This window comes from Tauraco erythrolophus, chromosome 2 (assembly GCF_009769465.1).
Source record: "Tauraco erythrolophus isolate bTauEry1 chromosome 2, bTauEry1.pri, whole genome shotgun sequence".
Classification (NCBI taxonomy): domain Eukaryota; kingdom Metazoa; phylum Chordata; class Aves; order Musophagiformes; family Musophagidae; genus Tauraco; species Tauraco erythrolophus.
In genome coordinates, this window is record NC_141466.1 from 22,287,415 (window position 1) to 22,431,593 (window position 144,179).

The 144,179-nt window shown below is 42.0% G+C and overlaps 1 protein-coding gene and 1 non-coding gene across 4 annotated transcripts; one reads left to right on the forward strand and one right to left on the reverse strand.

Annotated features, from left to right (window-relative positions):
* Nucleotides 1-19,896: 19,896 nt before the first annotated feature.
* LIN28B (lin-28 RNA binding posttranscriptional regulator B) lies at nt 19,897-111,870 on the reverse strand. 3 transcript variants are annotated; one of them, XM_086608152.1, is made up of 4 exons: nt 111,837-111,870; nt 104,445-104,629; nt 62,846-63,030; nt 19,897-20,266 (listed from the first exon to the last, which is right to left on the reverse strand). In XM_086608152.1, exons 1-4 carry the CDS (start codon nt 111,868-111,870, stop codon nt 19,897-19,899), a joined length of 774 nt encoding a protein of 257 aa, XP_086464278.1. The 3 variants fall into 3 exon arrangements, with proteins under 3 accessions (XP_086464278.1, XP_086464277.1, XP_086464276.1); XM_086608151.1 differs by having other exon boundaries at nt 104,445-104,632; XM_086608150.1 differs by lacking the exon at nt 111,837-111,870 and adding an exon at nt 104,995-105,031 and having other exon boundaries at nt 104,445-104,632.
* A 24,355-nt stretch (nt 111,871-136,225) lies between these two features.
* Nucleotides 136,226-136,299, forward strand: TRNAN-GUU (transfer RNA asparagine (anticodon GUU)). The gene has a single exon. It is a non-coding gene; the product is annotated as a tRNA-Asn (tRNA).
* Nucleotides 136,300-144,179: the final 7,880 nt, after the last annotated feature.

Consider the following 144,179-nt stretch of genomic DNA (forward strand, 5'->3'; position numbering starts at 1 on the left):
TCTGTGCAGTCGCTGTGGCTTATACCTCTGCAGGGGTTTGTCCTTCTTCCAGCTTTAGTCCTGTGTTCCAGCTGGTATTGCATCTTTGCAAGTGTAAGGAGGAATTGCAATGATATAATTTCTCTAAAATCAAATGGTGCTTGGTGGTGAGGATGGGAAATTTGAGTTGCTCCTCTGGAAACCCTGTAGAGAAATGGAGCTCACACAAGCATTGTGGGGCTTGTCTGGCTACCCCTCTCTTTCCTGCTCCCTTCCCTCTTTCCTTCTTTGAACCAAATCTGGCTGTAGGGGCAGTTATGGAAGGAAATTTCATTATGCTCATTCACAGATTTTTATATGCTCACCACTAAACGGTATAATTAGCAGCAGCAAAAAAACCCTTACAGTTAGCATTATATTTGGAGCAATAACTATCTAATAGATGACTGCTTCTTTTGACTTAGACTGTATTGGATAGAAAATATTTTTTACATACACAAGGTGTGTCGTTATACACCTTGCAGAATATGAAGGTTTAAATACCTATCCTTACTTAAATGTCAAAGCAGAAATCGTATTACTTAAATAGAAAAAAAAAGTGGAGTTTGTTAAAAAGTTGGGCGATCTCCTGATGTGTCTCAGACATCCTTTAATTGCATAAATCTAATACTATGAGCTCTTTTTGAGGAGCGCAAGAGAAGATGTATTTTTAGTCTGATTCTTGGAGAATGTGAATTCTTCTCAACACTCCGCAGTGAAAACCTGCTCCCTCTGATGCCCCATCCTAGAAACAGGAGGTCTGAGCCGTTGGAGGTGAAAAGCCAACATACAAATAAAGACCCCTAAATAACCTTTTAAAGCAAATCTGTAACAAGATGAGTGGGGTTTATTTTTACATTTTGTTGTAGCGGGCTGAGAACCTTGGTTTTCTTCACAGAACAGAAAATAGTTTGGGTTCAGCATATGTAGTCTGTGTCCTAAATAGAATCATAGAATCATAGAATGGTTAGGGTTGGAAGGGACCTCAAAGATCATCTAGTTCCAACCGCGCTGCCATGGGCAGGGAAACCCTCCACTACACCAGGTTGCCCAAAGATAGCACATGAATACCTAAGTGGTATGTATCCTTGGGATAATACCATGGAATCCATGGAATTTTTCTGTTATATTCATTTAAATCAGTTAGTTGGAGCTAATTACAGTTTGTTTACAAGTTCCTTACTTTTGCATCCAGCTCAAACCAGTTTATTTTTACATTGACTGTCTTAATGCATGGAGTCTCTGCTAAACTTTAAATCTTATCTCCACTCATCATAAGCATCTCAAAGGACCAATTGCTTTCTGAATGTTACCTTCAAAATGGAAGCAGCAAAGAGAACAGAATCTCTTCTCTGCTGCAGGTACCTTGTCAGGGTCATGGAAGGTGGAGCTGGGAGGAAGTGTTGTGGTCAGGTCTGTTCCTAAACTGCTTGTAGCTTGCGCTCAGCCAGCACAAGCGTTTCTTCCAGCACAGCCCAATGGCGTGACAGCAGCTGAGCTCTGATCGACTGTCAGATGTTGTAACAGAAATGAGTTATGTATGAGAGCACCCTGGAACTTGTGCTGCTCTGCCCGGCAAAGGAGAAATCTAAAACTTGTTCATGTCAGAAGACGAGAACACAGACAAACAGCAGCCTCCTCTACTGGGGAGAAACCTCCTGTGCTTTGTGTGAATGCGGTCGATATCTGTGGGGAAGCCAAAAAAAAACCCCAACAGTTAATTGGAAAGACATTGATTTGGCAAAGACTGCAGAAGCGCTCACAAGCTTCCAGCTTAGAGATGAGCCAGAAGAGCTTAGAGTATGTCTCACAGTGCCCAAAGTAAGTGATGGATGTAACAATTCTCTAGGCCGGCATGAATAAGTATAGTTATCACAGAATCATAGAATGGTTTGGGTTGGAAGGGACCTTAAAGACAGGGACACCTTCCACTAGATCAGGTTGCTCAAAGCCCCATCCAGCCTGGCCTTGAACATCTCCAGGGATGGGGCATCCACAGCTTCCCTAGGCAACTTGTTCCAGTGTTTCATCACCCTCGTTGTAAAAAATTTCTTCCTTATATCTTATCTAAATCTCCCCTCTTTCAGTTTAAAGCCATTGCCCCTTGTCCTATCACTACACGCCTTTGTAAAAAGTATGTAAAAAGGTACTGGAAAGCTGCTAGAAGATCTCCCTGGAGCCTTCTCTTCTCCAGGCTGAACAACCCCAACTCTCTCAGCCTGTCTTCGTAGCAGAGGTGCTCCAGCCCTCAGATCATCTTCACGGCACTCCTCTGGACCATAAACTTATGATCATAAACCTTTTGAAGAAATTACTAAAATGAACAGAACTGTTTTGATAATTGGTAGATCTGTAAGCTGCCCCAGCAGCAACTTTACCAGAGAGCTCTTCCGATTAAGGAAGCACATAGCTACAACAGCGTACCACAGGTGATGGTGCAACTTAAATCTCACATATCCCTTCCCGATTCCCATCTTCCTCTTAGAGATGCTTTCTCCTCCTCTCCGAGTTAGAAGCAATAGAGTCTACTGAAGAAAGACAAAGGAAAAATCAATCATGCAGTGAGTGACTTAATTGTGTCATGGAAAGAATGATCACTAAGCTATTTGTGTCTTGAAGCAGTTGATCTGAGTTCTGCTTTTGTCCAGCATCTGATGCTATACAGTGCATTTAGAAGTACGAAAAATTGCTGACTGTTGAAAGCAATGGAAATTCCCAATAGAGTCAAGCTGAAAAAGGAAACAATGTATGTAAACAGTCCAGGAAGTACTTTAATGGCTTCCAAAGTGGGGAGCAAATTATTTTTTTTCCCAAAGGAGAAAATGTTTCTGGAGAATTTCTGCTGTCATCTGGTACTTTCCAGCTCTAAATTAAACTTCGGTTTTGAAAATCAAACCCTCTTACATACTGTCTTACACTTTTTTTGTTTTCTTTACCAGCTTATGTATATTAATCTTAATGCACTAATATTCAAGCCCAACTCTGGCTTGTACTATGAAGAGGAAAAGATAACGTTTACTGAGCTGTTATTAAAAGACTTTTAGGCATCTGCAGTATGGCTTTTGTGGAGTGAGTGTTGCCCTCATGGCTGGGTAAACAGGATATTTCTCGTCAAAGCCTGCCTCCTTGCGATTTTGGTACATGGTACATCATGGCAGGGAAGCAGCAGATTAATTTTGGTAGCTGACACTGTGGAGGTCCTAAGGCATTCAAGATGCCAGGTTACTACTCTGCCTCTGCCCCGACGGACTCTGAGCCTTTGGAACAGGGCAGGGAGAAGAAAGACAAACCTGCTTCTCCTGGGCTTGTCTCACCCGACCTGGGAATCCTCCCTTCGTAAGGTCAGATAGGTGGGTGTTCAGTGTTACCTACTGCTGACCTGCTTAAAACTGCCCCAAAAGGAAACTGGATTTAGTGGTTTTTTTTTTCCCTTTCTCCTTTGGACTAGATCAGCTGTTTGTTAGTCCCTTTGAGCCAGCCTTCCCTGTAAAAGAAGGCTGCTAAAAGAGAGATGACAACATCTGCTTCTTTCAGCCTCACCTCATAGCTGGTTTGGTTTTTTTTTTTGCATTTGTTGCTTGCACCAGAAGCTGTCACCTTATGGTGTGGTCCCTTCAACTAGAAAAGCTGCTCCAGCTAGATCCTCAGCACTGACGCCAGAACAGAGCAAATTCCCTCAGATGTTTGCTTATATGATGTTTCAATGTGTATCTTTTCAAACAAACTTATTTCAGCAAGGATTAGGTGTTGTTGATACACATTCAGCAGCTGGCTCATCGCTATTTTTCTATTTTTTATTTCCAGTGCTGCCAAATAATCTGCTGTGTCCTTTGGAAAAGTACTGCACCCTGCTTGGCACTATTGAAATCCACCTCTCTGAATGTCTGTTCTTCGTCTAACCCTATCCTCTGAGTGCCTGCAGTCATCCCTTTTAGTTCCATGCCATCCAAGGGCACTTTCCACCCCCCCGTCGGTGCTGAGAGCATTGAACGGTGCTGGACCCATGACTGGAGCTTTAGATTCCCTTCCAGTGGAGGAAGGCCACCCGTGTAAGTACTGCAGGTGAGACTCAGCCCCGTTAGGGCATTTTTCACTGCTGAAGACAAATTCCACTGAAGCGGAGAAGAGCTATCTGGACATGTTTCAAGAAAGGAGCTGCCTGGAAGAGTGATACAAAAACATATGGGACTTGTAATATTAGTAATTACATGGAGACATGAGGGAAAATACCAATCTTCCTCTTTCATCTATTGCTGCTTTCCAGCAGCAATAAGGCTGACAGCACTGTAGAAAGAAGAAAAACAGTACAGTGCTTGTGTTGGTGTGTGGCTAAACCGTGGGGGTGAAAAATAAGAGCTTATCCTACGGGGACATGAGCTGTGATTCTGCAGTGCCTTGGTGAGGGCAGGGCCGAGAGCCATGGCTGGGCGCTTGCCCTGGCACCAGAGTAATGCCATGTCAGCCAGGGGTAGCCAGGAAATTGCTTAAACATCTCCCCAGGCCCCACCACATCTTCTCATAGAGCTGTGCCTTGAGGCAGCAGGGCTTTTCTTGTCTCGGCTGGCAATGGAAATAACGGCGGAGGTTTCAGGGTGCCAGGCACAAGTTCCTTCTGTCTGGCAGGAGAGAGCTGAGCAGGTGAAGGAGGGGGATCTTCCCACATGTGCTGGCAGAAAAAAAAATTGACTTGAGCCCCTGGGAATCATAAGATCAGCTTACAGAACGGGGAAGGGTTGCTCAAAATTGTTGGCAGGATGTTACTTTGCAGTGTATAACCTCTATGGTCCCACTTCTTTTCCTTGAGCTAAAAGTTATGAGTCTTTATGCTTTCCCAGAAACATACATTGGATACAGGAGGTTACATTTGTTTTTGGGGACAATTCCTCATGTAAGCAACATATACTTGTACAGGCTGCCAATCTGGGTTAATAATGCTCGTCATAGCGACCCAGCAGCTGCATGTCCTCAGATTCCTATTGAACGGGCTGCATAATGTGTGTGGACATCTTGTGCTCACGGGATCCTGCAAGGTGGATCTAGACGTGTACCTAGAGGCAAAGCTCTGAAGTAAGCATCTTTACACAGGGCAGCAGACAGCTTTTATGTAGAATAAATTCAACAGAGCACCACAAAGTCTTGGATGAGGTAAATGTGTGCTGGGGGCTGGATAGTGCGACATTCTCCTCTTGCTTTGAGCTTAAACTATGAATAAAAAAGGTGTCCCTCAAGCAGATGGCCTTGTATTAGGACTGCAGCCTGTGCTTGTCTGAGCAAGAATCATGTCACTGCTTTCTTTGCCTATGTAATCTTTTTTTTTTTTAATGGAAAAAAACCCTAAAACATGAGTATGCCCAGCTATTTCTGAGTGCTTCAACCATGTATAGTTCAAAATCATGCTTTTCTTATATGGCCTTGTCCATGCTGTCCCGAAACACTTCCAGCAGCTTTCTTTGCTTCAGTGAGTTCTGGCTCAAGCCTTACAGCTGAAGGTGAATACGTTACACTCAGAAACCCGCGCTGCTGATACTTTTTGTGTGTGTGAGGCAGTTTTTCTGATGATTTGTGTGGGTTAACTTCATGTGGGACCTTCCAACTCCATTATCTGTAGATGTCTGTGAACATGGCACAGCTGTGTGGTGCCTATCCCATGAGTGGTGCTCCTGGGGATGGATGCCCAGTGGCTCTGAGCGCTCCTCTGAACACCCGGCACCTCTGCAGACCAGGTCCTGGTTTCCAAAATTAGGTCAGCACGTGTGAAAGCTGATGCTTGGAAACAGTGAGAGTGGTGGCAGCAGAGGTGAGGACACCGAAGGAGAAGTCAGCTGCTACTGGCAGCTGGACCAGCTGTGTGAAGCCGCGTCTGGGAGCTTAGTGCCCTGGCTGCTGGCAGAGGGGAGGCAGAGCATGCCCTGCCCTTGTGGCTGTGTCCCCAGGGGGGCAGCCGTTGTGGTGAGTGAGGGATGAGGTGGGTGTTTGAAGAGCAGAAGTGGCTTAACAGTTTGGGAAGTCTGTTCTGTTTCCGGTTTGCAGAAGTGCTCACCACCACACCAGCACACCACGGGTGGAAGGAGAGGAGCTCCTTACCTGGAGGTGGTGACGAGCAGCCGTGACATTGGCACCTCTATCCACCCGTGCCCCCACCTCGGGCAGGGGGATAACCTCGCGATTTCCATAGTTTCTCACGTCCCAAGAACATCTGGTTAGTATCTCTCAGCTGTCGATTCATGTGCCACCCCCATTATTTTGCGGACCACTTGGTAGCCAGATTTTGATGTGTCCATACTTATTGGCTACTGGCAAAAGTTTGTTACAAGTATTTTCTGCAGATAGTCTGGTGTTCCTGGCTCTTCATAGCAGGTGTCCAAACCAGGGGGTCATGACTCAAAGCAGGAATAATGCAATATGTTCATGTTGGCTGGATGAGTGTAATCTGAAAATTTGGCTTCTTGTGCAGTTAATACTATACGTGAATTCAAGACCAAGTATTTTTATAATTGTTGAAGTCAGTTGTTTCAGGAAGCCCTTTCTGTGTAAAAGACTCTAAAATAGAAAAGCATGTATTGTAAGAAGTTAGAGGAGCCATTAGACCTCTGTACACGTCTAGCACTAGTTCTAATATGAAATGTACAGGTAAAATCTTCTCTTGGGCCTTACAGGAAAAGGGCAATTGCCTGTTGACCATTAATAACAATAACAACGTCAAAACAATACCTTGAATTCAAAATAATTAAAGATACAGAGGAGGCATGTGAGTAGATCTGAAAATTCACAGGAAAAATACCTTGCTATACAATCTGGAGGAATAAAGCAGTGTGTGGAATCATACACACAGTTACAGTTAGGGTCTGACCTTGATGATTTAAGTCTACGTTCTTGATGAGCTGGGAAACAGCGATAAAGAGGATAAAAAAGAAAAGGGAGTGTGAGAAGCTGACATTTAGTTTAGAGGGTAGAAAATAATGCTTTTTTAGGCATAGCCAATAGTAAAGCTAAAATAGGCACGTGCACTACTGGTTGTAAACAATCATAACTAAGCAAAGGGCATGTGGACACATCGTGGCTAGAAGAATAGTCTATAAAAACTGCTTGTAACTGTAAATAAAGGTCTCTGTTATCACAATCTATGGAGTCTGTGCATTTCAGCTGCTGCAGCAGTGCACTATAAGGAGATTTGGGATATGTTAACTGTCCTGAGACTCTGAACAACCCAAGTGATGCCCAGAGAACAAAGCGCAAGAGCTGTGATTTCCAGGCCTCTGGTCTCCTTGCCGTGCTGTTCACCAAACCTGCTTTTTCAGAGGAGATGGGCACTTTCTGGAAGCTGCTGAAGCTGCGCTTAAGACATTTCAATCCTTTTCAGGGAAGCGGAGGCTTGTCCTCCACGCTGACCTGTGACCTGGCTGCAGGGGCCTTGCTGAGAGCCAGAGAATAGCAGACAGGGATGAGACGGAGTAATTATGGTGGGTGAATGGGGAAAATAAAGATGGACCTCGTTCTTCCTTTTATCTCAAATAGAGGAGCTAATTTAGGGAACCCATCTGACAAAAGCTCACAGCAACCCAAATCCTCCCCCCTTTGACTCAGAGGGGGCAAAACCAGGCTGAGAAGCCCGTCTGGAATAGGTTAGACGGACACTTAAGAGGCTCGGAGTGATGAGTGTGGGTGGACGCTGGTGGAGCTGGCACAGGTCTGGGAAGTGCTGGTGGGGGCTCTGGGTGACTCCAGGAGCCCCGTGGCCCTGGGGACCTGCCGGCATCTCTCTGCAGCCAGAGGAAACCAATTGAAAGAGACTCTTGACCTTTTTTATTCTCCCACCAGCCCTTCCTTCTTGTATCCCGTCACTTCACTTTCTGTCTCATGCTTCATGGTGGTAGTGTTCCTGGAAACGGACGGTTCTGTTTTTGTTTTGAGTGAGTATAGCATGTCCCTGTGTGACTCACGGGGTGATGAGGTTTTTCTGGTGACAACTCAAGGCTCTTAGCTGCAAGCTAATAAATACCTCGTGTTACTTAGAGGTTCAAGATCTGTGCTCATCAGTGTATTTTCTTCCATTCTCTTCCCTGTTCCTGTTGTGTCTCCCTATCTACCTGTGTAGACACATATCTGCGTACTCATGTAAAAAGAGGCAGGTAGGTTTTTTCCTCTGGAAAATTTCACCTGGAAGTCAATCCCAGTCCCTGCTCCTTGGAAAGCACTGTCAATGCTGTTGATCTGAGGAACTTCTTGCTGTTTACCTGTTTAAGCCTCAGAAACAGACCAGCCTGTTGTCGTTCCCAGCCCCAAAAACTTACTGGTTGCTGGAGCATTCAAAAAATGTGTATCTTACGGCTGAACTGGGAAGAACTCTAGGCCCAGCTTTGCCGCCTTGTTGAGTTGAGCAGCAGGAAATTCTGAGTAGGCAAAACACGGGAGGTTTTATGTCATTACCTGTAGAGATGTCACAGTCTGATGGTCTAACAGCTGGAGGCAGGAACTGAATTTCAACCCTTCCCTTACTACTTTTTGGGATCTGTGGGAGGATCTGTGGATCAGTGCAGGTTTCTAGGAAGAGGTTTTACCTTCCTCTTTGCAACACATGGCCTTTATCCAGCCGGGACAGTGATGCAGAGCGCAGCACCCAGAGGAAGGGTTTTCTGTAGAGGTGCTGTTGCTCAGTAGTACTGGCTCAAGGTGGGATATTCTCAGTCTCTCTTGACTTTGGGCAGGGATCAGTGGTTGATGCAAAAGCACATGGTACCAGCCAGAGCGTGATGCTTTGCTCGGCCATTTGAAAGCCAGACATGCTGGAGAAACTTTTGAAACAAAACCAAATAGTGCACAGACCCACCTGCTGCTTTGGTGCTAAAAGCTTATAGGTTTTAAGCTGCCTTTCAGCTGCCTCATAGCCCTGAACTGGAATCCGAGACAGCTGCTCTTACTAAAGATGTATCTTACAGATGCTTAGATGTCTTAGATGCTCTTGCCAAAGCCTGAAGCCAGGAAGAGATGCTGGTGGCTCCACTGGGAAGGGGGGGAGACTTTCATGGGATCGATGCTCTCAGGACCACAGCAAAGCTTCACAGAGGAGATGATGGGGTCTGTCCTTTGTGCCAAGATGGGTTAGTCTGGTCTGAGTTTAGCTATAGGCACCCTCCTGTCCTTGTAGGTGGCAATTGTACAGCACTGCAGGAGAAATTCTGGGCAGTTGGGAGCCACTCTGATTAATGATCTGCAAATACAGCACAGAGAGGACACGTGCCCTTTGCTGTGGCAGTGCACGTCTTCGTGCTATGGGCCCAACACATACAAAGATATCAAAGGTGCAAAATAAAACCTATTCACGTGAAGTGCTCTAGGGAACAGCTGCAGCGTGTGATTCAGGGCAGGCGTGATGTGAAAAGCATTCAAGCACCCGAGGAAACAGATAAACAGAATATAGGGAAGCAGGGAAGGAAATTGCACATGGGGAAAGATGTGGTACCTAAATGTCTGCTGACAGGAGTGGTCCTCCTCGAGCTGAGCTGTTGAAAGAAACCGCGGTCCGTCTTCTGCTTTTTACGTACTGCTCCCTGGCGTGGGGTGGGTCTGAATCCATATTGCTGGCCCCAGAGAGGAGAAATATTTTCAGCTCTAAGTGTCTCTCGTCATCGCTCAGAACAGTGAGGTGACTTGTTCGTAAAAACAGTGAGATTCATCCAGTAACAACGTACCTGATGCTTCTAATGTAGTTTTTTAGCTTGCTTTAACACCTGTATGCAATTTTCTTAATTGTGTGACAAATTCTTCTCCAAAATGGTTTCTCATTTCAGGGTTTTCTTGCTAAGAATGCTGAGAAATGCTAGCAAAAAAAAAAAAAAAAGGGGTGCACAGCTAAGCTGGTAGAAAGGATAATCTTGGCCTTCCCCTTCCCAAATGCATTATCCAAAACATTTGTGTCACTGAGGAAGCTATGCCAGCCCATAGCAAAGTTCTGGCAGTCCAGCTGTCCTGTCCAGGGGTTTCAGGAGACCAGGGTGACCTGCCTCAGGGAGATGGTCTAAGTGCTCCTCCTGACACATGTGCTCTCTTTAGCATGTGAGTACGTTAAATCACTTCCAAATACACTAATATGGCTAACGGCACTCTCTGGTGTCAGCTGAGAATGACTAAAAGCTCGACAAAAATGACTTGAGAGGAACAAGGCTTTTAGTATAGGGACCAATTCAAGGCCATCAATCCTCCATGAGTCATTGGGAAAAGCGACTCCAATCCCTGGTTTGGAGATGGAGCATGACCACAGCAGGTGGAAGGGGACTTAAGCTTACTGCTGCTCCTCGAAACCCCCTCATAGGCTGTCCCTAAACTCCAGGAGCTGCCAGTAATTCCATTTTTTTTTCCAGACTCTTTGGTCAGAGTGGCTAGAAAACCTTACTCTCTCTTTTTTTTTTTTTTTTTTTTTAAATCATCTGGTGCTGGAACCATATGCCTGTTCCTGCAGCTCTTTTGCTTTAATTCCCCGCAGCTTTTTGCTTACTCAGGAACAGATTCTAGGGCTTGGGGGGATGCTGGGGTGGTGCTTGTGCTTTCACCCTCCCACGCTGCGGCTGCCAAGCAGAAGGTCTCTGTGAGGGAAGCCTCTGCTCAGCTTTGTGCGAGACAGCCGCTTTTCAGGCACTCACAGGCTTGAAACTCCACAGAAGTTACAGTTCAGCAGGCTTGACTGTGACATTTTGTCACAGCTGTCAGTGTTGGTCAAGGAGAGATGAAAGAAATGGGGGTTAGATGGAAAGGAACTTGCTGTGCATCGAGTCCCTGCCATTGCTGTCCTGCCTGGGGGGAGAAGGAGCATTTCTGCTTTCTTTCGCAGGCAGTTTCCAAAATATTTCCAAATTTAATTTACGTCACTCCAGTAACTTTCAGCAAGTATTTCCCAAAACGTCTAGTTAGTTAGTCTGATTGCCTCAAATATTTTGGATGCTCCAATAAAGCTTTTTTCATTTTGTTTTGCTTGGTTTTGGTGCGTGGTTTTTTTTTTTTTTTGGCTAACTGGTTTAAAGAACCCAGGGTGTGATAATTCAGCACATTTCTAAAAGGGAAAGAAGACAAAAGAAGCAGTTTTCTAGAATATTGAAGACCAAGAGAGCGGCAGTGCAACCACCTGCCATACAAATCTGTGTAGTAAGCCAGAATGACTGAAAAACCTGACTTTCATGTAGTACTGCCAGCAACAGATTTACTCAGCATTGGCCAAGATGAATCCCTTAATTCTTTTCCAGCTACAAACCATCTCTAGACATTTAGTCTTGAAAACATCAAAGGAAAGAAGTCACAATCCAACTAGATCTGCCCTATGACTTGGTGGGAGGGATTGTTTTGCTGGTTAATTATCTTCACCAATGGGAATGTCCATGTACTTCTGGCCCAGGTTTTTTGTCTTTTCTCCTGCAGGAAGGCAGTGTTCAACTTTCAGCAGAGGCTCAGTAAATGCCATATCGCCATGGCTAGCGGGACTACGTTGTTTGGCTAGTGCCTGTTTTGGGGTAATGCAGGCTTTCAACCACAGTCTGTCTGACTAAAGTCAAGAGGCTAGTTTCAAAGCCAGAGCTGGATACACTATGCCAGCATCAAAGCTGAAGGACTCTGGGGGAGGAGAGTAGCAAGTTTCTCAAAATGATGATAAAGGAGGAGGCAACTCCTCATAAAATAATAAAAAAAAAAGATGGTGGGTCTTGTCTATAATTTTTAAAAAATTAAAAAAAAAGAAAATAGTTTTGCATTTTCTTACTCACACACAAAGCTTCTTCTTACTCTAGTGGACAAAGACAAAGAGCTGGAAGTTGAGGCCAGAGGAACTGGAAACGCGGCACTACTTGTTAGCAGCAGGTGATTAAAACAAGCTGTCACTGAGCGGAGCACCTCTTTTTTCTCGAGAGCGTTCAGGCCTGATCTGAAGCCCAGCTGGAAAGTATGCTTAAAGCAGTCGAGCAAATAAAGCTCCAGTTAAAGCTGAGTGCTAAAATTCAATAGAAACTGCCCTGAATTTAATAGCCTGTGTCATGCAGCAGGTCAAATTAGATAAACGACTGATACTTTCTAGCTTGGAATTTTGGATTATTTAGAAAAAACGGAACTGTAGGCATCTAAAGCTGGCTGGATACCTAAGCTCAGTACTCATTACTCTTTCCGTCTAGTGCACCTTCTCCTGGCCAGTAAAATGGGAGTAACAGCACCAGTTCATCTGTGTTGGTTTATGAACTGTTTGGCTGCTCCAGCCCTGAATATCTAGGCTAAGCACTGTACAGCAAGTAGTGCCCGGGGCCAAATACTGAACAGCCAGGAAACAAAAATCGACCAGATCCATGTTGAGCATCAGCAGGAGCCTGAAAATGTGCCCAGAGCTCGACGGCAACTACTCTGCGGTCATGCAGTGGACAAAACTTGCAAAAAAAAAAAAGGGGTGCAGAGTAACCTGCTCTTGAGGGAACTGGTCATCCTGGAGGTCAAAAGCATTGCAGGCATCAGATGCCACTGGGCACAGCAAAGTGCTTTGCTAGAAAGGTTTTTAAATTAATCAATCAGGGTATCACCTAAATTATACTAATAAACAGGAGCAGGGCAGCCACAGTGTGAACTCCTTCCTCTCCGACACAGGGCTTCTTCCTGTGCAAGAATACAGGAGAGTTTTAAATATGTAAGCAATTTGAAAGTACATGAAATTATTTGCATCTGGGATATTCTTATTACCAGGGAAAAGACAACTGTTGTGGAGGCAAGGAGATAGGTGTGGAGCCTTTCATGAATTAAGCATAATTTAGAAATGACTGGCTTGTGTAAACAGCTCCTGGTCCCAACAGACTGCAGGAAAAACATAATTTTTTCAAAAAGACTAGATTTGTTTCAGCACTGAGGGTTACAGAAAGGCTGAAAACAGCTTGGAAGCACACATCCTCAGGCCTGCAGAACAGGGACGCAAATGAAGATGCTGCTGCTTTATAATTATTTCAAAGGGCTGCTGTGATTTTGCTGTTGTTACTTTGCCGACTAATCAGGAAGTTTCAACCTAAGAATTTCTCCTCGTTGGCATGAATCAGTATTATCGTTAACACCATGTGGCAGTGACCTCTTCTCTGCCAGGCTGGGAAGGGGAGGCTTGGCTTGCAGCAGTGGACTTAGGTACTCCCGATGGTCTGTCTGCCTAGCACACTAGAAAGGACTTCCTGCCTTTAACATGAAGATAAGAGTTTGTAACTGTTGGGAGAGCTGCTGGAAGGATGAAGACCACCAACTTCTAGATGCTCTGGGAAGGAGGCATGCACGTATCAGAGACTAGATGGGAAGAATTAAGGGTTGCTGCTTTTCCAGCAACTTTCTTTTTAGCTTTGGAGTCAGCCACTGTTAGGCACTGCTGGAGGAAAAGTTTCTCCATTTCATAGAATCATAGAATCATAGAACGGTTAGGGTTGGAAGGGACCTTAAAGATCATCTAGTTCCAACCCCTCTGCCACGGGCAGGGAAACCCTCCACTACACCAGGTTGCCCAAAGCCTCATCTAACCTGGCCTTGAACACTTCCAGGGATGGGGCATCCACAACTTCTCTGGGCAACCTGTTCCACTGCCTCACCACCCTCAATGTAAAAAATTTCTTCCTTATATCCAATCTAAATCTCCTCTCTTTCAGTTTAAATCCATTGCCCCTTGTCCTATCACTACATGCCCTTATAAAAAGTCCCTCTCCAGCTTTCCTGTAGGCCCCCTTCAAGTACTGGAAGGCTGCTATAAGATCACCCCGGGGCCTTCTCTTCTCCAGGCTGAACAGCCCCAACTCTCTCAGCCTGTCTTCATAGCAGAGGTGCTCCAGCCCTCGGATCATCTTCGTGGCCCTCCTCTGGACTCGCTCCAGCAGCTCCATGTCACTTGATCCAAGGGCTTCTTACATCTGTGCGTGTCCAGAGCTGCTCACAGCTCCCCGAGGTGGCTTGCTCCTGCCTGTGTCATCTTGCAGGGTAGTGCCAGAAGTTAGATGGTGTCATGGCCAAGGTGTCCCCTCCCCTTCCCTAAAACACTGGGATCAGGAAGGCTAGAAGCATGTGTAACAACCTGGTGTGAACTGTGTTCTTTAAAGAACCCGCTCGTAAGGCTCTTTTTAAAGAAAGCCTTGTACCTCGCGACTGACCCAAGAAGTGGGACGCGTGGGAGATCTTAGCCAAGGGGATTCAGAGTTGCCTCTTCCCCTTTCCAGAAGAGTGATGAAATCATTTGGCTACACGTTGAGAGTGAGGTGGGGACAGGTCTGGATGTGATGAGACACGTGTTCGGGACACATGTCCATAGCTCACTCTTTTTTTAGGCCATGAATTGGCAGGGGGTTGGAGTAAATGAAGTTTTCTGTGACTAGAAGTGTAGATGATGGAGTGAGTAGATGGTAACCCTTCATGCAGACATTTGCACAAATAGAAAAAAAAAATCTGCCTTGTATTTAACAGTAAAACGTAACAATCTCTACTAATCACCTCCATGTAGAGCCCTGTATTGAACCAGAGGCACTGGAGCTAGCACACGCAAGTGCTCAAATATTTTAATACAGAATGAGGAGCCGACGCTATCCAATTCACTAGTACACTTTGTGTAATTTAGAGCTGGAATTTCCAGGTAATGGCAGATGACAGCACTTTCATTTCTAAAAAAAGCCCCTCCTCAAATGATTTTAAATTAGCATGTAATAGATATGTACAAGCTTATAGATTATGGAAGAAGTAATAAAGATGGGATGAGACTTAAATACAAAGAGCTTTTCATCCCAGAGGATAACCCAAACGCCTGACGACTTTAATGACCAGTGTTTTCTCACAGAGAGTAAGTACCCAACGCTATAATCTTGCAGTTTGATTTCGACAGCTGAATAGGGTTTGGGATGCAATTTCGGCAGCACTGCTAGTATGATTCAGGTACGACTTAATCATTTATTGCTCCCTCCCCCCAACAACAGCTTATATAACTAACACTTATTTTTTTTCTGAAGATAACATCCTAAAACTAAGCAAACATTGGTGCATATGACAAGTCTGCCCAGTGACAGTATGGTGTTTTTATCATGTAAATAAAGAAAATGGCAAAGGCTCGCTGTAAATGCCAACGTTATATGTTTTATTTTTAATCAAGTAATTCTTTTAAACCTCACAATATCCATGACTGACAGGAAAAAAAAAAGACATTAGGCATGAAATGAGAATATAAAATACATGATATGTAGAAAGGCAATCAGTGCTTTAGTCCCTCAAGACAGTAAACAGGTGAAATGACTTTCAAAACTTCAACTTACTGTCTTGTCCTTAAAACATAAAATTCAAGTGATTTTTCTTTTATTTCACCTTGTAAACAACATACAAGTCAAAATGGACAATGAGGTAATCTATACTACAGAAGATAATTTAAAAACACTAGATAAGACACAGTATTAAAGACGTATAGAAATCAGTGTTCACTTTGGTCTCTAGTATGGTTATTGTTATTATTACCACAAGCAACACATACTAGTTTAAGCCAGTCTGGTGATGTTTGTCAGCCAGTTGTTGCTTAACTTAGCAATCCAAGAGGTAGTCAAAACCATTATCCTTTGTAAAGATGGTTGCTCTTACATTTGGTTCAACAACAATGGTAGCAAATACCTTGGTACTTTTCAACATTCTCATAAAAACACTGCCAAAGCTGCTAACACACAGCTCTGGTTTAGTATTTAAAAAAAAAAAAAAAAAAAAAAAGAAGCATGTGTTCATAGATCAACCTCTTGTTATCAGTCAACAGTTGTAACAGGGGTAACACAGCCAAGGGATCTTAACGAAGAGGCTGCTGATATCCTAAGCAAAGTAAGATCGACGCATTTAACAAGGCTCTGCTTGTTTCTAAAACAATACTCAAATCTCATTAAGACTTCTAGAAAATTAAAATCAGTGCATCTGCACATGTACATATCTTCCCAATTACTTTTATATCTAGCACAGGGGAATACATATATATTTTTTTTATGATAAACATTTCTTACAGATAAATTAATTAAATTAAATTTAAGACTCGATGAGATTTCCCATGTTCTTTTATAATTCTTCTTACAAAGAATGTTACAAGATCTATAAACACTTTTTATGGGGCTCTATTCACAAAACTAAGTACGACTGAGCAGGAACTCCAGGATAACACTGGTGCAGAGTAAAACTGGGCTGAAAAAGGTGGCCTATAGAGGGAAGAGGTAGGATCCAAATGTGGTGTTTGGCACTCCCTGAAAGCTGGATAAAAGCAAAATATTGCAAATGGTATTGCAACACCAGAGTTCCCATCAACTGCAGCAAAAGTTATTTGGCTCTTCCTCCAAACATAAGTCTTCCTCATGGCTTAACTTTTGTGGCATGTAAATAAATACCATGACCTCTCCTTGGAGGAGATTAAAAAATACCTCACAACGCCCCTTCTGATTAAATCAAATTGAGTATTTTGGGGTGGGGTAATGGGAGGGAGAGATATTCTTGTTCCGGGTTTAACCTTATCTCCAGTATTGTTAGGAGAAAAATACATCTCTCTCAGCAGATATTTGAACTATTTCAACTCAAAAGAGTTTTATTGTGAAGCATCCTGGCAAGGACAGGCTGGTGAATAGGAGAAATCTAGGCTGAGCCAATGCTGCAGAATATTAATTTTGTCCTTATACATGAAGGAAGAATCCCAAACTCAGTCTGTGCTTCTTCCTTTAAAGGGTTCTTTGCTTATTTGGAGCAGGCTATTGAAGGAGTATAACTAGATTTTTTTTCCTACTGCAGCCCAGTGCTACATAGATACCTGCCACAGCTTGCACTGCTATATGCTTAACTTAGGCATGCACATTTTTGTCTCTTTTGGAGATGTATTTATTTTCGTGAACAGTGCCCATAATCCTTTAGACAGAAAAATAAAAACTTCTAAAGAAATGTTTGGAAACGTCTCATAATTTCAAATGGTTGCTTCATCTTAAACAAGTATTTGCCATAATGTGTGCAGTGGTGAACTATCAGTTACATATTCAGTACAGATAAAAAGTATGTACCATAGATCAACAGCCACCTTTAAGGCTAGAGCAGCACAAAGGTGTGTTTATGCAGTAAATATGAGGTAGCCTTTTGCTGTAAACAGAATAATAATTTTATTGTCACCTATGTAAACAAAGTGGGCTTGATGCTTTTGTGTTTTCCTCTTTCCCCTCCACCCCCCTGTCCCCCATCCCTCCCCTCCTAGAAAAGCTAAGCACCAGTAACTCCAACTGGAATTCAGTGGGAGCTGTGGCTGCCCAGCATCTCTGAAAACTCAGACCCTGTGAATGTAAAGACACAAATGCTCACATAAGCAACCAGTACAGAATACCACTTTATCATTTCACAGGAACTTATAATACAAAATGCTGAGATCTGATTATCAGAAATGTAGGTCTATGTCAACTCAGAGGTAGTTACTAAGATCAGTACATAATACTTATATAGAGATAAAAAGGTCTAAGACTATTTGGTTTGTTCTGAGTAAGCAGGTCTGTAGACTATTCTGTAAAGAAAAAACAACATTACATGGTATATTCCCTGAGCAAAGTTCTTTGTCCTGAGTATGTTATGTAATAGTGATAACATTCTAATATATAAAAATAAAACCTTAAGCTTTCAACAATAAGATAGGGTTTGGTATGTGCTCTTAGCAGTTCAGTCTGACTTTGGTGCACACAGTGATTTCGAAGAGCACCAATTAAAATCTGCATGTTGAAAATATTTCTTTATCTCAGCTCTGAACTTCTTACATATAAACAGGGAATGACCAGTTTTCAAATCCACAATTGCCTATTTCTATAAGGAACTTTGGTTTAAATTTTCAAAGTGACCTAAGTTTTGCATCTTTGCTGTTTAACCTGGTTTTTACACCGGCTAGAAGGTTAAGCAATGCCACTTTGATTTGTCTACATAATTTAAATAAGTTTACTATCCTTACGTAAGGCAAGGAAGTTCTTCTCTATAGATATATCACATTCAATATCGTCAAAGATAAGCTTTGCATTAGCATACTGAGAACTTCAGTATAAACCATCGAGAGTCTCGCAAACACTGGCAAGGAATTCACACAAAGTAAGTTTCTTGAAACTGTGCCCTTCGCTGAGGCGTTTGATTACTACCTGTTTACTGAAGCAGCAGCAGCAGCAGCAGCAACAGTAAAAGTCATCTGGCAGGACAAGTGGGAAGGGGAAGGCCACGTAATGAGCCAGCTGCATACCTGTTGTAACTATCAGCTGCAAGAGAGTTACCACAGGTAGGACTTCAGCTCGTCGTGGCCTTTCATGCGGGCTGTTTCTTTAGTTTGATTATCCAAGCTTAAACCTACCTGACTCTTGCAAGCTTTAACAGCCTGTGTTTATTGCCAATGTTAAGGATTATACAGGTTCCTCTAATTAACTTACATCCGCAATGGGATTTGTCAAAGTACGTTATCTTACGTATGACTTGGTAATTCAGAAGTTACAAATGGAAAGCGACTTGAAGTTTTGATAGGCTCCAACTCTATTAACCCTGAGCAAGGGCTGCAGCCCAGGGAGTCTCACTCTGAGGCCACCAATCTTCCTCCTCTTTAATGCAGAAGTGTGTGGTCCCAGCATACTCTGGACCAAGGCTGGTCAGCAACAGCCTCTAGCTCACAAGAAGCAGATGATGCTCAGGGCTTCTGGCAAATTTTCAGGTCCCTTCACTCAGGCTTGTCTGCAGCAGACACCTGTCCTTCTTGACCGTACATATGCTGTATCATCAGCAAGGCAGGCTGGCTGAGCAACCCCAAGTACTCATCTACCTTCATTCTTAAGAAACTATTTATCCCAGGATCTCACTAGCTTTGCATTTAGTTTTCATTAAAACCAAAACAGATAGCAACAACAAAAATCCCTAGGGAGTTCTCTCCACGGCATTTCAACAGAAAACAAGGAGGAAGTCCCTTCAAACTGAGGGGCACTACTCAGGACCAAGAGAAGTTGCTGCTGCTGCTGCTGCTGCTGCCACCACCAAGGTCCCCTAAACGTTCATAGAATATAAGGGTTAAACAGGATGGTATCCTTATACCACTCAAAAAGGTCTGCTCCGTAACAACTTACACATTCTCCCCTACACAACAGTCATCTAAATTACAGTTACAACCACATTAATTTAAGAAAACATTTTAAGAAACCAGCACAGAAACTACACATTCATTGTCTTTTCTGGAGCTTTAAACTCCTCACCAACAAAGGATGGTGGCAATGAGAGCCATGTTGAGTCATGACACTGCCCTGCATGGGCACAGGGAGGGGAAGGGTTTTGATGCTTGTGGAGATGAGAAAGAAAATAACTCAAATTGATGGTATGGGGGATGTCTTAGTATCTTTAGTACCATATGGCAGCTTTAAAATGTGAGAGTATCCTTTGGTTCACAAGAGAAGTAACAGTCTTGATCTCAGTTCTGTGTGTGGTTTATCAGGTTTGGTTTGGTTTTGAGTGAGATTTCTTGGGTTTTCTTGGTTTTTTGAACACAATTGGAAATAGGTTCTAGGAACGAGTTCAGGAACATTTGTGGATACCGTGTCTATTGCTTCACAGTAATGTCTTGTGGGAGCTGGAGAGTGGTCTGATGGAAAAAAATATATATTTATAGATATGTACACATACACACACGCGCGTGCACACTCATACACACACATACAGAAGGTAAAACATAATGCACCCTGCTCAAATGTATTCTGCTTGGAGTGATTTGTCTATCAAAGAAAAAAAATTCACAGTTCCTCAACAGTAGTTAAAATTCCAGGTCAGCTACTGATAATGAAATTATTTCCCCTGTACTTGCATGAGGTAGACATCCCAAGAGGATAAAGAAAATGAAAAGTTATGACAAATGGTTTAAGTTTTTTTCCTTTTCTGAACAGAAGGCCCCTTTCTGCTCGGTTCTTCGGGGGATGCAGACAACTTACTGGACGAAGCTTCCTGTGGTGACCTGCCCGAGCGCTCCCAGATCTCCAACCTGCCCTCCTGAGAGTACGATGGAGACGCGTAGCCGTGCGTTCCTCCCCCTTCTCTTGGGAAAGCAGAAGTGGAAGGCTGCGGCTCAGCTTCGTGTCTTCCCTGAGAACTAGTGGGCTGCTGCGAGACAGTTTTATGGGGGCAGTTAGCCACCATGTGCATGATGCTCTGACAGTAATGGCACTTCTTTGGCTGCGGAGGTAGACTACATTCTTTAGCGTGGTGGTCGAGACCACCACAGTTGTAGCATCTGAAAGCAAAGAGAGACAGCTAGTTATAAAATGCAGGGTCAAAGGGGAAGATTTTCTAGTCAGGTAAGCTCAGCGTGAGCTGCCGGCTCAGCTCTGCCCACATCGCCGTCGCCGGGGCGCGGCCGCCGCCTCCCGCCCCGCTAGAGGGCAGCAGAGACGCGGGCATCCCGCCGCCGCCGCGGCCAACGGCTCCTCACCCGGGTGTTCAGGGCATCAAACGCCTGCGGGTACCGGGGCTTCAGCGCCTGACAGGACCAACACCGCAAAGAGGGGAGGGAGAGGGAGAGGGAGAGGGAGAGGGAGAGGGAGAGGGAGAGGGAGAGGGAGAAGGAGAGGGAGAGGGAGAGGGAGAGGAGAGGGAGAGGGAGAGGGAGAGGGAGAGGGAGAGGGAGAGGGAGAGGGAGAGGGAGAGGGAGAGGGAGAGGGAGAGGGAGAGGGAGAGGGAGAGGAGGGAGAGGAGGCGGCCACCAGCGCCAGCCTCCTCACCGTGAGGCGGCTTCACCCTCAGGTGACTTTGCCCTCAGGTGGCTTCACCCTCAGGTGGTTTCACCCTGAGGCGGCTTCACCCTCAGGTGGTTTCACCCGGAGGTGGCTTCACCCAGAGGTGGCTTCACCCTGAGGCAGCTTCACCCTCAGGTGGCTTCACCCTGAGGTGATTTCACTCTGAGGCAGCTTCACCCTGAGGTGGTTTCACTCTGCGTGCACCTGCCTCCAGGTCGGGGCTATGGAGACGGTGCTGAGGAGAGATATTAAGCTTCAGATGTAACCACGTCCCAATGGACACACCGCTTTCAGCCAGGGAAACCCGAAGGTGGAGGAGATGTGCAGTGCCCTGTGAGTACCCGGGCTCTTGCCCGGCACCTTGCCTCCTCCAGCTCTGCCACGGCACGGCGAGCAGAGGCAGGGGCCAAACTTTTGCAGTGCTTATATTGCAGAGGGTCCGTAATGGCGTTTACAGTTTTGATTCAAAAGAAAATAAATAAAGCCCCGGCAAGAGTCATAAAACAGAGTTTGCTTGGTTTCTCTGGAAGCTCCCAAACCGCATGCAAGCGGTGGTGTCCCGGGGTGCCATCTGCAACAGGACATGGCTGCCCAGGAGCTGATGGCCGCAGAGGGCCTCCTCCCCAGGTCTCAAAAATGGCTAAAATCCACAAATACTCTTCTATTAACCTTGTTAGCCAGGGGAGTCATGAAGAAACCTCCAGCAATTCCTTACTGAATCCTCTCGCTTTGTAGCACGTGCCAGGAGCTCCAGTCCTTGGGCTACATATTGTAACACATGACGCAAGGAAATAGTTATACGACTTTGGCATGGTGACCTTATGCCAGGCATGTTCACCACTGAGCTTTCTATTTTGGCTATTTTTCTATAGCTTCTCTTTCCTTGTTTTATGAAACTTGCACCGAATGCATAGACAATTTATTATAAGCTAGCACACTACTGGAGAGAACTAAAGCCATTTTTTTTGCTTTCCCTTAACCATCAAATAATTTAAAAAAATAACTGCACAAATACTTATGCCTGCTGGAGTCAACTGAAGGATTAAAAAAGACTGTAACTGTAACTAACAATATGTTCAAAACAGTGCAACATGTTCTGGCTTGAGCCCACATCAAAATGTTTTAAATTATCGGATTCCTGGAAAGTAACAAGGCACTGTTTCAGCTAGTGGTCACTACTAGTCTATACAAAACCAAGAAGTTTAGTCCATGCAAAGCTGTATGTACAGCTGGATTCTCACCTATATAATTTATTTTACCTTCCAAAGAAGTGCTATTGTTAAAACTTGCATAATTTTTAAAAAGGTTGCAAAATGGCTATTAATGTTTGCAAATCCACTACAAGAAACAATCCCTTAGCATCTCCCTCTTCATATCTCTTCTTCACTATTAGCAAGATACTAACCATATCTTTATTTTAACAGACAAATGAAAAAACAGCGTACGTTGCCCATGGCATGCTGTCATGTACTAGAAGACTGACCTATAATTTAGAGAAGTTAAATGACGAACAGAACTTCATTATCCTTTCAGAAAACATTGTAATTAAATTGTCATCTCTTCCCAAAAAGTTAATGAGAAAAAAGAAACCAAACCCATTATACTGAACTCTGCACTTCAATGACAACTGCAATAACATATTTTAGGTGAACTGGTTCCATTTTTATGTCACCGCTGCACTGAAGTTTTATGCAATTTTTCAGTGGAATTTGAAGACTATGCTTACACTAATGTGTCTGCATATACCACATATAACCCATGAAGAGACACAGAATATAAAGCTTCCCTTGAATCAAGGAGAAAATAACATGTACAAGCTCCACTCTCATTTAGTATCAATTTCTCTAGCAAGAACATACTAAATATCTTGTAAAGTGCAAACATCCTGATCTAAGACCAAAACATAAAGCTTTTTTCCCCTATAATTAAAAAAAAAAAGTTTTAAGTGATTAAACAATATCCATCTGACTATTTTTCCTAAATCATTGCAGGTATTTTCAAATTAGTGACCCCCACTTAACAATAGCACTCAGTCTTCTTAACTGGCATTCAGCTGTGTCTCCCCGACAAGCCTTCTAAACATCTTCTGGATAACATATTAAGGAAGTAAAACTTGCAACTAGAAAAACAAGAGAACAGCAACAACAAAAACCCTGAAGTGTTTTACTTTCTCCCCTTCCACCACACCTAAGAATTCACAAATGTGGTATTTGTTGCAATTTAGGTTATATTAAAGAATGATGTTTATTATTATCCTCCTCTTCAGTTTCTAGCAGCGTACTTGCTCCTGGGCTAAGCGTAGTATGATACAGTACAACATGGGAGCACGCAGCCATTCTGGAAATCAAGCGTTTCATCTTAATTCAGAATATAGAATTTTATAGCTGTGAATGCATTTGCACTTGCTTCCTTCCCTTAGTATCACAAGTATTTAGAGTGGTTTAAAAAGGAAAAAAGTTTGAAAATAGGTGAAAGGGCCTCAGTAGCAGGGTAGGTGGTAGCCATGGACAAATCAATTTAATCAGTCACTATGGTATGCACTGTGTTATCCAATTCAGTGAACCATTTCACCTCACCAATTGACCAAGAACCTGCTGTCAGGGCCCCTGCTTCCACTCAAGAGGCCTCCATCACCTTTTGCATATATGTTTATCAATACACCCTACTTGCAAAATACTGTAATTCCCTGCATTTATTCAAATCACTGCTAAAATGTCACCATAAAAGAAAATTCTATCAGAAGCAGTTATGATCAAACTATGATTTGGCTTTTCAGGAATGCTTTTTGTTACCAACCAACTCAAGCATCTGGCTAAAGTGTTGCATAAGAATATATACGTGCCAGCGGGGGTGTGCCTGGACTTAAACAGGAGGGTGGTATTTATTCAGTTCTTTTAACTATTTATTCATTCCTTGTCAATCACTCTTACCAGGAGAACAGATCACACTCCGCTCTGAAATGCCTTCCCTCTCAAGGGATTTACACCAAAATGGAAATGGCCAGCCACCTCAGAGCTCACAAATGATACCACATGGCATCATCCACGCGCATTAAGGTATGGTATTAACCCTTTTGTCCGAAACTCTTCAACTCTTTGCTCCTCTCTGCTGTACATACTTATGTTACAACATAATGAAACCTGATAGTGAATGATATGCACACACAAGCTTACACAACCACATCTCTATATACATAAATACATAGAACAATATACAAGCTGGCTCCTGCTAAGAAAATGAGCAAATTCTCATTTGAGTCTGTTCTCAGAAACTCTGGATTAGTAGAACCATAGGAAGTACTTCTTCACTCCAGAAGCACCATGTATGTTTGCTTAAACACAACATAAAAGTTTATATGTAAATTACATCATGAGATGAATAAACCAGAAAAAGCACTTAAAAGGGCAATTACAGTAGAAGTAACCCTTACAAAAAAACAACGGTAAGAAGGATTTGTTAAAATAGGACTGTCTTTCTCACAGTAGGCTCCTATGAATTACTAGGTAGCTTCAGGCTCAAAAATTAATGCGACAGTGTAAATAAAGAGATGGCAATTATCCTAATGAGGAATCCTTTCTTCACTACATCACTCACAGGAACGTGATTCGGGGTGATTTTCTGATATTAAAAGATGAACATTTTAATAAAGGAACACCTTGAGGAGCTTGTCTAGCATTGTATTGCAATGTTCTCAAGAAAACAGCAACATTAATACCTACTAAAGAAGAAAGCGTGTGGCAACATTAAACAAACACTTCCAAATTCTCCTTCACTGTGGATCTGTGATTGCACAGAGCTATATGTATTAAAGGAAACATGAACAAGCAAAAAGCATACAGATTCCAACATAAACTACGCTCTATTAATTGCAATAAGCTAATGACTGAAATGCATTCACAACCAAATGCAAATGCAAAATAAAATACTCCCTAGTTTTCAGCTTTTTTCCGTGTCCCAGCAGTCAGCTCCGACTTAGGAAGCACACCCTAGCCCCTGTCCCTTTTAAAATGACAATATCCCTGCCTTGCCACAGTAAGAGCTCAGCTGAGCTAAACAGTAAGGAGGGCAAGCACAACTGTTTGCTTCTTCGTTCTGCTTTATAATATGATTTAGATGATAATCCAATATACATGACAAATAGAGAAGCATTTGTGTGGCTCCACACTTGTTACGTGTTGAGAGAAAAAGCTTTAAAATTACGCTGATGACTGACTTTTTCGTGGAAGGGAGGGGTTAACATCTAAGAGGGACAGTGAAGGGAAGAAAGGGTATACTCAAAGACTAAAATAATTCACCAGGATATTCCCTACACCAACTCCTCTTTTGTTTTTCCCTTTTGCATGCTATTAGATATCAAAACACTGTATCTTGGCTAACAATGCTCCATCCAGTTATGTTAATGCTTTGAAAATTGGCATGGTATTCTAACAGCAGGTGTGAGTGAGATGTTTTTACAATACACTGAGCAGTTAAAGCATAAAGGAAAAGTTTAAAACTGTACCTAAATGTGCTTTTTCAGTAATTACTTTCACAACATACCCAAAGAAAGGCCAGTTCTTGCAGACAGAATGTGCAACAGATTGCTTGAACTACCTTATTTTGCTGTAAAGGGAGCTTAAACTATCCATGATCCAACGGAAATATGGATCTTGGACAAAACTAACATATTTTACTCTTCAAGTGACTTGTCTTGAAAATCAGCCCGTGGGGCAGTGGCAGGGGGCACTTCTGGCCAGTGGATGTGGACACTCAGAAAAGCTCGGGGCGGTGTGTGCTTCCTCAGGCACCACCTGGGACAAGTGAGAAACATCTGCAACACCTCCGCAGCATTGAAAAGGGCTGCTGGACTGTCAAGGATCTGCTAATTTCAAATTATCTTTGAGATAAAATGCAAGTATGTTTTAATGGATTACTTAAATATCCCGGTAACCAAATCCTGGATATCAAATCTGTCACAGCAGCACTCCAAAGATGTGACAGGATCACAGGTGATTGCTGCTGAACAGGCACCTCTCGTATGTTACTGTCCTGTAAAAGGACTCATCGCTTTTACTTCACACAGGTACAATACAAGAACTCTTCTTGCCGAGAAGCCTATACTTTAAAGTGAAAAAACCTGTTTTGAGTATTTTTTTAACAGGGCATTACCCTTATGCCTTAAACCACACAGTACATGCAGACCTCCTCCTCCAAGAGCAAAATGCTGAAACTAAATATGAGGCTGCAGTCGTTGCAACTTAAAAACAGGCAGCGACTGTCCCTGGAAAATATATATAAAAAAAGTTTGGTGGGCTGCCAGGGTGACAAGCTGCGGGAGGGGGGGAGCAGAAGGCGGCGGGGACCCCCGGCTCGAGCGGTGGCTCACTCCTCCCTCCGCGGCTGACGGGGGATTCCTTCGCAGGCATTGTTTCGGGAGATTTCTCCCTCCCCCGCCTCCCCGAACCTTTTAAGCAGCATTAAATCCTAGGAGAAATAAAGCCGGCCTGTGGTTTTATTTAAAAAAAAAAAAAACACATAGGGCACAGGAGGGCGCTTGGCGCAGTTCGTGGTCCCGCTCCCTGCACTGCGCAGGGAATTAACACGCAGAGACGCAGCCCCCAGTTGTTTTTTGTTTTTTAAAGGTGAGTCAACGAGATGTACATACGACGTACATACGACGTACGTACGAGCTCTGCCCGCGCCCTCTGAGAGGGAAATTGCTGGAATGTTTCTGCACATCGGTGGGTCTGGTGCCATTTGGTGTATCAACCTTTAACTCTTAAGCCGTAGCTGAATGCCAGAGACAATATAGGTGACTTTGAAAACACTCTAATAAGGTATTAGTATTCGAAATACTTAATACTGAAATAATACTGAAAAAATAATTAAAGGTCAAATGAAATTATCTTGTTAAACAAACTAGAGAATGGAGCATTTAGCATCTTCACCAGAGCTTTTATGGTGTGTCCAGCAAGCAGGGTCATACTAAGACAGAAAACTCGACTAGCACCCTCATTTATCAATCCATGAAAAAAAAAATCAGTTTAATTTTAAAACTGTAATTATTTTTAGCCAAGCATGTTGGAAAATGATGTATTATCAATTCAGAAAGAGGCCCACTGGGGCCACATTTAGATTTGTGCTGATCCTGTGAGTATTTGCTACCCTGAACCCCTCGTTCACATACAACGCTGCGTGGAGGCGACATGCTGGGAAAGTTAATTGCAGGCTGTTGTTCTTCAGTAAAATTCAGTCTGAAAATTTCCTGTCCTTTACTGGCTTTTTGAGATTAACGGAAATATCATCTTCTAAAAAAAAAAAAAAAAAAAGATAACCTCCTAAAGAAACAAAGATGAAGTAAAACAAAAACACTCATCTATCTATTTCTCCTCCAAATCTTACAACACATGATAACATATCAGAGATCGGAGACTTTGAATCTCCTGAGAAAAACAAGGTCCCTCCATTTTTTTAAGCTTGCTTTCTTTCATCTTACAGATAGCCCCGGCACGCTGACACGAACGCACTGTCTGCAAGGCTTCCAACAACACAGGGCCGAGTATTGACGATGTTTACTCTTGTTACAAATAAATACATAAAAATGCTCCCTTGTAAACTCATCAGATCGACTCGTTTTCTGTGGTTAGTTCTAAATCAATCTGTTTTCCCTGGTGTATCACAGAAGTAATATCAATAGGTTACGGTCTTTTGTTGCTTGGGTTTCCCCTCCCCCTCCCCCCCCAACAAAGAAGCTGACAAAAAACGTGGGGCATTTGCCTGATAAATCAGGCCTGTTGGGATACAATTTAGCTTAAGTTCCTGCGGAAACGAATTTGTTTAAAATCTGCTAACACGATTTTACTGGAAGGTGGATTTTTTTTTTTTCTTTTTGAGAACCAAGAACAACAATGAAACAGAAAGGTGGTTCAAAATGCACAAAATGCAGTCTTTTTCTCCACAAGAATGGAAAGGACTACACACGGACACCAGCTCTAAAAAATAACCTCAACGACATTGTTTCTATTCTGTCTTCCTTTCCGTGAAACCTTATCTCTGCTATCCACTCAGCTCTCTTTACAGGCATGGAGGAAAATTATTTTTCACATAATCGCATAAAAATCCTTATGAAATGCATCCTCACGGAGGAATGCTTTGGATGTAGTTTCGCTGGTTACAACAAAAGGGTTATCTTTATATTGAGAGTTAAGAACTCCTGAAATAACAATTTACAAAGCCAGGTCTCTTTTCTAAATAACATGAAAGATGGTTTTGCTTCAATAGTATCAGTATAGCGTGGAAAGAATGTGTATATTTTAATGGCTTTAACCCATCCAGATAAAGCAGATACAAGATCAGTGACGGTTTAAGTAAGTTGTGTTTTAAACAATCATATATCACATGTTTTGAACATGAAATATTACACCGCGATTTCAAATAAGTCTACTACTGTTAACCTTTTGCATTATGAAACCACACACACAAATACTCTCAACCACAAATTTCCCTTGTAAGCCTTAATTTCAGTGGCTTAATAAATAAAAAAAAAAACAAATAAAGCTTAATAATTAAAAAAAAATAATAATTAAAAAAGGATTTTAAATTAAAACAATTCTGTATGTAGCACTTTTAAAAACATTCCATAGTTCATGTTGGTGGAAAGGCTGCCATAAAGATCTGCTGCGGGTACCACTGCAGCGTGTACCCACATTTGCAGCCTGTTGCCAAAGAGAGCTGGGGTGCAGCTGGGCAGGCGTGGGGTGGCCAGAAGTAAGAAGATCTTGGCTGGTGCTGTTTGAAACCACCTTCACCACAGGGTATGCCTGTTTACAGAAGCATGGTTTGGTAACAACAGAAGTCTTCACAGAGGTGGCTCGAGCCTCCTGGCCATGTGGATAAGGACGCACGCTGCAGAAAACCAGCTCAACTCTTTCTGGGTCAGTGAGGTGCTGTTCATGAGCTAAGAGGCATGCCTGACCTTATCTGCCTCTCAGCAGAGCTGGTTCTGGGGTTTCTACACTCACTGATCAGCTAATCCACAGATGAGATAAAAGGGTAGTAGCTAACTGGGAATCGGTTGTTAAAAATTGCCATTTCCCTTTTGTTCCTTATTTTATCACTGACATTAGCAGCAAATGCAAGTAACACCAACTCATCACAACAGCAGGAAACAGCAAACGGCATCCTGACAGTACGTTGGAGCAAGTGGCGCACTAGAGGAAGAGGAAGAGGAGGAAGGCTGCTCTGGAAGTTCATAACCTATTCTTCTTCCCCAAATACCAATTTAGAGTCATATGGCTTTAGGTATCCCTTATAAATGGGTATCATGCACGTAGTTTCAGAAATATCTGGCAACAGGCATACGGACTGCCTTAGATCCCAGCCTTGACATGGATTCTCTTGTTACGTTCATCGAGTTAGATGACTTGCACGAATATAGACTTCACAAGAGTTAAGGACTGCAGGATTTGACCAGCAACTCACATCTTCATTTAATTCTTCAGAAATAAAGGGACAGTTACTGTCTGACACACCCGCGATGAGGAGGCCATGCCAGCTATCTCTATAGGGGTTCCTTCCAGAGCTCATGAAACTGAGAAAGTCAGTCATGTCACACGAAGTACACGCAGGGCTTCCTTTCCCAACTGTGTAACAAAAGGACATCAAACATGGTGGTTGGTTTTCCTTGAAATAGCACCAGTAAGTTCACATTTCAACACATGCAAGGAGGACTACGCCACTCGGATGCTCTGTGCTCACGTTTTACTGGTAAGGGAAATCTGTATCGCTCCCGTGCACTGACTGAGAAAGCAAGCAGTCAGTTCCTAATTCACTTGTCCAAACTTGCATCTTAAGATACCTACAATGGACTAGCTCCAAATATCGACATTACTACTACATGGTTGTGTTCAGCGTTTCCTATAACACATTTTTAAGAGGCTTTCAACATCTTAAAGAAAAAAATTAATTTTGAACCTTTTCACATCAAAATGCAGAAGCAACACTAAAGCGTGAAAAGATTTCGGCTGCGACAGGATTAAGTCTCATATGTTAAAACTTTTAATTCTCGCCAGAGGCAGGTGTTTCTGTTGTCCCACACTACCTGGTTCTTGAGAATTAAAAATGAAATAATGCCATTTTCTACTATTCCACCCTATCTCACCACCAGACTGATCTTCATTGTTAATTCTCTCTATAATTGTGTACATAAAAATAAAAAACACATTTGTGCACGTAATAACACCACCATTATTTCAAAATTTAGTGTTTCCTTTTTCTTAGTTTGGGCTGGGGACGGCAAATCTCATGCACAGGCTTGAGTTTAATACTTCTTTCTCTGAATTTTGTTAATTCCGTGTACAGTTAAAAATAATGAAGCATAACTGAAAGCAGCGTTTCACTACATACGGTAAACACAACCTCTTAGTTGTCATTATGTAGATTAAGTGATATCACTCCAGTAATATAGTAACAATGAAGTCAATAAAACTTTTTAGAAACATTGCATCTTCTCAGGAACAGCATGTTAACGGTCTTAATTCTGCTCTCAGTCACATGGGTGTAAATCCAGAGCAATTTTGATGACTTCACTGAGCTTATTCTCCATGAACTTTAACAGTGCAACCGAGAAAAGGATTTCCCACTGTGTAGGAATGCTGCAAAGTCACATCACAGTAGGCAAGGCTGGCTGCAGAGGTCGGGCTGACACAAGCTGCAAGGCAACGCAGCAATGCAGGCTGAAGCCCCTCGGCTCCACCTGTACATCTGTGTTTGCTGGCTGATGTAACACTTGAAAGCATAATGCAGCACAAATCACAAAGTTGAAAAAACCCCAGAGAATTATGGCCAAGGTAGAGGAGTGATGTGTTTGATTCATCTGCCCATTTATGCTCAGCCTTTCAGGTTAAGGAAGAATGAATGAACGATTTCGGAAGGATGTTTATAGGCCAAGGATCAATTTTCATGGCATGACTGATGAACTCTGCATCAGGAGATTTAGATAGGAACCCTAGAGTTAAATAAAATGTTTGAAAGCAAAGAATAATTCAGATAAGGGCACCTCAGTCGTGATCAATGCAAGGGGACAGCAGATTATAAGTCGGACACTGAGAGCACTGGCCAAAGAAAATTGCCATGGATACGCTCACCAAGGACAAGACAACCAGCTATCTGTAGTTTTGATCAGAAATTCATACCCAAGCCACAACTTCAATAATGGAAGCCCTGAATTTACAATTTTGAAAGCAGTCACAAACCAGAAGAGTGATGAATGACAACATCGTGTCTGTGCCTTAACAATTCATCTATACTCTAAACCAAACAACCTTCCAGTTATCCAGCAGCATTTGCTGTGCAAGGCAGGAAAACCGTATGTTAAGCCTGGAAGTGCATGGAGGCAGAAAGTGCAACACATTTTTAATGCAAGCCCTGGAGTTGCTAGCGATGGATCTGACCTCTGGTTGGGGTAGAAGGCGGCATGTATGTCCCTGCGCCACTTACGTGAAGCGTGCACAGGCCAGCAAGGTACTGAATTTCTATAGGGGGAATAGCTACAAGTTCTTCCGTTTTGGAGTGCAAATCTCAACTTCTGGCAAAGTAAAGGATTACTCAGCTGTGCTGGTGGCCTGTCAGATCTCCTCCGATCCCAGTCTCTGGAGGAAGGTTAGGAGACATGGAAGGGTGACTGGGACATACTGCAGTGGCTAGGAATGGAATATATAACATGTCAAATCCATAGGATTTCATTAGTCCTGACTGAAACCCAGTTTCTTCCTGTTTTGGCTAGGATAGAGTTAGTTACTAGTAGCTGGTATAGTGGTGTGTTTTGGATGTAGTATGAGAATAATGTTGATAACACACTGATGTTTCAGTTGTTGCTAAGTACAGCTTATACTAAATCAAGGACTTTTCAGCTTCCCATACTCTGCCAGCGAGGAGGTGCACAAGAAGCTGAGAGGGAGCATAGCCAGGACAGCTGACCCAAACTGGCCAAATGGGTATTCCATACCACATGATGTCATGCTCAGTTATATGAACAGAGGGGATGTCAGCTGCAGGGCTGCTACTCAGGAACCAGCTGGGCATCGGTTGGTGGGTGATGAGTAACTGCATTGTGCATCACTTGTTTTGTGTATTCTGTTGTTGATGATATTATTATTATTATTCCCTTCCTTTTCTATTCTATTAAACTGTCTTTATCTCAACCCATGAATTTTACTTTTTTTTCCTCCAATTCTCTCCCACATCCCACTGGAGGAGGGGAAAGTGAGCAAACAGCTGTATGGTGTTTAGCTGCCTGCGGGGTTAAACTGCAACAGTGATTATTTGCCATACTGCTACGAGGTTATGGAGACAACTCTCACTATTCATTGAGCAGTTAATTATTCCAGTGATAGATCTTCCGCAGGAAAAATTGGGAGCATCCTTCTTAAAATATTGCAGCTGAACCAGCTGAGGCAGTGGATTTGAACTCACAGGTAGACAGAGAACTGGATCTATTTTTTTTCCATTCTAGATAACATATCATTTCACTTGGAGAGGGACTTTTTACAAGGGCGTGTAGTGATAGGACAAGGGGCAATGGCTTTAAACTGAAAGAGAGAAGATTTTGATTAGATATAAGGAAGACATTTTTTACAATGAGGGTGGTGAAAGACTGAAACAGGTTGCCCAGAGAAGTTGTGGATGCTCCATCCCTGGAGGCGTTCAAGGCCAGGCTGGAGGAGGCTTTGAGCAACCTGGTCTAGTGGAAGGTGTCCCTGCCTGTGGCAGGGGGGTTGGAACTAGATGATCTTTAAGGTCCCTTCCAACCCAAACCAGTCTATGATTCTATAAATGCCCATTGCTGGGTAGAGGGAGCAGGGTGTTCACGGGCAGGCAGAGTGAGGGAGCCCAGCTGCTCCGCACCAGCCCTGAGCAGAGCCCCTACCACCCAGTCAGCATCCTCCATTTGCGTGAACCCTTCCTCACAGCTGTTCCTGAAGGGTGATGTATAGGTGCCACAACCCTCAATCTGTGCAGTAACAAATTGTGTTAGGTGTCAGGTATCTGTATCACTGCACCACTGCAAAATGTACACCACCAGTCTTAGGAGATGTCGTACACTTTGTAGCTGAACTCTTCACCCTCCTGCCCAGAGCCTCCATCGCTGCCTGCCCTCTTCAAGCACAGCCTCCGCCCACACCTCCTGGTGCTGCTTCCACCACTGGGTGTAATCTCCTGGAAATGGTCAGTGACCCCTGTTCCCCAGAGAGTGAAGACGAGAAAGCCTTGTCTCCTACCTACAATCTACTAAACCTTCTTCAAAAGGCTGAACGATGACCATCTGGAGATCGCAGAAACCTCTTGACGCAGGGAAGACTTGCATCCAAACATGTCTTTCACACATGATGAACCCTTGGGGACCTTTTGTGTAGGTTAAAGTGTGCTCACTGGCTGGGGCCATACGGGTGAAGGGGAGGGCTCAGGAGCCAATCTGATAATTTTGCAGGGCTCAGCTGTAAGCTACAGCACTGAGTTGCTGGCTGTCCAGTAGAAACCCCAATGGATACAAGACACAGAAGCAAGTAAATTCGGGTTTTGAGGCTCTTGGCAGCACCCAAACATTAACTCTAGGAATCCAACATCTTCTGTGTGGTTGAAAATAGTAATACCTGAACAGTTTTAGCCATAGAAGACACAGGACCAGACCTTTAAAAGTCTGACACTTCCCACACTACTCCTGGACGCTTCCAGGAACAAACCAATTGTTTATTAAACCAGCCTCACTCTTTAAAATCTGGAAGACGAGAAAGCCTTGCTCCTAAATCAAGATCCTTTTGGCCCTCCTCCTTACAAACTTTCTAATTCTACATATCCCAAACACCTGGAAATACCCAGTTCCAAATAACCACAGAATGGAGGGAGACTGTGTCCCCCACCCAGGACTCTGGACCTCAAGCACAGCCTACAAATTTCCCTCCTAAAGTCTCATCCTTCCCAGGCTCAGAAGCTGGTGATGGAGAGCATGGCATCCTCTTCTTTCTCTGTCACAAGCAGCCCATGTGACCCTGTTGTGTATAATCAAATATTTAAAGGTATTTAAATGCCTAAGTCCCACCGACTTCAGAGGAAAGCAAGATCCTCATAGCTTTGAGGATCTGAGTCTGTGCCCTTCATGATTATATCTGGTAAAGGAAGAAAAAAACCAGAGTACAACCATATGGTAATCAGGTCACAAGCTGGCATTCACTGGACTAGAGCAGGGATCAAGCACATCCTGAACAATCCATAAAACACCTGATTTGGAAATTGTCGTCTTTGTTCTGGCTATTTCAACTGCTGTCCAACTATTGGGATGAAAAGTCATAGGCAAGTTGTGAAAAGTCATATCACTTATGTCTACAATCCAAACGTTACATGGAAAATGAGGGCTATCAAGAGCTTAATTGGACTTTGCACAAACACAGAAAAACCCTCCACAGATCTTTTTTGTTTCCTGTTGGCAGGAAGCACAAAAATGAGAATCAGATGCAGAAAACACACACTTTTTACATGGTGCAAAAGTCTGAACCAGTATGTCTTCAAGAAACTACTGTGCTTAGCTTTCATCCCAGTTTCCTGCAAAGCTTTGCACAGCGAGTGCCACCGCTGCTCGCTGTCTTGGCAGCATCAGCGACAGCTCCTGGGGCGCCCTTCTGTTTTCACACTCCGTACTGCGAAACAAGCCAGCAACAGTACGCTGTGCCAGGCAGAACACAGGGAACTGCCAGAGATCCTGCTTGAACGCAGCAGCCCATCCAGAACCAGTAAGCAGAGATCAGGACTCCAGCTCAACTACTTTGCATTTCATTCATAGCTTTCCTTTGGTAACGTGAAAATAAACAGAAGATAATCGCCCAGTAAACAGCCCCCTTTTCAAGAAGAATACGCCCAAAGACTTACCATCTCCCAAGGATGATCCATGCAGTAACTAAAACTCCTAGCCAATTCTCAACAGCAAAGTTTTCCTTTAATTCATCTACTTTTTTCAGTTTGCTGTGTTTGTTTACCTTGGTTCACATCACACCTCCAGTTTCAAGACAAAATCATAAACCATTGCATTGGCACAGCTGTGGGTGTGATAAACAGTGGCAGGAGGTGGGAGGGAGTAGATTAAGCAGCGAAATTTCCATCGTCCTCAAACACTCCTGCCAGAGGAACCGCAATGTGGAACCGCATTCTGTGTCCGGGACTTACCCTTGGTCACAGCACACACGTGTGCTGTGTGACACGCGTTCACACAAATCTATACTGGATTGCTACCTAGGTTCATAAATATGTCAATCACAATATTTCATTTATCTGATCTGCACCTGTAGGAGTGTGTATGTAAAGGATGGATTAAAGAATCACACATTGGAAGTCCAGGCACAAGATGCAGATGTTGAACATCATTGTGTAAACTGGGTAACTTCTCCTTTTTGTCATGGTTTCACCCAGCTGGCAACTAAACACCATGCAGCTGCTCGCTCATCCTCCCCTGCCCCCGAGGAATGGGGAAGACAATTAAAGGGGAAAAGGGAAGGAGACTCATACGTTGAGATAAGAACAATTTTTTAATAATTATAACCAAAACAACAACAACTTAAAATTAATAATGATATAAGAACAATATATGAATATATAATGATAATAATATATGCAAACAAGTGATGCACAGTATAATTGCTCACCACTCGGTGACCAACACCTGTCCTGTCTCAGCAAGCAATCCTGAAACAGCTAAGTCCCAACACCATAATCGTGGATGAGCAAGAGGCCCGAAAAGAGAGCGAGAGAGACAGAACTCTAAGAGTTCTAGAAGGGATTGAGAGAGTCCCTCCCAGAGGAGAGAAAGATTCCAACTTCCCAGTCAACCCTCATCTATATACTGGCAATGACCTTGCATGATATGGAATACTCCATTGGCCAATTTGGCCCTCAATCCTAAATCTAAATTCAAATCATAAGTTAGAAGCTGCGGGCCCTTTGTCCCAGCCATGCTCCCTCCAGCCTGTTGTGCTCCTGCACACCAGCTAAACACAGGAAGCTGAAAGGTCCTTGATGTCTCAGCACCAACTATAACCATCAGTGTGCTATCAATATTCTTCTCAATAACAAATCTCATACTAAATCCAAAACACAGAGCTATTCTAGCAACTAAAAAGAAAAACTAACTCTGTCCCAGACAAAACCAGGACACTTTTCAGTTGGAGACGATGAGCTGGAAAATAATTTAATTGACCAAAAAGCAGCCGAGTCAGCTGCAAAGCCTGCCTTGAGTTAAACACACGCTAAATACAGCACACAGAGATGCGTATTTTCCCTCCTCTAAGTAAATATGGTTTTACACCATTCTTTTACATACTCCTGATAAAATCAGCCATCCCTGTTTCAGGTTAACTAATCCTTTTACTGTGACCTCCGCCTCTACTCACGTACAGCGTAGCTGGGGCATTTCCCACCTTATGCTCATGCAAGTGCTACCTGCAGCTGGACAATTTCCCTTCTACCTCCTTCACAGGTTCTGCCTTGCTGCATTATTCCTTCTTCATTTTCCTTCCACTGCAGTGCTTGGTGTGGAAGCATTGCACCTGTCAGGACTCAGCAAGAATAGCTCTCCAACTATTTTCTTTCTGTGGCTATTGTGAAGATCGGGCTTGAGTCAAAAGCTGCTGCTCACGGACAGAGAGCAGTCTGGTAGCTAAAAAGGGAGAAGAGAAGGGAATGTCAACGGTTTGTGACCAATTAGCCATGAGATGACTTCCCAGCTCCATTTACTCTGCCTGTAGTTACCTCAGATGCAGTGGGCAGGACGCCTTTGAGAGGACATTGGCCACTTTGACTGTCAAATGGCATCTTAAAAGTAATCACGGCTATTACTACAGGACTGCTGCATACACTAAAGTGTAATGTTTAAGGATATTCCTGTCTTTGTAAGAGATACGAAAGTGCAGCACAGAGGGGCCATGAGGGTGCATCAGAGTTGGACAACAGAGGAGGGAGAGGGATAAACGAGCACAGGGCCATCCACACCGACCCCTCAATTAATAGCACGTAACGGAGGCCACCAGCAGTGACACTGGCTCACCTGTGGGCAAAACCTGGAAGGCAAGAAGCAACTCCAGGGCTGTTCAATGCTGGTGAGGCTGAAGCCAACCTTTCGGCAGCATGCTGGAGAGGAAGCGTGCCCCGTCCCAGCGGTACTGCACAGCTCACCAAGGAGGAAGCTCGGCATGGCAGGATGCTTGCCCAGGACCTGCTAGGGTAACTGTTAGTCAACAACGTCTGCTGGTTTCATGGTATGCAACTTTAATTGTTTAACTTCAGGAGGAGTATGAAGGTCTGCTCCATTACTGAACTCATGAGTTATGGCTGAAGGCAGCTGAGATGGCCAGGTTTCCTGTGGTTTCAGTCATCCAGTGCAACACTCGCCCTGCTCTGCAGAATGCCTTAAACACCTCTGCAGCAACAACAGATGTATTCTCTGTCTGGAAATTACCCTAGATCTTCACCACAGAGTTAACTGCTCAAATGTTTGCCTTATGTATCATAAAACAGCTTCACAATTGAATTATCAACTTTCATATTCATTCAATAACAACTGAATTTTTATTTAAGAATGGAACAGCCTGTAGGACAGTCAGGTTCCCTTGAAGCATCTCAAAGCTCTGACAAAGAGCATGATTTCTGCAAAATGCTGTGATAATTCCAATGCTTTATTACACTCAATGGTACAGGCCAACATACCTGTTGATATACCACTAGCTCTATACAGCTAAAATTTTTTGAAGGTCATTATTTGCCAAGGTTAACTATGCTATTACCCAAGTATTTTGGTGGCTCTGAAAGCAGAACGCTTTACAACAGAATAAATTTCTGTGCATCAATATCTCTTTCAGCTTAGAAGTGGATTGGACTTTTCAGGTTACTGTACCAGAAATGCTGATGGTAACATTGCTCAGGCCTCTAATAGTTGCTGCTGCTAGCTGAATACAGTCACTAATATTACAATGTCCTTAAAATATTTTGAGTAAACAATTTTTGACTGGAAATCTAATTTGTTGACAGGCATTTTTTTTTTTTTAATGATTTAGCCAAAAAACTTGCACTTTCCAAATAGTACTTACAAATTATCTAAATGCTACTACTCTGTATCTTTCAAAGAGCATCAATACCAAATGTGTTTACCACACATGTTAGGAGACCCTTGCCACGTGCATTCCAAGCAGTGTTCCCTCCGGTCCGGCTCCAAAGTTAAAGCATCTGAAGTGTAAATTGTGTGTGACAGAGCCAAGGAAACCCACTTTACTTTAACCTTGCTAATGGTGAGCCAGATGGAACTGCTGAGGCCACCCATTGTTTGGGTTTGCATTTTTGTGTAATGCCATGGTGTAGGTCCATAGGGCCTCATGAATTCCCCTCCTCTGAATATATACTGTGCTGTTAAAGGCACTGAAAGGATCAAGCTCTGCTCTGAAAGCAGCTGGCTTTGTATTTTTTTAATGGCTGTTAGGAGCAGCAGCAGGTCCATTCTACTCCCCCATTCTTCCTCTGCCCTTCTTAAAATCCTGATCTGTCAGTTTTTGAGTGAAACCAAGCCCTAACTCTGTCCTATGCAGCACATCATACACCACCTCAGGTTCATTCCCCCAAACATCCATCAAAAAGTCTCAGATTCTCCGTTCCTTGGAGCCTCAGACCCTGCCCCAGTGGTTCTTAATTACACAAATAATCATCACCGACTTAATCAACAGGCAGGTCATAATTTCTTTCCTACCAAACCCACGTAAACTGTGCCTGCATAATTTTTGTTACTCATCATCACTTTCTGAAAACTTGGTCAAATTTCCCTGTCCTGACCTCTTCTGTGCCTTTGATGAAATGGAAGCAAGTGGAGTTTTGAGTAAAGGTAGCCCACAGCAGACTCCTCAGTCTGAGAAATAAGGGGAAGCTTGTGAATTGTTACATGCCAGGACCCATCTGCACGGTGGCCATGATGTAGAAGATAACATCTCACAATGCCTGCACTGTGACGCAGCAACGTCAGACATTGCTGATGAAAAGCTGCAACACGTGATGTAAGAGAGGTAGTGAAAAACCCACAGGGCTATGGCTGGCTGCCTCGCAGGTTCCAGCTGTGGTGTGATATCGTAAGGTGTCAGCAGTCAGGAGAGGGGAGTACTGTTCTCCCTGCTTACTCCAGTTGTGGTGCAGGCTGTTCCGAATGGGATGAGAAAAGCGGGAAGCCATCCCTCCAGCCCTTCCTCCTCACTGGCTCTGCCATCAGAAAAACAAACTGCACCTCGTGAAAAGGATCCTGCAGCCAGAAATGCCTGAACTGCACCAGTAAACACGAAATAACGCACCTGCCTCTTTGTGAGAGGACTTTAACGTACTGGCTCCTGAAGGCAATGCAGTTAGCATGACCCGTGAATGACATCAGAGGCGTGCTGCAAACAATTATCTGTTGTTACAGAAACTACACAGAGGCTTTTGCAACACTAGGGCTGATCATGTTATTAAAAGGGATGACAAACCATAATCAACACCTTAGAGCAAATTCCCTGGCCAGTTCAAAGGGACTTGCTTTCGTACTACTCTGGCAGAGTAAGGAAGGAAATCCCCCTACCAGATCCTCAGGTCAGTGCCCCACCTGGTGTAGGAAACACGCTACTCATTGAAAAATGTTATATTCCTGCTGTTCCCAGCTGGCCCACCTGCCTTCGGGAAGACGAGCCAGGAGGCACCTGAAGCTCAGCAGCGCTGAGCCTGCTCTAGTGTGAACCAGAGTGGAGAGTTAAAGACCTGATTGTCTCTCTTCTTTTCTTTTTCCAAGCTGCTCTAGTCACCATTGGGAAGAGCAGCTTCCCTCTTCCTGTGTGCTCCCCAAAAGCAGAAAAATGCCAGCCAAACTCCTTCCTGGGGTTCCTGTAACCTGACATAAAAGCTTTGGGGCAACCACGGCTGGCTGCCAAAGGAGAAGACCAATGAACTGGGGAACCACAGGAAAGACACACCACCAGGAAAGGCAGGACATGGTAACCTCTACTTTCTCCCTGTGGGAAGAAGGTCAGTTTAAATCCTGTCCCTCACCCCTTTATCTTTCACATAAATAGCAGGGTGCAACCAGGGTGCAAACTTTCCTAAGTTTCTTTAATATGGCTGTCCTTGAAGGCTGCCTAGATGCTGCGAGGTGGCTCAGTGGGATACAATGCACAAGGCACGGAAGTTTTATACTCACTATGCTGCTAAAAACATTTCTAATTCCAAACCACGTGAAACTCTTGGGCTTAGTAAACTATTTTTTACCCATTTCAGAGTTCATGTGGTAAACCTTATTTTGACTGTTAATCTTCCCTCACACACTGTAACAGATCCTTTTTGAAGGCCAGATTACCTTTAGTACGTTTTCACTGTCTAAGAAAATAATCTAGTTAGCAAAATACAACTGCTAGGTAAGGTACAATAATAAGGTAAGGCACGATTTACAACTGATAAACTAACATTGCACTTCACTCACTTTTTCTGATTTTTCCAGGTCTTCTCCATTAGTAGGATGCAAGGCTGTCATATATAATTTGGGATCAGACCAGCTTGATTGCCATTGCCTGCAGTTTTTATGTCCTTCTTTCATGAGCAGTCTTTAGCCCTAAGTCTATATCCCAAAGCAAAAGCTGCTAATAACCCTGAACTGACGTGTTGCTCGGTACTTTAGCACCCTAGGATGGAGATTATATGCCCCCCTTGATTTCAGCATGTTAAGCTTCCTTGAAGCTTTGTTTCTTTCAGAGGCAGCTGTCTGCAATTCCATACCTCACCCTCTCTCTTGCCACCAGAGTTAAAATCACATGTGTATCAGTTAGAAAAAATAGCTGCAAAATTATTTTTCCTATGAAGTTTTGTAGAATGAACTAGTTCAGCTGGTAACTTTCCTTTAATGATGATGACAACAAGAAAACTTTAAGCTGTCTTATAGAAAGGAGACTCATCAATAAATCAGGACTTTTGTTGCAGATATCACACTCTTTGCATAAAAGGAACTCTGAATAATATTGGTGTCTCTGTAGAGCTTCATCAGAAATTATTTTTAAAAAATGAACTTGTTCTTTTGAATTTTTGTTTGTTTGTTTTCTTTTTCCCCCAGGTTTTACTTTCCTGGTAACTAAAGGTAATAGAAAGATTTGCAATAAAAAACTAGTTAGCTATCTCAATGCAGCAAATTAGCATTTTGTAATGTATTTTATACTTGATTGGTATTTATGAATGCTTTGAAAACTCATTGATTCCTAGGAAAGACTAGGAAAACATGCATGTCTGGAAATAGCAGGGAATATATGCTTTCCTTTTTTGGAAGCCTGGAAAACACAACATTGACTGAATTATATACTGAGTTTCACAAGGTTACTGACGCTTATGTGTGCTTTTCAGTGTTACAGCACTACTAGCTTTAAGTGCTGATTTTATATAATTCTTTCTTTCCATTCAGTGAGAAAATTTCCTTTGAAGAACTGTTCTTAAGAAACCTGAAACATTAACTTCTTGTGTATTACACACAAACACTCTGTAACTGATGCATATAATGGAATTAGATTGAAAGAATATGGTTTCTGTTACCATGTGTGAAATTTATGTTATTTTTCCCTTGTCACGAAGAAGGCAGGTTATCATTTTAGTACACTGAAGTTCTAAAGTAAAACCCTGAAACTGTAACACTTAAAATAATTTGAGCAATGTGAAATTGCAGAACACTACAATAGGAAATGTGAGTTTTAGTACATATCTCCAATTGTCTTCGCATCATTCACAGCAGTTCAAAGTAATGCAACAGAAGCAGAAAAAAAAACAAAAAAACAAACAGATTGCTTAGAGGAAGCTGGTGGGGAAGGAAGAGCTGTGACTACACCACGGGCTGCACTCCTCCAAGCCTACTGGTTGCAGTTTGCAAGTTTTGAGGAGCAGCTGCTGAAAGGCAGGAAGGGAAGTGAGAAATGACCATTGCATACGTGCTGCTCTGCCATGCTAAAATGCCAAACTAGAAGTTAACAGTGAATTAAGCCTGATCACTGCAGCTTTTAAAGGTTGCCCTTCTGCCCCACAGAGATGTCGGGCGCGGAGCTGAGGAACGCTGCTCACCTTCACAGTCTGTCACTGACTTCTGGTACCGTACAGTTTAATAGACAAGTTAATGGTGCAGTGGCACCAAAGCATCTAAAATAGGGAGGATTTGCTTTTCGCATGCCGTTTGCTTCCTCTGGCCAGGAAAACCACAAGCTGCAGCCCTGCTAAAAGCAGAGACCATCGTTCTTGTGGGGAACGGGTGTGCAGCGGGATCTGGTACTTTAGATCTGCATGGCAGTCCGACAGGGGAAGCTCAAATACAAAAGGCCTTGCCCAGGACATTCTCCAAATCCTCTGCAAGGTCTTGCCAATGCTTATTCACACCTTGGGCCTTTTGGAGGCCAAATCCAACTTCCTGCTGGGTTTTGTACTCCTGATGCTTTCCTTCAGTGAACCCCCGACGGCTCTTAAATCATCACCTGCCACCGATGAGGGCAAACTTCGCCATCGCTCCTACTACAGGGGCCACAAAGCCACCACCATTTTGCAGGGAACATCTCTCCTGTGCCGAGCAGAAAGCACAATGTGTTTCATGTTCAGCTGCCTGTTGGGCATTTCGTACTCAGGTAAGCCCACCAAACGCAGAGCTGTTACCAAGAGGCATGCCCTGCTCTGCCACCATCCTATCCGTTTGCTCCTCAGTACCGTTTTTTTTTTCCCCAGGATTAGTTTCTCTCAGTTACACTCCCTGAACCGACCCTCTGCGGGATTAGATCAGCACCAGTGACCTCGAGGGGAGAGGACCACAATGCTGGCTGGGGGTGCAGGGGGGCACGGCAGTCGGCCGGCCCCGGTAATGTGAAACTGCACCCTGGCAGAGATCTGGCTTGCAGAGTCAGGGGCAACATCCATTTGTTTTAAAGTCACAGCTCCCCTACAGGAAAAAAAAAACGAATGGGGATTCAATCTGTTAATGTTGTCTAGTACCTGGGAAATTCCTGTTTCTTCAGCTTGTACAGTGCAGTGCAGAAGAATCAACAACAATGACAAAAAAGCCAGTATGCTTTATACTTAAAACCAGTGCAGTGTTACTTTCTGAAATTTATAGTATTTTCAACTTAAAAGTGTCTCTCTAACGAGGAAAAACACCCTGAAAGGCACCATTTGTCACTCACAAAAAAAACTAGTGGGCTTGTGAAGCACAGCTGTAGGAGTCTGGCTGAAGAGTTTTGGGGTGATTGTTGGGAGAGTTTTGCCAAGCCTGGGCCAGATGTAGCTCAACACTAGCTGTGTCTCCTTGAGGGATGTCAGTAAAGAGGAAGAGTTCCAAGACCCAGTTATGCTAAAAGACAGGCACTTGTAAAATCCCCCTCTTGGTATTTCAGACAGGCAGCACTCATGACACTGCCAAACACACCCACGGGCTGAGGCTGCCAAGATGGTCAAGCAGTATGGCCAGCCAGGAGAGTTCTCCTGAAGATGCTGTAATGGATACAGCCCTGGAGACCTGTTTGGCAGAACATGCCAATAACTTAATTCTGCCTATGCTGCTGCAGCCTCTTTCTACAGAGTTTTTACTCTTTTGAGCCTCTCTGGAAGAATTATGAAGTCTGCAGTCTGGTCAGGTCAGCTTTCCCCTACCGAACGCAATTGGATTGGATGTACCCCTCAGCAGATGGGGAAGGTACAGTTGGCCTTGGCCCAACCTCAGGCCATATCCTTTCTTGTGGGGAGGGGATTCAAGACAGATTCCTTTCAGATTTGGGGGTTAGCTTAAAATATCTTGTGTCAACAACGGTGTTCTTAAACGTGCAGTAAATGTGTACATTCAGGTTGTTCATAGATTCATAGATAGATTCATAGATTTCTAGGTTGGAAAAGACCTTAGAGATCATCGAGTCCAACCGTCCCTAATCCCCATTAAACCATATTGCTAAGTAGATCATCCACCCTATTCTTAAACACATCCAGGGATGGGCACTCAACCACCTCCCTGGGCAGCCTATTCCAGTGGCTGACGACCCTTTCAGAGAAGAAATACTTCCTAACATCCAACCTGAATCTGCCCTGACTAAGCTTATACCCATTTCCTCTTGTTCTATCACCCAACACTAATGTAAAGAGCCCTTCCCCTACCTCCCCACCATCCTTTCTTGTTGTCGATGTAGGCATTGAACATCCTGAGATTTTTATTTCCCCCTTTGTATGTCCTTGTAAATCATGTATGCCAAATACCAAGAGCATAAACTTCCAGCGGCTGGTTCTGTATCTCATGCCTGTGCCTGTTACCTGTCACGCTGACCTGACCAGAGTGCAGACTTCATCATTTTTCCAGAGAGGCTCTTTTACCCTGTAGATTATTCCTCATCTTTTCTAGGGGAAAAAAAGGGGGCAAAGGAAGGTGAGCACTACAGCCTCCCTGATTTGGGGCAGGAGTATGCTGCTGAAGATCTGTCTATGGGCACTGGAAGTCACCAGTCCACAGAAAGAATCAGGTCAGAAGCAGCTCTGCCTCTGTCTGCCATGGAGAGGTGAGCCTGGCCCACCTACCACTTCCCTTTAATCTAGTCAGCCCCAGTCCCACAAACTACCTAGCTCATATCCAGCGATCCCTTTTACCACATTTCCTCCTCATCTCCAGTTCTTCACGCCCCCACCTTCACTGCCATCCCAAGTCTGCTCCTAATCGTCACATTCAGCTTTTACATACTGATAGGCACGAACCATTTCAGAGGTCACAGCTGGCTGCTTCAAGGAAATAAGGATTTTTAAACTGACAGGCTTCAACTATAGTCTAATAAAGCAGTGCCTTTTTTTAAAAACAAACAAACAAACAAACAGATTTGTTTCAAATCTTTACACCTAAATCTGTCCCTGTGCAATCTTTTGTTTCTTCTTTAACTAAATGGAAATCTGCTTTAAGAAAACAATTCCAAGTTAAATGAAAATGAAAACAGATTTATATGCCACACACAAACTGCAGTCCTCTACAGTGTAACAAAATATGCAAGCTTAAGCAAATTTACCACCTGCTACCACAGAAAGGGAACATGGTGGTATCCTGTTCCCAACACAGCATCTCATTATAGTAGCCGGATGTCTCCACTACCGTGATTAGTGGGCATACAGTGTCGCAATTAATTTCCAGCATTAATACCACTTTACAAATCATATACTTTTTCACTTACAGTCTTAAATCATGATCTGTCATTCAAGAATTTTTTTGCAGGTTTCTGAAAACACTCTGCTGACCTTCTTACCTGGCAAGACCGTAGATGCAAAAAGGGTATGTCATGACATCATTACTTCTGTTGTTAGCCAGCCTGATGACAGCAAGCTAACACAGCTATATTGCTATAGCTTCATTTTGACTAATACCTCATAGTGCAAAAGGGGAATAACGTAGACCAACACACTCTAGGATGCACCAGCAGAGAGAATCGGGAGAAAGAAACACATGCTGTGGCCACAGTGACTACACAGGCATAGACTGGGGACTGTTGGCTGGTCAGAGGAGGATGTGCTACCAATGCAACGCATGTAGCGTCTTTTAGAAGAAGCCAGTCATGCAGCCTCCTAGCTACCAGTCACTGCAATAAACTAAACTGGGTTATAAAGCCAGGATTTGCCACTTTCCCCAGTGTCACTTTGGTACATGACTATCTGTACCAAGCTCACCTGGTGGAAATTTGGAATAGAAAGAAAGTATAACTGTCAGCATAAGAAAGAAGCACTAAATAGTTCCTATCAGTTTTACCTTGCAACTATAAAAATGTTTGTTTGTGTTTATTTGTTTGGGGTTTTTTTAATTGATGAGGTCATCACATCTCATTCTGAAATGATCTCTTATTAAGTCATCTTGCTTTTCATAACCACTTTCTTCCATGCAGCTGTGGTGTCCTTTCATAAATCTACTGTGTATACATTTATGCGTATACTATATATGTGTATACAACACATATGTATACAACAGGTTTAATACGTTTTTTTCTCTTCAAAATTAAAGTCAATCTTCTACAAAATGCTTCTTAACATTACACTAGTGTGAAGGCTATTATTATTCTGCCAAATTCAAAAGCTTTCAAATTTGACTTATTCATATTTTATGTAAGAATTAAGCCAAAAATGTACATCACTAAGAAAAATGAGATGTAACAGCTTAGATATATTACGATACATTTCTAAAGATTTTATGAATAGCTATCATCCGAAGTATCTCATAGACATTCAAGTTCATCTGGCAGTTGGGAATAACTATAGCCACTACTTACAAAGAAAGCCAACATGCTGCTTTGCTGGCTTCTCATTCAAATTAGCAGCTAGAAACAGAGGAGGAGCAAAAAAACCCCAACAGTCCCTTCAACAAAAAAAGCCACCAACAATTCAGATTCCTGAAACCCTCTGAACTCGACTGCATTACTACAAAAGGTATTTTCTGATGAGTTCTTATTTTGGAAAGGAGGGGGGCAGTGCAGGCTAAACCCTAGAAAGCAAAGCAGAAGAAATCATCTCTTTATGGCAGTTCGTGGTGAGGAAGTGACTCAGCTGAGGCAAATTACAGAGTCCATTTGGAGGCACTGATTCCAAGAGCACTGGGGGCTGCAGTCAGAAATCTGGCGCAGCTGCACTGCCAGAAATTTCAACCTTCACAAGCACATGAGCCTCAAAATACTATTTGCAGCAATTCTGATGAGTTTCGTCTCGCTCTGCAGCAATTTTTTGTTGTGATAAGAATATGTGAGGGAACTCAGGATATATTCTCTACCTATTTCTCACACAGATCAAGTGAAAAACAAAGCAGGGTTTTATCATAAAAAGTCAAATATCATTTCAAAATAATTCAGAAATTGTAACTTCTCTGAGTTTTGAATTCCCCCTTCCTGAAACTCATCAAGCAGCCCACTCTGCCCTGCAAACTACCGCACAAAAAACTTGAGGCAGTTCTTAGTACATTTAGAGCTAAAGCACCGATAATTAAGGGATGAAAAACACGCAGCACCCTAGAGCAGTTTTCAATCTGTAGATCTCGGGTATCTCTAGAATACTTTTAAGGGGTGGGCAAAAGATCATTAAGAAAAGCAGGTTTGTGGACAGCATGTTTGACTCATCGAACACCGTGAAACAAGAGTGTACACACACCCAACAAAAATCCCAGGGAGAAGGTCTTCCAGATTAAAAAATGTGTGTGCGTATCACTGCTCCCTAATAACTCAAATAGCCAAGAATCATAATTACTACTATAATTAAAACCAGCAGTGATTTTAAATATTGTATGGACGAAGAAGGAAACCAATTCTGCATTGAAGAGTTTACTACCTAAACAGACAGTAGAGAAGGCAGGTACGGAAAGGGCTTAGGCAAACAAGAAAGTTATCTTAAGTCGTGTCAGGCACACTATCTTTGTAGTCACTCAACTTTTTTCCTGTATTCATTAACAAGTCCTCTGTTCCTTCACAATGACTCACATGTTCTTGTAAGGGGGTAACTAAAGCCGTTCTGTAAAACAGAATTAGCTCTCCATCCATCGATCCTACCGACTTCTGTAACCACAGGGAGGGCTGACTAGCAAGAATCACAAAATGGCTGATCAGAAGCCACCTCGTTTTATCCCAAGAATTAAAATGGGGAACAGATCTCCAAGATACAACAGCCTTCAGGGCTGGTCCTGCCTCTACTCCTGCGGTACTCCTGGGGACGTAGGCCACAGCTGGTGGCGGCGGTACCACCGGGGATGCAGAGCACACCGGTCTTGGCAGCACCGCCGAGGTGGCGGGGCACAGCCGGCTGCGGCAGCCCCCGCAGCTGGTAGAGCTTCTCCAGCCACCCCAGTGAAACAGCAGGAAGGAAACAAGAGCAGTGGCTGCGTCTGTGGGAACGGTCCATGGGCTGCTGCCATCCACAACAGCTACTCCTCCTTTCCCTTCCACAAAGGAGGAAGAAACGATGGTGATCATTTTGCTCAATTTCCCCTCAGGTGCAAGTCAGGGCTAAAATCTGAAAAAGGAAGCTTTTAGCCTTTGAAGGAATAGCTTGGAAAGTTACAAGCTTGCAAAGGGGTTTAAATCTCATATCCTTCGCAATCAAAAGAACAATAATAACGAGTGGAGGTTAGACTGAGGCTTACAGAGAGCTGTGTGCTTGAGTTTAGCTGTATTTTATAGTACTTTAATTAGTAGCCCTACCTAGAGGAGAAGTACCAGAATCCATACACTATTAGTCAGAGCCTGAGCTGTGAGATATCCACGACTTTTCGTTTTAATTCCTGCGAGGTGGGTTTGCACACTGAAACACTAGTCTGGCTTTGGCATGTGGTACTGAAACCACTTTTGTTTGCACTTTAAACAAGCAAGACAAAAATGTGATTGCTTACACAAATCCTTGAACTTGCATAATTTTCAGATGTGGAAAATTGTCTTCTTCTAGATAATAACAACTTTGAAATCAATTGTACAGATGAAAGATGAAGTCATTCCTCTAAAAACACATACTAATGAATTTTGAACTATGAAAGACAAGAACAAACAGGCAGTGCTGTTTTCTTTTAAATCAATTTATTTTCTATGAAAGAACATTCCTTGGTGACAAGTTTGCATAGGAAAGGTATTCACATTTGAAAAGCTGTAACAAAAAGAAATGCTTACAAATGTTTTTAAGCATCATAGCCAGGAAATTTTAACATGGGAATAATTTTTCCCATGTACCTAGAGCACCTGTATTCTCCAATGAGAGTAAGGGGTCCTTCAGCAGACCAGAAGCAAGATGCAGGTTCCACAACACTTACTATTGCTGTTTGTAAGAAACAGAGCTAATTAAGTGCATACAGACTGTAATATCAGATCCTGAATTATTACCCTAAAAAAACGTTGCACAAAAGCTTTTGGGATAAAAAATACATAGTGCATTTACTCTGGCATTATGTTTCTCCAATAAAAATAAATTTTGCAACGTTATTGTCTTCAAATAATATAAATTGCTTGCGTCAACAAACACAGTACAATTAGCTTGTTACCCTTAAACTGAGTTTAAAATAAGCAAATTGTTTGATGACTTTGATGTTTTCCACCCAAAATGTGCTGGCTAATTTTTCCATTCCAGTTCCCATTCCAATCTTTTAACTGCCTTAATCTCCTGCCCTCAGATGTTGACCTCCTAAGAACAGAGGTCATAGGTTAGCACAGACAGACCTCAAAAGATCTGGACTATCAATTCATGCCTGAAAGATTTCTCTTCCACAAAAGAACCACTAAAAAAGCAAATTCCAAAATCCGGCTCCACAGGCTGCATAAAATATAAACTTGTTGATATGTTACATTCATAAATATTCTAAAAAGACTGGATCTAAACAATACAAATTCATTTCTGTAGCACACAAAAATAAATAAAACCAATGGCATTGACACAGAATAATGACTGAACTTCAAAGATAAAAAAAGAAAGCTCTAGACAGGAGAGAATTAAGAGTCTGCATCTTTAACCACAGATATGTATGTTTTAAATGTTTCTAACATCTACCTTTGAAAGTAGCACTTTTCCACATCAGGCATTTTTAAACACAATTTGTTTTCTTCTAAGTGTGAAAGTATGAGATTAGCTAACTCAAAAAATGAAACAGCACCAGTTTATACAAATTTTACTGATTACTAGTGAGACTACTACCTCATTTTCTTGCCATAATCAGCCATACAACAGATTCCTTGCTGCTTGTTTGGTCAATGAGCATACAGCTCTCATTAAGAAAAAGCCAGATGTTTCTTTTCTATGCATAAATGAAATGTATAGATTGTAAAGGAAAAAGATAACTTCATGAGGCTCCAGTGAGTTAGAAATACAGGGATAACAAGAATGAATCACTCGATAAAATTATTTCTGACTCCAAGTAAAATTTGTACGTTACACAATCTCCAGAAGGTCAAAAATTCTAAAAGTGAAGTGATTGATGATACTCCCATGTTTAATAACATAAAATCCCATTGAACTATTTAGTAAAAAGTAAATTAAAACACTCTGCGGGTCCTTTTTTGACTTAGAAAACTGAACTGCTTCACATATTTTTAGTAATTATTAAGAGGAGACGTAGGCACATATTCCTAGCATTAATTATGCGAGCAGCTAACCATGATTCTCCAAAAATATATCAAAGCACAAAAATATGGAAAAATGAGTCTGATTAACAGGAAATTAATGATTTTTCATATATATGCTAGAAATAAGTGATTTACAACAACTAGCTCAGGAAAAAGAATACAATTGAACCTTTAAATAGGTTAATAAATAGGCTTTTCCTTACATCTGAGCTATATACAATTTCTAATCCTATTGTCAACTACTGATGATTCCCTCCCATTAACGGAAGAAATTTTACTGCATAATTTTATAGAACTTGTCTTGTTATGCAGACACAGACTGACATACACGCTCTCTATTGTTTTGGTTTACATTATTAGTTTAGCACAACAAAAAAACAGAGGTACTAATTTTAAACACTAGCAAATCTGAACCTGAATTTGAAACACTGAATTATTTCAGCTTTTTATATTGGTCAAAAGATACCCATTTATCACTGAGGAAATCAAAGCATTCTGGTTAAACTTTGATGCAAAGGCTATTGCAACATTAATTGCAGACAATGAAATAAGAGCAGTCTGTGGTTTGCTATTGTTTTCAGAGCTGTCTGAAGTAAATTAAATGCTTAGCATTTAAACTGTCCAGCAGCTAAAAGAGTAAAACTCCAAGTAACTTCTAGGCTAAAGAAAGCCATTCAGTACAAGACTAGTGCAATTTAAATCAATATCTGTACGTTCAGCTATTCAGTGTAAAAGTTCTAGTGCCAGGAGACTCAACACCAATAAGATTATAAATGAATGGAGATCAAAGAAAAGAAATTGTTTAGCTCACTCCCATATTTCATAGTGACCCTTCACAACTCTTTCCTCCTTAACTGTTCCTCAGGTCTGTTACTGAGCAAACCCAGCTCCCTCTACTCCATCAATAACACCGGCCTCGACTCGCTATTCCTCCGGCTCGGCCACGGCCACCTTTGTTCTCTCTTGCACATGGATGTGCGATTTCTTCCGTGAAACCAGCCCCTTCATCCTCATCTACAGCGTCACAGTACGGTTCCAAAGAAAAACCAGCTCAAACCCCAAGCCTAGCCGCTAGTCAGAGGAGCGTTCAGGCTAATTTCTACCCCTTACCTACGAATTCAGCATTCAAAAAAGAAGGAAACAATTTACACTGTAGTAACAGCTTATGAAACATACGATGACATGTAAGTTCTCCTACCCCACCTTTTCGCATTTGCTGCATGAAATGTAAGACAGTTATTGTACACTTCTTTAGCGTACTCAATTCAACGCCTAGACTCACCACTAAATCCAGTTAAATCTTAAATCCAACACAGAAGTGCTGATTTTGGGGCTCTTACTAAGATAGCTTCATGCATTACAAATATTAATTACTTTGCAATGGCTGTAGGAAATTGCGTGGTTTAATTGGTCTTAAGAAAACGCACAGGATTCTGGAGCACAAGAAAAAAGCCAAAGCTGTTTTCCAGAGGAGCCTCATTCTAAGTGCCCAGTTTGAAACATCAGAGCCCACAGAACAGTTACTATTTTATAGCACCCGGTACATTTAGGGCAGAGCAACTGTTAGAGCTGGGAGCATTTGGTGATTCTGCAAAACAAACTCCAGATGCGTCACATTTGTCACCTGGTAAATGAGGAACATACAATAAGCAGACCACTGCAAAAAGTCCCATTTCAGATCAACCCTGCCAGATCCGCTGGAATCCCCTCAGCCTTTGCAGGGCTGCAAAGGAGGAGCTCAGCTCCCGCTCACGCTTCAGCTCCTCGTACATTAGCTCTTGACTTGCAGCAATCTTTCAAAATGGAGGAAACTTTGATTCGATCCCTGTTTGTGCCTGAGGGGATTCAGGCTTCTCCCCACTCCCTGAAGAGTGCTCAAACTACCAGCTTTGAGGCGACTATTTGGAGACCGGGAAAACTCTGTGCTTCTCAAATTGACACCATTTTCAATGGTCTGTGCTCCCCTCCCCAAACCCTTCTCTTCCCTCTCCTTCCTCATCTCCCTTGTGTCTGTATTTTCATATTTTTGCTCCTTTCTGATCTTCTCCTTATCCGTTGCCCTAGAAATATCTTCCTGTCACCCTGCCTGAGGGATTATGGACATCACAGGAGCATTTCTGAGCTCCACAATCTCGTCTCTGAACAGCTTCCCATTACCAGAAGAAACAACTGCAAAGTCCCACTCAGTCCTGCTACTTCTGGATGGAGGATGCCACATTGCTGTGTAGGGGTGGCTTAAATCAGTACTTTTTTTTCCCCAAAAAAGCCTACCTCTCCTGGTGTAAATATGCCCTTAAACCCATGATTTCTTTCAGGAGATAGCCTGTGTCTTATTACCTGCTTGAGAAGTGCTCTAGCACACCATAGGTGCCCTTGGGGAGGTGGGGGGTGTGCGCGGTGGGAATAGCAGCAGCGTGCCTGCACCACCACTACCGAGATGACTACCTCTGTGACACATTCCTCTTATATAACGAGCTGCTAAGCTTCTTGACAAAATAAGATATTGAAGTAAATTCACATTTTTAAATGATTCATCTTTAAGTAGGTTTGATCTTTAAGTGTCAAGGACAGAAACATGAAGCCACAGCTAATAAAAGAAACAGCTGTAGCGATTTGGAATTATATTACTGCACAGACTTTATTAATTTGAAGTTGAAGGGCTCCAGAACTTTCATTCCTTCTGAAGAGCTTCAGATTCATCTACAGTGCTAAATCAAAGGCAATGTTTTGGGAATATCTGATTCGGCAGCTATAATTCAGTTTTCTCCAAACTTTTGAGTTCTTGGTACCTTTTTCAACAGGCCAAGATACATGGCAAATTTTTCCATCATCTGGAATCACCATTATCATCTTTCCTTAGTGTTATATGTTTATTACATGCTTTGAGTACATTTGCTAGGTGATGCTCGAGTGCCACACATCAAGAAAAGCAAGGAAATGCAACTGTCTTCGTAAAATAAAAAGGATTTGGGGTTTAAGCATTTACACTGAAAATTTTTGTAGTAAAATGCAGCACAGACTGCGTGCATCTTTTAAAAAGACAATTCGTCCTGCAAGCACTTCTGTTCCCAGTTCATTGACAGCTATAGCATAGCACATGAGCAAAAAGCAGCAGTCTATAGGTCAGGGTCAACATCAGCCTAAAACGAAATTTCCACCATCAGGGAAATCTTTTCAAATAATGCCCTCTTCCCTACTACTTTTAAAGCACAATCTTAAGTATTTACTGAGTTGGGACCTGAAAATAGATGCACTTTTTTTGTTTGTTCTTGTCTACTTGAAAGTAGTATAGTAGCAAGAAATTAAACAGCAAGAGAAGTTTGAATTAAGGAAGAAGATGCCAGTTATATTAGGAAGATTTTTAGAAACAGAAATGTTTTGTAAATTATTTACTAAAATACTTTTAACATATACTCTTCTGAAGTTATGCATAGTCTCTGTTAAATTGTCCAAAATTCTCAATTCTTTCTTGCTTCTAAACTCCTTGAGTATAGGGAATCATAACTACAGGACCAGAAAAAAGCAGCTGCTACATGTTCATAAAGCTGGCAGTTCTTTCTTCTTGAATTAACACTATAAAGCACTGTGCTCGGTAGTGTATATGCTCTGTGCAAAATAAGCTCTCATGAGATGCCAAGGAAGTATGCAAGAGTATGTGTTTTCCAGCAGTGATCTTAACTGTCTTCTTTCTTATGGAAAGAAACATTACTGTTTTGATTATTCACTAAGTTGTCTGAAGAATATACAAAATGCATAACCAAATAATTTTTATTCAGCATATCCTTAATTAATTTTTTGAATCTTCTGTGATACAAAGATGTTAATTCAAGTGACTAAAAGAGATGAACTTCTCCGCTTTGCCTCAAAATCTCCTCAAAACAAAGAAATCCATCACCAGTAAAGTATACACTTGTCTCACTGACATAAAAACGAGCGAGTCCTATCAGAAGAGTTACAGTCATAAGCATATGGTATGAAATATCACCATAAGCTCCTCTGATTGCAAGAGGATCTTAGAAGCTGACCAGAACAGCAGCAGATTAAATTGGGATGGTTCAAAAGGTTACCCCCTTTCTTCTCCTACACATTGCTGACCCGTGGTTTCATCATTTATGAAGCAGCTCCCAGCCTGCTGCAGTTTGCAGCCAGGCATATTAAAACAGTTCAACTGCCTGTAATACTTTTTGTAGCCATTTTCTTGCCCAGTCCCAAACGTGAGACTTTAAGTGATCATTAGACGTCTCAGTACACCACAGCAGAGACATGAATATATACCGGTATTTTACTGTATAGGAGAGAGAGCTCCTCCCCTGATGAAAGGGCGTGAAATACTCAGAAAATACAAGGCCTGAGAAGACAACCTATTAAAGAAAAATATTTTGCATTCTGAAAACAGTGTATGTACTTAAGAAATCCATCTGCTGTGCAGGGACAGCTTTACTCTACATGAGGCTGTATAAAAACGACACCTTCCTACTCACTTCATCTGTTCCTTGTACATTTTCATAATTGTATCTACTTACTTTAGCATCAAATTTGGATTTCTTATTATAAACACCATGAAAAATTTGGGGCCTATCTCTTCTTAACTGTGCACTCATATAAACAGATATCAAACCCAACTTTATTCAGGCTCTGCTCTGTTCTTTATACAAGCTCCCAGTGAAGAAAATTAGGCTTGGGTATCACTTGGTGGTACCACTGCCACCAGGTTCCTAGCTCTCACTTTAGCACAGAAATCTGCATTCACTTGAAGCATGTAAATAGCCCTACCAGAAGGCACATCTGATAGAAAGGCAGCACATATTTTCATGTGTTTTGTTGATTTGTGTGCTTAACTGCAAAGCCCAATTCCTGCCTGCACCCAAGTGAGCAGACTGAAACACCGCGTGGCCATGCAAGTTCACTAGCAACGCGGGATCTGAAACAAGTCCTTACTTTCAAGTTGCCTTGTGATGAATTTGGTAGCTAAAAATACGTGAAACCAGAAAACTGCCCTTCAAATGAACAAGGAATTGCCTTTATCACCGCTCAGCATACTACAGCGTGCCTGGGTACCCCAAAATAACTCTTAACTGATCTTGGTCTCAGAAGCAGTGCAGCTGGTAACGGAACAAGCTTTGTAGCCTGCATCTAACTACGAGCACTTGGTTTTGCAAATTAAACAATGTTCTCTACATCTGAAATTTGGAATGGGACTTCTACATGTCTTCTGAAAGACAAAACCTTTTTTTCTAATATTATACACATTGTTAACGCAGAAATGTAACCATTCCTACACCTAGCTCCAACATTTGAGTACTGATCTTTTGGCTCTGTATCCTGGCTTCCAACTGTTTGAGCACCTTCTACGACAAAGTAACCAGCTCTGTTGATGTGGGGTAAGCGGTGGACATTGTCTACTTGGATTTCTCCAAGGATTTTGAGATAGTTTCCCACAGCATCCTCCTTGAGAAACTGATGCATTATGGTCTAGATGAATGGTCTGTACGGTGGGTGGTGAACCAGTTGACAGGCTGCACCCAGAGGTGGTGGTAAATAGCTCCTTTTCAAACAGGCAACCTGTCACAAGCAGGGTTCCCCAGGGATCGATACTGGGGCCAACACTGTTTAGTATCTTCATAACTAAAGAAGATACTAAACTCCATGATCTGGATGATGGGATCAAGTGCACTCTGATGAAGTCTGCTGATCATACCAAACTGAGTGGGGAAGTGGACACTTCAGAAGGGAGAGCCACCATGTAGGAAGACCTGAATAGGCTGGAAGAGTAGCCTAACAAGAATCTTACGAAGTTCAACAAGGACAAGTGTAAGGTCGTGCATCTGGGAAAACATAATCCAGGAGTACAGCACAGGCTGAGATCTACTCGGCTGGGGAGCAGCTCTGCGGAAAGGGACCTGGGAGTCCTGGTGGACGAATATGAGTGAACAGTGTGCTGCTGCAGCAAAGCAAGCCAACAGGATGTTGGGTTGCATCAACAAGGGCATCACCAGGAGAGATAAAGAAGCCATTATCCCACTCTATGCAGCGCTTATCAGGCCAAACCTGGAACACAGTATTCAGTTTTGGTCGCCACTATGCAAAAAAGATGTGGACAGACTGGAGAGGGTCGAGAGAAGGGCCACAGAGATGATCAAAGGACTAGGAAGCCTGCCATATGAGGATAGGCTGAGAGAAATGGGTTTGTTCAGCCTTGAGAGAAGAAGGCTTAGGGGAGACCTTTTCACCATGTTCCAGTATTTAAAGGGTGGCTACAAAGAAGATGGAGACTCCCTTTTCACAAGGAGTCACATGGAAAAGATGAGGGGTGATGGGTGCAGGTTTTACCTAGGGATATTCTGATTGGACACAAGAGGAAAATTTTTTACAATGAGAACAATCAGCCATTGGAATAATCTCCCCAGGGAAGTCATAGGTTCCCCAACATTGGACAGTTTTAAGATTCGTTTGGACAGGGTGCTGGGCCATCTTGTCTAGATCGTGCTTTCGCTAAGAAGTGTTAGATCAGATGATCTTTGAAGTCCTTTCCAATCTGGTATTCTATGATTCTATGATCTGAGTCATCTCAGATCTATGTTCTGTTCTCATCAGGCTGGACAGACCAAGTCTTGGAAGCATGTCGTGTGTTTGGTATGCAGGAAACTGTGGCTGCTGAGCTCCCTTAAAGGCAGATGGATGATGTAAAGATTTTAACAAGGGCTGGCTAATGAATATATGCAGTAAGACTTTTCAGAGGCTTCTAACTTAGACTTGGATGGGTGCATACAAAGACGAGGAAAGATTAACACCCTGCCCTAGAGATCCATCTCCAACCCAGCTTTCAAGCTTCCGATCTATAGCACCAAGTGGCAGCTATTTTTAAAAGCTAACTATTTTTTAACCTTATTAATAAAGCCCTCTGGTTTTATCCCACTCTTGGAAAAAACAAAACTGTTGCTAAACCTTCCAAAAAGTTGTCAGCCTGAAAAAAAGAGCAATTATGGAAAATGTACTGCAAAGTTCTCAGGCTTTTTGAGTTTTTCCTTTTTTTCCTTTTTTCTTTTTTTTTTTTTTTTAAAATCTAGCAGTCTTCTGCTGGTCCTGTTACAAGCAGTTCATACTAGTTCAGTGGCTTATTATGGCATAGTCAGCAAATACCAATAAGATGATCATGTAAGAAAGCACATCGCAGTCTGCTGTTTATCCCCCTTTCTAGCCTATTGTCTATATGTGAAAATTATTAACTATAGAAAACTCTGCACAAATAATCTCAAATTTTGCTTGAGGATCCAAGAGGATGTTGTATCCAGCAACTCGGTACTTAACACACCATCTAATTGTCTTTTGCAGATTAGGTGTTGATGCTGAAGAAATTACTAAACCACTAATTGCCAGAGATTGAAAATCTCTCCTTAAATACGTGCTCCTGTTGGAAACAGGATAGTAGACCAGAGGGACCTCATTTCATATGGCAGTTTTCATGGAAGAGAACAAAAACTACAGTGGTCTGTGCAGTCTGTAAGCCTGTGAGGGGTCTCAAACTTCACTGGAAAGAGGAACTAAACACCCAACAGAATCACTGTGATCTGAAAAAGCAAACAGCCAAGAAAATGCCCTATGCTTGAAAAATGGGAAAAGCAAGAATGAACACTGGAAAGAAGAAAATTCTTACCATCTAAAACCAGGTGAAAGAGTCAGGGAGGAGGTGTTCACGTTTTAATTTCTGGAACACCACCCTCTAGTAAGGTCCTTTTTAAGGCTGTATCTTTAAGAAACCTATGTAAATGCCATGCAACTTCTGCATTACTTCTGTGCCAGCTTTCTCTTTAGAAAACGGTGGAGCTGTGAACACAATCTACCTTGGAGAGGAATAGGAAAATTCAGCCCTTCGACAATGACATGCTGACACCATTTTGTGCCAAAGGTGACAACTCCCTGAACTTTTCATCTGTTTCTCTGGACGGCTGGGCGCTCTTGCTTCCTCTGCCTCCCATTTTTCCCTGGTGCTCTTCAGGACCTGCCCAAAGCGGGTCCCCAGGGCTGGCCAAGGGCAGGAATGGACATGCACCCTGAGGTGTAGCTGTGTGTGGTGACCACCAGCCTGGCCTTGCCTCCCAGCTCTCGGGCAAAGGGACTCTGGCAGGCTTTCCTAATCCACCTTGGCCCCATCTGCCTGTTAAGCATGGTTTTTATGAGCTTCTCCCATATTGGTACTAGTTCAGGGCTCTCCTTCCCAGCCCGTACCACTCCCATTACTCACGACTCCTTCACAAAAATCTGCTTGGCTTGAGCCGTAGGAGGCTTTTGTATGAAAATTAAATGATACAGTTGAGCGTGATTCAGTCAGTAGAGATGGAATTCATATAATCTCAAGTTTGAAGTGACTTTGTATCATGTAACTTTGCTGTCCTAAACTAGCTCTCCTAGCCCTGTTAATCCAAACGTCCTCCACAACACTCCACCATGCCATCGTCTCTGCCTGCATCACACTGGTTTAGTAGCTGTTTGTGCAGATCATGAGCTTTTAAAGAAGATCTTTAAGATTTTCTTACTATAGTCTGACTTCAGATCATCTTCAGATATTAAATTTGTTTTCTGACTCAGACACAAACTAATTGTAAATGACAGTTCATCAGGGAAGTATTATATTATTTAATTACAGCCCCCCTTCCCTAAGTGGCTGTATTTCCACCCAATCTATGGTTCAGAAATATGTTTTTCTTCATTTGAAAATTATGTGTTTGGTCATGTCCAAGAGCTACTGACAAACACCATTTATTACATCTTAACACAAAACCACTTCTTTTCTAGTTGTCTCTCCTTTGTAGATGTCTACATTGGAAAAAAGGTTTTTGAAGTGTTAGTGCAACGCTGCAGTGCTTATTACCATTTAGCCAACTGAGCTATAAATACACAGCTATTTCACTGGCCACATTCCCAGAACATAATTCAGCGTCACCGTTTATCCAGTGGCAATGCTTCGTTAAGCTCCCTCATTTCCAGCAGCTCCCATCTCACTCCCTCACCGTTTACCTGCAGGGCTGTGCTACAAACCAAGTCAGTGAATGTTTCATGTCAAACCCAAAATCTCAAAACATACTGCTCACTTATTACATCTTTAAATCCAAACCACTTACTGATACAGGTCACCCGTGCTAGAAAGCTTCCCTGCCACAAGTGTGATGTTAGGGGAGGGTAGCATAGGACTGAAATGTCATAAATTAGAAGTGGGAGATGGAGCTATACACTATACCCTTAATTATTTCTTCCTTGTACCTTCCTTCTTGCTTTATTTTGTTGCTTCCATTTTGGTGTAAATACTTCAAAACTAAAAAAGAAAAAAAACCTTGTCATCCCCTGAAACATTCCACATGAAGCAAGTGCCAAGCCGAGCAGATACAACACTATAGACACTCTGCTGAAAAAAGATCCATCTTTGAGCTCCTATTACGAATATTTACAGATTATGGGTCCCAAAGATAATTCTAGTTTCTAGTCCTGTGAACATCATGCATATTCTTTGTTAATATTGTTCCGTAGGCCTGTAGGTCAAATTTGTTTAAATATACATTGCACTAAATAATATTTTCCCAGCTATATAAATTTATAAAAATAATCTTAAAAAAATTACAACTGATAGAATGGTCCTTTATCCACTTTCATTTTAGGTCACATACAAACACTGTGAGTGGATGGATTTAAAAAAAAAAAAAAATAAAGAGCATAAATTTTTTCCCTTCCTCCAAACCTTATTCTGAGATAGTGGGCTAGGTTCTGATTTCTTTTATTCTACTCTAAATCAAGACACTGACTTGTCTACAAGTTACTGAGCAGGTGATTAAGGTATGAATTCAAAGTACTTCATCCTTTCTGCAACAGCTCCCTGCGGTCATTCCTAGAGAGCGGCATAGTGTGCCTTTGTGTCAGCTCACTGTCAAAGTTGTGCAAAACACACTGTGTTTGGCATGTGTTAAGAGCTCCTACGAAGGGAGCCGCAACCTGCCGCAGTGTGACGCGTTGCAAATTCACCCCCTGGCTTACTTGGGTAGAGATCAGCCCCAAGAGCTGCCACTGGGCATCTCTGCCATAAAACACCTCTTCTGAACCCAGCACTTGTCAGACACAAATTGCAGCCAAGTCTTATTTAGAAGTCTCCCCTCTAGCCCAGGTTACTCTAGACACTGTGGAAAAATATATACATAAGACATATGGATATTACAATAGCTTAAAGTAAGGTCTGGGAACCTAAAGCCTGCAGGCTGCTTATAGCCACAGTTTCATTTCACACGGTGAACCACAAAAGACTTTCTCTTCCTTGTACTGGCATGCTGGCTGAGAAAGATGCTGAAGCAGCCAATATCACCAACAATGACGGAGTCTTCTCACCCATGTTATAAAATTAATGTGGCCCACGATAACTCTGAAGGGGAAATATTATCATAGCAAGGTCCCCACAGCAACAATATTCTGCAAATTACAGAGGCTCCGAATCTATTGTGGAAGCACCACAAAATCTACCAAAAAGCATCAGTAATTGGTAACCTCAGTGTCATGACTTTCCCTCCCCTCGCGTATACTGCTGCTTTTCCCTTTCTTTTTCCCACCTTTGCTATCTCTAACTCTTTCTGTCAGTCTTCCCTTCTGCCTTAAATCTTGCCTACACCATTAAGAGAGTCATGGTATCCATTCAAATGGGATCCATTTAAAGGGACGCAGTGAGGCTCAGCCCTCACATTGTTACACTGATAATGTAGAAAAGAGACAAACACAAGAACATGGAGTAGCTTTCATAAACGGGCAGCTCTCACAGTACAACAGCAATCTTCAAGAAATTTTCTACTACTCTTTGGAGATGCACTTTTTTTATTGGCTGGGTGTTCAATCAAAACAAATTTTCCTTCAAGCAAAACCACTGCTCCTCACTGAGTGACAATGTCAATGCTACTTCAGACATTTCAAATTCCAGACTTTTTTGGCGTCTTATGACTTAAGCATAAGAATTTTGAGACAGAAGTGGGTAGATGTTTCTGCCCACGTTTTCATATTCAAGTTAATTCTATTCAATTTTGATTTTTTCCTTCTTTAAAGGCAAGTGAACATGAAAGAGCACATTGACTCATGGATCACCCCTCTGCACTGTTTTTAGGGTATATCTGCTCAATTTTTTTCTATGCTTCAGCTATGAAAAAACACCACTGAAAGTAGGATTTATCTCGTCTAGCTTTAGAGACTTGTAAGGGAAGTATCTACATCATTGGAGCTAGGCTGCCTTTGTAAGTCCCTGAAAAGAAACACCCACAAGGCAAGATTCATCGCTAATATTTTAGATGCTTCCCTAGGATGAGATGAATTGCACTCTGACAGTACAGCTTCCTCTGCATTGAGTACACTGTGCACTGTAGACATCTACATTTGTTCAAATCTCCGTCTCCTTCAATATGTAGTCTTCTCTGGTCTACTTACAACCTGTCCATTTAAATTTCAAGGTTTTTGAAGCAAGGACTGTCTGTCTTCATATACGTGTGCAAAACCCAGGAGGATAGCAGTATCGTGACTGCATGACTGTGGCCTTTATTTGCTACCATAGTATGAAACATCAATAACAATGGTAACTCTAATACCCTAAACAGATTAGTAATTACACTTCATGGAAAACCAATTATTTAAGTAAGGACTATATTAGAAGACAGGCTTGAGGGGGGAAGAGGAAAAAAAAAAAAAGAAAAAAAGATTTTTCACAGCCATTGCATGCAACACAACTCCGAAAGGCCAGATATGGTGAGCAATCAAAAAGAAAGCTTTGTCTGGCTTACAAAGTCTCTCCTTGTTGTGGTTATGGACTCTGATCTGTTACAGCAGCAATAAATTTTGTTCATGGCCTGTAGCTTTTACAAAGAAGGTGAAAGAGGGACAACTATCATGTTGTCTCCAGTCCTTAATTAAAAAAAAAAAAAGAGGGGGAAAAAAAGAAGCTTTTAACAAAGGTGGGGACAAGTGGAGTTCATCTGTAACCAGCAAAGGCCATTTCTTGAGGCTGGGCTACACTGTCTTTCCAGGTGGCCCCCTCTTTCCGAAGCTACTCTTTGCTTCAGAATTTGCAATGGAAGAGAGCCACCTCTCAGTCATGCCATACACCAAATAATGCAGGCAAAACTTGGCTGTATGGATGTTCTTACTAGGATCTTTCACAAACTATATATTACCCTTGATTTCAGTCATTACAGCTACTGCACTGGGCAATACCATGAGGAAAAAGGAAGATTCACCTAAATACAAGAGCTTTTGGGCAGGAAGGCTGTCCTTGGGGAACTAGGTGCAGGACGTTTTGTAGCGAAGAGGATTACAGAACTTTTCCAAGCCATCAGAGGCAGAAAGTAAAGTGAAACAGTGCAAGTCAGACTGCTGCACTTGTATACAAAGAAGTGCAGCTCTCAAGACTAACCTGGAATTTGTAAAATACTATTACAACAGTTCTTCAGACCACGAGGCATTAAAACTTCTGGAAACCTCTGATGCTCTGTTCAACAAGTGAAAATATAATCAATCAAATTATACACATCTCAACTCCGACTGCACCACTTACATTTTCTTCTGTATGAAACTACTGATGCGCAGTTTAAAACCCCACTGCACACAATAGTCTCTTTAGCATACACAATTCTCACCTAAATGTGACATTATTTCACCTGTATTCAGACTGACCTCCCTTCTGAGCAACAGCAAATTTTCAAAATACTAATACATTCCTTTGCAGGCTCCTTCTAATTCAATAAAACCTTCTCAAGTAAAACCAATCAAGTGGGAGATTTATGTAGTTGTGTAGGTACAGCTTAATAAGTTTAATCAAATTACTAGGCTACATGTAAATTTACATAGAAGGGTTTCCTTTCACAAATGAATAAATGCTCAAAACATAATTTCAAGAAAAACTTGCAAAGAAAAAAAAAGGGGGGAATAGCAAAGTAAGGTAATTACCTATCTCCCTTTGGTTTTCTTTTTTGTACTGTCTTCCCTTTGGGTCGTCTTTCACTTCCTAAACAGGGGCTCCCACCAGGGCCTGTTACCCGTATTGATTCAAGGCCTTTGGAAGATTTCTTAAAAGTAAATTCCACTGGTTCTCCTTCTTTTAGGCTTCTAAATCCTTCCATGTAAAGCTTGCTCTGTAAATAGGAAAAATACTCTTGGTTACCATTGCCTTAAAAACAATATTTACATTCATAATCAACAGGACAAATTATCCTGTCTACTATCCTAGAATACACACAGGTTGAATAACAATTTCCTCTGTGTGAGCTACAGCAGACGATACTACAAATTATAGTCCTGGACACACTGAAAACACTATTCAACACTGAACAAGTAACAAAACCCTATTTTCAGTATCAACAAAACTGAAGTAACATTTTCCTTTTCTGTGATGACTGCTATAGACGCACGAAGCACAGAAAATACTGTATTCTTAAACCCTCTGTATAACAGGCATTGGGAACTGACAAGGCTTTTTTAACAAAATGAAAAGCAAGTAAATGTTCACTTCAGACCTCATTTGTTTATGAGCAAAATGATCATAATTGACAGGTCTTATATCTGGGACTTGGCTCTGCTGCTCTGAAAATGAATCAAAGATACAACGGGCACACGAGGCAGGAGGAAGGCACTCTGAACGAAGCCCACTGAAATGGGCAATTCAAACATCCCTAGTGAGCTGCTAAATTTCTGTTCACTACCCCAAAAATCTTATCTAGTTAGCATGATTTAGGTATGGATTTGCATTTTCATTCATAGAAAATGAAATTATAATCATCAGAGCAAGTGAAATAAATATTGATAAATCTTTTGATATTATACTGTAGCAGCAAAATGTTGGACAAGTTACAGTCAACAGGAGCTCACCATTGATTTTGATGCAGTGAAAATTTTTGTCTCGATTCCTAATAAATTATGTACAATAGTAAGTCTACATCCCAGGACAAATCTGATGAATCAAACCCTTAAATAAAATGATCATCAAGTTAAGTAAGAAATTTTTTGGGGGGGAAAAAGATAAAATGACAGACACTGGTTGCACTAAACGTTTATTTTGGAAGTTACAAATTACATTAATGAGACCAGTTGGAGTCACAGAGAATATTACAAAATCCGTCAATTTCCAAACACATGTAGTTTTTTGCAGGAGAGTTATGAAACATGTTTTTTTTTCTTTGCCCATAAATACTTCACAACAAAGAGAAAAATATATCTTGACTGATTCTTACTCCTTTCTCCAGCATTCACTTGGCCAAACTGTGGAGTCGAGAAGGGAATCTTCACTGCAGGTGACATCCCGCTCTGTCACATGTCAAAACCAGTTGAGTGACAGTCGACTCTGGAAGTCACATCTACTACCTGACAAGCGCAACGAGGGAACATGTTTGAATCAGACGGCATTCTCTGACATGGGCTCCCTGCATTCACCTTATGGGTGCGGGAGGCCTGCAGCACACAGACACTATTTTAGCAGAACACAAGAACTGACACCTACAGAGTTCATAGGTCATACACGAAGAGGGAGCTTGTCTCTCCTCAAGGATGCATGGAGAACGGGACAGGAGGTGGTAGGCCTGAGCTGCTTCAGGGGACATTCCATCCAGACATGAGGAGAAGTTGCTCACTATGAGAAGAATTAAACAGAGAAGCTCAGAGAAGGAGTGTAGTTCCCTTTGCTGGAAATAGCTAAGCCTCAGCTTAATAACCTTAATAACCTAATCCAAGGCCCTGCTTTCGGCAAAAGGTTGGACCAGACGATGTCAAGAGGTCCCTTCCAATCTAGACTTTTCTGTGATTCAGATATTTTAATCCAGAGCTCAATCACACCCAGTGAGACTGGAAAACAAGATGCCAGTTCCTGGTTCTGCAACAGAGTTACCCCGGGGACCTGTGTCACTCAACTTCTCCCTGTCTTTCTCAAGAGGGACACCACTGCAAAGTCTGTTTCCCACAGCACTAGCAGACTCAGTTAAAAATGATAAAATAATCAGAAATATTTATTTTAATGAAACCATATGAAAGCACACGTACTTTTGCTTTCAAAAACTCCGAGTACTGCACCAGCTGAGTTCTCACCATCTACCCAGCAGCAACCATTCATAAAACACAACGAGACACTACCAATGCCCGTCTGGCGGAGGGACTCAGCTGCTTGTAATTTTTCCAGCAGCCAAAAGTAAGCAAGAACGCAGCTCCCCTGGTTAGGAGGAAGGCTGTTTTTGCTTATCCAGTTGTGCAGCTCTGGTACATGTGGCTCTTCCAGCAAATGTCGTAACAGTGTGAAGCATGAGACAAATAGATGACTTTCTAGGTGAGAGGTTGAGCACTATTTAAAAAGGAGGAGGATGGTACGGAGGGAGGGAGGTGACACTCATGAAAAAAGAGATATATAATATCTGTTCCCTGAATCATAAGCTTGGCTGTTTTTTGAAATTAATATATAAGGTATGAAAAAGGAAGTATGCAAATTTTCTCACTAATACAACCGGAAGACAGTAATTCTACGTAAGCCAATGAAACAAACCACTCAGGAAGGCAGTATTACATCAAGCAAGCCCTCCACTTTGCATTGCCTGCACAACAATAAGGGGATCTTTGTCACCATGAAGAAACATCCAAGTTCAGAATATGCTCAAAGACGACACCACCACTCGTCAACTGAAACAACAGCTTCTGCTTGTGGTGTGAATCCATCCCTCAGTCCATCCACACTTCTTCAGTCTTCACCAGCCACCAGGGAAAATCTTGTTAAAAGGAAAGAACTGAACAACATGTATTTTGTCCCAAACTAAAACATAGCTAATTGTTCCAAAACTAGACAATCATGACAACAGATGGGTACTAATCACAAGAGGAACCTCAAGTAGATAAACATAAGCCCTTATTTCTCAGTAGTACTGAACACGGTGTGGATGCTTTTGTCTTTTTGCTTAATGAAGATACAGTTAAGCCTCAGCAAGACTTCTGCGTTTTTCCTTTCTGAGTTTCACTGTTACAAAACAAACATCGAAATGTTGACATCTGATACACACATAATATTATGTCTTCTACTTCACTTCAAAAGAAAGAAGTACTTACTTAAACACAACCTAAAACAGGGCATTATTAGTACTCTAAGATGTTTTAATTTTTCTCCTTCCACTTAGCAATAGAGCTTTAATTTCCAAACAAAGCACTATATTTACAAGAGGGATTTTTAAAATATATTTAAAAGCCAAAGTAATGGAACAATTATGCTTTCATAAATCACATATTATGCAAGAGTACATTTTTTTGCATGTTTATTTTTTCAAGCACTTTTAACACAGAAAATGTTGAAAAAAACCCACTCCAAATGACTTGCACAGTACTCTCCTTGAATACACCTCAACAGCTTTTCAAAGTTATAGATGGATTTGGTGCCGTTTGACTTTTTGTGTAAATGCATACTACTATGCTGTCAGCCAGCTCACGGTGAGATTCTCTGAGGGTGCAATAACAATTCAAAGCCATAGTGAAAAAAAGGCATGTGGAAACCAGCAGAACAAATCTAAAACTGGAATCCTTCTCAACTTGTCTGAAGAGTTGGACAAAAAATGTCTGTAAAGTTGATAATTTAATGTCAAGAGGCCTAGCTCAGTATTTTCCTCACATTACTTAAACAAATAAAACCCACACAATTAAAAGCAGCCAGAGTTTCAAGTCAGTGAACCATTTCTAGAGCCCTGAATGGGGTGTATGGGCATACCGCCAATGAACAAAGGGAAAAACTTAAAAGCAACATGCTTTTCCTCCTTTCTCTCTCTTTCAGCTGTCAGAGACTCTGCTGTTATTTTTACCAGCAGTCAATACAGTGATTTCAGACTAGAGTTTCTTTTTCTTTTTTAACTTGACACTGCTATTTTTTTTTTTTTTAATGGGCATCCTATAATTTCTTGGTATTTTACCCTATAACATAAAGTCTCACACATTTGTCACAAGCAACAGGCTTGGTCCAAAATGCTGGCAGTTTCATAAGAGTATTAGCAAACACAAAAAATAAGAGTGGAAAAATCCATGATCACAAATTCTTCAGAAGCATTCCCTACTATGGAACAAAAACCAAAACATAACGAATATAAACTGTATTAGCAAGATGGTCCCAAAGAAAAGTACCATTTCCTGAGCAGTGTCAGGGAGTGCTTACAACTCTCACAAGGCTCTACAAAAGAAAGGAAGTTTGGAATTAAGGCTCATTACAGGGGCCCAATCACCTCTGATACGAGTGCGTTACTTTTATTAACGTGTGGGGAGGGAAGGGAAAACAGGGTCCCAGTAAGCGCCTCCCCACAACAACTTTGCCATTTCTAGTCAGGGCTGTGAACAACTGCTGTCGCAGACATTAAGTTCTTTAGGAGGGGAGAGAAGTTATTCAGTGGTGTTCTGCTTAGATCGTTTATTTTCTGTATCTCTCATTTCTGCCCCTTTTTATCTAGTGATTGATTGATTGCTCGGTACAATGACCAGATGCCACCAGTACGCCGAGTTTCCCAAAGTAGGAAAACAGTTTTCCCTCCAAAATTATCTACAATTAAATCCAGACGTGAAGGAAAGCACATTCTGAAGCCCAACTGCACTGAAGACAGTAAGAAATTCTCTCCAAAACAACCTTGTACAGCTCCGTCAAAAGCCAGCAACCTTTGAGTAAAGCAAGAGTAGAGAGTTAGAGGACACAGAAGTTAAACCGCTTACACTGGATCTATAGTAGTGCTCTTACTTGCATTAGATCGAAACCAGAATTTAACTGCTGTACACTGCAAATGTCAGTGGAAGCGCTGCAAAGCGCTACATGTCCTGCTGCAAGGACTTTTGCTGTCCACCAAAAGTTCATTTTAGGAGGTTTGTGAACATCATGTATTTTTGCAAGCAGAATGCTAAAACAAACACAAAATCCACTACATTGAACAACAGCGCTTCTGAAAGCAACACGTAGCTCCGCTGCACTAACACAGAATTTGAAGGCGGAGCACCTACAAGACAACTCACCATTGCTCCCCACTGACCTCAAGGGCTTTTTCCTGCTCCTAAAGGCTTATCTTGCACCAAATCTGGCACTTCTTGGTCCTCCCCATAAGCCAATTTAACTCACTAATCTGACAGGAAACAAACTCAGTTTAAAAGGCGGGGGAGGATAAGAGGAAGAGGAAACAGGGATAGATTTTTGTTTTTCCAGTGAGCTAAATCTGTTCACAGAAAGGTTCAATGAGCTCCAGGGCATGCACAGTGGAAACAGCAACTTCTGAGATCAGAATGTGTTCCTTAATATTTTGTGTAAAAAAGAAAGATCTACAGTATTACAAATATTTTTTTTTAAAGCTCAACATAATATAAATGAACTTTACTTCAAACATAAAGCTATAAACCACTCTATTGCTCCAAGATTTGCTCTTCAACTCTCAGGCAATGAAGAGCCATGTACACTACATGTATACAATGTTTATTAGACAGGGCGAACTATTGCAAATAACTTTACAGTAGGGAAAGAACTGGTACATAGGCAGTTACCATAATGCAGCTGGTATACTGCAATTTCACATCCTTATTTATTTGGAATTTGTTTCTGTCTTGAATTTCCACCTCGACCGTAGTCATGCTCATAACCTTGTTCCAATCCATCATCCTGTCGCTGTCCCCACGCTGTTACTCTTCTTACTGAGAATTATGCAGAGGTATTTATTTAGCTTTTGAACAAAAGGCGCTCTCTAATTCAAAACCACCATACAACAGAAGAATTTCTTCTTTCTCAATTTATTTATATGTCTAAAGAAACTTTTACTAACTGCTTTAACTCTTAAGAACTTTAAGTAAATTTTAACTCAGCTTAATTCTTTCAGTTCTTGTTCCAACAAAATTTCCAAGAACTGACTTCCTTTGATAATCTACTCCTTCCTTTACGTTACCTTTTCTCTACCAATATCCCTCCCAGGACAAGGTTCTCTGCTAGAAGGATTAGATAATTTCCCACAATTCTCCTTTTCCTTTACTTGGGATTCCAGTTGAACCTTTTCTCCATTTAAGCCTCCAGTACTTCAGCTCACCTATGTTCGCCAACCAGTTCTCCTAATTTAACAAATGTTCGCCTTAAAAAAATTGTTACTGACTTTTTATCATCCCATTTAGCTTAAACCAAATCAACCCAGTTCATGCTTTGTCTTCATTTTTAAACAATTAGGTTTTCTATAAGGTCAGCAATTCCTTTCAAGTTCAAAATAACTTCTACTCTGAATTACTCTCTTGGTAAGAAAACTATTCACTGTCATGTACAGAAACATCACATCATTATAATATCATTTGTGTTTAAATATAGATCCGGCCTACTACATAGCCTACCTATAATGTTACTATTCCTACAAGTATTCCTCTCTCATAATATTGTTATTACACTGTCTGTATATAAATCCTAAGCTAGATGTCTACAACAGGTCTTTCATAATTCTTTCCAAAAGTGATTTTGACCAAACAGATTCTACTGTGTCCATGCAACTGTTTGTTTCTTTACATGGTGCCATTCCATTCAATACACCTTACTAATTTTATGCATAATTTTAATTATTTGTGTTCAGGCCATGAATGCTTTTATGCAGTCTTTCCGCTGCCTCTGTATCTGGTTACATGTTCAGCACCAGCTGTTCCAGTTTTGTATACTAATGAAAAGAGCCTGGATAATAAACATCTCATTTGCTTCTCCTCCCTGATAATCACCCTCTTTTCTCACTATAGTAAGTGTATTTTTTTGTTAGTGTAGCACCTATACAACTAGTCGTCTACACTAGTTTTTGCCCTTCCCTTGCTCCTTTGCGTAGACCATTTGTGTTACTGCATATGTAATTCTCATTTACTCAATTTTCCTTGCTCTGTGCTTTAATATCTGGCGTGAAAATTAAGCTGGCCTCTTCTCCCATTTCTTAGTTTAAGTATTTTCTCATCAGTCATGCTAGGCACAAGATACAGTTTTAGGACTCAGTTTAGTCAGTTCAAAGGAGTGGTTCCTCTTCCCCCACCTCATTCTCACATTGACTCAGGAAGAAAACCGTTTACCTCTTCTTGGTAATGTCAGGTTTTCTCCTATGTTTCTGCTCCCTGAATTGGTTCTATGCAGAGACAAATTAACCACACCTCGAAAGAAGCCGCATGAGTGTGCGGCCACGGCAGGTACAGCTGTCCTGTGCAGCACCTTGCCAACTTACCACTTACATTGCCTCAGTGATCTCCTAAAACCACGCTGTTAATCCCAAACAGTTTATAATACCCTCTGAAGTCCACCCATCAAGACGTATCATCTTCTCTTGACAGTCTCTCAACAGTCAAACACCTCTAAGCTCCCTTCTCACAAGTGCTCCCTCGCTACCAGCTGACCATACCGCCTTTGGGAGCCCCACAGATCGTCCCCCAGGACGGAGGCCCTTCCCTCCCTTCACTTGCCACTGAGCTATTCCACCCTCAGGCAAGCACAGTCACTTCATGGAGCTGAAACTGCCCCATTTTCTGTTACACACACTCTTGTGTCTGCTCTAAGGCAGTTTTGCAAGAAACCTGAAGGCTCTTTCTACAAAAATCGGGAACAAACGGACATGACCTTTTATGCAATCATTAAATAGGGAAGATTATCCTCTTTCTATTTTCACTGGGAGGAAGCACTATTTTTTTTTCCCTTTTTTCTTCTTTCATGAGACGAGGGCCTGAGGTGCAGATGAATAGGCTCTCCAAGGCACCTTGACATTCAATTCATTTTTGTGAAGTGTCAAGTGCAAAACTTCCCAATGGGGGAGAAAACCAGCACGGCTAGGCTGTGGGCACAGTGCACCTTTTCCACTGAAAAATTCATGACAGCGGTGAGCTTCACACTTTTGTAGTGTCCATCTAGGCAGAGTATTTTTCAAACCTCCTTTCTGTTAAAAACCCAAAGCTCCTAGGCAGAGGTCAAAACAAGTCGTTCTTACAGCTCTTCTTCTATTACTTGGAAAAAGGTGCCACACGGAGTCCTAGACCTTCTCCCACCCCATTTTGGGCAAAGAAAGAAATAAGAAAAAAAGCGTGGCTGAGCACTCTCCTGTCTGGCATCTCTGCCATGAGTTTAATGGTGAGGACAGAACACAGTACAGCTGCGAAACACACTGAATATACTGGAACACAGTTCTCCCTTAACAAATCTAAACATCAGGCAACTTCAGTGTAGATTGTCCCATAAGCACAGGTGGAAGCGCAAGAGCACAGGAAGGCGCAATGTACAACCCACACAGTTTTTCAAGTACTGAAAACGTACGCTGGCAGAAAGCACACACTCAATGGCAGAGTTATTCACCTAAAACTAAACCACAGTTTCCTCCAGATTTACTACACCTCTCTGGTGTCGTTAACCACATTTTCAGAAACAACTGCAGCACCTCTATTTTCCACGCCTGCCCTATGATATCTGTAAGCGTCGTTTCTGTGCTCCTCTACATATTCCCATGCATGGGAATGACAATCCTCTGTGCCAGGAGATGTTCTAGCTATATAATGCTTTCCTATCCACCTCCCACCGTCCCAAGAGACTGCACATAATTAAACAGGAATTAGGCCCAGATTATCCTCTGCTAATTCAGGTATAGCGGGATCTCTCTCTGCACAGGCACCTTTCCCTTCTTCTGCATTAAAGCGGCCTGAGAGAGTGCCATGTTCTCTTACTGCAAACCATTAACATCCATCTCTGGGAAGCTGTTCTTAACCTTTAAATTGAAAATCAGTAGCAAAAAGCAGTACCAGGAAAATACTGGGAAAGCAATTCATCCACCTTTTTGCATCCCAGCTTTGCACGAGAAACCGAAGTGGTTCAACGCCTCGCCAGTGAACAGAGGAATGGGTAACACTGTGGGCAACTACAGAAGCCACAGGCTGACACTGAAAAAAGGCATTTCATACAAATGATTCAGCAAGTTGGCAGTACAGAGGGTGTCCTGCACCTGTTAAGACAGTTCAGCTCACCCTGTTCTCATGGTAAAATATATCCTGATTATACCAGCCTGCCTCTTTCTTCCTGAAGCGTGGCTAAGAGATAGTTACCAACAACTCTGCAGACCAACAGGGCAATAGCAGGCTGGGGAGACACTAGCTGGGTTGTGTTGGTAGATACAGGCTAATACATACCCAGGACAGAAAGGATCTTACTTGTGAGCAGTAAGTTGAGGTAGGACTGTGGGGTGGGAAGGATGAAGGTAAGAGAGGATGGTGGTTGGATGATGTGGAACTCGGTAGCTCAACTTTCTCAGGGAGCAGGGGACAGGGTGGTGGAAGGGCTGGGCCATGCCAAAAAACCAGGAGTGTTAGCCCACAAGGAATGGGCTGGGGCAATGGACCGGCTGATGATTCAAGCTAAAACTGATCTATGAAAAAGAAGCGGCTGACAGTTACAGTGGCTACAGGTTCTCGAAACCACAGAAAAGCCAACTCCCCTCTCTTCCCATGCTGCAACTGCACAGAGCTGCTCAAGTCCTGCAAGGAGAATGAGGATTTACAGCCTAAGCCTGACTTGGACTGTGCTAGCAGTTCACCCCTGCCACTACCTCCTTTTCTTTCTCCTTCTCCTCTGGTTGGTCCCAGCTACTTATAGGCTGGAGCCCGAAGAACTGTCCTCACACCACCACCACCTCTGCCGAGCGCTGGGCTGAGAAATGGAGCCCACCAGCCCAACACAGTGCCACGACTGCAACCTCACAGGTCCCTCACCTCAGAAACGCGAGATCCCTGCCGTGGAGGATGCTTTTTGAAAACTGCCAGCAGCTGCATTAATGCAAAGCCCCTCCATGCTTCAATAACCTCTTCAACTCTTCAGAGAGAAGAAAGCTGTCTGTTTGAAAGCTACTGCGAGCCCAGGAGCAAAGGAGTAAGTGAGCATGGATGATATTTTAGCCAACTGTGAGTAACTATGCCCTAAGCAATCCCAAAATAAAAATCCATTATCTTGTAAACAGGAGCCCTCTCTTGAACTATTCTCAAGCCTTTGGGCAAATACTATTTTTACTTTTATGATACAGGTGTCCTTGGTTCCTATTGAGGACTCATGTTGCACTATGCAAGGTCCTGCACAAATGATACAAGAAGGCACAGTTTACCAAGAGGCAGTACACCAATGCTGCTAAATCATCTGGAGGTCAGAAACTACATATACTATTTAATTCAATTTATTTAAAATGCCAATATATAAGGGAAACACAAAAATAAAATACTGGTTAGAATATTTGTTTACTAAAAGTCACCGTGCATACAAAAATAAGACAAGAATACCTCACAGAATTGATGGGGTTCAAATGTCATTGCTTATAAAGCAAAGAAGTGATAAATAGGCTGAAATTTTTGGGGAGGCTGGTTTATTTTTAAGTTGTAGTTATTTTCATAACATTATCAATACTGTAAAACCAAAACACTTTTTCCAATACTGAACAGCAATAATTATACTGTATTAACAATTTCTGACTTATGATTCAAGTTCTCTAGTATTTCTATGCTTTTTTATTAAGGTTAATCTTCCTTAGCTATTCTTGTACAGCAGATTATGCATTTACTAATTTTTTATTTTTTTAATCTAGTATCCCATCAGTTCTACCAACTTAAAGTTATAGTCAGCTATATCGTAATTAGACACAATTTTATTAGAATTAATAATATTGATTAGATATCCAGATATTTGAATAAAATAATACTTTTGTCTTGGAGGAAGAATGAGCACAAGGTTATTTAATACTTCAAATCTTTATTGCTTTTTTTGCAGGGAAGGGAGTGGCAGATCATCTAAATATGTGACAGTTAAGGTACTAGAGAGCAATGAAACTAGTAATAAATGTCTAACATGGTCTAGACACAGCAGGAAATGAATGGGTAACTTCAAATGAAATTATTTTTTAGAAATACCCAGCAGCAGAAGGAGATAGCGTTGATGATTCAAAAAGTAACTTGAACTTAGCAGCACCTTTAAATTATTATTTGCGAGAGTATTTAATTTGTAACTTTACTGTGAACTGTTCTCTAAACAGCTGCGTTTTAAAAGCTGACAGAAAGGGCTGGTTCGGAGCCACTTCTGTTATCAAAGCATAAGCTACAGTCTGCTACAAAAGACACGTCCTGTGTTTCAATGAAACACCTCCGAATGTACAGTGATACACAAATAAGAAAACAGCATTTAAGGCAAAACCCTTCCAAAATAAATGGAAGGCAGATTAAAGTGATTTTAAGAAAGACAACACAGAATTTTAACTATAAAAGATAAACTATTTACATTTATTAGTATAAGTATTGAGGAAGTACTCAAAAATGCTTGAAAAACTTTACTTTTAAAATAGTTTCTTATTACTATACTTATATTTATTGAGGAAGTAATTGTGAAACTGGAATATCATGCATACAACTGCATTAATCAAATGACAGTAACATTGGTTTCTGCGCAGACTACACAAGACAAGACTACGTAAATATTAAGACTCCAATATTGAATCTGTCTTTTTTATGCCCTAATTTTAGCATGCTCTGCCAAAGAACGTAAATGTTTTCCAAGACCTTCTGAAAGAGAGTCAGACCAGCTGCAGCAGGAAGACACAAAAGGGTTCCTTAAGGACAAGTCCTTCCTCTTACAATCTGCTGACACAGCTCCCATTAACACTCACGGGGTGGAGCAGACCCAGAAGTATCAGCTTGTTAATTCTCAATTTGTTTGCTTTTGTGGGTTGGTTACACCTCAGACATGCCAGACATCTCATTATGAAACACTGGCAGGTGACTAGCTTGATGTAGTTACAAGCCAAACGTTCCGCAGGAGAAATCCTTTCAAACACACATTTATGGTTTAGCTGCATGGCCAAGTAATATCCTTTCAATACCAGGATTTGAGTTGTAGACTCTCCCCTGTCATAGAATCATAGAATGGCATAGGCTGGAAAGGACCTTAGACAGCATCTAATCCAACCTCCCTGTCATGGGCAGGGACGCCTCTCAACTAGACCAGGCTACTCAAGGCTCTGTCCAACTTGGCCTTGAACACCTCCTGGAAGGGGGCATCCACAACTTCTCTGGGCAATTTATTCCAAAGTCTTACCACCCTCATACTGAAGAATTTCTTCCTAAGATCTAATCTAAATCTGTTCTCCTTCAACTTAAACCCATTTCCCCTTGTCCTATCAGTGAACACTCTTGTAAAAAGTCCCTCCCCAGCCTTCCTGTAGGTTCCCTTCAGGTATTGGAAGGCAGCTATTAGGTCCCCCCGAAGTCTTCTCTTTTCAAGGCTGAACAGTCCCAGCTCCCGCAACCTGTCCTCATAGCAGAGGTGCTCCAGCCCCTGGATCATCTTTGTGGCCTTCCTCTGAACACGATCCAACAGATCTATGTCTCTCTTATGGTGGGGACACCAGAACTGGACACAGTATTCGAGGTGGGGTGTCACAAGAGCTGTCCTTCTTTCAATACTAAAAGGATGCTGTTGCACAGAGCACCGGTGGTGTAGGTGGCACGCCGTTTCTCCCCTGCCTGTAAAGGGTACAGATCCTGGCTGACAAAGGGACTGAGTATCTTCTCTTCCAAATACCCTTTTCAGGCCAAGGTATCACAAGACCAGGGTCACTGGTTTTGTAGTAGTTACGTTTTCTTAACTACTGAGAACTTTGTTTCTGTTGTATCCATCTGTGATAACATTAAAACAGTCCTCTAGGTAATAATTTTATTCCTTTCAGTTCTGGCCGAAGACTTTTCCTTCTCATACTATTACACTTCATATGGGAGAAAAAACAGAACTGTATAAATATTCAAGTTTTTTCCCTACACTGTATTTATGTTTCCACTCAGTCTTTTTTCTGCATAATGCAATGGTCTGGTCTCATAGACTGCCCAACATCAGTGAAAGCTGATAATCCTCCCCTCCCCACACCAACAGCTCCCATACCCCCAAAAAACTGAAACTCGTGATAAACAAAATGCAGCCTGAAATCTCTACCATCTATATTACTCCTTTACAGGTCCAATAAAAGTTGCCTGCTCCCTGAGCTGTTTGCTTTTAATACCAGAAGTAAACAAATTCCAGGCTCCATTTTTATTGAACTGTTTGAAAGAGAAAGCTCCAAAGGCTAAAATCAGAGGTACATTGCAGAGTAACTATGACGCAAGAAACACGGCTGAGTTGTGGGAAACAATAAATTCTGTGTATTATTTTGACTCCTTTCAGTGACACATCTTATGACCATATTCACATCAACATTTATTTTCTGGCTACTATGTAAGATGCAGCCATTTGTAGCTGAAAGCACGACACATTATGTCGGGGGAGTAGTAGGTGATCATAAAATCAAGTAGGTACAAATTAAAGCAAGAGAAATAAAAAGGAGTTAGACTTGCAGCTGTATGTGCAACTTCAGCTTCAGTATTTCCCAAGCTTTTTCTCCCTTGGTTATACAAACACAGTTTTCCCTTATCACAGCTTATATACATGTGTATGTGCATCTGTGTGCGTGTGCAAACGCACGTGTAATTCAAAGCCAACTCCATAACCTAGCTTGATCAAATAGATAAATCAAACAGAGGCCAAATTAAACACTAGGCCACACAAGGTGCCCATTACAAAGTATAATAAAAGGTGAGCTAGAAAGCTCTTGCTGGCAGAAAAAATAACTTGCCAGTAACCCGAGTTCTGCAAATGCCTCTTGCATACATCATGCTAAGGAGGAACAGGTATTTTGCAGTATTTACCACAAAGGCTTTTTTTAATCCAGGCAGTGCCTACGCTAGACGCATATGCACTGCAGCCCTTGCACCAGCAGCTTCCACAGAGGTATGCCACTGGGAGAGGAAGCAAGCAGAATCAGAAGAGGCACAGGAGAAGAAAGGCTCCTGAGCAATTGCTCAAGCTCTGGTTAAATGAACTCTTAGAATTACCAGTAGGTTCACCTGAGCATGGGTCAACGTCCATTTGTGCACTCTCCGACTCTCAGTTATAGCTACAAATAGCTGTGGAGATGCAGTGAAGTAAACTTACCAGGAAAGACTGAAAAACTATCTACGTGTGGGGATGACTCAGCTTTTGGTAAATGTGGTTTTGGAAGACAGTAGATGAAATTGTTATGTGAAATAACCTGGAAAACCTTGAGTAGGAACACGGTGAATCCTCAGAGGTTTGTTACTACTGTCCTCTGCAATCCCCAAAATACCATGTCTCTTCCCAGAAATATAGTACTAGCAAGCAGATTGTCACCAACACATGTGGCAGTCCTACCTGAAAGGCCATTCATGTTCCACCTTAATTAGATCTCTGAAAGTACTGTAACATAGAATTAAGAGAAGATTTTAAGTACCAGTGGTGAGAACACAGAGTAGACGCTGTGCTCTATTTCCACCAGGCTTGGATGTCTGGAGAACATGCTCACTTTTTAAGCTGAGTCAGATTTTGCTCACCCAGTCTAAACCAATCTCCACCCTCAGGTGGAGACTCAAAACTCCTACAGATAAGAAAGGGAACGAGCAGGATCTACCAGTTGTCTGGGGCATCCAGGCTCCATACAATGATACGGATTTGTATTGCACATCCCCCTCCTGCTCGAGAGCCCTAGGGTTGTACAGGGGGTGCCCAGGGATAAGCTGGGGAGCAGACCTGCCTGCCTCAGCCAGATGGGAACATGAACAATGGAGAGTCTCACCTTCTCTTATAAAACACATGTAGGATTAAAACCATAAATAGATGAGCAGGTAGGAACTTCATTGACCAAAGGACAATTAAGGTATTTATACCCAAGCGAGGCTAAGACCTCCTCCAGAAAAAAATCCCAGCAATTTTGGATAACACAATAAATACGTCTCTAGTTAGGCACAACCTAAGATGTTCTGTGGTAGAGCTCTTGCATTTCTGTTCACTATGCTGACAAATTTAACCCAGTAAATCTGCTTGTTTGGTGTGCTAAAGGTTCAAAAAATACACTTCTACTGGCTGTATCCACAAAGTAGTGATGCACTGATTCCAGAAACTGATGACCACTTTACACAGCAGGGAGAAGATGACAAAGCTTTTGCACCACCTTTTCAGTGTCAGAGAACACGACGATTATCCAAGCGTGGACATGAAGCTGCATAAAGTACTACATGAAAACCTGGAGGGCTGTGCAGGACGTACCCAGCAGGCACCACAACACGATCACAGCTGGCCAGTGCCCTGGACACCATGAGCGTGAAGTGTGCTCAGAGTGCGATTCCACACCCCAGGGAAAACTCACACAGGACAGTTATGACAGACGAACAACTGCGTCTTGCAAGTCAGAGATAAGTAACGTGGTCTACAGGACCATGCAGGCTTGGTAAACATTCTGCTTATGAGCAAAACGTGCTCATGGACAGAGACATGGGGGGCGGGAGGAAAAAACAACACAAAACTTAGGAGACTTTCCTACATCTGTTCAGGTGAACACATGTGAATCATTTTGAGGCCAATCCCACATAATTTATTTCACTTTCTTAAACACATATCCCTTCAATTCAACAGATCTTAAGGACAAATTAGTAAAACAGCTTTTTACTTTATAGCTACGCTGTACTTCTGCACCTCCCAGAACACTCCGACATGACCACTATGTCATGTGAATAGTTATTTTAAGAACGCAAGGAAAGCATAAGATTATGTTCATGATTAGTCACCTGTGAAGTTTCTGCAGTTCATATACCATGCGGGATTTCTTACAGCTGGCTTTGTTCTGCAGACACAGGAATATTCTTCAGAGTAATCAGGTGCATAAATGTCTGTTATGTAGACAGGCAAGATATTTTTGAGATAAGAAATTAAAAAAAAATGTTAACATGAAAATAGAAAGTCAAGACAACACAAAATTAAAGTCAGATTGTTTGGGTTTTTTTAAGTTAACACAAAGTAGCTTGATTAATCACCCTCAATGTTTCCAGAGAAGTAAGCCCTTGAGGCTAACAAAAAGCATGAGAAACTTGAAAGAGAGGGAAGGGACAGCTCCCGGCAGAGTTAGAACATTTAAATGCACGGAAAAGAGACACCATAAAAACAGATACGGAGCTGGGAGATGCATGATTCTTCACAGACTCAAGACCTCAGGCATTCCTCCTGTAACTAAATAAAACTAGGAACAGCTGAAGATGCAAGAGTTAGTCTGGTATCTGTACAAGGTGCGTATTTTCTGTTCAGCTGTTGATTTAGAAGACTTAAAAGAAGTATAAACCGCAAAACGGACATCCCAGCAGAGCTTAAGACCTGTTGTTTTTTTTTCCTCAAATGACAAAACCTAAAGTGAATGAAAAGCTTTCTTAGTAAAAATGGGGATTGACTGCTGTCCTGTGGATGCAGCTCTTAAAAACTAACAATCCTTCTGCCCTGTCTTCCAAAGGGCACAGAAGGAAAACGGGCATCTAAAAACTTTTCTTTCTCATCAAAGAAAACATATACAGTGAATGTCCTCACAGACACTAAGCCACAGGTATCTTTCCTGGGAAAAACACACTTATCCGATCCATTTTTCATGGCCTGATATGATACAAGAATGAAGGCACACAAAAACCAAACCCAGTAGCAAAATCATTTGTGGTCTAGTAAAAGCGACCCAGAACCAGCTACGTATGATCAGACAAGTAAGCACATGGCCAGGGCAGTGACAGAAAACTCTCCAGCCGTGCTCCACATAAGAACAGCCCAGCAAAGCAGCAAGCAACAACTTGGACAGATGTTAGGATCCAGGATGAAGTAACACGAATATTCAGCTTGGAAATGAAAAACAAACACTGGAGAGTTAGAAAGGCCCTTCTCAACGGAAAGGGCAGGGTCACTGTTCAGAAACTAGAAAGATGGCCTGGCCCAAAGGGACTTCACCTCAGCCAGCTAGAGAAACTGTGCGTTACTTAGCCCAGGAAATAACAAAGCATGACATTTCATTCACATGGTCTCTGGCTCATGGATTTTAAGATTCTTTTCTCTCTGTTGCTTTTTGTTCTATAAAATTTATATTTGTCTTTGAAGGTCATTTCTGGTCACTGATTACCACATCACTGCTCTTAAGGGAATAAAATGGCAGCTCATGAGCCCAGTCGCACTCGCTGGGATTGACACTGAGCAGGAGCATCACAGAATCCTTTTACAAGAGTCAGGATGACTAGGGGCCAGAAGCCAGCTGGGTCGCAGCTTTGGCCTGGAGAGCCTGGCCTGGGCTAGCAAGGCAGCCTGCCTCAGTGCTTGTAACACATGATGCTCCCATGTTGTGGGAGCAAAAATTTTGTTAGGAAGACAGAGGTTTGAGTATTGTTGAAAGTTTCAGCATATACAGAGCCCAGAGCTTGCCTGCTGGAGGTTTGGATTGCTTGCACTGAAAATGTCACTAGTTTTATTACAACTCACAAGAGTCCCCACTCCTTGCACTGGTCCTTTAGTTTTCTGCCTCCTCCCTCTGCCCTGAGAATAAGACATAAAGGCAGAAACATTGGTTTTGGCTATACAAAGCTTCAGTCAAGGTTTGGTCTCAATTACAGCTGCTGATGTTTCAACAACCGTAAGTATCCAAGCCCTTGACTTCATAGGAATAGCTAGTATTTTCACTGGTCAAAATGCCTCCTGCTTCAAACCAGGGTAAAACTCAGCTGAGCCAACAGGAGCTTCACTCACCAAGTCTCACAGTTTAAACTATCACTACTGGATAGATGGCCATCAGTGGTGTTTTTCTGAAATCTGAAAAACTCTTACCCACCACAATGCATTATTAATGATCTGTTATATATATAAAAAATAATTTGTTGCATCTGTTTTATGTTACTTTTTCTACATCAAATAGTAACACTGCATCGTTTCTGATACAGCCTGCCCCCAAGTCTTGAAAACCTTCTGACTCAATCATATGCTATCTAAATAGCAGAAATATTTTTAGCTTCCTTAACATGCTTCAACTTCAGGGCTTAACTGGAATTTCTAATAAAGAAATGGTAATATGCTTAATAATGTGCTTAGATTTATAACATATACTAATTGCCATTTATGCTGTAACAACCTGTACTCATAATTGCATGTAATATTTTGTTTTGCCCCTGTTGTTTTCTGTTCCATTTTACTTAATATGAGAAGCTATACAGGCAAGTATTTTTGCCGAATATTACACTTTGGTTCTTAAAAACAAACTAAATCAATCAAACAAACCAAACCAAAATATTACAAATGAACTGTTTGTAAAATAAAAATACCTGGCTCTTTAAACAACAGCTTGAATCTACAATATCTTACTAAATTCCTAAGAATATGTGTGGACAAAGACAGGGATATGAGTATCTCTATGTACATATATACAGAGTATCCTATATCTTTAGAAACCGAGTATTTCTGGAATGACAACAAAACTAAAATGTTAGAATTACTCATATAAACTTGCTAATGTCATTTTAATTTAAATGACGGCCTTTTCAGGAAAAGGGAGTTGCTCCCTTCGGCTGTTTCCAGCTGCAGATGCAGATTCCTTCCTCCACTCCATGTACGAGGTTTGGCATTCGTCTGACTCATCGTTAGTTTACGTAGCAATGTCAGGACAAAATTAATTCTACAAAAAAAGGGTTGGTTTTTTTGAGGGGTTTGTTTGTTTTGTTTTTAAACAGGTTTAGCTTGCTGAACTGACTCATGCCAGTCTGGGCCAGCATAGAAAGAAGCAGCTAAGACTGCTTCTTCTGATGCAGCTAACCTAAATGGGCTAAACTGTAACGTCAAATCAGACCCCGAGGGTACCGGTCACCTAAATCTTTAAACGATAAATAAAGTTCAGTAAATAATAGCAATTTCAAGATATTTTTCTTTGTGGAATGTTTCATTGAAGTAGTCACACACGATGGTCAGAACTCAGAGGGACACAGATGAACTCTTCATGGAAAATTTGGAATTTGTGACAAAACCTTTCCATCAATAACTACAAAGACCAGTACAGACCTCTACACAAAAAGAAATTTTTCAAAGTGAAAAAAACACTTTACTGTGAAGTAAATCTGTTTCTATTAACATAATATACCAAATCCATGCAATTCATATCTGATAAACTCATTAGCTGATGAGACAATCAAGATATTATTTTTTTTCAGCCCCTTTCTCGTGTCATCTTCACACATCCATTGCCTCCGAAATCATGGATTCGTAAATGCTAACATATTGAATTAGAGGTGGCAACTACTGTTGGAGTAAGTCTGGGTAAACAGCTGAGCTTCTTAGTAACTGGGAACTAATATAAAGCAGGAATGAAGAATATTTCTGAGAGAAGATCAAGCTTGTGAAGGAGCAGTGAACTACAGGGCTTTAAAAATTATTGCTACAAGATCCCTTCAAAAAGCAATTAAGTGACAAGATATTTCTACCTCAGTATCGGAACTCAGCCTACAGAATAGCTAATCAAATAAAACAGTGCTGTGCATAACGTGCTGCTCCCTCCTGCTCTGCAAAAGGCGTATCAGTGATAGCTCACACAGCTGTTTGGAAAATATAGGCAAGAAAATTAAAACTACCATCCTGGCTAAGTTCCACTCGGACTGTGGATGTGGCTAAAGTTAAGCACTCCATTCATTGTATTATGAAGAAAATTATCAGCCTCCTGTAAGAATCAGTAATGCTGACAATCAAATATGAACTCACATTTTAGACTGTAACTGTGGGCTCATCTCCACTACTGTTAAATCAATTGTACTTAACTCAATTACAATGAGGTAATTACATTAACATGAGTCAGTGCATCCACACATGGCATTTGCACGTGTGCTTAGTGAATTGCTGTTACCTCCCACATGGCACAAGTACTTCACTCAATCACATTAAACAGCACGCAGCTCAGGACGCTTTCACCTCTGCTTCAAACCAACACCAAACCACGCTGCCAAATGCCTCTATCCCACTTGCATTGGGTACATCTATTGCAAAGCTGTCCTTAAGCAGGTACAAACTAACCCCTACTCGCTGCAGGGACTCTCATCTTTTAAAATTTACTATGTCTTAATCCTTTTGGAAAGGGAACAAAAATACCCATCTTTGCAATCTGTTATTATTAAACAGAAAGGTGAGGAGAAAATGAATAATATTAAATATAAAAAAAAATCAACAAAACTGTGTGAGCTACAAAAATTACCACAAATACCGTGATTCATGGACTCTTGACTACATCTGCTGGCACCACATATGCATCCATTCCAAAGTCTCTCCTGCCTCTCCGTCCCTCTGTGTCTCAGGCTACATACATGTTGCTTGATTAAACAGCTTGGGCATCATTCCCTGGCTCTGAAGCAAGGTGGCACAGCATAATTTAACATCCATCTGGCAAAATCCTTTCCTTCCCCATCTCCACCTCATTCCCAAAAGACCGGGTAGCTGTGCTCAGACTGCTGACCAGAGCAATGCCACCAGGCACGCACTCTGCTGCCAGATGTGCCAAATGCAGTAGCAGTTGCTGTGGGGAGGAAAAAAACAGTGGGGAACAACACGCTACCTCTCACACAGCATAGAGGATCACGCTCCACTGCCTCAGCCTGCCCCTGACCTTGGTTTATTTATCATCAGATGCAGTCTTAAAGCCCACAAAGTGAGTAATACTAGTTTGGTTAATAAGGGAGACCTTCTGCTACTAATCAGGCAACTATTCACAGCAATTATGTTTAGCTGGCCCATGCCTGAATTTAAGCAAGAACCTGTAGTCTGGTATCCGTAAGCGCAGCTCAGCAGCGGTCCTCTCTCGTCTCTGGATCTCAACAGAAATCTCTGCACAGCTTTTAATGCAAGCAGTTGCCAAGAAACTGAATCCGTAGTCAGATGTGTAAAAAGCAAACCCACAGGTACAGAACAACAGCAAACTAATGCAACATGTGTTTTCTCTTAAAAGATTGTTCAAAGTCATTTAACACAGTATTCAGGAGATTCTATAATCAGATACTGTGCTTATTTCACAAAACTTGTGAATGCCTCCCGTCGTTGTATGTGGAGAATCATAGATGACAATCATGGAAATGTAATGCCAACTACAGACTACCTTCCCTGATGTTCAGGTGTATGACATGGTTAACAAACGGTAGTGCTAAATTCTATCAAAGGGAAGATGAAACTCAAACTAAAGATGGGTATGACTTTGGAGACGTAAGGACATGAGGAAGGTAGGTTTCTTAAGTTTGTCTAAAGAAGCACTTTCTAAAACGCTTTTAAATAACTTCATCATCTACTCAACCAGCCAGGTATCAGCATACTTCATCACAAAATACAAGTATTTTCTGCTTATATTCTGTAAATGACTGCACTGTTCTACAGACACTGAACCTACAATACTAATGTCAAGAAATAGGTTAAATATGTTAATACAAGGTTATAAATATCATTATTACAAAACACTAATTTAAGGTCAACTTCTGAATTAAAAAGTGTATTTATGCACAGATCAGAGATGTCATCTCTTAGGAATAAATAAAAGGCATTTGTTTGTAAGGACCGATTAATATTTAAATTGTGTCACATGGTTTTCAAGGGTTTATCTTAGGGAAACTCGTTTAAAACAGAAAGGAAATAATCATTCCATTTGGCGCTTGCCTGCCTTTTCAGACAGAGTGCTTTTAAATATTCTTATTTTTTCTGAATTGCGATAACAAATCACCATTAACAACAGGTCTTAACGAAATCTATTTAGGAATTTTTTACAAATAGCTGTGCTATCTTTCAGTATTAAATGTTCAACAATCTGTACAAAACCTCAAGCCCTGGCTTAAGACTACTGCATTATTTTATAGATAAAACAGTAGACCTTCACTTTCCTTTTGCTGCCTTTGCAGTCTTTTTCCTGACTTGTGCACTCTTCTTTTAATCCAACAGTAGTATTCTCTGATCTTACCAGTGTCCTGTGTGGCTACAAGCTCACACAGAGGGGTCAAGAGAGAGCACAACCAGAAAACTTGTGAAAAAGGAAAACAAAATGGAGGAGGGGCACCCACAGAAGATGAAGGAAAGCCAGCAGAAATGCCTACAGCGTGCACTGCATTTTGCTCAGCTCTCCCCAAGTAGTGTTTCCTTATCGCTACTTGAGAATTGAAAAAAAGGTGTTAAAGAAAAACTTGTCCTTGGTCAACCTCCCCAGATTTCCAGGGTTAATTCTGAAATTATTTATTTACTATCAGTTATATTCTATTTGTAAAGAAATCAAGTGTTTATGGTAAAATGCTAACCCACAAATGCTAAGCTAGGTTTCTTCTTCGTGAAATCAGAGATTTACATATTTTTGCTCAGAAAAGGTAGATATCGTTTCATTTTGGAAAATGAAGAAAATTCTGTGCTATGCAAATACCTTTAAATGCAAATTAAATTTACATTTTATAGTCACGAGTTTTTCAAACATTAGTTTCACAGCTAATACTCCCTTTTAAAAATATTTTCTCACTTACAGCTTATTCTTTCTTACATTAAATTTTCCATTTGTTTGCAACATACCCTCCCCCGACCACTAAAAAAAAGATAAATTGCTTACTGTAAATGTCACCGTGGTAACTTATTATAACTACCTGAAATTTGGAAATCAATAATGACCCGAAGAACAACCTACAAATAAAGATAAATGATATTTTGTTCACTTAACTCAGTCTTTGCTAGAATAATGTGCCAAATAATTCAATTTGTTACAGTATACCCAATATTTATATCCTCCTTATTCTTATCTGTGTTCCAGAAACAGCCATACCTACTTTGGTCAGTATTATATTAAGGCAACTGTGTACAGTCATGACCCACTTAGACTGTGTATGCAATATGAGTGCACAAGGTGCATAAATTATTGTTTGCAAGAGAAAGTGCCAAATTGACTACTTTAATCAACCATTAATCTACGCAATAAATGAAGGTTACTGAAAAGTGTAATGATTCCTCACAGTTATATGTTGCACAGAATTTTTTAGTGGCGTTTGGCAATTTTTCTTTCTAAAATAAACACCCGGATGCATTTACAAGAAAAGCAGCTACAAATTCAAACCATATATGGTTTTATATATGAAAGACAACTTTGTTGTGAGGATCCTGATCAAACGCTATTAAACACAGAGCTTTGCTACTGGATAGGCTCCATTCATCAGTGGCAATCTATCTGTATAAAAGAAATATTTCCCAAAATTTCGGGAATACTTTTTTCTCAGTTGAAAACAGTCGCATGCAGCAGCTTCTCCCAAACCACACTGACCCTGCCAGTGTAGACTGTCCGCAGTGCCCTGAAAAGCTGCCGGATCTCCTATCTCCCACCCTGTCCATCCTAGCTGCCTGAGGCCACTCACTCTTACAGAAATGCTATATATAATATATATAGAATATATATATAGAAATAAAGGCTCCTTCAAGTTATGTATATCTGTATTACCTCTTCACCAAACAGCCCTTGAGGAGAGGGGTGGACTCTAACGTACAGTAGCAACATACCGTATCCGTAGCATGGTGCACCTTAGCCAGCCACAGCAAAACTTGTCTCAATATACATTTTGAAGATAAACACACTTGGCTTTTTATTAATCCTTCTGACTTCATGTTAAATTAGCAGCAACCAGACCTCAACATTTTCAATATACCTACTAAATCTGCCCAGGTTACGTATATGCAGCACCCAGCATAATTTCATGGAGCCTGCACAGACAGAATTCAGTCTTACCTCCTCTCAGACAAACTGAGAGCCCATTCTGCAACTTGTCACGCAAGGGAGTCCTGCAGAGAGCTCAGTTCAGCACCTCGATCACCATCAGCCAAGTCTAATGAAGTCCAAGTGACTTCTTAACTCTGTAGACACGGCACAGGTAACCACTGCTTTGCGGCACTGAACTAATAGCCTGAATAACAAACACGTGCATGTGCATGAGAAGTTCTTTCTTTAAAAACACTTCTCAGTTCATTCAGGACATTTCAGTCGTTTATTTCAGTGAAAATATTTTTCAAGTGTCCTTAAAAGAGAAACAAAAATCACTGTTACAGCCTGCTTCGAAGCACAGTTTGGGCACCAGGAGAACAGCTGTTTATGGCTTATTTGATGTAGTACTTGTTGGCCCTGAACTTTAGTCAAAGTAGCCACTGAGTTCAGCTACTACATATGAGGTAGGGTCAGCTAAGAAAGTTTAAATCATGGAGACTCTTCAAGGGAGCTTAACTTGATCCTCCTGTAATATTAAGTAAAAGGTGTGCCTGATAAAAGGAGACAGCTCAATTATACCTGTGAGTTACACACCAGCAGGACAACCACAAATTAAATGTCACCAATGGCAATGGGAAACTCATTCGCAATATTTCTATTTTTAAAAGAGTTACATAAGTAGACACGCCCACTATTTGCAGGACTGGACTGTTAACATCTCTTTCTAACGAAATGAACACCAGATCAAACACAGCACTGATATAAGGCACAGTCACAATGAGTGTACCCCAATGAAGAGGGAGGTTCTGCAAGGTGCAATCGTGCAAACTCTCGCTCTGCCATTTTTTCCTAGATAGCAAGTTAAATCAATGAGACCAAAGAGAAGTTCAGGGAACAAGACCTCCCGTTTTATTTTGGCTCAGTTCCTTGAAAATTACACTCTACCACTGTCCTGACACCAGAGTGGTGATATTCTACATTTCCTCAGGCTGCACACTTCCATTGCTTTCCTCAAGTTAGCTCTGATTCTCATGTAGCAAAATCAAAGTCCTCTGAGCTTGCTGATACACATGAATTTCAAACATGCAAAATAACTAGTTTTCAGCTCAAAGGGCAAAGGATTGTCATTCCTTCTGCAGCTACAAGGCAGCGGAATTGACACGGGAGTCCAAGTGGGAATATGAGGCCAGGGTGGAGGAAGGGATGGGTGCGATTGCCTCTTCTAGCAAAAGTCTCCAGTTAGGTGGCTTCAGGTAATAATGAAACTGCAAGATTATAACAAGCAAGGATTTTGTCCGGGGAAGAAAAAATTTTTAAGACAACCTTATGTTTAATTGAAAATCCACAGCTGGACAGCACATGTGAATTAATTCAATTAAAACTATAGAAAACCTGAGACAAAGTTATCTGTACTGGAAATGTGAAATACTTCTGCTTGACAAACACTTTCAAAAAGCATGTGTCACCTATCTGAAGCCAACAATACAAGTAAAGCAGCCTTTAATCCCTGCACTATTTTGAAACAACCAAAGCAACCATTAGGTCTGTCAGTACAAATTCCCTTCATAACATATACGTTTAAAAAAATTGTTTCCTAGTAAAAATACCAGAAAAAAGACCTGAGATTCCAGTGAGCTGTGTGCTGATGGGGGAGGAAGGAGCAGCTGACACAAACGTATTCTAGATAACGGCACGACACCAAACTCATCCCACAGGAGAGATTGTCTCATGGGGGTGAATCATTACACACCATTCACAGCCTAGAAGTGCATTTTGTATTTTCAAATGTAAAAAATATCGGGTTTAATTATACTATTAGAAACTATAGTCAGGGAACTTGTAAAACAGTTTTACAAAACTCACCCACATAGAAAAATCAACATATTGAGACCCACTCTAAAGATTGCTTGATTTTATTACCTTTGCAGAAGAATTGTTGTGAAAGAAATATATATATTTCATGTATAATATATAAAGTACATATACAAACACCTTTTTTTTTTGTTTTAAAAATAAAAGAAAAATTAATAGATTATCAGTCTTTTCCTCAATTAAAAAAGTATTTTAAGTAGTGAAACTATAGTTATTGCACAAGAAAAAAAAAAAAAAAATCCCATCAAGTCCATGCGGAACTTTGCCCAAGGCCAGACTAAAGCAGCAAACCATTTTTAAGGGGTGAATAGTTATAAAAGTCGCATATTTAAAGTTCTAATCTTGAAGCCTTTATTTACATCAATAGTTCTTACTTTAAAGAACAAGAATTTGCAAGATCGGAATCCTACAATCATTAGTCTTTTTGAATGACATTTTAGCACCAAGGACTATGTTCTCCTTCAAAACAAACAAAAAGCAGGTAATTCTGTTGAATATTTTGCAAAGTCTTTTGTGTTGTCACCTTACAACACTCAGAAGTCAAATTAAAGAGAAATTGTAAGCCGCGAGGTAAAATGCCACTGAAAAGTTCTAACAAGTTTAAGAAAAAAATATTGGTTGTTGGTAAAAATGTATTCACTTCAAAATTTCTCGAATTTCTGTAAACACGACTGCTTCAGAATAGCGTGTTATTTAGTAGCACGTTTTGCTTGATGACGAAGAGGGGAAGTGTAGCTGTTTAGTGAGAGGGCTACGAAAATGACTACATGTCTAACTGTCATACCCACACCGAGCTCTCCACCCGCTATTCTTTTTCCTCCGAGCACCAAGGAAGCAAAACAACAAACGCAACACTCAGCTCAGGCTTCCTACGCTCCTTAAAAGGAGGCTGCACGTTTTCAAAGCCATTTTTAATGGGGGGTCGGGGGGAGGGCATCACCACTGACCATCATCCCCAAGCTCTGCAACTCCTCCGTTATAACGCGTTATCCCGGCGGGCTGGGCTCCCAGCCTAAGGAAAGGGCCGGGTGGGCGGCTCGCTCCCGCCCGCGCCTCCTCAGCAGCCGGCGGTGACCGGCGAGCCGGCGGGAGAGGCAGCGGCTGCCCCGAGCCCGAGCCCCGCAGGGCTGGCAGGGGGTCGGGAGGGAGAGCAGAGCCCCGCCGCAGTCACGCGTCTTCAACCCCGTTAAAGCGACGCCCGCGGGCCGGGCACCGCGCTTCGAGCGGCGCAGCCCCTGCCCCCGGCACGCCTCCCCGGCTGCCCGCCTGTGACAGCCGCCGCACCGGCGGTCCGCCCGCGGGCGCCGCGTCCTCCTCCGGGGCGGAGGAAGGGGCAGGACCCCGCGGCTGCAGAACAAAGGGTGGCACTGGCCGCCCGCCGCCCCCCCGGGGTGGGGCCTGCGGGCCGAAAGGCGGCCGCGGCTAATCGTAACGACAGCCCTGGCCCGCGCCTGAAGGCGGCGGGGCCGCAGGTGGGCGCCTCCGCCGGGTCAGGCCGGGCCGCCCGCCCCGCCGCCATCTTGATGGGCAGCCCCCGCGGGCGCGGTGCGGCGACGGCTGGTCCCGCGGGGCTCCGCCTGCGTGGGATGCCGAGATGAGCACCACGCGTTGGGTGCCGGCTTTAACGCCGGCTCAGCTTAAAAGTGCTGTATAAACAGATGCTACCATGGCGCTAAGCGCCGGGGGAAGATGTTTATTTGCCAGTTCTTTAGTTCGCTTTTGCTGTGTATTAATTTGCTCTGTGGCTGGTGGTAAACTGGTCCTCCAGCATGGGAAACGGCGATCAGCCGTGCTGCACCGGGTGGCAAGTACGTGTTCTACTGCCAAAAAGACCCGGTGCAGCACTAAATCCATTGATTTCACAAGGACTGCCCCCTCCAACCAGTACTCAGACCCTCAGATGGCTATTTTTGATCTATCATCGTTTCGATTTCCAAAGCTACTAACCAGCATTTCCACTTCTGCACTGCGTGCGAAATTACCCCTTCTTTTAAAAAACAATTTAAACCATATTAAAGGGAGTAATAAAAAGAAAATCTTTGAATCTTTCACATCAATCACTTCCTTGGGCCACAGTTAACTACCAGGGGAGGACTGGGTTATAAATGGCCCAAGGAAGCGATAGGCAATGAATAGCCCTGACCCTGGCTTCCCCGCTTGGATCGGAGGGTCTGCAACCTGAGCCGGGAGGGTGCAAATTCCTCCCGTGCCGGCCGAGGGGGGGAGGCCGCCCTTAAGGAGGCTCCTGCCTGCGCGGCGGCTCCGCGGCGCGGCCATCGGAGCCAGCGCCGGCCCGCTTACCGCGCTCCCAGGTACGTGGTCCCTGGAGAAAGAGACCCCCCCCCCCCCCCCCGCCCCCAACCAGCCATATACCTCACTTTCAAATACCTAATTGCCTACCTAAATTCTTTCGCTGAGCGTTAAAACCGGTTACAGGTTTATACCGCTACGTTAAAAACGTACCCCCCACCCCCCCAAGTCTTCCCGCCTGTTTTGCCGCTGGCATGAAAACGAGCGGAACTGAATCATCTCTTGTCTTTAGCTAATCGATTAATCTACGTTCTATAAATTTGTAACTGAGAAGAGGATTTCAGATATTTTGTTCACTACTTTGCTGTTGTTTACGTTCGCAGTGATCATCTTGGATAAAAATAGGCATAAGAACAACGGCAACAATTTTTTGCAGTGATTCCATTCATGCGTGTTTCAAATGAAGAAAGGCACTACGAGCATTTGTCCCACAGTCCCTTCATTACCAGAGCAGTCCGAGGCAACTTTTATATTAGAAGCAACCTGCACTACCTGAATATTGCCAACTTAAAATAAATAAAACATCTATACAAGAAAAATCGTAGCTCGTTCTTTGCAAGACAAGAGGTTTTCCTCCATCCACGCCAACTGAAGCACAGCACAGAAGTCGATAGCTGACTGGCAAATCTTGTCGGCAAGCGGAAAAATTAAGACCCAGAATCTTTACTTTTGGCCCCTGCTTCATACTAATTATACGGATTTGCATGCACTGATCCAAAAGGGGACTGACAAACATAAAACCACTGTGACAATTAGCACCAGTCTCTGCCATGCCTTTATGCAGCAGAATCCAAACTTGCCTACACTGTTAAATGTATTTCCTGAAATAGGCAAGAACACTGTAGAAGATGAAAACAAGGCTTGTATGCAAGTATTTAAGAGATCTTGTATTAATTCATAACGAAATTTGTCTTCCTTTTTTGCATAATAGCTAAATTAATTTTGCTAATTTAATTTCTTAATGCTTGAATGTAGCTTTTTAATGGTAACATTTTATAGCAACATTGTTACCAGAAAGCTCTTTATAAAATGAGTCAGATTCATGGAAACTGGACATTTCAAAATCTGAGTATCTGTTGACAAGAAAATATTTTTCCTAGTAAATGTATCAAAATTATTTTGCAGTATATGTAATCAGTATTTTTCAACAAACCAATTTTTAAAGGAAATAGAGATTATTATCTTTTGTATATATTTAGCAGGTACACTTATTGTTTGGTAATTTACATCCACACAGACTTAATAAAAGGAAATAATTTGCTTTTTTTTCCATCATCATTAAAAAAATTGGCAATGAGATGCGAGTGTGCCACAACAATGAACAATGTGCTAGCAAGCCATACAAATTCAGATTAACTTTGTTAAAATGTTGGAATTAAACAATCACAACAACAAAAAAAACCATACTAAACTTTCTATATGTTAAGTGGAGAAAGCCATAGAGCAGTACATATTTTTATTCTCTTGCACATTATCAGTAAATAATTGTCTGCCAAGTTACTCCTCTTTTAGATCTGAAATGCCAGGAATTTCAAACTTGCCCACAAAATGGCAAAGCTACACTTAAAATAATGAAGACCCCGGTGAAAATGAACAAAGGAAGCCAATGGAGTATTTTCTGCCACATAAGATGTAAATAAAGAGGAGTCACATTTCTCTTAAGGTACATGGTTCAGCCGAATGTGCTGCAAGAAATTTAGATGAACATTCACATATGATAAGTCCATACAAATAATACTATTATATAATTAGTTGGGGGGGCATTTTAAAGGCTGCAAAGCACTTACATAGTAAAAAAAAGTACACTGAATGATAGCTGATATACACAAACCCCTCCTTCTGTTTCAAGTACCTAAGATCCCAAATGAAACTATCATAAAAAAATCATTGAAAGAAATTGTTCATACCTATTGAAACTTCTTCCCTCCTATTTCACTGATTTCACCTGGCTCAGCATTTCATCTCTGAGTAACATTTAGTCCTTGAAGTGTAGCTAAAATATACTGTACTTTTAAAATGTAAGTCAAATGGAGTGAAAAAACAGAAACTAAGCTAAAGTATAACCAGTTTTTAAGAATTTAACAAATAGATGATATTCAACATCCTAAAACCAGAAACATTAGAACAAAATCAATTATTTTATGCCAACTACCTCAGTGCTTCCCAAGAGAATATAATATACTATATAGGTGCATTTCATGACATCTATTGCAGTCAGCGCTGGTTTAGCTCCATGTAATGCATTTATTAATAAAGAATAAATACTAAATTACAGATGGATAAAAGGAAAACAAATTGTAACTATAAAAGCATAGTATAGCTTTATATATAATTAAAGAATTACTGATTTCCGAATGAAAAAAACCTATATTAACATGTAGAAGATCACTGAAAATGTTAAACATTAGTCTACCAAATAACGAACACTAAAGCCAGTTAATCTTTGACAAAAGGACAGTGCTTCAACTGTAGCCATTTAAACAGTCTAATCTTGGTCCATTTATGGTTGTCACCAGTTAAAGAAATCATCATCCAAGGAAGAAGTACTATCTGTGTGAAGAAGATTAACAGTAAACCCACATAAGCATAGAACGGGCTATCATTTTCCAATAAACTATCAATAATTGTCAGTAAAAAAGAAACAACTATATTACAGAAATAAAATAATCTGCCATTTTAAAAAATATGTGATTGCTTGATGAAAAGAAATTAGCAAAGATTAATGTAAAAATTCTTTGGGGAAACTGAATCCACCAATTACATTATTAAATGCAAAGAGATTTTGTTGTTCAAATCAGACTGCGTATTAATTTTGAAAATAATTTGCTGTCTTACAAAAATGTTATGTAGTCATTAAATGTAAAGACATCTTATAAAATGGAAAATGCATTTTTTTTTTACAAGTCTTTGCTAATTTCTACTGAAGACAATGTAGACATAGACTAAATTTAAAGGAACCCTCTGAACCAGAATGTTTTTAATGTAATTGATTTTAAACATTTTCAAATCTGATAGATCAGATTTTAGAATGTGTAGATTCTGTTTAATTCTTGAGGAAAAGAAAGCATTGCTAAGAGGACAATCTGATAGCCTGCTTTCTTAATGTAAGTGCAGGCAAATTAATCACTCCTTAGTGAAAGATGTGGTATTTACTGCTGCATTAAGTGTTTGCAAAAGCATGAATTAACACTAACAAAATCCTATTCCAATTAGTCTAAGCAAAGATTTTATCTTCAGATGTACTATATTTCTCCCTGAAAATCTTGAGAATGATTTTAATCTTGACAATGCACCTTTAAAATCTTTTGCTCCCTTATCATCTACAGTTCAATCCCACAGTCCTCTCTTTGTGACTAGTCCTTTAAAGTCAATGGTGACATGCAAAGTTCTCTATAAAGAAACTCTTCATTAATTGTTTATTCAGGCATCTCCTTTACTCCCAGATCGATCACCTTACAAGTAATGTCTATTTTTAACAAGTATCACTAATTTATGAAGCCAATTAAAAACACTTTTGAAAAAATATTTTACTTCTATCTTTGTTTCCAGGTTGCAAAAGTTTCTAAACCAGAATCACACACAATGAACAGGATGCCCTGCTGAACGTCCTGTTAGTTAAAATTGGTGCGTGTGCTACAGCCACACAGACCCTATACAAGAAACCAAGCATTCCTTACAGGGTTAAACTTCCACCCTACGTTTCCTATCCATTAAACACTTTTTTTTGCAAAGCATGCTACATGAAAACATTAAACAAATGTGATTCTGATTCATCTAAAACAGCTATTACAAATGTAACATGCTTTCTTTAATGAACACACACATGCACAAAAACTTCCAAAACCAAACAATGAAGCAGACAAACAAAGCAAGTTTGGCACAGCCAAACGAGAATTTAACCACTGTAGTGAAGAGCTATTAAGCACTGTGGCAAGATGGAAACTTTTTGACTAACTGCATTTACAAATATTTGAGAACCATAATATGCCCCCAAATCTGTAAACTGTCCATCCCTCCTGCCTGGACAAAGGGTTTAGCTGCTTCTCCCTCCCCATAAGTCAGTGCTCTCCTTTATAGCTGGGTAGGGTCTCTACATCCCTAACATAGGGGCCTGGGAAAAAGGCAGATTGGGAAGGACTCTGCCTGGAGGATTCCCATCCTTCCCCTTATGAGCACAGACACACAATCCTGCAGTTACGAAGTTTCTCAGAAGTTTTCCCAATACCTACCACATCCTATTACCCCTGCCAGAAATCCAGGGTTCTATAGAGGTGTCCCCAACTGTCTCTAGATCACTGAACAGCTGTTCAAGATCCCAAGATGCCCTCACTGTAAGGGTGAACTTCATTCCCCTCCAATGGAACCTTCCTGCACCCATGGTGAGGGGTCTTCTTCACATTGGGAGCATTCAACGAACTACTTCTACCACTCCTTCCTCCTGTGAAGGATTGAGTAATTTTTCAACAGGAAGCTGAAAAACCCCACATTATGATCTCAAGAATTTTGCATCAGAGCAGCCTGGAAGATAAGTGGTCAGGTGAATTTAAGCAAGATATTAAATATTACACATTCACAGTACAAAAAAAGTAGCATATTGTGAAAAGCATATACAAGTTACATAAATTACAATTTCATGCATACGTTTTATGTTAAGTTGTATCATTTTAAGTTAACTTTTAATTCAGCAGCACCGACCCAAACCCTAGTTTACTACTCCACATTTTAGGCACTGTACAGCGAACAAATCAGATCACAATACAGCCCCTAAGTTTCTGAGCACAAAAAAGCACATTTAAAAAAAAAAACAAAACAGAAGGATGTGAACTACATACTTCCAGTAAGAACATTCATATAAGAGATTTAAAATCCACTCCTAATGCTGTCCAGTTTATTGAATAAGTTTCACAGGTTAGTGAGACCACTTCACATGAAAAGATTGAGCGGAATTTGGCCCGTCACATCTGTAATATCCACAGGAAAAGAAGAGATGTCATGGTTTCACTACCTCAAGGAGGAGTTTTTGTTTACTGCTGAAATAATTATCTAATTTCCATTCACCTGATGTACTATTATTTTTAACATCTGGAGGAGAGGGTAGCAAACAGGTTTGTGAATAATTCTTTGATCTTATTCCACTTTAGTGTCAACAGTGGCTTATTCTCAAGATGTGCAATCTGTGTGTCTCAGGCTAGGTAATTAAACAGGGTAAGATAGCAATATGTATCTGTTAAATACAGAGAGTAGTTGGGGGGTCTAATCCAAAGTCTACAGAAGTCAGCTTGGGTCTATTAGGTACGTTCTAGATTAAAACTTTTATGTATTTCTTGTATTTCAAATATAACAAGTCTAAGAATATTCAGAAATTACTACACATGGTCAGCAGAGGCTTTTTAAAACCCTGTATTTCCACTAAGATTGCATTATTACAATTAGCCCATAAAACCAACCAAGATTTTGATTGCTAGCTTGCAAAACACAGTTGTAAAAAGAAATAAAACATTTTTTAAATTATAGCACACATGCACTATTAAGATATTTTAAAGACACCTGTACTTTGAAAAAATACAAGTTCATGCTTATTCTAATCTACTTAAAGTACACAAGGGCTATCACTTTTACTCTCAATTTCAGCCCAGGGATTATTTAGGTGCATGTATTTATATGACCATAAACAAAGAAAGTTATAACACAAATGTTAAAATAGCCTCAAGTGGCACTATAATAAAAGCAATATAGGAAAAAAAAAAAACCTCAATGCTGTATACCTATAAATTACCATCACTAATTAGAAGAGAGACTCTCTGGGAACAGACTGTCTTTGATGTATGAGCTATGTTCATGAGAAGTACACACTTCTGAATGTAATAGCAACATCAGTGTTTTCTAACAGAGCATCATAAGATCTGTATGGAATATTACTCCGATTTTGTAGACAAATTCACACGCTCTATTGATTGTATATACATTCACACAGATTTTCCCTGTTGAACTATTGTAATAGGTGAAAACACTAACCTACGATGCTAACAAAACCAAACCAAACCTTTCAGCCTCCTTCCTTTCAAAAATGTAATTCTAGCACTAGATTAGAATTTTGGATTAGAAAGTATCTGTGTGATTTTCTTGGCTTCTGCACTGATAGCAGAACAAGGATATTTTACGTACTCTCAGACAAAGAACTTTTAAAATGTATCGATGTATTTTGGTTTCAAAGTAATACATATGGAATAATTAGGGAGCTATACTTTTCAGATTATCAATGAATTTCACTAAGCTCTCACCTATCTGCTAAAAAGATATCTCCACATTACTATGACCATGTCCCTGTAAATATACTTACTTCTGCTCTGTAGAAGTAAGAAACACACATTATTGTCATAAATAGAAAATTCTTCCTAATTTTTTTGGAAGTTTGTTTTATAAATAGTGCTGTTTTAAAACTGCAATTCAGTATATTTCAATTCAACTTAACTGCAATTAATAAAACAAGAGAAAGAGAAACGTATAAGATTGAACTGAAACGGGACCCAAAAAAAGATTCCTGAAACATTCCACTTCCAAGGACAGCTCAGATGTTTGTGCTCATTCCAATGCCCACAAGTGCCCTTTTTCTTGAAAAGTCACTCACACTTTTATTGTCTCTCCATCCCCAGCTGAAGGTAACACCATTATTCTGCTATTTTGCACCAGAGGAGACTGCAGTTTCATTCACATTTCTGTGACAGTAGCTTCCAGCCCTCTTTCCTCCTATACATTCAACCTCACCCTGGCAGCTGCCTGTTTGCATCCCTGGCTGCCCTTCCATGGTTCTAACACTGCGCATCCATGTTTGCAGGGATCATGGGGTTTCTCCAATATGAAAAGTTATAAAAATTAGATACGAACAAAATTTCCCCAGCTGGGTTTGCCATGCAGCTTCACAAGCACTTATGCTAGCCCAACAGAGAGAGTGCTATAAAAGCTCTTGAAGCTTACTTAAGCAGCAGCACTGCAGCCAAATGTAAAAGTAAAATCATGGCCATAGGACTCCCACCAAGAAGAGTGGCTGTAGGAGCTTCAACCTCCACCTGTTCACCACCCTGCTACTGCAAAGCCAACTCAGCTGTTTGCAGAGCAGCTGCTGACCTGCTGCCTGTTATATTAGCAAAAAAAATCAAAATCAGTGCCAGTTTTCCTTAACACAGCGGACTGTAAAACTTGCGGCAGTTTCCACAGCTGCTCTGCAAGCAGCTGAGCCATCCCTAGAGTAGGGATCTGGAATTCTCTCTAGCCATCTCCCAAGGCGTTAACCCCCCATTTTAAGTCTAGACCAGCCAGAATAATCTTAGGCAAAGCCTGGACACCAATTTCTCCAAATAAATATAATCGAGCAATCAGAAGCACTTCCCCACCTTCCATGCAGAGGTGTTTACTGATACTCTGCTGATGTAAAAGCAATTTAAGGATTCACTGCTTTCACCAGCGATATCCAGCAAGCAAAACCTTGTCCAGACTTGTCCTGAGTAACTCTCCCTTAGAAAGAGCAAAGGATCACATAATACCTTTCTATCAGTCATGATAACTTTCAGCTGATTTAACAAAAGGAGGAAAAAAAAGCACCTTTAAATACAGGGAATTAAAAATGTAAACAGTATATCCTTATTTCTTTGTGTTCATTTAAGAAACATCGTAAATGGTCTTTATCCTCCAGTTTCGAGATTCCAAGGATCTTAAATTATTCCTTTACAGTCACTTTTATACACCTTTGTAGAAACTGATGGGCCTAATTTTGCTTCTGTTGAAAATTAGTGGGGAAAGATGAAAAGCCTTTACTGAGATGGGTTACATAAGGAAGATGAATTAAACAATATTTACATGGGAGTATACTTTGTAAAGAGTCTAAACCAAACTCTGGATGGCTCTAGATATACTTACTACCTCAGTAATGTAGTTGCAAACCAGGAGAAGCAACAATAACGTTTTTCCCAATTTGACAATTCATTTCCTTTTAGCTTCAGTTCATATATCTGCTTTGATATCTCATGTTTGTGCCTCAGACAAAATATCCTCTTCCTTCCAGTATCCCAACCCCTGTGCACAACTTCCTCAGTCTTGGAGAAAAGGAGGATAGCATGCTTTGGAAAGAGTGCACTTACTGCTCTGCCAAAGAGGGAAATCTCTCTTAGGACAAAACAGTCCCATTGCAGGCCTCTGTCTTTCGGCCACTTGTGATTTTTGCTTGTCAACATTTAATGTTTAAACTTCTTCAGCAAAATCTGATCTGATTCAACACCATTTTAGTTTAATGGGACTTGCCATTCACTTAGATACTACATACATCTATTGATGAAAATGCACTGTAAAGTTGGGTTTAGATGTAAATAGATGAAATCTGGAAGGTATTTCCACAGACGGCAGCTCCATAACTTAAATACCAAATTACAAATTTCTTCAGACAATCATCTTAAACCATCGAGCTCTCAGTGGAGTATTTTGCCATCTATGTGTCCATAAGTAGGATTTAAAATGTAGGACCAGGCCTAATTAGTAGCCAAAATAAAAATAAACAAACAAACCAAACAAGGCTGTACCACTCCACACCACAAATGCATGGTCCTCACAATTTAAACTCAATTTCCTCTGTATGATCCAACACAACTGGTGAGTGACAAAGCTTGGCTCCAGACCTCCAACAGTTACTCATTAGAGATACTACACACTCTGAGGCTGCCGAGCAGCCTTTGACACCCACATCTTTAGCCTAGGTCTGATCTGTGCCGGACCTCCAATACACATGCTCACTGCAGACACAGGGTTTACTCTCCACTCGCTTCCTTCCTTAGCTTCCCTCTCTAAATCCTGCTAGCCACTTTTGTTTTGATTAAGACTGGGCTTGCCTGGTCCCCAGCAGAAGTCAAAGATGACAATTTGTAATAGCATACTCTGCATGGAGACGTCTGTACTTCAAATGGGCATTGCTATGTCATATTTAACAATAAGGAGCAATGTAATATTGATCCCACTTGCTTGCCTAGAACTTCCAGTTATCCTGAGCAATTAAGTAGCTTTTTACTGGCTCCTAATAATGCACAAACAGAAAAGATGTACTAGATGAATGAATGCATCCTTGCAAAAAGCACAGGATCACATGTCACAATATAAGAAAGTCGGCATTCCGTGTATCACGCCATGCCCAACTTCATCCTAGAAAAAGTAGGTAAACTGTGGCCAAAATACTAGGAATTTAAAGAATAGGCAACTGATTCATCATCAAAAAGCACGATCAGTCAAATTAAGGGAAAATACTTTTCAGATGCTGCTTATATGTCTAATTTTCCATTTATTCTTCTGTTTGCAATCATAACTGAATAGTCTCAGTAATTTTCCCTCCTTTTTTGTTATAGGTACTTGCAACAATAAGAGCAAAATTCATAACATACAAATGATAGTACAACACAGAAGGACTCAGTGAAAGAAAAAAGGCTCTTTTCCATTTTTATCAAATCTTGTAATAGCAGTAACTTGCAGCAACAGTAAGAAAGTTCAGATGAAAGTGAAAAATTTCAAACCAACCATGTTACTTTTAATGAGAAAACAAAATACACCAACTCCTGCACACTGCTCCTCCCTTCCTTCCTCTCCCCATCTCATAAAAGAGGATCCCAAAGACGGATCATGTTTAAGGTCTCAGTTCAGAAATCCTGTATCAATACATTAACACAATAAGAATTTTGGAGCCAGGTCCCAACAAACACCTTGTAAACTGAAGAATCCATCTCATCCTGAAAGACCACATTACTCAGAAACAGAATGTAATATTATAACCCTTGATATTCACAAACATGTATTTAATTGCATCTATTTACATCCAACATCCTACCATTCATATCATCCTTAACATCTAGGCTTCACTCTAAGCAAAGGAAAACAGACACGTTTCTAACATAGTCCATACAAAATGTGTGCAAAAGAATCCGCAGCATTTTTGCCTTACAGTCAGCATCCAAAAAACTTGCATATATCTATGTTGTGTGTACAATTCTGAAAATGCAAAAAAAGTTTAACAAACATCATCCTCTTCTCTGATTTTATAAAAGTTGAGCTCTTCTTAGTTCTTAGCAATGAAGACCTTTCTTCATGTGCACCACAAAAGTTTTCACTCACTTCACCTCTCCAGTGTTTTACACCCTTTGACAAATAGATCTTTTTTTTAAATTTAACAAGAGCTGTTCACATGTAACTATGTGCAGAATTCACATCATAAAAGAGGAGCAAGCTATATTATTCATTCCATGCTACCCTATTAAAAGCCCAAATGACAGTACTGAGCTAAATTCAGTAAGGTGCACATTCCTTGGATTTAACAGAGTTAGAAAGGACTAACATTGCTACTCTCCATTATTTTTTGTAAAAGACACAGTGGACTAGGCACATTGCTGCATTGGGCATGGCTTGTCTTTGAAAATTAAATCGGTTTTAGGACTTGTAATTTTAAGACACTGAATGACTCAAACACATGACTAAAAGATATAAGCCGTATCGGAATAAAGCTAACACAGGACAAGAGTGCAAATGTTTCTAAGTGTACCCTATTTACATTATACATATATACACAGATGAACATATATAATGGCTAATGTGTTTCTACCTTGAATACCCATCTAGGTCCAGGCAGCTCATTACCAGAAGGGTAACAGCATCCTGAAGGTAGTTCAGAGAAGATCAATCAAAATGATTAGTGCTGAAGGAAGGACTTAAAAGGTAGAGTTAAAAACTAAATACTGCAGCTGTTTCATGAACAGAACTTTCGTTGAGTAAAGAGGAAGACAACTCCAAACAAAAGCATTGTCCTCTAAAAATATATCAATATATACAATTAGTGAAGCACTGACTTTAGAAAAGCATGACTATAATCTGCATACAGCCAAGGGGGAACTCCAAGATGAAAGCAAATTATTTATGTCAAGCTCAAAAGTCTTGGTATAATGAGCTTAAAACTATTACAGGAATTTTGACTCGATATGCAATAAGTTTTTGCTCATAGCAAGATCTCATAAACTGGGCATAACCTCATCAAGAAAAGGTAAGATAAGGAAGAAAAAATATTGTTGCAGGGTTCAAGCTAGCTTTGACAGGACTTGGACTAAATAAGACAAGAGCTTCTTTCCTCTGCTTACACTGTCTCATTCTATAAAATGATACTAGTAGCTACAAACATTACAGAACGAGTGAATGCAGGCAACGGTATGTGCACACACCTAAATAAATGATGAAGTGTTTTCAAAGCAGTTTTGAATAGCAATATTCTGTTTCAACAGATTAATAAACTAACATCTTTGCCTTGAAAAGGCCTTTTCACATGACTAAATTTTTTCAGTTTAATGAAACTAATAGGAACAGGGTCCAACCACTGTTCAGGCTACAGACTCTGTTGTACAAGCAGCACTGTTAAATAACATTGCTGATTTAAAGACATTTCTATGCTCTGACTGCTACTATTACCACTGGTCAGCTAGCCAGCTAACACAAAGTATTCTATATAGCAATATAAATTATCTAAAATGTATTCTAAAACAAAATAGATACTGCTTCTCTCTGTTACCTTAAGCAGAAAAAATCTGCTTTTGACTGATGGAAAGAAGATTCATGTCACCTTGAAGTTTATGTATATCCTAGATTTAATCAGAAATAAAAAGGTGAAAAACGTATTTTCTTTGTTGCAAGAGCAATCCATCACAGAATACGATTAACTTTGCTCAGTAAGACATTTCTCTAAGCAATACTCACAAGGTGCACAGCCGATGTGGAATGAAACACGTTATTTTTCACTGCATTCTACACTGTGATATGTCTTATAAACCTAAAGGTCTTGATAAATTGTAGATTATTAAAGTGTAAACGAACACATCTAACACTTCCTTCTTGTCCCCTCCCTTAGGGGACACAACTGAAGAGCCACTTCCAAATTTACCACATACTTTTTTATTATTTTCTATGACTACTTTCCATTACGGAACAGCATACCTTGGCTAGTATTACTTAAATGTATCATGTTATCACGCAGTTCAACACTTCTCTATTTCCACAGCTCTAAGAATATCTTTGTTTCCAAATGCATTTTTTTATTAACACTGTTATGCTTCAAATGTGTGTCTTCTATTATTTGAGAAGTGAAAAGAATGGCATGTATTAACACAAAATTAGATTAAGAAAAAGGGTTTTATCTATAAATTTATAGAACCATAAAGAGCAGTTTCACCACCTAAAAATGTACAAAGAAGGGAAAAAGGGAGGAAAAACAGGAGGAAGACTGCTCCTTCTTTGATAAGTATTTCATTCATCCAGTTCTAAAAAGAAAAAGCAGAAGAAAAGAGAGGGGCACCTCAAATGCCAGTCCAAAGCAGAAAACTTAAGAAGTTAGTAAGTTCAGTATTGGATTCTACACTTTGTACATAATTCCAAATGCAAGCAGCTAATGCTGATGTGCAGGCCCTTAGGCGAAGGGTACACGTAAGACAGCAAGATCAGAAATCCACTCCACAGCAGCAGCATTCTTTCTACGTTTCAGTTACCTTTTTATTAACCTAATGAAAGGTGTATTCTTTAAAAGAGCCTGATGAACGTTAGCACAAAATAAGGCTGGGCCACCAAATAGAACACTAAAAGAGAATCACTATATGATCATGGAACACCCCCCTGCCCCGTCATTGCAAACGTCATAGAAAATGGACAACCACGTAAAAAGTTAAGATGCCTTTTTGCCTTCCTAACGTGGCCCCAGCCAACCCCAAAATGGTTTCTTTACCTGACACCGCTCCTCTGTTCTCTGATCACAGAGAAGAAGGGTGAAATCCAAAATAGCGTTGTTGCAATTGGAGACGTAACAGAAGGACCAGGGAAGGTATACACACACTCCTTCTTCACAAACCACGCTACAGACCTTAGGAAAAGTTCCCTTAACCTTATCATTTTGTACGTATCTTGCATCTGAAAGTCCTTTTCGAGAAGGCATTCCAAATTCGAACCCCGAAGGCCGTTCCCACTGCCATGCTTACAAATAAACACAGCGGCCACACACGCCTTCTCTCCTCAACAGCCTCACACACACGCTGCTTTTGGTCCCATTCCTTAATCGTTACCATTTTTTTCTGGGAAGGAATATTTAAAAATCAACCAACCATACCACATGCACGCTTCAGTGTATCACCACAGGGACGTCCAGGTCTGAATTACTGCAAAATAACACTACAATTATGTCTTCATTTCACTAACTAATCTCAGATGAGCTTTTAAAAAGCAATTCGAGGTTTACAAGAAGAGTGTTTAGAACTGTATTCAAATGTTATCTGAATGAAAACCGACATTTATTTCTCCTTTTCCGAGCTTAATTTTAACCAGTTTCCAAGGAAAGGCATATCTGCTCCTGATCACTTTGGTGCCAAACGATAAACCTTGTTAAAAAGAAAAGTGCAGCATTTGAAAATAAATAAAAAGCAGAGGAGTTTCTAAAAGTTTCTAACCAAGGAGGAAGATATGAAGAAACAACATTATCCCTTTGCACAAATCTTCGGCCACAGAGACTAAGAACAATCTAACGACCTTATTTACTCAAACTGTACGCTGCCAACAAAACCAGTCCCTAAAGCAACTTTTTTTAATTACAGATGTACCTAAATATCTAGGAAAAATATGTTACTTCACATGAAACCGGAGGCCCACTGAGCTCAACCAAATTGTGGCAGGCTGAGATGGAAGACAAAAAGAGGTCTTACTTGGTGTACAAAGACATCAACTGGAGACTCCAAGGGGCTTCCCTCTCGGTTGCTCATGGAGATGAACCCGAATCCCATTCTCACATTGAACCATTTGCAATGGCCGGTTCCGTGCAAAACCTGGGATTCCTCCTCTTCTTCCTGCTCCGGCAACTTCCCGGGCTCGTCTCCACCTTTACTCGCCCCTGCTGAGGAAGAGGGAAAGCCGGGGGTGGGGGTGGGGGGGTAGGGGAGGGGGGGGGGAAGGGGGAGAAAAAGAAGGAAAGGGGGGACAAGATGCAAAGCAAAGAGTTAAATTCTGGTAACATCCTTTTGCCACTGTATAAAGGAGTTACTACAGAAGAAACGGGGGGAAGGAAAAAGGAGAACAAAACAAAATCAAAAAGCAAACGGCGAAAAGAGCTTATTTTTTTCCAAAATCCGAAAACAACCAACCTTGTCCCCAAAATACGTAAAAAAATAAAATCACCGGAGTTTACAGAGAGGAAACACTGCGTACGGAGGCTCTCCCTCTCTCTTTGCCCAGGGCAGCCCACGTTTCTGTACATACGTGTATTTTTCCATTTAACTCCATCTTTCAGCCACATTACAGCACGGAACGCGATACTTTACTTGGATATTGCTGGTTTAAGACCGATCCCATTTCTCAACAGAAATTCTCAGCCCAATTAGTCTCTCCTCGCAAGGCGCAGGACCGGGGGGTGAGGGGGGAGGCCGGCCGAGGAGGGGTGGAGGAGAGAGAATAAGCAAAATTGGGTAGATTGCACAACTGGTTATTGCACATGCAGCGCCGAAACCACTATTTTCCAGCGTGTATCCATCCCTCCTTGGAATAAACTTTCGATTAAAGTTGGGACAGGTGTACGGCCGTTTTCTCATCCCACCACTGCAACTGTGCTTAATCAAACAGGAACAATTCAAACAATAGCCCCCTGAAAGCTTTTCAAGTTGTGAATCGGTGTGGGCGGTACGGAACAGTTTCTGAGCTGGGTAACAATGGGTTTGGAGAAAGCCCCCTTGCGCGAGCTGCTAAAAAAGGGTAATGCATAGTTGGGTTAAAAGGGGGGTGGGGGGGAGGGGGGGGGAGAGAGAGGGAGAGAGCGAGCGAGCGAGCGAAAATCATAGTAAAACAATAGAAAAAGAAAATTAACCTTCGGCCATGTTGCCCCACGGGCCCTCTGCTCCAAACTCGTGAGATGAAAACTTTCCCTGTGGATCGAAGTGGTCTTCTGCATTAATCTAACATCCTGATTTTGAACGATCGCAAATTTAGCTCGCATGGTCTAATGTGCTTTCCCTCTTTTGATTTTTCCCCTTCTCTCTCGCTCCGTTTCTGGCCCCCTGCGCACACGTGACTTGGTCAATTACATGCTTTCTTGCTACTAATTTCACATCGGATCCTTAAGGGGTTGGCAGGAGGCAGGAGTAGCCAATCGCCATTGCAACTAGGCTGACACACCAAAATAATTTATGAATGAACAAGAAATTTCCAACACGTCCTTTTTTTTTTTTTTTTTCGACAGCTAATCTGCACGCGTCTTTACGGGAAATCGAGATGACGTATTATTCTGGGGTTTCTGCACTCCTGTGCATGCACAACTACGTAGGAAGATCCGTGAGTTTCGAGATGCAGCCCGGAGAAAAACAAAATATATGCAGAGGCGGACATGCAGATGAGATTATTAGGGTATCTGTGCGCGCTCTAGGTGGGGTACGCGTACACACGCGAATGCAAGAGGCTTACAAACGAGATCCACACGTGTGTACAGGCACGCGCTAGGTATGTTGGGAGGCATCCGCATCAGCGTGTTACCGTCTGCGCAAAACGCGGGCATATCTGCAGCCGGATCGCCGTTTCCACCTGAAGAAAAGCCGCCCAAAGCCCCCGCGGCGCAGCCGGGTCCGCGCCTCTCGGCACCGTCTTCTCCCGGACCGGCCAGAGCCCCGGCGCCGCTGCCCACGCCAGCCCGCGTCCCGGGGGGGGGGGAGGGGGGGGCGGAAATCTGCCTCCTCCAACCCACGTGTGTGTCCGTGTGCGTGTGTCCCTGTGTGTCCCCGTGTGCGTGCACGCGTGTGCCCCGGCTCCCGGGCGACCGCCGCCGCTCACGCCTTCGCTGCACGTTACTAATTTCGCATTCAAATTAAAAGCGCGCCGGAAACGCGATATCACCTTAATATGGCCCAGAATGTGCAGAGGTTTAGCGTTTCAAAACATTTCTGGAGGGGGATGGGGCGAGGAATTGTACTTCACAGGTTCCTCCGCCATCTCTTTCCGGGGGAGGGGATGTGATTAATGACTTCCTAAATAAGAGCCCAGTTTTCAAGCCTAGTATTGGAGTGAACCTCAATCAGCAGCGATTGTTCCTCAGGAGCGCGGGGGAGAGGGAGAGGAGGAGGAGGACGAAGACGAGGACTGACAGAGAAAAGGATTTGCTGGAGAAGAGGAAGGCGGAAAAAAAAAAAAAAAAAAAGCCGGAGGAAGAAGACAAAGAGGGGGAGGAATAACGCTGACCGGGCACTGCTGGTTTAAGCCTTCACTGCCAGCGGGAGGGGGGATCCAACTCCGAAATGTGTTCTGTGTGACGGGCTTGGTACCCGCCGGAGCGCACCCCGTTCCGCAGGCGCTGCCCCCCGCTCTCACAGGTACGCGGCTCGCATGGTGCCCCTGCTGTTGCCGCACTATCGGCCGAACGCTTAGTTTAAAAATGTTTTTAGAAACGTAACCTCCCCTCAGTTAGGTGAGATTCCGTTTTATGTTCCATCTGCCCTATGTCCTTCAGCGTAAAGGTACAGACGAAGATATGGAAACATCAGATTTTGCCTTTTCTGTCCTCACCACCACCATCACCCTCTCTTTACATCCAGTATTGTATAACCTTTAAACGTTGCCTATATCTCGTTAAAACCTGGGCTCAATTACTTTCTTATTAAGACCCTTTCCCCCTCTCCCCCCAACACCTCCCACCCCCCACCCCGGCATCCTCTCTTATTCCAAGGACACACGCAAACAAAAGGCAAAGCAACAAAACGATCCGTGCAGAACCGGACTCCAAGGGGTTTATGCCTTTGCAAAGCACTTGCTGTTGTTTTTGGAAGTGGCGTCGATCAGTCTGCCCAATTAAGGGGGACGCCTCGGCCCCGATGGGCCTGTTTACTCCTTTTGTTGCCTTTCAGGAAAGCGTAAATTCCCCGGCTGTGAAACGCCAAGGTGCTCAGCCCGGTCGTTTGCTGGAAAGAAGGGAGAGTGGGCAAAAGTGTACAAATAGGAGCAGCCGGGCAAGTGGAGCAGAAGCTTTAAATCCTGGAATTCCTTTGCAGTCTTCAACCGTAAATTTCCTATAGGTTATTTCAACAGTGGAGGTCGACTTCCTACACTGACCTGCCCTACGCATTCGTGCAACATCCCACTGCTTTTCGCTCGCAACCTCCCTCCCCCCTTAACAATGGCGATTATTTTACAATCTTAAATCACCAGCAATTTTATATGCTTGGATCTTATGACCGGGACGATATCTAATATATCATAAATGTACGAGATTTTCACACACGTGAAACCCCAGCTATGAACAAGAAATCAAGGTTACCGGATGAAAAAAAATGCTCACACTATTTACTTGCAAGTGCCCAAGACTTCTCTTCTTGTAGCAGAATGGCACATTTATAAAATGCGAGCTTTCCTTGTCCCTCCCCTCGAAAAGAGATAAAGTGTTCTGTTTAATGCCATTAAATGCCAGGTTTTTATTTTTTCAGATTGATTTATTCTACCGACATTTGGTATGAAAATTCCTTAGAGGCTAGAATATTGGTTGAATAGACACAAACGACTTGACTGAGTTCATTAAATGGAAAAAAATGTCTTGTTAGCAAATTTCGGTTAAAAGAGAATTCGGTATACGTTCTTCGATGAATAAATGAAAGACTACAAAAAGATGTGAATAATTGAATGGAAAGATATTTGTTGCAAAGTATTTCTTACATTGCAAAATACACGCAGATTTTGTAAAATGGAGGGGGGGATTTGCAAAGGGTCTTTACTGAGATTTTCAGGCCTCCAGTATTAGTGGAATTAAGGTTGGGGTCACTGGACTGGTCACCGATGTCAGATGTTATCGGCTCATTCATTTCCTGCAAGGGACATCAGCCTTTCAAGTTTTGTGGAAGGTAGAGAGCTTTTGCCAGCTGGGAACTCTCCGGAAAAAAAAAAAAAAAAAAAAAAAAAGAGGGAAAAAAAAAAAGACCCCAACCCACTAACACCCTTCCAAAATCCATTTGCAAAGAATCGGGGGGGAGGGGGGAAGCCAAGAGGATAAAGGGGGAAAAAGTCCTACAGAAAAAAAACAATTCGTGGAAAAATTAGTTTAATGGTAATAATTTATATTTTAAAAAATATTTCTATCCTTACGTTTCGCTAAATAGATGCTAATTTTGGTAAAGACAATTATAGGAAGTCGGACTCTTTCTAAATGCACAATAAGACCTCACTTGAAACTATGTAACCAAAACCAGTGGTGTTGGATTTCCGATTTGTCACCTCCCTAAAACTTTTAAACGCCTAACTCGGGTTTCTTCGAATCCCTAAACAAACAAACAAAACCCGACCGCCAAACCCCCAAACCTAACACGAGGTTAAAAAAAAAAAAAAAAAAAAAAAAAAAGCCAAACGACCAACCCGGGCAAATTTGAAACAAAACGCGTGTTTTACACTTGAAAGCAGAGCTCGGGGTGCTGCCACGACTTCCCATTTCAAAGCGCAGCCAACATTTCTCGCCGACGGGCAGGCAGGAAAAGCAGGAACAGCGCCGGACAGCCCCTTCCCCCCTCCTTTTCTTGACTTCTCGGGGGTGCGGGGCACACTGCGGCGGCACACGCGTGCCGCTCCCGCTGATGTTTGACCGAAGAAGACGCCCGTCGTGTTTCCTACACGGTTTCTATCGAAACCGGCTCTTCCTAACGCGGAGGGAGGAGCGGGAGCGGGGGGGAGGCTTTCCAGTCGCTTCCTCAAGGCAGAGATCCCTGGCCCGGGGGTCTCTGCCGGTGCTAAGCTCTTCCCGCCAAAACCCCCTCTCACCTACGGTTTGAGCGCCAAAACCGCTTTCCCTTCCCGCCGCCGTGAAGCGCTCGGCTCGAGGGCGGGGGGGATGCCACCGGCCCGGAGGGCTTTGCTTTCGGCGGCGGCCGTGTCGCTCTGAGGATGGGGGGAGAGGGAGGGAGGGGGTAGGGAAGGAAGGAGCAGTTTCCAATCGCTCGTCGCCCGCCGGCCGCGCTCCGTCGGTGCAGGCGGGCGCCTGAGGCGGCGGGTCTGCCCCCCGCAACCCTCCCCCGGCGCGGCGTTTTGTTGTGGTTTGTTTTTTCTTTTTTTTTCTTTTTTTTTCTTTTAATCTTTTGTTCGACGCTTCCAGAAAGAAAAATGCTGTTTCTTTCCACCGGGGGATGTGGCGACACGCCTTCCCGCGCATTTCGGAGAGCCGGGTCGGTCGTGCCCAGCCATCGCCCCGCTCTCCCCTTTTCCCTGTTTCGGTCTCACTGCCCTCTGGATTGTTCCCGCGGCATGATTATTATTTGAAAAATACTTTTTAACAAAACACCTTTTGGGAGATTTTCGGAAAGTACGAGTTAAGCGAGCTCCTCTCCGACTCGGCTGCGCGCTTCCCCGGGATAGGGACGATGAGGGGACAGGATTTGTTCGACGTGCATCTGCGGTGTATGAAGTTACCGTGATTATAACGGTGCCTTCGCACCGCGCCCGTCCCGAACGACCTTATATTTTTTTTTTTTTTTTCCGGGAAATGCAGTTTCAAAGCGCAGCAGGCGCCTCTCTCCCCCCTCGCTCCCCGTCTGCCGTCTGCAACCGGCGCACGGTTTCGGGAGCACCCCAACGGCTGCCCCGGCGCTCCTCAGCCGTTACACCGGCGGTAGGCGCCAGCCCCCGCCGCCCCCGCGGGCGCGCACGGCTCCCCGCAGCGCGCCTCTGCCTTCGTTACGGAGACGGGGCGGCCCTTGTCAAAGCATCACGCCGCAGTTCGCGGGCTCCGCTATTTTAATTGACGGCTTGACCAATTATTAATTGGTTTCAAACACGCGCTTTACCGTTGAAATGAAGCGCGGCGGCCGCCGATGCCGGACAGCCCTCCCGTGCGCTCCACCCTGCCTTCCGCGGATTATTGCCGGCAATGTCGGCGGCTCGCGAGCGCGGTTTATAAAATACTGGAAATTTCTCTAATCCCGCCCGTGACCCCAGGACAGAGACGCGGGAGGGACCCACTCGGAGAGCTCTGCTGCAGGATGTGGTCTCACGTACATTAACAGCCTCTCAGCTGTGGATTTGCAACTGATAGCGACCGCTTCCCCGGCGGACTTAAGGAGGCTACAGCCAGTCGACGTGGGCGACCGCCTGACAGCGCTAAAACCCCGCAGGGATGACCGGCCCTTGCGGAAGGGCTGGCTGCGCGACGCTGCTTGTCCGAAGTAACCGCGCCGGCGGCTGGCGGCCCCGTTTTTCCCCGGTTCACCTCCCGCGCTGTAGGCGCGGCACGATTAGCGGGCGGGTCTGCGCCTCGGCCGCTCGCACTTCAGCCCGTCTCGGGACGCACCCGGTCCCGCCGTACGTGTCCCGGCGCTCCCGCCCGCCGCATGGCAGCCTGCGCCAGCCCGGCGGTGACACGGGCAGGTCCTCCCGCCCCAGCACACAGGTAAAACCTGAGCCCTGCCAGCGCCAGCCCCGGGCGATCAACCGCCGCGACGAGCGCTTCCCGTCGCACGGGATTCGCATTCCCGGGGCACGGATGACTCGCAAGTGCACCTGGGCCGAGCGCCCGCCGCGGAGCGGGGTCGCCATCCCTCCCGCGGGCACGCAGCGCCTCTCGGCGGGGACGCTCCGCGCCCCCTGCCCGCCGCCCGCGCATGCGCCGCCGCGGGCGGGCACCGGGGCGCCCGGGAAGAGCCGCGCTCCGCCGCCGCCGCCGGCCGTGACGGGCGGGCTCCGCCGCCGGCCGGGCCGCGCTCGGAGGGCGCTGCGGGGCGGTGACGCCCGGCCGGCGCTGCGACTTGACAGCGGCGCGGCGATAACTCGAGGAGTTAAAACTTCATCCGGCGACCGAGACGCGTGTGGCCATCGGCACGTAGGCGGCGGTGGCAGCCCAAAAGCGTTCTCACAGGCGTGCGGGCTCCTACAATTTACAGCAGGTATCCGACGGTGGGTTACCGTAAATAAACCTTCCTTATGTGACTGTTTATTTGTCTTACAGAAGCAGAACACTCACACTGCATCAAGCAAGGACTCTGAAATTTGTGCACAAAATTAATGATGCCCCCCGCCCGAGAACTACGTGCTGCAGAACGTCAGTTTACATAGATAGAAAGTCAGCCATGTAAGACGCCATAGAGAAGACTGACCTGAGCCTGAGGAGACCTTCTTGAATGACCTCATCGTCTTCTGAGGAACCTAAAATCAAAGAGCTGGAGTCAGTACTGTGTACATTGTACCAGAGTACCATATTTAATTACCTCTTCTCCAGTTTAACGGCTCATTAGAAGGCCATAAAATGTCAGGGCGTTGACTCTGTGAAGTGACCTGTAAACTTATTAACTGTTCGAGACTTACCTAGTTCATCAGAACCACAATGAGATAACCAAGGCATAAGGTAAAAATCAGCCACTGATTTTTATTTTTTTTTTTCCCCCATGCCTCCGTAAGGCAATAGGTCTCTTATGAAGGCTACGGAGTTGATGACAACAGAAGGAAAAGACACAGATTTGCAGGATATTGGAAGGTGTTTGTTTCCTTTATCAATATTTAATTGCAATAGGTAACCTAAGAACTAGTGAGTTGTCTTTTATTACATTTAAATTGTACAAATTAAATAATCAGTCATACCTTGTATATGGTATTAAAAAAAAAATAAAACCGATTCTTCAGGATTCTTTCACGATCAAAATTGTAACTCGATGCCAATTTCGGAGTATCAATAGATAAAGGTTTTCAATTATGCCAGTTATAAAATTGCAGAGCATAATTTCTAATAATATTAAATTCTAGGTCTTAACCCAAACAAAACCAATTAGTCATAAAAATACAGACGTGTCACTTGATTGACACTACATGAAAGGTGTACTTTTGATCTAGTTGAGCGAGGCCTGGCTAATTTTGTATAATGCCAGTAAAAATACCATGCAGAAAATGAGTACTGCAGATGGTAGGAAGCATGAAGGAGAAAACCTTGGTTTTGGAGTAAGCTTGTTACTGAGGCTGTCTAGCTTGTTTAATAAATGAAAGATGAATACATAGGGGCATGCACAAACTCACCTGTTACAAGCCTGTCCTCTTGTCACCCTCTGCTGTCTTTTGAATAATCTACTTTAACAAAAACCCATCTCAAACAAACAAGGAATTACATTATCTTCCATATATAAGCCAATTTCTCTGCTCTTTTAGAGAAATCTGAGATTTGCCTTTTTCCAATTTAAGAGCACATCCTGAGTTACCCTGCTCTCTTACTAAAAAACCAGGATATTCCACCATGAGTGTGCAAAGCTAGAAGACGAATGACCAAAGACAAACGAGAATCAAATTTCTCTAACTTCTTTTCCCCTACAGTCAGTCATCCTGAGTCCTTTCCAACACCGGGAATTGGAAAAGGGGATGGTACAAGCTTTCTTTTCAGTGCAACAAAACTGGCAAGCTGATTCAGTTCCTCTTCCTTTGTAGTAACTAAGTTTTCCACTGGAATCGTGTTGACTTTTGCCTTGTATCAAACCTAGCTCTGCTTTTACACCTCCAAGCGCTGAAGCCCAATCTCATGTCTGCTTCTCTGTTCTGCCAACCTGTGGCTATGTGGCTTTTGTGTCTTTCGGATTTACTTGCATTATTTATGCGACATAATGAAATATGCAAGCATAGAGTAAAGGATCCGTTCTTGGCTTTGGCACGTAGTCTGCTTCAGTTTATGAAGGGATTAAAAATAAATATTTGGGGGAGCGGTACTCAAAGGGGGAAAGTACAGTCCTTAAAAATTGTTGCGGAAGACAGCACAAGCTCAAGTTATTCTTGGTTCCAGTATCGCCATTTTATAACACATTTGTAAGCACCACATATTTTAGAGTATCACATAATCATATCAGATTATTAAGTAGAAAAAAAGGAGATGTACTCTTTTTTATAAAGTAGTTATTATATAAAGCTTCCCAATACAATACACAAAACTTGGCAGAAGGGACATTAGTGTAGAAAAGCCTGGCCATTCCAACTCTATGAACTCATTTAAACCAGATAGTTTAAATGATAAACTATCCGCATGTATTTTACTGCATCCTACTGAAAGCCATAAGAAATCAGTCCCTGACCTAAATGGAAGCAGTTTTGGGCTCATGGCAACTCTCTTATGCCTCCTTAGGCTGTACAAAACAGAAAAATATTTTGGCATTTTAGTTCTGAAGCTATCTCGGCATTACATGAACTTTGTAATTGCAAATAACCAAATAAATGCTGTTTAGGAATTATGTACTAGACAGCAAGATGTTTTTAGAGAAAAAGTTACTTGCTTTGAAAGCAATCCTTGTTTTAACTATGCATTCACAGCATGTGGAAGTATAGTGTAACAGTAGGCACAAAAAATAATGCACCAGAACAGCATATGGAATTATTGCAGGGTAGGAAATACAATGAAAAGAGTAGTATCAGTTAAAGATACACTGACAGACATCCAACAAAGGTAATGCACCTTTTCCTTAAAGGTTGCACATTCTATAATTCAGCTTACTTAACAGCTCATACAGTTTATGTTTTGGCAATTTATTGGTCCGTGGAAAATAACAGTAAGTTTATACCTATTTCAAAATAATTCTTTTTGATAAGCATTGTTCTGAATTCATTAGCTTAAGCAAGTTTGCTGCCAAAAGATTCAGAAACTTAATTTGCTTGGATGAAAGTAAAGCAGACGTAGATAGTTACCTCATTTAAACAAGTTATATGCTTTCATCCAAAAATAAGTTGGAAAAAAAAAATCAGATGTTAAACCTGTTTCTTTCAGAGTCAGTGGTAGCCAGGGGATTGATTTCTTCCACAGAGTAAAGCGAGCAATATTTTTTTTGAAAGAATGCTGGATACTATAAGTACAGAGTGCAGAAGAACTAGAAAACAAAACCCACCAATACTTTATTTTATAAAAAACAAGTATGATAGTAATTCAAAGGAAGAGGGGAAAACATGCTGATGTTAAAGGAGCTCTTTCAGTTAACTCATCAGGAGTGAAGGCATTAAATGCACGAAAGCTACAAAGTATATACAAAATTTAAAAACTTCCTATACAGAACCAAGCATGGAAATAGCATAAAACATCAGCTTTTAAAATACACACACACACAGGTCAGATATATTAACTTAGAAAACACTTTTGTAATTAACAAACTTTGCTGTCTACCTTTTGAACCACTCAGTAAAAATCAACTAACACTTTATTCTCGTTTACAGTTCTTGACTGCTGGTAGAAGCACTACGCACACAGCATTTTGATTTCAAACATCACAAATGAGTATTGTCTTATACTCTGAATTAACCTGTTTTAAGAGTATGTACATGGATGCCTTAATGTAAAATTCTAAATAGCAGATTTCCTCCTGAGATGTTTTCATTGCTCTTTTTCTTTTCGTTTCGTTCAGTAAAATATAGGTAGTTTGAAATGCATAAATAAGAAAAATTAAAATTTTCTGAAACGTACACTCGGATGTCAATGTCCTTATGTAATTACAGAGGGAAAAAAACCTTGAAAGTTCTCAACAATTTTATTCTTGGTCTAGCCATAATTTTCTTTGCTTTTCTTCCATACTTTTCTTCTTACACCATTACAGTATTTTTCTAGCAAGTGCACATGAGATTCCAAAACATTTTACAAATACTGATTCAAGAAAATTAATTGAATAACTAGCAGATTAAAATTTAGTCTTCCTTTACTAATTTCACACAATTTTTGTCACTGATCTGAAGGAGGGTAATTACAGTTCGAAGTAAACAAAATAGCTTGGCAACAGTCCAGGTACACTTTTCTCATTTACCAAAAGAGTCTAAGCATACTTCAGTTTTTTAAAAAATGAAGTACACATTTTTGAAGATCAAACATCCAGTTAGGGACCTTTTAACTATTTGTAAGAATGTCATTTGACTACAGTGAGAACAGGAACAGAGAAAGGTAAATGTGCTTCCACCGTTGTTATGAATCTGATTCTCCTGGGTGATAAAAAAGGAGTAATAAAACCCCCCTCATCAAAATCGGAGCCAACGAAAGCCTGCCAACTACTGGAGCAGGACCAAAGTTTCTCTTCAAAGTTAAATTCTATTATTACATTAATATTGACAATTATTTTAGCATTAAAAACTACTTAGTATTTATTTAGGTTAAAACTTTAATAATGTGTACTAAAGGAACACAATGGACAAGATTATTTTTCTTTTAAGGATTGAAATTCGGTATACACAATTCTCAAATTTAGTGTATTTGATACAGTGTAACCAAGCAACTACAATAATTATTTAATAAAAAGCAATGTAAAGTAATTGTTTCAAACAATATTTTGTAACACTCAAAGATGAAAATTTAAAAATACATGATTTAAAAATAAAACATGTCACCCTCTATTACTAATGTTTTCCTACTTGCTTCATATTTAAAGTATTTTGTTTCCAGTTTACAGTTAACATGGTCATTTTGAAATTGCCACACATTGATTTTCTACACAGCAAATGAAACTATGAGAAAAATACCTTGTGATCAATTAGGTCTGTTTTCAGACGGATTTTTCTTTGTATTTTTAAAATTAACTCGTATCAGTACTTTGTAAGGAAAAAAACTTTAAAAGTCACAATTCCCAAATCATAGATAGATCCCCATATTTTTCGGAGCTTGATGACTGATTTACTTTGTAGTTATTTATTTCTGTGAGAAACTACATATATAGAGAGAGTAAGATTTTATTTTCCTACTTGAAAACTATGTGCAAACAAAACAATTCCAAATGAAGCCCTGAAAAGATAAAGGCCAAATTAAGAAAGAGCCACTCTGGCAACAAGGTGATTTCAATATTTACATTTTTAGTTCAAAGAAAATTGCATTTTTTCCCATTCTCTCTGATTACACTAAATCGAAGGTGTATTGTTCACATTCAATGCACAGAGGTTACATTTTTAATCCCGAATTGTACATGTTTTTTCCTCAGTGCAAAGCTATTCTTAAAGCAAGATTAAATCTGTTCTATAAACAAATGGTATAACTTACAACTTTCATTTAGGCTACAAAAATACTCTAAACAATTAAGACTTTAACATCATCCCCTCAAAAGTGATGGCACTACAGCAAGTTTTATTTTAAAAAATATATTATATAGATTTTTATTTAGTTTTATAACAACTTTAGTATGGTTTGTTCAGAGCTCCCTTCTGACATGTTTTACTTTAATCTAATACTTGTTTTCATGGAATTCACACATCTTTCACATACTCTTTCCTTTGCGTAGAATTTTTGTTTTATTTGTACATGTCATTTACCTACAAAACACAGAATCTTCTTTCTTGGTTTTGAGTTTTCTTGTAATCACTGAATTATTAACTGAGAGCGTTAATAAAGATGGAAAATTTTTTATCACTTGTATTTCATAACATGCTGACCAAATACTGCTGTGGATATTGTGGATTAAAACAATCAAACCAAAGATTATAAAAGTAAAACAACAGATGAGCGTCAGTATTTTAAAGACCAATATTCACATTCCTAGAAGTATGGATAATACAGGGTGTAGGACATTTTTCTCATTTTAACTGGAGTGAACAGCAGTCCTGTATGTCATACCTTCTGACTGAGTCACTGTTTAAAACAACTGAGCAAATAAAGTAATGTAATGGTTCTTTTTAATAAACTTTAGAGCAGACAGGTCACTAAGTCAAACGAGAAAAAAGTACACTGGAACATTGAGGATACATAACTAAAACCTCAGTCTCTAAAATCAAAGACGAAAAGCTTTAAAACTCAGTGCGCACATCAGTATTTGTAGTAGGTACAGGGGACACAGCGTCTGAGAGAAAAGCGAAAGCCTACCATGTGATACAAAAATACCAGCGAGTGTACAAATTTTAACAGTATAATTTGTGGGCATTATCCTTAGGTGTTGCAATACTGCATGTGGTCTATATATACATGACATGTTACCTACAGAATATGTATTAAATACCTGCAGAATATTTAGGAACACTATTTTAGTGTAAATGTGGTATTATTAATATAAATATTGAAACAATCTCTTCAAATTGGCAAGAACCCTAAATCTTAATTACTGAAAGAATACTACACCACATGCAATAAAATGACAATCATCTACACATACTAGTTAAACAGTTTTTAGGTCTGTGTAATTACTGCACAGTGACAGAGAGAATGCTGCAAGCTGGAAGTAGGATTTGTGGGAAGGAAAGTGCTTTACTAGAAATAATAAGTAGGTGGATGAATGCCAAAACGCACGAACCTGCAACTTAACTTTATTGAAATCATAGAATATATCATCAGGACAAACCTCTTCTTTTGATAAGAGCACTGAAAAAAATAGAAAATGGCTACACACTCTTCTCTTAGTTTTCACATACAAATACTAAATACAGATTGTAGATTATTAAGAAATGTATCTAAACGTTTACATGTAGACAGACCTATTTTTATATCAGTAACAGTAGCACAAATAATTCCATACTACAGCCACACTCAAGAAAAGAGGGAATTGCATAAAACTACCTCTATTTCTCTGTTAAAATCGACCATTTAAATATTACAATCCTCACTTTTCTCTATAATTAAGCTTTTGTTCGACCATGAAAAAACTAGAAACTGACTGCTTGAAAATGAGCTGCATGACCTTTGTCCCAGTTTGTCACCTCTGACCTTTAATTTGAAGACCCTGCAAATCAATTCATTCTATTTTTAGAAGCAGAATGTTAAAGTCTGTATATTTTTAAAATCGTTATCTTCCCATATGAAACACATCAGGTTGTTCTTGTCTTTTTTTAGCCTCTATACGTCACACCAGAGTAGCATGTTTACTTTTTACTGTGCAACTGCATTTGAAAAACTAATGTGCAATTACATAAAATGAACACTTGTCCCTGTGGTGAGAAAAAGCTTTTTTATTTTTTTTAATGCAATAGAGATGCTGAAGTATGTTCATGTGAATTTAGAGGAAAAAAAAAAATCTTCTGGATTGCATACCTTTTGAAATTTAACTGCCTTTTCTTAAAGAGAGGTAGAAAGAAAAAAAGCTCGTGTCTGTGTGTGTATTGCTGCCAAGGGATACCTGTTTTTTCTTGAACCTTCCCCACCATATCGGCGGTTATTTCGCTCTCACTGATGACATGTTGTTCTGATATCAGCTTTCAGAATGTCCTTTCATAAACCCAACCTGTGGTTAAAAATAGCCAGCGGCAGCTCCTGTCTAGGTGCTGGTTTCAGCTGCACTTCCACTTTATACAGGTAACGCTATGCCTCGCAAGTTGTGGGAAAAAAAAATAAATCTTTATTGGTGGAAGGAGGGGCTCCTTTCCTGAAGGAGAGCGCGCTACAACATCGCTGTCGCGGATTTCACCGCCGGCGCTCCATACATACCGAAGTGCCACCGGGTACTACATAAATGCTCTCGGTGACAGCGTCACCCCTTAGGATGCAAAAACACTCGGGACGGACGAACGACGAAAGCAGCAGCGCCCGTGACACCTGACCCCCCCCGCCCCGCTCCGCGCTCCCGCCGCGCCGGCGGGGCCGGGCCAACATGGCTGCGGGGTTCAGCACCGCGGCCAGCGGCGCGCGGCCGGAGGAGGGGCCGCCGCGCGCGCCCGCCCCGGGCAGCGCCCGCCCGGCCCTCGGCCCGCCCCGCGCGCCACGAGCGGGCCCTCGCGAGGCCGCGCGGCGACCCGCCGGTCTGCCTGACACCGCGGGGCGCGCGGGCTCCTCGCGGCGGGAACAAACGGCTCCTTCGGCAACTGCCCCCCGCCCTGCGCCCTGCCCGGGGCGTCACTCCGAGCCTCGCCGGTCCGCCCCACACGCCGCGGCTTTTCGCTGCCATTCCAGCGAAACGCTACCACGGAGCTGGGAAAAAGAGAGAGAGGAGGAACAACCGTTGTAACCGCTGGGGCTTTAAAATTCGTTTCTGCGCTTGGGGGTGCGATCTGAAACGCTGCCTGTGACTTACCACTGCATCCTAGCGATGGCTGAGACAGCAGCCGTTCAGGCCTAGGAAGCAGAGGGTTCGGGGCTTCCTTCGTCGTTTATTTATCACCGTTTTTCCTCTTCCGAGATTTTTAATACATGCCAGCTAATACATTTTCAGATTAAAAAAAAAGAGAGAAGTTTTGCTAAAACTGAGATGGCAGCGCATCCCTTTACAGAATGTCTTTCAAAACCAGAGTAGGAAACAGCTATTTTTGTCATGCACGCAGGGGCAGAGCTGCATTTTTGTAACTACTACACGGGGCAAACATCGGCTGCAATCACTACTTCTGCCATTACATACAAGATTTGTTTCACTACAGCAAAAGAAACTTGGCTTCCTGCTGTATTAATAATTGAGATCATAATTTAATTCAATATCGATTCTTACTACTCTATACCAAGGGGGTAAAAAAAGCATCATAATTCTTTAAAGAACTATGGCATAGTTGCATATCTTATAAACAGTTTTCCAAACAAGCTCATGAGTGTCATCTCCTCTGAAGCTTTAAGGTTTTTCTAGTGTGTTTTTAAAAATAAATGACTTATAGTTTTGTAAAGCAAAGCATGCAGGTATCAATCTAATAGAAGACATGCACTATTGTGTTTTAGTACAATATTGTACCCAGATACCACTAAAACTATACACAACTATATTTAAATGAACTACAATCAAATTTAACTATAATTGTTTTCTTAGTATCTGATGACTTGTTCATGACAGGACATTTCTCTCTACTTCCAATTATTAATAGTGTTTCCATGCAAGATGTGAAATACCGAAACAGGCAATTAGATGGGGCAAAAAACCCCACAAACAAACAGCTATGTGTATGGCCTATTTAAAAAGAACAGCAAGATCAGTTACATAAGGAAAAAGTGTAAAGTCTGTAAACAAATTGGTAGAGCGTATTACTATTTCATCCCATCACTGTAAGACCGTCATACATAATTTACTCACAACCACCACCAAGCTAACAATTGCTAAGAGAGAAACCAGTAAATGAATCAAATCTCTTTAGGTAATATGCGTACCAGATTAAAATGGATAACTCCCTCGTGTTAAAGGGAAGAGAGATTTAAACTTAACCTAGCGTTTTCACATTCATTTAGATACTCCAATTTCATATTTTGTAATAGCTCGGGCAAAACATTTACATGCGTTGCTGCTAAGATATTTGCTTATTTTAAAAACAATTTACTGATTTACTAGCTGTTTATCTGATTCACGGTACGATTTACTACAGCCTAATCTCTACAGCCGAATGAAGCTGCTGGCACTCGGCCACCGACGCGCACCGACACACCACCGGCAGACGGGAAGCGCCGGCGAAGCCCCGGCGCAGGGCGAGATGCCATTGTACCTCCCAGCGCGGCGGCAGGCGGCGGCGGCCCGCCCACCCTACGCCCACCGGCCGAACCGACTCCGCCGCCTCTTCCCTCCCCGAGCGTGACACCAGACAAGGAGAAACGAGGTGTTTTGGAGGCACTTCTGCACTTTATTTCTTCTGCCTCGCGCTGCGTCCCGTCGGTACCGGCAACTCCACCTCGGAGCCAGCCGTGAGGCTACACGTGACCGTCACCTGGAAAGCCCGCCGGCCCGCACCCCCGCACCGCCCCGGCCCTCGCCCCGCAGCCCCGCCGGGCGGCCGCCGCCGAAGGCGGGCAGCGGCCGGCTGCGACCCCACGCTCCCTGCGGCGCGGCAGGGAACCATTCAAAATGGCGGCCCCGACACCACTCACGTTTAAACCCCCCGCACCGCGCACACGGCGCTGCGCGTGACACCCGGCAGCGGCGTCCGCCCCGGTCCCTCGCCCCCGCCCGCACCGGCGGTAGTTACCACAGGGTCAAACCCCGCGCCCTCCGGGGCACACCGCCGCGGCCCCATTCTCCGCTCCCCGGCGGCCTCACGGCGGACGCGCCGCCCGGCGGACCCCATGCCGCCGTCCGTCCACTCTCCTCCCCGGCCTTCCCTTCCGCCCCGGCCAGCGGGCCGCGGGCGCTCCGCGCCGGTCCTCGCCCGCCCCGCCGGCCGCAGCGGCTCGCCGGGCGGTCACCCCCATCCGGCGGCGGCGGGGCGCGGGCCGCCCCCTGGCGTCGGGCTGCCGCAGCGTCCCCGCGGCCACTGCACGGCCGTTACCTCGGCCCCGGCCGCCGCCACGGCGCTGGCGGCTCCCGGCGGGGCGCTGCGCCCCGCGCCCCGCTCGGCGGCGGGGGGAAGCTCCGTCCCTTCACCCTTCCTTACTACGACTGCTTTCGTCGTTCGTGTTTGACGTGCGGAGCGGCCCGGCCACCCCGTTCCCCCCCCGTCTCGGAGGGGGAGCCACGGCTCAGGTGCCGGCAGCCGAGCCGGCGGCGGCGACTCCCGCTCCGCTCGAGGGCAGCGGCGGCCGGCGGAGGAGGGGGCGCGGAGCGACGCCGAAGGAAAAAAAGGTGCGAACCCGGAAGTACACCCGCCACGCCACCGCCCGCAGGGAAACACCCGCGCCCAAACACAACAACGCGGAGCCACTTCGCCTCCGCCGAGCGCAACTTTTCCTCCGGCATCGGAAAAACCTGTCTGCCGCCCCCTCCCCGCGGCGCCGCTCGGGGCCGTTGGGCGGCGGACCCGCGCGCGCGCCCCGGCAGGTGCGGCGCCGGCGGGAGGGCGAGACCCGGCGGCCGCCCCGCCGCGAAGGAGAGGTGAAGGGAGCTCGCTTACCTCCCGCGCGCCATGGTGGCCGGGCTAAGCGGGGCTGCGCCGGCGGCTGCCGCGGTGGGGAGGCGAGCGCAGGGGCTGGGGGCACGCACCCACCGACGGGCGCCTCCGGGGGCTCTGCCTTCCCGAGCCGCTGGGAGGACGGAACGGAGAGGGAGGAGGAAGCGAGGCGCAGCGGCAGGAGGGAGCCGGTGCTCACGCCGGGAGGGCGGCGGCAGCCAGCGAGGAGGGGCGGCGGTGGCGGGCAGACGCGGCCCCAGCGCCGGCTCACGCCGCAGCCGCCGCGCACCTGCCCGCCGCCCTCCCCGCGGGCGGGCGGGCGGACGCCCGGCGGCTGCGCGCGGGGGCGCTCGAGGGCAGAGCGAGCCGGCGGGCGGGGCGGGGCGGTGCCCCCCGCGCGCGCCCCCGGGAGCCGCCCGCCGCGCCCCGCCGCCCGCGCGCTGCCCTGCCCTGCCCTGCCGGTGCTGCCCGCCATCCCCCGGGCGCCGCGCTGAGCCGCCCGGGCTTTGTCTTTCTGCAGGCCTCTTCCGCCGCCCTCCCGCCACTGCACGGGTCCGGTTCACCTCGCAGCCCCTTGGCCTCCCTCTCGCAGAGGCTGAGGGCTTCTTCCTGCGGGAGCCAGCCTGGAGGGCCCTGCTTACGGCATCCAACCAAGCGCCTCCTCGCCCACCTTTTGAAGGCGCCTCCGTGTCTCATGGCTGCGTATCGCGGAGGCCGTTTGGCTCCTGTGGTTGCAGCTGGCTGTTAACGTCCTCCGAGAACCGGACTCTCCACTTGCAGCGCGTCCAGTCCACTTGCTCTGCAGCCCACCCCCAAATCTGCCGCTGCCAGGTGGGGCTTTGCTCATGGGTGGAGGATCTTGACAGCTTAACACCACCTTGACCAGCTGCAGCCTTGACCTGCTGGTGGGAGGTCTCATGAAGTGCTGTTCACATCCCCAAAGCAGGCAGGCTTCTAGCTGCACGAGTGGCTTGTCCAGAGCTGGTCGGTTCCCAGTTGTCTTGCACCACGACCAGGTTCCTTTCCCAGCACTTGAAACTTTATTAATCCCAAAGCCTTGTTTTTCTAGCTCGTTCTGACTTACCCACAGAATACCCTAACGGTAGTTTATGTACCATCATGAACACAGTTCCCCCAAGCGTGTGTATTGTTCTAGAAATAGCAGGGTTAACAAAGCTTGGTTACATATGAATTAATGTTCCGTATCCTTTTTCTACCCATCCCCTCTACACAGGCTCCAAGTGTCCCCACTTCCCACATGCACTAACAAAATGGAGATGGTTCCCAGCAGTGTGTACACTGGCAGGTTCACCAGGTGCTTGTGCTGAGGTACCTGGTGAAGTCACACCATCTTTCCTCTGGTGGGGACACTGATAAACAGTCTCTTTTGTCTGACTGCTGATTTTCATGGCATTTAGTATTTTTGAGTCATTTATGCTGAATTTGGCTGAAATTGTAAAAAGGGTTCAAAAGTTATTTGGGAGCAAAGGGATGGATAGCGAATGCAATTGCATTTTCTTAAGAGACTGAGGTGGAAATGTGGCACGTGGAAAGGGTGGCTTTTGGAAGCGCTCGTTTCCTACTCTGTAGTGAGCCCAGGTCACACAGGTTTCTATCATTAGGCATTGGTATGCCTGCCTTGATCACAACTTCCCATTCTTGGACTTTCCTTTGCAGATTTAATTTTTGAGGCTCCAGTAAGACTTTCAAGAATTTATTAGCACTCTGCTTGCCATTAAGGGCCCAGTCAGTGCTAAAACACTAACTGTGCGTAGCTTTTTAACTTCTTTTTCACAAAAGAAAGCTTTACAGAAAGTCTTGCCATGTGATCTTTGCCTCTAATTAAAGAAGCTATGGAGCCTCTTGAGCCTTCAAGTACTGTGCCCTACTCAGCTGAGAAAGGTTTTGCGTTGGACAGGGAAGTATTTTCAAGGCTCAGGAGAGGGTCTTGTGCAGGCAGTCACCAAATGACGCCATTCCACTTAGACTTATCTAGGTGCAGCCTAGAAAGTTACTTCATTCGTGTTTCCCTGTGACCTGCCATCCCCAGTGAAAAAGAAAAAGCACTGAAGATATTTTGCAAAAAAAAAAAAAAAGTATTTGAAAAAGCACTTTTAATTTTTCATGCTATATGTTCCACCCAAAGCAAAACAAAACAATCTATTTGTGTTGTGCTGCCATCTAAAATAATTTCTAGAATAGTTCATGAAAATGTCATAAAATCATTATATATAATATTTCTCTAGTGAGGTCTAGTAAGGCTTTTCAGTAAAAAAACCCCACAAAAGTAGCCACATTTTGCTAATACTCCTAATATTTGACTGTATTACCTAAAATTTAGTGTGCGTTCTGTGTGTGTATATATATTGATAGAAATAAATCTGGACCAATATATAGCTATATTACTCTAACATAGCTCTAGCTATATTTTGCCAATGGTTTGAGAATGCATGGTCTTTTCTGAAAAACACAAAAATAAAAAATAAAACCAAAGCACAATCAGAACTTGATTTCTCCCCCTTTTTTTTTTTTATTTTTATTTCTTTCTATTAGATGAGGAAGAGTTCTTTCCTGGTCCCTGGTATTTTTCAGAAAAAGAAACCTACCCACCTGCTTTGTTTTTATACCCTCAGCATATGACATAATCTAATTTTATAGCAAGTTGTATAAAACAAGTTATATACAGAACATAAGCAGAATTGAACTCTTTCAATAAATAACTGAACAGCAAACTGTTTGAAAGCCTGTGAAAACACTGCACATTCTTTTCTATTACTTTCTATTTCTCAGCTTTTTTTCACTGGGCTTGTTCATAGGGTTTCCCTTGAGAACTTGGTAGAAAAATTGCTTCTTCCTATGCAGATTAAACAGTTCTAGGCATTTTCCTGAGGTACAAGATTTTTTTCCTAAGATGACCTGTTAAAGTGACCTGCCATCCCTGGTGAAAAAGAAAAAGCACTGAAGATATTTTGAAAAAAAAAAAAAAAAAAGTATTTGAAAAAGCACTTTTAATTTTTCGTGCTATATGTTCCACCCAAAGCAAAAAAAAACATTAGTCTATTTGTGTTGTGCTGCCATCAAAAATAATTTCTAGAATGGTTCATGAAAATGTCATAAAATCATTATATATAATATTTCTCTAGTGAGGTATACTAAGGCTTTTCAGTTAAAAAAAAAAAAACAAAACCACAAAAAACCCTCAAAACATTCAGTAAATAGCACTGTTTTCCATTCTGTATGGTGTCTCCAACTGTTGGAAATACTCACTGAACATTTGAAAAGAAGGAGCTGAGACACATGTCGCAGAGGGAATTTCTGAGGTTCCAGGTAACACCTCCAATACATTCCCGGGTTTCAGAAACCAGTCCAAAGCCAGAGATTTTAGACTGAGAGTAGTTGCTCCCCACTGCTACTCAGACCAGAGAGTACCGTTACTCATGACCTTTGAAGGTCTTCCAGCCCTAACCATTCTATGATTCTATGATTCATTTTGTCCCTCAGGGAGAGTCTTCTGTTCCCACAGCTTTGTGCTGCCTCAGGTTTCCCATCCTTTCACGTTTATCCTCTTGGCGTTTTGTTTTGATCATGCTACGTTTCCTTTCCTGAGAGTATTGTCTCCCAATTGCCAGCTCCTTCATTAGTCTTACTTTTTGCCAGCTTAATCGAGATCTGAGCTCTGGAGATTGTGTATAGGTTTATCTGCAATATTTCTATGAACTGTTATTTATTATAGGTGGATGTGTTTGTGTCAGCTATTACTAAAATTGTCTAAAAATTTCCCATTATAAGACAGTTTTCCAGTTGCTTGAATCACTGGCAAGCTAGCTTTTTGGTATGAAATTTTCCATGCCTCCTATTATAGGCTGTTTACATTTTTTTCCCAGTAATTTCCAGGAAAAATATCTTAAAAATATATTTGGTCCATGCTATTTTACTATTTTCTTCAAAGTAATCTAGTGGCCCCAACATGTAGAGCAGGCACTTCAAATCTGGTGTAATGGCAGGAAGATGCCTTTTGTTTTTCTTGCAGGGACTCTGCCCAGATCTGGCTTGTGAAACCGCAGTTTGTGCACACTGAGAGACGTTTTTGCAGCTAAGCCCTACAAAGCTTTGGGTCCAACGAAAACCCGACTCACCTTCAACACTCAACGCTGAGCAGCCTATGTGCACCAAGTCTTCTACAGCGAGTGAGTACAGTTCCCATACATACTCCCCCTCCTTGTCCAGGCTACAGAATCTCAGGGAAAACTTTCCATGGATGCTTTTAGCTGCTCCTTTTCCCAAACAGGTTCTCGTTCGGGAACTAAGAACAAGGAATTTCTCTGTCTTGTCCTTTTAATGACCCTACTGCTAACACTCTGGAAGCATGAAGGAAGAAGCTGTCTGAGTCAAATAGAAAAAAAAGACAAATGCCAGGCCAGGATGAGGAAAAAAAACAGATGAAGAAGAGGAAGAGTCTCCTGAGATCAGAACTGTTCAAGGAGCAAAAAGCTAAGTCTAGAAATTGAGGAGCGGAGGCAGAGACTCACTGGCCAAGAGCATTTTGCCTCGTATCAGTGTGTTTATTTGCCAGCATAGTGTAATCCACAATATGCGAAGTATGAGCTGGTGAAGACCAGGGTTACTGTTGGCTGGAAGAGCTGTCATATGTATCTGTGGGAACTAGCAGCATCTTTCCTATTAGTTGTGAGGAACAGGGACCGGGAGTATGCGTGGGGGAGACTGACTGCAAAACCATGAGGGAAGCGTGGGAAGTTAGTGGGCGAATAGGATACACTAAAAGAAGGAAGAGAAAACGGGTCTGGGAATGCAGTGAAGAAGGAAAGAAAAATATTTCGATGCTTGTCTGCAAAATGAGGATTGCAAGAGTATTGGAATAGATTTGATAAGGAGCTGTGGTAGACGAAAGCAGGACAGGAACATGGAAAAACTTGGAGAGTGGAATCAGTATACATGGCTGGTGTGTGGGGTCCTGTGTGCATCCCCCTTTCTAGCGTGTGGCTGCCTGGGCTCAGGGGCAGCTTAGAGATAGTATAGCTGGTAGCCTTGAAAGAAAACGCTAGAAGAAACCTCAGTGAGGGCCTGCTGCTCCATCTTCCAGGAACTATTTTTAACCTGAGGCTCTCACCCTTGTTCCCAGCTTGAGCTCCATTGCAGCTGTGCTGCAGCGATGGCCATGCCTGTTGATCTGGACCCTGACGAGTGACAGGCTTGACCTGCCTCCTCCCCATGGGCTTGTCTGGCCATAGGGACTTTCAGCTGGCCTTGGCTGCTGCCAATAGACCTGCTCTGTGCTGTGCCCATGTCAGTGAGGCCCCTGTCCCACAGACCTTACTGTCACCCATGGCTCCCAGCTCCCCTTCCCCAGCAGAGCAGCCTCCCCTTGCTGCCCCTGGCACCGTGGACTCTCTGGGGACTTTTCCTATGGCTTCTTGTTCCACCAGTGGTCTCAGGAGCAGTAATGTAGTAAGATTGCCCCTTTGGAAGGTGTACGCCAGGTATATACCTTAATAGTCTCAAGCATCGTGATAAATCATGACTATCTCATACTCTCTATTTAACTTCCTTTTCCTTTATTTTTTAAAAACACATCAAGTGTACTGTAAAACTCAATCAAAGGAAAATTTCTGCAGTTGCAAAGCTAAGCGTTCCCTGCGTGCTGGCAGCAAAATTGATATAAAATGTGCTGTAGAAGGACCCCGCTAAGGGTCTTGTTTTCTGCTTTCTGTTTTCTTTCCCCCAGAACTGCTTGTGCCTCATCAAGGTCCAAACTGTGCTCTGGTTCTTAGCTGGTAATGGCTGTATGCAGTTACAGAACTTTCTCTTTTCTCCTTTTAGCCGTTGGTCTCCTTCTTTGCCCTTTGGGATTGTTCTAATTTTTTAATGATTCAATGAAAATGTTAGTAACAGAGAAGTCTCCTCTATTTTTCTTCTATCTTCCTCCTATTTTATTTGCTTTTGCCAGTGGGGCCAAAGAAAGGAAGTGATTTTTTTTTAAGTTAGTTTGGAAAAGCTGTGCCAAAATATGCTGTTGTGCTTTATTTTGTGGCCTTGTGAAAATCATGCAGAATTTTATGAAGCTTTAAAGTTTAATATAAGATTCTCAAGAATGTTCCTTTTGCAAACCTAGACAGATATCTAAGCACATGGACATTCAATATGGTAATCAGAGAAAAGTATTTTATCACAAATGCCTTTTTAGACATGTATTTAGTTGCAGCCAAGTTAATTGCATTTCAGTCAAGTCTTTATTACAGGCACACTAAGAGCACTCTGCCAAGCCTCAACTATTGACTTCTCCACACCTTTTCTAAACCAATATTTACCACCTTTGCAAGACTACATTTAATTCCAAACCAGTAGCTGTTTTGCCTTCCTTAAATGCTTGATCATTTCTGTCCTTGTTCAGTGGCTCAGATACACTCATTTGAAAGTTGAGGTTATGCTCGTAGTTTAAGCTGGTGCAGAAACTGAGTTGGGTGCATCCAGAAACTTACCATGGCGTCAGCTGTTGATGGGTTGATTAGGAAGAGCAAACCAAAGAGGAAGCTGTGAATGCCTTCAATTAGCGCAGATCCTGCTTTCTGCTTTCTAGAGTGAGGCCGCACGTGCAACTCCAGAAAAAATGTTGACTTGAGCTTTCCTATTAACGTGAACGAGCGTGCCATGTGTGTGTCACACAGGTATTGGTTTTACATCAGGGAAAAAGACAAAAGCAGAGAATATTGGACTACTGCTCTCGATCTGTCTGCTCCTCCCATCGTGTTGTGTTTCATGGATGCAAAATCCTGTGCCTGGGTCTTCACGGCTGATTTGCCTGTTCGGGGATATGGCCATTCTTTGGCCATATCTGAATGAGCAAAATGAGGAGGGCAAAGGCAAATGCCAGAGCACTGGTGGTGCGCAGTCCATGAAGTGGTTTTGTGCCAACCAGGCCTCGCTGAAACAATCAGTGCCAGGCTGTGGCTGGGGAACTAGCGTGGGCCAAAGCCAAGCCCTAATATGCAGATTGCTTTTGGCCTGGTTGCAAGGATAACTGGTTTAAACTCTTGTATGGTTGTGGGATGTGCCAGGCTAGTTAGCCACAGGATCAGAAAATGAGCCCTGTACTTTTTTATTTACCAACATAGACACGGCTTGTGGGTCTTGACCCCTCAATAAGGTTGGTGGGAGGAGAGGAATGGGGTCTCTACTATGAGGACCCCTTTTATAGGAGCCAGCTCCAAAAAGAGAGCTTCTTTTGCTCTCTGGTTGCTGGTCTGAATTGCTTCTATATTTTACATTATACTGTCACTGAAGCAATAAAAGTTAGCAGGGAGGGAGTAAGAGCTCAGGTCTCCTTGGTGTCCAGCTGACTACCCAAAGTGGTTGATCACGGCCAAGTTTTTAAATGTTCATTCTACTTCTGATCCCAGGATTCTGACTCCTGTTCAGACCAGCTCAAACAGAAAAGTTTGAGCATGCTCCTCTACAGAATAGTTATCAGTGATGGTTGTGGCACTTTTTAAAAACAAAAAATAATATGTAGCTTTTCGTCTAATGTTCATCAAAAGCAAAAGCAACAGCAAAGAGTCTGGTGCAGGATGAGAGATTTATGGTAAAGCTGAATTAGTGCAAAGATCTTCAGACTTAAACAATTATTTCAAAAGGACCACAGTCATGTTCAAATACTTTTTTAGGAATTTAGCGACATATACTTGGTTAACCATTAACATTTTAATGCTTTTAAAATCAATATGTGCAGCCTTTAAGAATATCAACCATAAGAAAATGTTAACATTAGGAATAAATTTTATTTTATTATGGCCAAGACTAGTCTGTGGGTTTTATTGCGTTACACTGTATGCAGTTTTCATCAGCTGAAACTGTCTGGCTCCTTCTAACAGCTTGATTTAAGGAGTTTGAACTAGTTTCCTCAGGGAACTGCAGCCTCAAAAAATTGAATTGTTAGGTGGTAGGAAAAAATTACAGAACATTTTTCGAAGTATACAGTGGTGAAGAAAGGAAATGATTACTTGGAGTTGGGGGCGTAGAGTGAGAAAGTGCCTGCCTCATGCATCCGTGGGTGGTAAGCCACAGTTGGTTTATACATTTACTTTATTTCTTTGTCTACCATTACTCCAATCACAAGAACTAATTACAATCATTTAGGTCAGCATTTCTCTAGTCTACTGAATATTGAAAAAACAGGTAGAGAAGTTGACATGATTTAGAAGGAGCTTCTCTGCATCTCCACTGGACTAGAATAATATGCAACTAGAATAATAATTTCCAAGCATTAATTTTCAGCATCACTTTTATTGTTAATCACGATTTTTAAGAGTGAAACCTTAATTGGTAAGCAAGGCTTAAAGTGCTCAAAAATATTGTCTCAAAAGATTTTGTTTTACTCCTGACTTACCTCTGTCACTTAGGTTTGAATCAATCAGAATTCACTTGTAGATTAATTGCTGAAGTAAACCACATTGCTGAAGGATGAACTGATTGAAAGCTAAGCAGGTTCAAATGGAGACTGCTTTCATACAGAAGAGTCTCGCTTCGTATTTCTCATACCCTTATAAATAAATAAATAAAAAAGGGCAACAGGAATAGAAGCATGGTGTTTTAATAGATTTTGAGTTATTTTCTGACTTTCTTTAAAAGTCAGTGTAGTTTAAGTCCCATTGTACTTGCTATCAGAACTAATTTGGAAAACAATTAGGCAGACAGAGTCCAAGCTAAAATGTGAGTGGGGAAGGAAACATGCAATGGAAATCTTAGCAAATCCTACTTATTTAATCTTTTAGATATACAAAAAAAAGTGACAGATAACAAGCAGAGATAAAAAACACAGAATGAAAAGAGAAAAAGAGGTGCTCCTTGGCCAAAGTAAAAGCTGAGCTGAGAAGCAGAGGATCAGCTTTCTGTGGGAACAGAAAGATCTTGGGACTTTTTCCAACAGCTTCTGGAGTATAAATAACAAAGGCATGTCTGAGGCTCAAAATAAAGCGAACAAATTAGTTAGCTACAGAATGGCGATGGAGGCAAAGATTCTCCATGCAATTGGGGAAGAATTACTGATGATGAAAAGGAGGGCAGAGAAACTGGAGCGTCAAAAATCTGACAGTCACTGAAGGACCGAATAGTGTGAGTACCGGCAACATTTGGCTGGTTAATGAAGCCACCAAAGAGAAGACTCTGCGCCAGAGCCAAGTGGACATCGGGGAAGAAGGGAGGCAGGGCTGGCACTGAGCAGCTGGAAAGCTGGATGATGAACTCTGGATATACAAAAAACATCCAGGTGTCTGGCATTTTTCTCTCTCAGGAGCAGCGCACTGGCATCATCTGTTCAATACTCTGAAGTTATTAAGCTTAATAATATAGGCTACTAAAGTGCAGAGCTAAACCTATTGCTAGAAAAACTCCACTGCAGGCAATGGAAGTATCAAAGAAATTATTCTGGACCACCACTACTGCAATTGATATAGACTGATGTGTGTTCAAGTAGCCAAGTGTGTAACTTCCAGCTTTAAAGCCTGTCCTTTTCCCCAAGCAGTTTATCTGTACTTCAGCAACACGTCCTTCATTTAAGGAGCCGAAAGCTACTCTTTTTGTGCGTTTCTTTAAGCACCATGCTTCAGTTTGGATGTGATAAAGTATCCCTTCCTAATCCTAGCTCCATTTTAATTTATAAAAACACATGGACCTGAGTTTCCAGTTCCTCTCTTATTACCAAGAGATGAAAATGGAAGAAACACAAATTAGTGGAGAGACTTTTCTACCCTTACACATACGATTGACTATTCATACTGGGAAATTTTATCCAATAAGTAAGCGTAGAAGAGTCTAATTGTGAATTATTTTGATGAAAGCACATTCATAGCTCTATTCATATATCATTTTCAGGTTATTTATTAGCAGTGGCTGCTTGTGACCCTAATTAAAGTAATAGTTGCAGGTGACCCAAAAGTAATGGAAGAACGATCATTTCCTGTGGCCCAGTTTCATGACCGCATTATCTTCCTTTAAACCCAGATTTCTGCTTTGGGAACAATAACATACCAACACTGTCTAATGAAATCAGCCTCAATTGCCATGACCTTTGGTTTACTCAACCTTTTGCTTCCATCGTTAATTATACAGGCGTTATAGTTAGTGTAGAGGAGATGATTTGATCATTATTAAAAACCTATCAAGCTTGCTTTCTTCTGAAGAAAGGGGAAAAGCTAACAAACAAGCCTGGGAAGAAGTAAGGAGAGAGAGCATTCATGAAAGAGATGAAAACTGAACTCTGAAGCCTGGAACAGTGAAGAGATACAAAGCAAGTAGTGGGTAAGACATTCTTGGAAAAAGCAGAATTATTTGCTAATATACATAGGGTTTGTATTTCCTTTGAGGGTTTTTTCCCTTGTGTAATCTAGTGTAACATCAATAAAAGGTTACAAACTGACAATTCTCTGAAAGATAATCAGATTTACCATATTTGCAACATGGGAAGTAGCTGGTTTCTTGCAAGACACCATCATTTTTTGGTCCTGACCTAGAGGGTCTATTTTCACAAATAAGAGCACAGTTTGGAAGAGGACGTAGCCTTGATGACATGATACCTGTTTCAGAGGCGAGGTTTTGTTCTTTTCCAATGTCTGGTCTCTTTATGTAGGGACACCTTCTCATGCATCAAAATTTGAGCCATTCACTAAACTGGAAGGGCCACTGAAAAAATGTATTCTACCTCAGGCTGATTCTAGTACAAATGGTGCCTTCCCTCACTGAGAACTGGCCTGGGGAATAGGCACGGCTGAAGTACATTTTTTTTTCAGCTAGGTACTTTTTACGGAGAGGTGATTTTTTCAGCTAGGCAAGTCCCATGGTTGTGGTTCGCTGTGGAAGTGAACGAGAGTGAGTTGGGTGGGAAGAGGGGGAAAACAACCCCACCTGTCATGTCTGATTTAGTCCTTGACTTGCTGTGTTCATAAGGCAGGAACAGAGCTATCAAAGGCTGCTGTGGACGTAGCAGGCTCTGAGCCATGACAATGGCATGACGAAACAACGACTTGGGTGCGAGGGTGTCGCAGATCTCTTACTTCATTCTGTCATGATGCAGCTGCTACTCAGTTTCCTTTTCAAGTAAGGCAGTGTAGCCCAGTAGCTTCAAGAGAAGAGGTCTTTAGGATACCTTGAAACTGTTTGTCACTGGTCACTTAACCAGATAGGATCACAGAATGGTTGAGTTTGGAAGGAACTTCTGGAGATCACCTAATTCAGCTCCTCCGCTCAAAGCAGGGTCACCTACAGCAGGGTGCTCAGCGCTTTGTCCAGTCAGGTTTTGATATCTCCAAGAACAGAAACTCTGCAACCTCACCAGGCAACCACAGTAAAAATGTTTTTAATGTTAAAATGTAATTTGCTATATTTCATTTTGTGCTCATTGTTTCTTGCCCTGTCACTGGATACCACTGAGAAGAGCCTTCTTCAAGCTAAACTACCCAGCGCTCAGCCTCTCCCTGTATGATAGGTGCTGCAATTCTTTAATCATCTTAGTGACCCTCCGCTGGACCTACTCAACTTATTATACAGATATACAAGACTGTGACATCACAGAGAATAGTAACAACTGACAAGTACTTTTTAGAAACATATGCCTTTCCCAGGTGACAATCACCTGGTCTAACTGCATACTTCAAATATGTGACATTGTTTAGCAGCTTGCAGTGCCCTTCTGACCCTTTCAAATGTACTGATAACCTTCATTGTTTCAGAACCTGTCATATATAGTCGTCAACTAGGGCATTGCCTTTTCCAGCTTGGGAAAATAGGCAATGGGCACAAGCAGAAATACTTGAAATTCCATTTAAACACACTCTGAAGTTGATCAAATGCAGGCACATGTTGCCTAGAGAGGTTGTGGAGTCTCCATCCATAGACATCATCAAACTTTGACTGGACCCAGAGCTGAACGTTCTGCTATAGATGACCTTGTTTTGAGCAGAGGAGTTGTACTAGATGATCTCCACAGATCCCTTCCTCCCTCAGCCACTCTGTGATTCTGTGATCTCTGAAACAAGGCAAGCCACGTACAAGATATCACAGTAGTTATGGTAAAAATTGCTAGCCTAAGTGTAAGACAGGATATTGAAAGAAATTTGTTTGACTCTGAAAAGATTCATGGATTAATTTAACATTAAAGAGAAAGGAAAGGAAAATCTTAGCAAATGGAGGGAAAGAGGGAAGTGTATCAAGGTGGAAACACCTAGCAAGGCAATGTAGTAGAAGCAAGACTGTTCTGCAATAAACATAGGGTATAATAAACACTAAGTAAAGTGGTTGGGCAGAGGATGGACAGCAGAAAAATGTTACCAAACCAGAAATATGTGATCATCAGTGCAAGGTAAGAGTTTAATAGTAATGAAATAGTAATGAAAGTACTTAACTCAGATGGTGCCTGATCTCCGGGCACTTTCACAGAAACAAAACCCAAGAATACACATGCAGCTGGGAGGGAAGAGGCTTGATGCAGAATCAGAGCATTTTGCTGAAAGAAGCTTGTACTGGTTTTGCCTGGGATAGAGTTAATTTTCCTCATAGTAGTTAGTATGGGGCTGTGGTTTGGATTTGTACTGAAAACAGTTTGAGAATACAAAGATGTTTTTGTTACTGCTGAGCAGTGCTCACACAGAGTCAAGGCCTTTTCTGCTTCTCACCCCACCCCACCAGCGAGAAGGCTGGAGGTGCACAAGAAGTTGGGAGGGGACACAGCTGGGACAGCTGACCCCAACTGACCAAAGGGATATTCCATCCCGATGACATCATGCTCAGCATATAAACCTGGGGGAAGAAGAAGGAAGGAGGGGATGTTTGAAGTGATGGCATTTGTCTTCCCAAGTAACCATTACGTATGATGGAGCAGCTGGGTGGGCCTTAGTTGCCGGCAGGTGTTGAACCATGACAGAGCTCTGTTATAGACTGGTTTTAACCCTGGAAATAACGTATAAGCAAAAAGTGAATTGCAACCTAGAAAATCGTGCTAAGTACAAACATAATCAGAGCCAGCATAAATGGTATAAATTGTTCAACATTAAAAACGAAACATAAATCCGAACTCTGCCCAGAGGACAGATATCTGCAGCTCAGCTGGAGCTGTGTGTAGCTGCATGGGCACATCTGGGTGGGAAAGCTTGCAAGATCAGGGCTCAGGTACGGCTGTGTCAAAATTAAGAAAAGTGAGAAAAACTTAAGTTCTTCTTAACTTAGGTTAAGAACTCACCTGGCCAAGTCACTTGGGTGACTTCATGCTGTCCGAGTAAAGTTTGTAATGGTGGAATTAAAGGGCATTGTGCAAATTGGAGCTGATCAAGTAAGTAAGAATTTGTCTCCTGATTTCAGATGATGGTTTTAAACTGGTCTCTCAAACATATTTTTGGGAGCAGAGGCAACCAGCGTGGCTATCTTGTTCCCTATCTTTCAGTTAAAAAAATAAAGGAAAATTGGAAAGTCCTTTGTTTTCTGCACAGTGTGGAGCAGAGAGCTTTCCAAAAATTGATTGTCATGGAATGGGAAACTGTTTCCTTCCTCAAATCTGCTTACATAAAACAGTGATATATCATATATTGTGGTGTGCAGATCTAATTTTGTCACCAGGAAGTATATTCATCAAATAAATCCTGCTGGAGCAGAGAAAACAGTGCATCTCAGGACTGACAAGTTCCATGTCTTTCTCTGCCTTTTGGCCAGCCAAGGCCAAGATCCACATTATTAAACTAATTTCAAATAGTGGCCAGAAATTGCTGAGAAAAGAGCTACTTGGTTCACTGTTCATGCGTAAGTAAATGAGTAAATTCCTGCATTCAGACCTGTCTTTTGGCTCTGCACAGGAGTCTCTGTGGCGCAATCGGTTAGCGCGTTCGGCTGTTAACCGAAAGGTTGGTGGTTCAAGCCCACCCAGGGACGGTTCCACTTTACCCCCCCCACGTGGCAGGGGGGGTTGGAACAAGGTTGACTTTTAAGGTCCTTTCCAAGCCAAAGCATTGAATACAATGAGACTATCCAGTCCCCTGAGCAAAGGCAGAGGATGGAAAAAAGTAAACTGATAAAATTTGTGCTGATTTTGGTGAGCCCCAGTGCAAACCTCATGAACTTAAACAAAGTCAAGGGCAAGGTGCTGCATGAGAATCTCAATGTGAGCCGGCAATGTGTGTTTGCAGCCCAGAAAGTCGACTGTATCCTGGGCTGCATCAAAAAAAGTGTGGCCAGCAGGTCGAGGGAGGCGATTCTGCCCCTCTGCTCTCGTGAGACCTCACCTGGGAGTACTGCATTCAGCTCTAGAGTCCCCAACACAAGAAGGACATGGAAATGTTGGAACAGGTCCAGAGAAGGGCTAGAAAGATGATCCAAGGGCTGGAGAACCTCTCCTATGAAGATGGGATGAAAGTTGGGGCTGTTATGCCTGGAGAAGAGAACGATCTGGGGAGACCTTCTAGCAGCCTTCCAGTACCTAAATGGGGCCTACAAGAAAGCTGGAGAGGGACATTTTGACAAGGGCATGTAGTGAAAGGACAAGGGGTAATGGCTTTAAACTGAAAGAAGGTAGATTTCAATTAGATATAAGGAAGAAATTTTTTACAATGAGAGTAACATTTTTTACATGAGGCACTGGAACAGGTTGCCCAGAGAAGTTATGGATGCCCCATCCCTGGAAGTGTTCAAGGCCAGGTCGGATGAGGCTTTGAGCAACCTGGTGTAGTGGAGGGTGTCCCTGCCCATGGCAGAGGGGTTGGAACTAGATGATCTTTAAGGTCCCTTCCAACCCAAACCATTCCATGATTCTATGATTCTATGTGTACCCATATGTTTCTCTTCCCAGTATCTGAACGCCTCATAGCCATTAATGAATTTTATTTCTTATAGCGTCCATGAAAGAAAAAGAAGTGTTCTTCTAATCTTACAGACAAGACATATAGACTAAAAAAAAAGTATTTTCTTGTTGTTGCTGATGGCTGTATGTCTGAGTCGGAAAGGGAACTACTATCACTTTATTTTTAGCCTACTAGCCTACTAATTAGACTATCTTTTCTTATAAAGTAATACCTTAAAACGTTAAGCAAAGTAAATTTTATTATACAAATTTAGAGGTTAATTAGGTCGTTAGCAAAGCTGAAAGAACTGACCATTTGAAGATTTACTATAGATCACAGAGATGTGAATAAATAAAACATCAGCTTCGAATACTGCTCCGAGACAACATCTGAGCATATCATGTGTAGAATTTTAGGTTTAAGAAAGTGTTTGGCTTTGCATTAAGCTAAGAGGGATTGCATAAATCCCTTTATTTTATTGACCTGATAAAATAAGCATAAGCTTCTGCAGCTTTCATTACCTTTCAGTTAAAAAAAAATGTATACATTGTTTAAATATTTTGTTGTAACTTCTACACCACTGATTTACTATGTTATCATATGCTAGATCTTTGGGTTCTCTATAGGGATATTGTAACATCAGATTATGATCTGATTTGAGGTAAAACTCCCAACAGTATGATATAATTTTTTTAAAATTGTAAAATTTACAGTGCACTAAACACAAACATAGCAAATACATGATGTCTTAAGTGAACAGGAGTGAACACCACTGTAATTACATGAAATAAATATCATACATCAAGAAAATTGGGGTGAATATTCTACTAGTTTTGAAGAAAAATGTCAATTTTAAAAAAGGAAAGTATTCCAAAGTTACTTTTGCTTACTAAAAGTAAGTAAATTCACTACTCTGAGTTCATCACAATTAAATATCCATTTGGACTGCTTCATGAGAGTCGCTCAAGAGTCCTTGAATGACTGAATAATTTTTTTGTTGGCTTAAGACAGTTTTTTTATTTATTGGTTACTGGTCTAAGATGATAATCAGATATCAGTGTTCTCCTAATTGTACGCGCTGTACTATGTAGCAGTACTACTTGTCACTTAGCATCCTTCTAGTGAGTTAGTTTTGGTACTTACAAAAACATTAGCCTCACTCTAGGGATACAGAATTAAGATGTAAAAGAATAAATTGTACAGCATCACTCAGCGATCACCGACAATATTAAATGTAGAACAAGATGGAATTTGGGGAATCCATTCTGCCTGTTAAAAATTCTCTCTTCCATGGGAATCAGATTCCCTCACTCTTCCCTTTTTATAACATGAGAATAAAAACATCCCTTAATGAAAGACTTCAGAGAAAAGAATTTTTCACAAAGTTTATAACCACAACTTTCACTGCCTTTCTGAAAAATAATTGCCAGTCTGAGGAAGAGTCAAGAAAGCCTAGAGAACTGTCTCTCTCAGCATGCCGTTTTCTTAGTATAGGTGACAAATACTGGGATTCACATACTGCAGCTTGATGACAAGCTGTAAATGCTACTTAACAGCTAATAGTGGAACCCTCAGAGGAAAATTAAATGGAAACCAAACCACAACAAGGAGTTTTCTGTAACTCCTTAGTAGATATAGATGCAGAACACTTCTTGCCCTTCATTACAGCCCTTCCTAGGTCTGGATATCTCTGCTTATAAATTCCTCTGCCATTCAACCATAAACTGACACTTAATAAGGGGAGACAAGTCTCACACAGCTCTGCAGAGCCATCCTATTGTGCTACACCAGACCTAGGAACATCTAAATAACAGATATGCTAACACAGCTGGAAGCCTGAAGGAAAAAGGATTCTTTTTTTTTTTTTTTTTTTTTTCTTTTCTTTTGTTTAACTAATCAGTCAGGAACTATGAGGGGGGAAATAGCAAAAATAAGGAAAGAAGGAAATAAAGGCTTTATCCCTTCATTTTCTCCAAGGTCAGGGAAAAAAAAAAAAGAGTCTATTAAAAACAGAAGAGATTTCCAACTGAGCCTGCATCCTCCTGTGCTGATGCATCCTTCAGGCTCTGTTCATGAAAGGTGAACTGTAGCCATGGAAGTCTTCAACAACTTTTGTTTATTCAAGGGGACCTAGAGCTTAAAACATGAGTGGAGCAGGCAGAGAATAAGTGAATTAGATTATGTAGGGTGAATTCTTTTTCTTGCTTGTTTTTTGCCTACTTGACATCTAAGTGTAAGGGTTCATGCAAATAGAGGGAAAAAAAAGACCATATCTTCAGTAAAGGGTTTACAATTCAAGATAAGAATGAAGATTCAGAAGTAGGAATCAGGAGACAATGAGATAGAGTGATCGTGGAACATCAGTAATCTAACTTGTCATATTTTCTGCAGGCATTATGGAAGAAGTGTAAGGTACCTATCTGAAAAAGGATAATGAAATGGCCTTGCAGTAGACAGCTCCTACTAAGTGCAAGGAACAGCATAGGAAGAATCACAAAGTTTTGGTGTTGTTGGTTTTTTGTGGTTTTTTTTTTTTTTTAATTTTAACAAATAGGCAAAGTAGAGCCTGACCTGAGACAGAAACTAACATCTTACAAACAAATGCCTTCATCACCACAAATGGAGTTCAGTGGGGAGTGGTATGTGGAATGGCAGTCGGAGACGTCACAGTGCTGACCCCTCCCAGAGCCAGTGGTCCTGTCACCTGCTCTCTCCTGTGTGAATGGTCCTGCTGAATCCCTGTTGACAAAGAAGAAAATAAACTGGGAGCAAATCAAACTCTTTGACATGAAGCTGCTCTCTCATTCTCTTTCTATCCCACTCCAAGGCACACCTGACTTCCTCCAAATTTTGTGTAAAGCTAATTGTCCCTTCCTTCCAGTGACTCCTTCAAACGACACTGCTATTTTCTACCCCAGGACTCGGCAAGGAAAGTGAGGACCCTTTCTTCAATATACTTTCAAGAAAATAAATAATCTTATATGTCTTTCCTACATTCTGTGTTAAATGAAATTGGAGACACTGTCTACTGACTTTCACTGGTACTTGCCAAATAAAGTCTGTTATTTGAAAAATCAGCAGGCTATCATGCAAACTACATAACAGTGGCTAATCGATTCACTTTTGTCCAAAAAACTCTACCTAACTAGGAGGACTCTAGCAGCAGATCTGCTCCCCTGTCCTCTTGTAATCTCAAACAAAACCACAACAGAGCACAAAGTAAATGAAACTTGGGACAACCATTTGCTATGCATATGCAAGACGCCAAAGTACTCAGAAGCAAACTTTCATGGAGTAAAGTATCATTGCTCTGCTGACTTCTGAACCTATTCATCTATCAAATGTGACCTACATTACAGATTATGTCCTCACCTCTGAAGTATATCACCACAGCTGTGTTTCTCTTGGACAATTCAAACCTCTAGTTGAAGTAAGGGAGGGATGGAGACAAAAATTTCTCTGTCAAAGAGACACAGAGATAGAGCAAACTCCTAGAGAAGAGGATGATCTACAGTAGGAAATGCCACCAACCCTTCTCTTTTCAAAATATCTTTCTGTCATTTGTGACACTGATCAATGCTAATTTCAATTATTTTTTTCTTCAAAGGGAATGTTAAAGAACTTTTTGTTCTGCTGTTGCCTGATAACCGTTTCACCTATCAATAAAATACTGCAGGAATTAGGCTTTCCAATGACCAAATCGTTAATTTCAAGAGGAAAGGAATTGGTATGCAGAAATATGTTTCATAACTGTGAAATTGCTTTCTTGTCCTTTCTATAGTGCCAGATTTTTGCATACTCTTGAAGCTGGTCATCAGCTCTCCTTCATAAAGAACAAACAGAAAACCCTTCCTCAAAATTTTTTCTTAACTTATAAGAGAAGGTTGGAGGTTTGGTAAAATTTACTGATAATTATCTTTTTTTTTTTTTTTTTAATTTGGTGTGGAAGGTCACTTTCATAGAATCATAGAATCATAGAATCATAGAATGGTTAGGGCTGGAAGGGACCTTCAAAGGTCATCTAGTCCAACCCCCCTGCAAGGAACAGGGATATCTCCAACTAGATCAGGTTGCTCAGGGCCTCAAATTCACATCAGCAAAACTCTGAAGTTTTCTGCTTACATATTTCCCCGCGTTACACCAGAGTTTATGCTTGTGCAGTTGCAGTCTGCCAGTGAAAGTTTCATTAATAGACCTGGCTGAAAAGTAAACCAAAAAATAATCCAGGAAAGAAAAAACATATTTTAACCTGTATTTTTATCTCTGCGCTTAAGCCTCTCAATTATCTGGACTTACATTGGAAGGTGTTGAAAAAAATATAACTTAAAGACCAAGTATAGGATGAGTTTTCTTCCTCAACTGAACTGCACCTCACCTCAGTCACCCCAAGGAACCCATGTATATACAAGATACCACCTGGAAGGCTTCTTGCTTTGGTCTTTGAGGTCCAAAAAGGATATGAAAAATTATTCCCAGACAGCTCTTCCCTGACCACACATTTGAGAAGATTCAGTTGTGCTGTTGAGCACACCACCTGCACTGATACACACAAGCACTTAGGAACGGCTACTGATTTACACACTGTGGAACGTAAGGGAGGAGAAAACAGCAGTGCTGGAGGGAGATACAAGGGAATTGAAAGCTTAATGCCTTTAGGATGTCAAGGCAATATGCTTGGAGATCTGCACATGTTTGCAAGACACAGTGCTTGTCTTGCTGCCCTCTTGTAACTCTATGATAGTTGTGCTCTCAGGCAATTTTGCCAGCTCCACTGTTTCCCTCCATCTCTGAATTAGCCAGCATTTCCACCTCACTGATGGCAAATTGCATTGCCTTCAGTGCCTGTGGGGACATAATTTGGCTTATACATATTTTTCTAACATGATTATTTAAGATATTAGTATACAAATGAACCCAGGAATGGAACAAACTGCAGGACACATTTCCAGTGTTTCCAGGGACTGTTTTACTGCCATATTTGGAACCCAAAATTTCATAGGACTACATTTAAGATGCCCTTTTTCCCTTTAACCAGGAGATTGGTTCTTCCATCAAGGTATCTTCCACTAATACATGTTCTGACAACTCTATGCATACATCCCAGGCTATTCCACTGTGGGCTGAGGATTCAATAATTGCACAGATTTGTTCAAAAGAAAGTTGAGGCAATGAAGCCTAGCTGACTGAGAACTGATGTAGACCTTTAATAAGTCTAAGGTTGTGCTGACAGCATTACTTAGAGCTTCAAAAACTTTAAACTTAAATCCTACAGAGCAGGACATACTTAAAAAGTACAGATCTGCACAAGCTCATTGGCCAAGCTCCCAAGCGGTTACAAAGAAAAAACCCTCTTTTTTGCCTTAGACAGCCTTAGATAGTGTAGTTCACTTCTTGTCAGAATCAGCAGCATATATGCTCTGCCAGGGTTTGAAGGAAGGAAGGAAAAATGTGAGAAAAAGAAAAACATATGTATGATGAACAGACAAAAAGAATATTGAAAACTTGTTCTCACTGCTCAGCTTGTAGGTCTGTCGGGATATTAAACAAACTTTGTGTGACCGCCTAGAATTTGCTACATTGATGCCCGTCCTTCTGTAACTTACTTACTAAGAGTCTAATTTAGCAGAAATAGAGTTCATAGCTACATAAAGTCAAGCTTTTTCAGTGTTGTTACTGAAGTGATTCATCAGCTTAGTTGGCCTGACTTCAGAACTATTAATTCCTGAGACGTGGTTGCGAGTAGAGACTTTGTCAGAATTATCTTTTCTTCCTGTGAAACACTAATCTCCAGAGTCAAAACTCACCTAACACAGCAACTGAAGCTATTTTTGTATATCCAAAGTTAATCCAGCGCTGAGCTACAGTAATGATGATATATCCCTTTAACAACCGGCATGGAAGCTTTACTCTGTTCTTTTAAAACTGTCCCTAGCATGTATTCACTTGCACATCTTGGTTATCTGGCAGGCCAGTATCTGAGAGGTGCTATCATTTTTCCTCAAAGTTATCTAGTAGTTTAAGTAAGGCAAAGATCCAAACCAAAGATTTTTTTTTTTGGATAAGGTCAACTTGAATTTTTGTTTGTGTTTAAGCTCTAGTTAATGAACATTAATTGACTAAGATGAATATATTGTAGACTGGACACACACATTTTTGATTAACCATGTTTCAGGAGCAAATGTTTGAGTCATGAGACAAATATGTAAATAATGTTTACACTATAATTTCTAATTGCATTAATTAACACACATTAAAACAGACCAACAGTTTATGAAACAGCCAGTGGAAAGCCATTATATAATAGGCAATGCAAATTATGGCCTTGCAGTAATTAACAATTAACTCTGTAATTAACTATGTAATTAACTCTGCTGGGGAATAGAAAATGAGAATGATTTTACTAATTTAAATGTAAAGCTCAATATCCTAATCTCCAGCAATGAGCGGACGATGCTCTAAAACATGTTAAAGCATAGAGTGATAATCTCCTGGTCGGTATATTCTCCTAGTCTCTGGCAGTTTAGAGCCAGAGTTGTATCCATGACTGTGTGTAACAGCATTTGATGAACTTTTTTCTAGGAACTTCTCTAGCTGCTTTTTGAACCCATCTATACTTTGGGCTACCACAATGTCCTGTGGCAATTAGTCCCACTTTCTTATGTGCTGTATGAAATAATCCTTCCTTTCGTTCACATTCAGCTTGCTGCCTGGAAATGTCATTTGATGCTCCATAGTCAGTTTGCGTGTGCCTTTTCTGCGCTATTCCTGACTTTACAGAGCTCTATTATAACTTCCTCCTCACCCACAGCTTTGTCTTTGAGTATTTAGAAATGTGTCAGATGGAATCAGTTTCATAACTTCAACCATCCTTGACATCCTTTTACAGCCTTTCTGAGCTGGGTGAGGGAGTAGAACTGCCCACAGTATTCAGTGGTGCAATGACATTTTCTATTTGTTCTTCTCTGTCGATTTACC

What these genes read in the sequence shown, in the direction of transcription:
- LIN28B (XM_086608150.1), bottom strand. Translation starts at nt 105,031, where the DNA reads ATGTGGCTGAAAGATGGAGTTAAATGGAAAAATACAC. An exon ending in AGTTAAATGGAAAAATACAC is followed by an intron (nt 104,633 to 104,994) that starts GTATGTACAGAA and finishes CCTCTTCCTCAG; the next exon opens with CAGGGGCGAGTAAAGGTGGA. An exon ending in TTGATGTCTTTGTACACCAA is followed by an intron (nt 63,031 to 104,444) that starts GTAAGACCTCTT and finishes TCCTATTTACAG; the next exon opens with AGCAAGCTTTACATGGAAGG.